This window comes from Orcinus orca, chromosome 10, assembly GCF_937001465.1.
Source record: "Orcinus orca chromosome 10, mOrcOrc1.1, whole genome shotgun sequence".
NCBI lineage: Eukaryota > Metazoa > Chordata > Mammalia > Artiodactyla > Delphinidae > Orcinus > Orcinus orca.
Genome location: NC_064568.1, coordinates 78,720,381 through 78,864,559, shown reverse-complemented (window position 1 = coordinate 78,864,559; position 144,179 = coordinate 78,720,381). Strand labels below are relative to the sequence as shown.

The 144,179-nt window shown below is 37.9% G+C and overlaps 3 protein-coding genes and 1 non-coding gene across 4 annotated transcripts; all 4 read left to right on the top strand.

The window, feature by feature from the left end:
* Positions 1-35,423: 35,423 nt before the first annotated feature.
* Positions 35,424-55,726, top strand: CRISP1 (cysteine rich secretory protein 1). The gene is made up of 8 exons (XM_004267497.4): positions 35,424-35,630; positions 41,846-41,913; positions 44,633-44,761; positions 48,773-48,863; positions 49,962-50,110; positions 51,649-51,740; positions 53,868-53,956; positions 55,082-55,726. Exons 2-8 carry the CDS (start codon positions 41,848-41,850, stop codon positions 55,180-55,182), a joined length of 717 nt encoding a protein of 238 aa, XP_004267545.2. The 5' UTR covers positions 35,424-35,630; positions 41,846-41,847; the 3' UTR covers positions 55,183-55,726.
* A 10,639-nt stretch (positions 55,727-66,365) lies between these two features.
* On the top strand, positions 66,366-93,328 carry LOC101270859 (cysteine-rich secretory protein 2). The gene is made up of 9 exons (XM_049716349.1): positions 66,366-66,403; positions 66,754-66,790; positions 68,853-68,923; positions 73,226-73,342; positions 74,128-74,215; positions 78,065-78,210; positions 78,941-79,038; positions 83,259-83,347; positions 93,159-93,328. Exons 3-9 carry the CDS (start codon positions 68,855-68,857, stop codon positions 93,284-93,286), a joined length of 735 nt encoding a protein of 244 aa, XP_049572306.1. The 5' UTR covers positions 66,366-66,403; positions 66,754-66,790; positions 68,853-68,854; the 3' UTR covers positions 93,287-93,328.
* A 13,032-nt stretch (positions 93,329-106,360) lies between these two features.
* RHAG (Rh associated glycoprotein) lies at positions 106,361-129,076 on the top strand. The gene is made up of 10 exons (XM_012532194.3): positions 106,361-106,523; positions 116,936-117,119; positions 117,495-117,645; positions 119,376-119,523; positions 119,713-119,879; positions 121,938-122,075; positions 122,622-122,743; positions 126,661-126,734; positions 126,945-127,018; positions 127,736-129,076. The coding sequence occupies exons 1-10, from the start codon at positions 106,361-106,363 to the stop codon at positions 127,814-127,816; spliced, it is 1,302 nt and encodes a 433-aa protein (XP_012387648.1). The 3' UTR covers positions 127,817-129,076.
* Positions 129,077-129,837: 761 nt separating this feature from the next.
* LOC125960334 (U6 spliceosomal RNA) lies at positions 129,838-129,945 on the top strand. Its single transcript, XR_007469929.1, has one exon. It is a non-coding gene; the product is annotated as a U6 spliceosomal RNA (small nuclear RNA).
* Positions 129,946-144,179: the final 14,234 nt, after the last annotated feature.

The window sequence follows — 144,179 nt, the reverse complement described above, 5'->3', positions numbered from 1 at the left end:
TAAATTTTTTTTAGCTCGTGCAAACCTTAATACTTACCATTTTTAATAAGTATTTTGTCTTTTAAGAAAAGCACACTGGCCTGAGTTTAAAACTAAGTAAACTTATTTTAAAATAAAAACTGAAAAAAGTTTATTTAAGCCATGAAAATATTCAGGAAATTTAAAGCTGTTCACTATTTCCATTTTCACAATTCCAAATATTTATCATGGTGTATATATGATTACTTCAACAAAAGTGATATTATCTTGTTTTTAATAAATATAAACCTGAAGTTTTTATGTTTAGAAATGCTTGAACTGGTTTGTTTTTAATCTCCAAAATTTGGTTACCAAAATAGAAAAGGTATTTTGATACAGTGTGTACATGTATAATTTTTTAATGTATAGTTTCCTTATTTTCCTATTTAAATGTTCTTTTGTAATTGTGCTGTTTTGCTTTTTCATAGTAATTAAGCCTTAACTGTTCCCACTTCCTTTCTAAATACCTGTTTAGAACAGTCACTTCAATTTTAGAAAGATGGACTATTTTAAATACTGTTTTCCCTGGCCACGGAAAAACCTACATTAGGATAGCACTGTGTAGCAAAAACACAATGCTTATTCAGGCCAAATGGGAAATGAGTATCTGCAGCGTGTTCCTGTTATCTGCTGATTGTTGTTACTAAGTAAATGATTTAATAATAATGTTTCAATAAATAAATAAAGTGACTTCATAACGAAGTCATGAATACTAATCTTAACCCAAACCCAAAAGATGATCCCAACTCACAACCTCAGCCTACTTCTCTCACAGTTCCTACCAGAGCTGTAGTTCAGGTTTGGGCTTTCTTTTTTTGCTATTTCTAAAATCACCTTGCGTGAGTTTTGGTAATTAACAATCAACACTTACCCGTTTTCTAAAATTACTACTGAACTGTAGTTTTCATGTCCTAGAACTTTAGAACAATTTTTCTCCCCTTACTGACAATTTTGGTTTCTGATTTCAGAATCCAGACAGACTCTGGATTTATCATACTCCTTTGTTTTCACGTTTGAACCATGGATATTCACATGTTCTAAATGCCAAGGTGAATTTTCTGGAGCCCCTTTTCTCTTTGTTTCGTTTGGCCAGCAGTACAGAATTTGTGGCATTTGTTATCCCTGATTTGCTATATTGTAATTGTTGTTTGCTTCTTCTTGCCTTAATATCAATAGTTTCCTACAAAAGTGTCACTGCACAACTTCACCAGGCCTATCTTTAGAAAAGAAAATTTCTAAAGTCACTCTCATTCTTATGCATGCTGTCCAGTTTCACAGTGGTCTAGTCTTCCTAATATTAACATCAACACCTCACATCTGGTGACATTCATAGATCCAAAACTGTGCTTGCTGAGTTATATTTTTAAAAATATTCTTTGTTATTTTTAGTCCATAGAATTCCTCATTCTTCAGACCACATGATGATTGTTATTTCTTTTATGAGGGCTTTTCTACTTCCCCATCTTTGGATTTGTTTATTCCACAATATACAATAAAACACTGTTAAGCCAGTTTTCACAGCTTTCTAGATGAAATAATGTGTGGATTATAGTCTCTATCGTTATAGCAATGGAAAAATACTTCTGATTATGTCCTGCATCCTAAAATGGAAAATTTCTCATTGTAGCATCAAAAATAGTACACCCACATGAGAAATCTTTAAAAAAAATACTTGATGATTAAAAATTCATTACATTTATGGGACCCTCAGAAAATCTTGAGTAACTAAAACTCCAGTGTACAAAACCTTAGTAAATTTCTATAGCATATATATTTATTTTGAAGCATAGCTATACACTGCCACCTATGTGCTACCCTACCAACATGTCCGTACATCATTTTGGACTAGAAAAATAATTACTTTCAGAGTTATTTCCTTATGTGTTTTTCTCTGGCACAAAACTGCACACTTCTTTGGGATACAAATCATGTCTAAATCATTTTACTATTCCTCCATATTTGGCTATTAAGTGGTCACTGAATAAATTAATAAACTCCCTGCAATATTTATCATAAAGCTATAATCTTAACCAAAAAAAGCATTGTATAGGCATATATCTTTGCTTTATAAAATGTCTCTAGTTGGGAAACTCCTAATAAGTATGTTAAGCTATACACTTATACCAAATTTTGAAAAATTGGCTCTGCAATGGTCTGGTACAGATATTTGTGAGATATATCACCCTTTCTATATTTGGGTTGGGGAGGAGAATTGTAGAAGGAAGGGTGACATTTCTAGAATATATTTTTCCTTCAACCAACAAATTTCATCCATTTTGATAGAAAAGACATCATTTTTAACCTATCATTTCAGAATCTCTTCTAAAGCAATTCTATGACTCAACCTTAGGTTCCAATACTACCAACATGGGTCAGATAGAAAGAAGTTGTAGTTACCAGCTTTCTCGTACCTCAGTATCACTCGTGGACTGTGGCTAAGTCTACAGAGAGTCATTAGAATTTCCTCTCTAGACAAAAATTGTGAAAAATCATGATGACACAATCAAAACATAATTATTTTATATTATCATGTGCATTCTCATTGAGATTCCAAGAATTGCAATACCTCCTCTTTAAGATTTCCAACGTTTTCATGTACTCACTTTTCATTATAAGTGAAGTACGGATTCAATAGAAATAATTAGAACTTTACCAGATTATGGGTATATTTGTGGACATATCACTAGCTCATAGTCACAACCAAGACTGCACGGAAATATGTAAACCATAATTCAAAAAGAGTCATGTACCAATATGTTCATTGCAGCTCTATTTACAATAGCCAGGACATGGAAGCAACCGAAGTGTCCATCAACAGATGAATGGATAAAGAAGATGTGAAAAAAAAAAAAAAAAAAAAGAAGATGTGGCACATGTATACAATGGAATATTACTCAGCCATAAAAAGAAATGAAATTGAGTTATTTGTAGTGAGGTGAATGGACCTAGAGTCTGTCATACAGAGTGAAGTAAGTCAGAAAGAGAAAAACAAATGCCATATGCTAACACATATATGTGGAATTTAAGGGAAAAAAAAAAGTCATGAAGAACCTAGGGGTAAGATGGGAATAAAGACACAGACCTAATAGAGAATGGGCTTGAGGATATGGGGAGGGGGAAGGGTAAGCTGTGACAAAGTGAGAGAGTGGCATGGTCATATATACACTACCAAAGGTAAAATAGCTAGCTAGTGGGAAGCAGCCGCATATCACAGGGAGATCAGCTCGGTGCTTTGTGACCACCTAGAGGGGTGGGATAGGGAGGGTGGGAGGGAGGGAGACGCAAGAGGGAAGAGAGATATGGGAACATATGTACAACTGATTCACTTTGTTATAAAGCAGAAAATAACACACCACTGTAAAGCAATTATACTCCAATAAAGATGTTAAAAAAAAAAAGGAATCTCAGAAAGATATGAGATTTACCCATGGAACCAGAACTCTCCTATTCTTCTTCCAAGTCAGGCTGTCATTTTCCCTCTTTACATCTCTGCTTCTTGTGCTGTCTCAGAAAGCTGAGCACCAGGTATAGCCACCTCCTACAAGAGTTTTCCTTGAGCCCTCAGGGGACTGAATCTGCCATCTGTCCTGTGGGGAAGTAATTGGAATCTCTCCCTCTCTCCCTCACTCTTGTGCTTTCTTCCCTATATCCTTTCTTGTGCACTGGTCTGAAGCAGTGCTGATTCAGGCCCCAGGTAACATAGCTGAACATCAGTCTGTAATCAACGTATTTCCACAGCTACGTATTTCTTGCTCTCTCATAAGGTCTTAAAAAGAACTCATCATACTGATTGGCAGTTTAAAATCACCAAGCCATTTCTCCCTAGTGACATGGCTGTATTCATACTTAAACCTAAATACAATGATCGTAGGTATAATGTCTACATCATTGAATATTTGGGTTAACTAGAATAATATATGCTGTACCATTTATATAAATTTCAAAAGCAGGCAAAGCTGATCTATGTTGTTAGAAATCAGAATGTGGTTACTCCTGGGGTGTTGAGGAATAATGCTTGGCAGAGATATGAGTAGCGTTGATAACGTTGTTTCTGGATGTGGGTAAGTGGCTATATAGGTGTGTTCAGTTTGTGAAAACTGAACTGTATAAATCTATTATATATGTACTTTTTGTGTATACATGTTAATAAAATGTTTTAGAAAGATACAAAAATATACAGAATAAAATAGGAAAGTTCTCTTTTATCAGACATATCTTAAACCCACTCTTCTCTCCAGAGCAAACTGATAAAATAATTTTTTCATATACTTCCAGACCTTCTTTTTCTATGCATACACATAAAAATATGCATGTACCTATATTAAATATCCATATAACCCTGTCATATGCAAATGAGAACTTGCAGTGGGCTCATCAAAGACAACGTGCAGGCTTCCCTGGTGGCGCAGTGGTTGAGAATCTGCCTGCTAATGCAGGGGACACGGGTTCGAGCCCTGGTCTGGGAAGATCCCACATGCCGCGGAGCAACTAGGCCCGTGAGCCACAACTACTGAGCCTGCGCGTCTGGAGCTTGTGCTCTGCAACAAGAGAGGCCGCGATAGTGAGAGGCCCGCGCACCGCGATGAAGAGTGGCCCCCACTTGCCACAACTAGAGAAAGCCCTCGCACTGAAACCAAGACCCAACACAGCAAAAATAAATAAATAAATTACTAAAACTCCTACCCCCAACATCTAAAAAAAAAAAAAGCGCTGGGTATTTATTAAAAAAAAGACAACGTGCATGTATCTTTCAACTTTGCAGTCAGCAATTTCATGTTGGTACCTTGAAATTGGCCATGTAGGAATATTTATAATACAGAAATTAGGCAGTGCCACAAACCAACGGGTTGTGGTTTTTTTTTTTCTGAAAGCAGAGTTATGACTTCTAAATTTTTGCTCTTTGAAAGGATGGTGCACTAAACTTAATAACATACAGATTGAATATATTGCTTCAATGTTTCCTGTTATCCAAAGTTGCCAGTGAAAATTCTGAGGTTCAAACAATTCTTAATATTTGTAGAAAAAAATTATTTTGCTCACTCTCTTGCCCTCTCTGACATTAAATTTTTCTTATATCCTTGGGGATTGGGGAATTTTACTATGTCTCTCTTGGTGAGATCCAACTTCTTGTAGAATAAGCTCAGGGGTAAGCACCCTGATGAGGGGTTGTTTAAATTAGGTTTCCTACTGCCCAGGAACCACAAGAGGTGACAGTTTACATAGTTAATTTCTATACCCACCTCTTCTCCCAAAGACAAATACACCCTAAGTATCTTGAACATCCCTAGGAGAAGTGGACTTATTTGCCTTAGAGGACTGGGATTATATAATAGCCAAGATTGGGAAGAGTGAGCACTGCCATAAAAGCAGTCAGAGAGCATTGATTTTACATTCATAGAAACATGGGTTAAAATTGTGGCACTACCATTTATTAGTGTATTTAACTTTGGTCAAATATAATTTCTTTGAGCTTCATTGTCTCAATTAAGAAATGAGGAAGTGTGTTTATATGTTTTGGTTTTGTTATTGAGGATCAAATAATGTGCTATATATAAAGAAACTATCTTAGTGCTCAGACCAGAATAGGCACGAAAAATATGTTAGTTTCTTTTAATTTATTCACTTTAATACTCAAAACATTGTCCTACATGCCACTGAGGGCTAAAGATCAAACTCTGACCTTTCTTTTTTTCTCCATACTCTCAATTCACTCACAACTGTTTGGAACAAGGGATACTCTATAGCAGAGGAGTACTTTACTCTGCTATTAACTTGCTCCTATTAACTAACTGCTCTGTTATCTGAAAAAGGTCAGACCTGTCTTCGTTATCCCAGGTTCCTTATCTCTAAAATGAGAGGGTCAATTGGATAAACTCTAGTATTTACCAACCTAGAATTCTATGACATTATAGATTTGCCCATCTGCCCATGTAAGGGCAAGAGTTGAGAGTAAAGGTACAGATGTGCAGGGGTTTAAACTGAAGTGGGAAGCCCATCCTTTTCCAAAACAAGGTAGGATAACCACCAAACAGAGTGGGTGGTAACAATGAGGTAGAGAGTAGTGGTTTGCTGGAGGTTCTAATGAACCCAGAATAAGAAGGGTTTAATGAGAGATGCTAAGGGTAGAGGTGACAGTGAGTTTGAACGATACTATAATAGCTAGTAGTGAATGAATGAACACTTACTATAGGCTGAGAGATATGCCCATATCTCACTGAGTCCTCACTGTGAAGCTGGTTCTATTATTTTTTATCTTTCACAAATATGGACACTGAAACTTAAAGAGATTAGTAATTTTACCAAGATTATACAGCTAATAAATGACAAATCTTGGACTAAAATCTGTGTGTCATGTGAAGTTAAAAATCAAGATGTTTGAAGTATAAAAATATGTAGAAAGGAAATGAAAAAAGAAAAGAGAAGCAAGGTAAACAGTTTAAGCTAGCAAACAGTAGCCATACATCTCTGTATACCCATAATACCCAGTAAAGCATGCTATAGATAAGGCACTCAGAAAATAGTTCATTAGCTGTTTTTAACACACACACATGAGCTCAGAAAGAAGAGCATATAATATTTAAATTTATTCACAACTAATAGCTCTAATACTAACCATAGAATTCATTTTAGAGATCCAAGTGTTCCAGTATGTTTAGTTCAGTGGTTGTACAAAATGCATCGTTCATGTTCTTTGGGCTTTGGCATATAAATAGACGAATCAGGCACAAACAGTTCTTTGTAGGGAGTAATAGTCCAGGTTTCATGCTCATTCATTTTGCAAACAGTATTTAAGATTAAAAGATATCATTCTCTGTTTTTAGTCCATCCTCCTTTTGATGCTTGAATTCTTTCTAAGATGTTCCCACCAAGGAGTTACCAAACTTGCTCTTGAATAATCTCAATAACAGTACATTTGCAACTTCCAGGAGTAACTGGTTCCACTTTTAAATAGCTGATCTAAGAGACCTAAAAACCGTCTTCCCCGTGATCAGCCTCAATCACTTTCCCTGAAATATTCACATCTCGGTTCTGTACTCTGAGATTTTATTTAACACGTTTAATCACCCTCCCATGTCCAACTTTTAAATATGTAAAGACTCCTCCACAGTCTCTCTTTGTATTTTACGTTTCTTTTGCTAAACCTTCCATTTTCCTTGTCATACAATATGGTTTCACACCCTCATACCATTCAGGCACCCTGCCTAGAAAACTGCTCCAGGATTTCCATTGTATTCCATTTTCTTTTCTAGAATCAAATGCAAGACTCCAGGTAGTGTTTGACTACTGATGAAACACCTCCCCTGTCTGGATTTATTTTTTATCTACTCATACAGTCTAATGTCTCTATCTAGGGATAACTAACCTTCATTAAGTTAACAAAGCTAATATTTTCCTTCTCACTTTTCTTCCAGACACCATTTGACATACAGAGCAGAGTTAAGGAAAACTGAGAGTACCTTTCTCAAAATTACACCCATCTTAGAAACAAATTTTGCTCATCTGTCTACTGTGAATGATTTCCCTGAAATTACATATATGTATTATGTATAATATATATAGATAGATGTTTTTACATAAATACTGTGTATATTACTGTATTAGAGTCAGGCATATTTTGGAACTTTGCATTTTCTCTGATGTCCTGTTGTCCTGTACATTCAGTAAAGCATATTAACTCAGATCCTTGCTGCCTACCACTAACTGGCAGTTGCAGCATTTTAAGAAGTTCAAAGTGTTTCCACTGACCTGAATCCTTTACTGTTAATGACTGCTTTGGCCCAGGTTACACTGTGGGAGTTTCTTTCCTCTACTAGTTTAAGCTTCCTTCCTTTATCATTTCCCACCCTCCCTCTTCCTTCTGGCTTATTGATAGCTATCAATATTGCTCAAGACAGAAAGAAGCGAAGCTGCCACGGAGCAAAGGGGCTTTGTATACATAACTGACTTACTTCAGGGAAGGCTGGAGGGCAACTCACCTCCCTTGGGTTGGACTTGGTAAAGAACTAGAATGAATGTGTTGCGGGGAGTCATCCCCAACCTACATCAGAGGCTTGACTGTGCTAATATATCACATTGTACTACAGTAGACATGAGATTATAAATTGTGGTAATTTTAAAAGTCTTTACATTTAAAAAAATTCTATTTCAGAATAATTTAGGGATGCAACCTCTTTCGAAGTTATCATTATCTTTTTCCTCATGCATTATTCTCCATACCTATTAGTATTATATTTGTTAGCTCTGTGAAGACGCAAACTTATCATAGCTTCAAGATCACACTGACACTTAATCAGATGGAAGTATAATCTCAGAAAAAATAAAACAGGACCTGGTGTAAGAAGTCACAGAAAGGACAAAAGGGAGAACTAGAAAAGGTCAAGTGCAGATTATATGGTCTCCCACGTTTGTAAGACAAAAGGTAGCAGAAGCTTTAGGGTTTCTCTAGAGTAATTTTCAGTGATCTCTCAACTTTTCTACAGAGAAGGAAAATGAAGCAGAAAAGAAAGAAAAAATAAACTTGGTTAAATTCAGAATTGGACTTTAAGAAATTCTTCTTTCTCTAAACTGCATGGGTAGCCATTGGCAAGGGGCATGTCATTTAGCTATTCTGGTTCTCAGTCTTCCCATCCATGAAACAAAGAGTTAAACTGAGTGACCTTGGATAGTTCTTACAATTCTAAAGTGTATATAGTTCTAAGAAAGCCATTCCAGAACATAAGTCTGGAATAACTCTGACATACGGCATTTTAATCTCTGGAGATACTGACATATGTGTTTCCATGGACCCTTGGGTTGAGTCAGCTCTAGATACAGGTCCATGTGCTCAGTATGAATTTGCCTCTAGCAAATTGCTGTAAGGGATTTTTTTCCCAGAGAAGAAAAAGTAAAATTATGAAAGGTAAATTGAATTTGCCTTGCCTTTGACTTCTCTCTCATCTCAGCTACACCCATGAGAAGTGGACCAGTGAAGGAAGGTGCAGGGAGACCTGGGTTTCAGCAGTGCTTTGGAGCATTCTGGATATGTGTGTACTCTCAAATATTGGCACACATTGCAGGGGCAGTATGTCATTCTTGTAACCTCCTATGTCTTGGGAAAGGGAGAGTATTGCAGATTATTTTGCTGGACACCAAACTACTAATAGTACCCAATTGTACCCTTGGGAAGTCATTATAATAGGCATTTCTTAGAGCTCAAATAAATCTTGTCTAAGCATATTAAGAGCATGAGTAGTAGCCCAGTATATCATAGCAATTATTAAGCAACATCAAAGCTATGCAGTGGTATTGCCTTCCATACTATTACCAGTGTATAGCTAATTTTTAGTTCTTTACATTGGTAAATATAGGGCACAAAAACAACTTCAGGATATCTCAGTGAATTACCCACCTTACCTCTATCTAGGTTAATGTAAAATATAGCTAAATTCTATGAAAACTTCAAGCAAATGTTTTATACAAATTTTAGAGAAGTGTAAGAGGGCCAAATATTATAAAGAGGTTCAGATGCTAGGTAGTTAAGAAAACACAATTACCCAGTAAATCTAGAAATGTAAAGATGATGTAACATTAGAAAACCTATTACTGTAATTTATACCAACAAGATAAAGGCGAATAACCATTCTATTCATTGTCTTCCTAAATATACATCTGATCACTGCGACTGCTCCTTTCTTCAATCTTTTCTACATAGTAGGTAGACTGATCTTCTGAAAATTCCCAATATTGTTTAGTTTCCTCTCTCTGAACTGGCATGGCATTGCATGATCCCAAGTCCTTACTTTTGCCTTTTTCACTATGTCCCATGGTCCCTTGACCTCTTCCAAGGACGTTTGTGATCTTTAGAATGCCACTCGCCAAACACCCAGTTATTTCTCCTTATTCTGTTCTTAAATTATGGACTCATAACCATTTTCCTCAAGTTCCAGATCTATTTTCCCTGGGATGTTGTGAAGAAAAATACATCATGACTTGAGATCAGACTAGATAAAAGAGTTGAAAGAAAAGAATGGATCAAAGTTAGCTCCATGTTTCCCAGCACAAGAGACTGAATAAGTGATGAGAAAGTACAACACTGTAGAAAATCTGAAGGAGAACCTTCTTTGGAGTGAAGAAGATTTTTAGATAAATTATTCAAATTCATAGATTCTCACATTAAAATTGTGAGATAGTCAAGTCCTTGAGCAGTTTTGTAATAGGATATGGTTATCAGGCATGAAGTAACAGATGGAAATAAAACTTGGAAGTCATCTATAAAGAGGTAATGAAGATATGAAAGAAGGCATTAGAAATGAAAACTAAAAATCTAAAATCTTAATGTATTAAATGATATTTTCAAGTTATATGGTTTCTGGAACAATTGAGACTAGAAATCAGAGCTGAAACAAAGTTAAGGATTCTTCTCACTCTGTTTGGATTTTATTTTTCTGAACAAGAAAATCAGGTCATACAGTGCATTAAAATATTTTTCCTGATCTATTAAATTACTGATAGAAATTTTATACATATGGAAATCAAATTACTTGTTATAATTTCTTTGATACATTAAATGCAAAGCAGAAATTACTTTGAAGATAAAATGCATAGAAATTAGAAAAAACTTTTTACTATGAAGTTTGTGAATATTATTTTTACTATTGCTTTTAAAATAAAATCTCATAAAACCTAAGAAGTTTTACTAAAAAGAACCTATAAGTTAGGAGAACAGCAATTGTTTTTTATAATTCTTCATATTTAAAAAAACTGATAAATCTCTACCCTATAATTTTCTCCTGCATATTAGTCAAGTGAGTTTTAGAGAAAGAGATGTTTAAAAAATTATTTTCATTATTTCAAAAAGATTAAAACAAGTGTTTTTTCTATAATGCATATAATAAAAGTCATTTATAAGTCCTCTCCTTTTTGATTATATATATATAAAAATGTATTGGATTCAAGCAAATTACCGAAGAAGAAATAATTCCATACTGTTTTCAGTGAGAGAACATTGTCTTTTATGTCCAAAACAGCTACTGATTAAACAGCCTACAAAACTGAATAAGCAACCTTCTAGAGTCCAATCCGAAAGATTAGAGCCCAGAGGCATCGGCTGATACTGCAGACAAGATTCCAGCTGTGGAGCATTTAAAATGAGAAACTCCTCTTGCCTCTCAGCCACTATAGGCCAGGCAGAGATGTAACCAGAGCTCCGTCTGGTGTCACAGGGAAGGCTGGCAGCGGCAGCATTGCCCTTCCCAATCCAGCAGGCTAGGAACCTGTGACTCATGCATAAGTCATAACTAGTCTTCAGATCACAATTCATGCTATCTGCACATGGATGTGTATACACACAAGCTTACACACACATACACACACTCTCTCTCACGATAGTCAGAAGGACTGGAAGGAAAAAATTATTTATCTACATATGTTAAAATAATATGAAAACATATTTGTAATAATAGAAAAAAGTCCTATATGATTCTTACTACATCTTGCTTCAAAATAGGTCATATTTAATAGAAAAGGGCAATGGCCAACACATTTTTGGCTCAATAGTTTTGATTTTCACCATACTGTCTATATACCATGATTACATACAACTTCTAGGCATCATGTCAAACTATAACAATTATGTCTGCATTTGTAATAGACCTAGATTGCCTCTTTCAACAAAGGGGAGCTACATCAAAAAAAAGTCTATCCCAATTTATTTCCAGTGCAATTACCTTTGGTGATAAGTTTCAACCACTTTCCTATCAGCATTTTCAACTCCTGTGCCCAACCCATCCTGAAAAACTCTAACCTTAGGTTCAATCCCCACTCTTCCATACCCTGTTGCTGCATGCCGCTGGAGAAAATGGATGGTCCCTGATTACCCTCCAGCTGTCTTCAAATCTACGTTCAGCATCTTTCTTCACTACCCAAAAGAAAAAAATAAAATGTCTACCAAGCATGAGCTATTCTAACTGTACTTCTTTATGTCCATCTCTGCCTTCTTAGTACTGCCTTCCTTAGTGTTTCAGACAGTAAGGGGCTTCCCTTACTGTCTGAGGCTAATCAATTGCCTCTAGGAAAAGTCCATCCCCTAGTTTTCTTCTGACATCTCAACAATCATTTTCCTCTACTTTGATTTCTTCCTTTCATCCTGTGAACCCATTTTAATTACTCTTATTGTCTAAAAACTCTCCCTTGATCCTGTTTTCAACTAGCTCTTCTTTGTCTTTCTCATTATAAGAGTATCGGGCTTCCCTGGTGGTTCAGTGGTTGAGAGTCTGCCTGCCGATGCAGGGGACACAGGTTTGTGCCTCGGTCCGGGAGAATCCCACATGCCGCGGAGCGGCTAGGCCCGTGAGCCATGGCCGCTGAGTCTGCGCGTCCGGAGCCTGTGCTCCGCAACGGGAGAGGCCACAACAGTGAGAGGCCCGCGTACCGCAATAAAAAAAAAAAAAAAAGAAGAGTATCTTTAAATTTTATCCAGATGAGGAATTCACTTCCTTAACTTTCACTTACTTCCTTTCTTGGCATGACTGTCACCTGGTTCTCTTCCTGGCACTAACACTGTTGACTCCTTTACTGAGTTTTCTTCCTCTACATATTACTAAAAAATTATCATTTATAAACTTTTGTTCTAGATCTTCAAGAGGCAATGTAAGCATTCATTACTGAGCAGGACATTGCTACACAGACACTGCTCCATCTCGTGGTACCAGCTTTTGAGCAGCCATACTAACTGTGTCTCAGGACTGTGCTTCACAGAAAAGAAAGAGGGATAAATTTATTTATAAATACTCATTTCTTATTGGTCAAAGTTCTTGCCTACATTGTGTCCATTCTCCCACGTTTCTGAATAACACATTCATGGGCAGTAAGAAGAGCTCTGTGGCATCCTACCTCTTTTGTCAGAGAATTCTCTGGGATAGGAAGCAAAGGGTGCCACACACCCAAAAAAAATGTTTAGGTGTGGGGTTGTGGCACTTTCTTCTTAGAACATAACACAGCTGTAATTACATGATGCTGTAATAATTCATTTCACTCCTCCATTAGCTAAGTGTGTGTAACTTAGCACCTAGAACACAGTAAGTGTCCAAGTACATATTTATTAAGTGAATGAATGAGACGGATCAAGTAGCATTTTGTACTTGGGATAAATGAGGAAAAGCGACAGGAAAAGTGTTCTCAGAAACCTAGCTTTCAGTATAGTCAATATTTCTTATTGATTGTGAATTCTCATACTAAATATCAAAGGCTTACGCTTAGAGTGGAAATAAGATAAGGGAAACCCATAACAGTAAATCTAATGATATATGTGTCAAATTGCTTTATTTGGGGATTTCTTAAAGAAGTTTGCTCCCTGTGTTGTTAAAATTTACGTTACAGCTTGTTTAGGCAAAGGGCCTTCACATCAGCATGGTTTCTTCTACTTGAGGCTTAAAAAACAGGTATGACTTTTTTCCTCTATAGCCCCCAGTGACACACACTGTGACTGACAGCTATTCTTAAAAGATGAGCACATATTTCTTTCTTAAGAATCTCTTTCCAAGGAACTGCCACATAATTTTAATACAATTTAATCAGAAAGGGACTATCTGGGTTGACTTCATTATACATTCACACATTCAATCACACCAGCATCACTTTTCAAATACCATCTCTTACAAGTGGATGCTGTTAACTTTCTCAACAGTAGAGGCACAGGCATGTGATTTCCACCCAGCAGTGGAGAATTAATAAATCACCCAACATATTACAGTTTCACGCCAAGTTAGCACCTTCATCAGGAATGAAATTAGCAGAGCAAATCCTGGCTAATTGTGAAAGATGCTAATTACCCGCTCACCCTGTAAAATAAGGCATGAGTGATGTGTGAGGAGCCCTGCACAGAGTCAAGAGCACTTGGAAATGCAACACTTAAATACAGCCTAAAACTGCTTATGCAGAGAGAAATGGAGACCAGACAGAGAGTACAATCTACAGCCGGTAAAATGAAAAAGAATTTGCAGGGATTTTTAAAGATCTCATTTCAGAACTGTAGCAAGACTAGTAGAGACTTGGATGACTCCAGGGACTCATTATGGAGCCTTTACTTCTAGGTCTGTAACATAAATCCCCACCTGACCCTACTGGGAGCATGTCCTCCCTGGTTAATAGCTGTTCACAGCCAGGACATGGAATAACTGTGAAAGACGCGACCTCAGTTCAGCTACTCCTGGGTGGGGCGTCCCCGTTACAGACCGGCAATAATTCTGTCCCCTGCTGCTGGTCTCTGCAGAGAGGCCAGGAGCTGAACAGGTCACTGGATGTGGATCCTCAGCAGGCATTTCAGAGGCTGCCAGCTCCTGCTTGGCTGAGACCAACGGGTGGAGGTGAGATGGGAGGATTTAGCCCTGTCACTGTCAATCTGGGACCCTTCCCGGGATGGGAGACTTATTTCCCCAAAGTTGTCAATTTTCACTTTTTACCAGCACGAGGCTCACATTAAGAAGGGAAGCATGTTCCTGATAGTACTGTCTAGGTGTGTGATTTTTAAAAAAACCACAAAAAACAAAAAACTGTGCTACAACATGTACTAACTTTTTCTACACTTTCTAGCTGCTCTGAAGATCTGAACAAGCACTTAAGACCTCAGTACATCTAAACTCAAATGAACAAAACCAATGTTTCTATTTTTCAGCTTGTTAGGTCCCACACACTGAATTTGCTTATGAAGGGCAATTATCACTTTAAATTTAATTAAAATGTCCCTGACTAATGATGTGTGCAAGCCACTAAAACAATTTCACCATTTACAATTGCAAAGGTTACCCAGAAAATGATGTTGTATTGTGGTTAATTTGTGTAGTGATGCAAAGGTGATAAATTATTAACTCCCCAAAGAGGCAGTATGGAAATTCTTCAAAAGATGAGCTTTGTGACACAATTTAAAACATCAAAATGACAAAAAATAAAGGGAAAAGAAAGAAAGAGAGAGAGAGAGAGAGAGAGAGAGAGAAAGAAAGAAAGAAAGAAAGAAAGAAAGAAAAAGAAAGAAAGAAAGAGAAAGAAAGGGAAAGAATGAAAGATAGGAAAGAAGGAAAGGAAAAAAGAAAGGTAAAAGAAAAAGAAGTTAAATTCCCCCAAATTTCCAAATCATCTCTTTTAACAAAAAAAAGTGAATAACAAAAATGTGTTTATACTATTATTATTGGAGTTCAATATAATCTACTTAACTTTAAAAAATAAAGTAGAAATCTTCTTTCATTTTTAGATTTTTCTTTTTACTAATCATAAACAACAAATTCATGACAAGAAAAAGGCAACTGCTTGCTTCATTCCATGACTACCACCCCTAGAATGAATTACATGTTGTGATATACTCTACCTCCAGAACACAGTAAGTTTTCAGTACATCATTATTAATATGTGATTAAGCTCGTTAGAATGGCAGAGGGTTAAAAATAATTCCATCCAGAAAATCCTTTCATTTTTAGTTCAACAGTTTTAATAGTCCTTACAATTAAAAAAGGAAAACAGGGCTTCCCTGGTGGCGCAGTGGTTGAGAGTCCGCCTGCCGATGCAGGGGACACGGGTTCGTGCCCCGGTCCGGGAAGATCCCACAGGCCACGGAGCGGCTGGGCCCGTGAGCCATGGCCGCTGAGCCTGCACGTCCGGAGCCTGTGCTCCGCAACGGGAGAGGCCACAACAGTGAGAGGCCCGCGTAAAAAAAAAAAAAAGGAAAACAAACTGTACTGTGGGCATGCCATATTGCCAGTTATTCCTCTCAGTATGCCAAATACTCCCCTTAGTAACCCATAATTCGTACTTTCACAGAAGGTAGAGCTGCTATTTTATACATACACACACACACATATATATATATATATACACACACACACACACACACATATACATATATATTTTATATATCATTATATGTTATTTAAATCTTCCTGGGACATGTTAAGAGGTCATACAGTAATTGCAAAAGCATAGAAATTGCTTTGATGTTAAAAATAAAATTTCAGAACCTTATTAATATCATGATTGGTGTTCCCTGTAAAAGATTTTGTTGTTATCACGCAGGTGAAAAACTACTATCTGATTTACAATCTTAAAAAAGGAAGACAGGTAGCAAAATATATCCTCATAATGCTCTACAAGCTGTATCATATTAAAATTAAGAATATCAATTACATTCAGTAATACATTTTGTAATTGATTGATTACTGAAAAATTATTTATAACTTTCTTGTTGCTGAATGCCTGCCTTGACAGGATATTGTCAATTCTCAAATAACAGATTGGGTCAGATTTGCTGTTGCCTTAATTATTCTTTACTTCTGTGTTGGAATTTTTTTTTTCGTTCATTGGCTATAAACACTAAAGTCGTGTGTAAATTCTGGTTATCTGACCTTGTATTTGCTGCGGAAATGACTTAGTGGTAGAATTGGAATTATAATTTGGGGGATTAGGTAGAAGGGGGAATCTCTTCTCAAATTCTCATTAATCTTATTTGCTCTTAGAAAGAAATATACCTAGAGAAGACAGAGCATTGTGTCTACAGTTCTTAGCTGTAGGCTTCAGCCTGCCTCTGATGCCCTAACAATGCTTTGTATTTGGCTCCTAGAAGATACTGACAGACTGTTTCAACTAAACCTACTTGTGATTTCTTGTTCTGACACAAGGACCAGAGCAACAGCAGGGGTGTCCTTATCATCATCAGTATCACTGTCAGGGAAAGAAGAGTGCCAGCACTGAGCAGTCTGTTCAGGCCTCTCTTGGCACCAGCAATCGTGGTGATGACAGCTTCTTGGCTCTGTGAACGTTGCTAACATACCACACAATCTAGACCCCGAGGGCCTCAATGGGCTGCACCTATGTTTTTCTTCTTATTTAGTATTAAGTAGAGTCATGTATGCCTAAAACGATTTAACAAATGTTCTGTAACCATTTAAACTATTGCGATAAATACATTTTTTATTGTAAAAATAGTACTTCAATAGCCATCTGACAGATGATGTTTTTTTCCCTAGAAATATGTCTAAATGGAATAGTAGTGGCCCAGTGAGCATGGAGGACCCTGGAAGTAATAAATGATGATCAGAGCTCTGTAGAAGGCTAAGATTTGTGGCTATTTCAAGTAGATGACTGTAAGATCTTAGGTGTTAGGGAATTTGAGGACATGAACAGTTTACTTACTTTAAATAAATTCTTAAGATATATGCTGCTCGTTTTCCCTCCTAGCTCTGATTGTCACAAGGCAACTCATAAAAATGTAGGCTCTTCAAGGCATTGTTAGGTGCTGTTAATGTGGTTTAGGGGAAGGATACTTCACTGACACAGGAAACCTTGACATTAAATCTTAAGGCTTTATTTTTTTTCTACCAGGCAGAGTCAAAGCTTTATTGAGGGTCATCCAACTGGGGGTTGTTTAGTGGATAATAACCCTGTGAAATCCCAGATTCTTTCAGGACAAAATCACTTCCATCCATTCAATCTTGAAGGAGCAAAAGACTTCTTCTGCAAGTGAGGGTTAATACATTTGAATGTTCTTGTTTCTGAGATTATGAATGCATTCTTTCTCCATATCCAACAGTTCTTGATCCATATCCAACTGTTTTTGTTTCATAGCCTTCTGTTTATTTTTAGAATGCTAGTCATATTTTTTGAGACGCTTATTCAGTTTATGGTAATTCCTTTTTTTAGATTACTCGTTTATTTATGTTAGTTCAGGAGTGATCTCTCATTGGGATCGTTCCATTAAATTAATTTTTCTCATGGCAGCCATATCGTGGCTGGTTGGATAGTTTCTGTCCATGCTTACTCCTCTGTGTTTGATTTCTCTGCACTGACTTTTCCAGGACCTCAGGGTTCCCAGATGAGAACCAACTCTTCTATTTCTGATTCTCTATTATTGTCTTAAGGAAATATAACCAATCCGTTTTGAGAATCAGGGTGTCATTTGACCCAGCTCTTCGTCGGAGGATTGTCACTGACCTTCTTTGACATTCCGGTGATATTGCTCATTATATATGCTATATTGCTCAGATCCTAACCAGAGTCCAAGCTACTTCCAGCCTCCATTTGCAGACCCAGCGCTCTGTTCCCTCACAGAGGGTAGAGCATTGTTAGAGCTAGATCTCATGGGAGTTGAACACAAAGATGCCACGAGTCATTTCCAGTAGTGGAGCCTGTGGGTTTGCCTCTTTGAGGTCTTATTTTCTGTGTTTTCATTCCATTCTGCTCCCCAGATAAAGTTAATCCACTTTTGACCATGAATATATCTTTTGAAATAGGTACTAATAATGTTTCAACTGTCATGTTGTGTTTTTGTGTATGAGGATTCGGTGCCTACTGTCTCTAACGTATTTGCCAGAAGACCTCCCAAAAACATATTTTAAAATATATGTTTCATATTGTCCAAACTAACCTTGGACAGTTTCATAATAGGTTATGTTTTCTACAGAATCCAAAGATCGGAAGGAATACAGAACATGTTAGTTCTCAAATAAAAGCAGGCTATTTATCTGGGCATGAAGCATCTAAACACAAGAATGGAGAAACCTGGAATATAAATTTTAAGATTGGTATACAGGATATTTTACAGTTTTAATATATTTAACCTATGGATACAAAATTTAAAGGTGTCAAAACATACCTATCGGGATCTATCAATCGACTAATCAATTAATCAATAGATATAATAAGCATAGTTTAGAGATTCTGAGACCTGAATATGTGATTGTTGGGTATATAATTCTCCAATAAAAGACATGTTCAGAATGCTATCAAGAATGTGCAATTGAAAAAAAAAGAATGTGCAACTGACTTTATCTTGTAAAATACCTTACTCTATAAAATATCCTACTCCATAAATATCTTACTCTATAAAAATATTTTAAAGTGTCATCAATTCATATTTGACACAAAATGTTGATGTTTTTAAAATCTAATATCACATTAAATCACTTTATTGATTCAGTACAAAAAAAGCTTAAATTGGCAATATGAATATTTAAAATAAGTAGCATGAATCAACTTTCTTGCTAGGTTATTAAACTTAAAATTGCAGAAGCCAAATGAGGAAATATACATGTTATTCAGAAATAGGTGGGATAATGTTTTCCTCCATTGGAAAAAATCCATTTATTTCAAGTATTTACATATTGATCTTATCAGTGCTAATAATACTAATACAATTCAAACTTTCAGTTGTGCCAAACTTTCAAAATTTTTCCATGCTAGTTTTCCAATGAGAATGTGGCAATATATATAAAAGTATATATGAACCATTCATTTTTTTAGCCAACAAGTATTTAGGGACATCTACTCTGTATAGAGCATAACTAAGTTTTAAGTAGAACTCAGATAAGTCACACATTTCGCTATGGTAACCATCTGTTATTTTTGTCTACACAGCATCGTTTTCTTTGGGGAATTTCCTATCCCATAGAGCACCTGAACATGGTATATCAACTTTCAATATGTAGGGTCTCTATCAATATTTATTAAATTAAATAATTAAGATGCTTCCTTATGATTCAAATGTAATAACAAATGAAAAGAACAAAGAATTTAAGAACGTAGGAGAAAGAATACAACTTTAAGCAAATGAGAGCCATGAAAATGACTACATTATATCTAATATTTTTTAAAAATAATTTTCTTACTCATACAGAAACACAAGAAACAAATTGTTTCTGTATATATAAGCCCATGGTAAGAATTTTTCCAACATTCAATGAATACTTCTTGGATTTTAAGAGACTATCATTCTGAGATATTCCATTCTGGGGGACTCTCCAGCGTTACATTTTATTACTCTCAGCCACCAGGTCCTCAGTTCTCGCTTCTTCTGTCTCCTTAAATATCTATGTTCTACCCTTCATTACACCTTTGGAATATGTAGATAAAGATATGCACTTTGTTTTTTTTGTTTCCATCAGATAGCATTGCCATCCCTCCACATGTGTAAAGCACTGTCCTTCCAAGATTGAATGTGACAGAAAATGTCACAGGGATTTTATGTGTCAATATTTCTCCTAGTTGCTCCCAATTTTATCCTTTCCATTGCCTGTTTATTTTAAAATGAAACACATTTTTATAAAGGGCATTTGTGTTGAAACTTCCAACCATGATCTTTCTTAGAGGACTGTTCTTTTCTTTAAAATACCAGGATTTTGCATTCAGTTTAACCTCCTTGCTTTCATTATCCCAAACTTTCACATATCAGGAAGCTGGTTCCCATTGTAAGTTGAAGGGGAAAGTTGGGATGGTAAGAAGTAAAAGAGACCATTGAGTTGACAATAGCTTTCTCTGGGCTACTGAAGGCTACACTACTTTGAGGAGATGTTTCAAAGGAGAAAAAGGAGCACTTGAAAGTCATACTGAATTTATTTTCAATACATTACAAGTTTACAACTTTTTATAGTTATTCACCTTTTTAAAACAGCACTTGCAAAAAAAAACAAAGAGCACTTGCAATAAATACCTTGTATTTCTAAAGTCTTACTATTTCGTTATCTTGCCATTTCTTTCCCTTTTAGTTGCCATCCTGAAGGAAGAGTTAAAATTGCATGCAGATGTGTCACTTGTAATAACCAAATTTCAAACACTCTACTGGGAAATAATGTTACTTGAGAAATACACTGATAGCAAAACTCTCAAATCAAAGAATAACAAGAGGTTTCTGTAAAATTAGATTCACCAAATGGTGTGAAACGTTGATGCTCACATAGTCAACCAATGTCACTAGTTAAAGACTAAATATTTAAGTATATATTTAAGTATTAAGGTACTTTATAAACTTGCTTTAGAATAAAAGAATAAATCTTATTAGGTGGAAGAGATTCAACATGCTTGAAATGAATAGAATTAACTATGCATCTCCAATATTATATATTTTGATTTATATGTCAATCCCTAATTTATTAATTGAAAGCATAGCTCTTTGACTTCTATCAAAATGCTGGTGTCTACACTGAAAAGTCTAATATTGAGAAAAAGTGTTCATAAGATAAAATCAATGTCATGCACAGGAAAGACTATAAACAGAGAAGTGCAGAAGAATCACAGCTCAAGAATTTCGTAGCTATGTGACCTTAGGTAAGAACTTAACCTCTTTGTCTTCTGTAAAGTGAACTCACTGCAAGCTTGTTCCAAGAGTTAAAGTATCTGGCAGTAAACTACAAAATAATAGATTTAGATTATATCATATTCATTATTATTATCATCAAAATTACTTTAACGGTATATGCTGTTTCTCTATACCTTCGATCAAAGTTCAGGCACTGAGATATTTTGAACATATACTTTGCTCACAAAATATTTTGCAAAGCTGTTACGTATTCAAGATGGAAGCGTAAAGACTTTCCATCATAGGTATACTCATAAAGACAGGTACTTAACACTAAATGTAAAATAATGAGTCTCCATCTTACCATCTATTACAGGTTCAGACATGGTAAACATATTTTTTGAGTTACCTATAATAAAGAGTAAAAAGCATGCTAGAAAGTTGGTAACTAAGAAGATCCTTCAGAACAGATTTAAGCTTGGTTGATTATAACAAGAACAATAGTCAAGTAATTTTTTTTCTTATAGCTTTCTTAAGAATAAATCAACATTGTCAGTTTGGAACTGTCTACTCATCAAATACGAGCTTTTTAGTTTCAATCCTCTTACTTTATTAAAAAGGAAATATCTATAAAGAGCAAATTAATGAATGTTTATAAATGATGAGTTGAATTCATTTTGCATACATAGAAAAATATCATATTTTAGGAAGATTGTTTTGGAATTATTTCCCCTAAAATGAGTGAGCTTCTTATAACCATGCCAGTATGTCTATAAACAGAAAAATAAGTAGAAACAAGTTCTAGGTTAACTGGTCATGATAATAGAACAAATCCTTTAAGTATAAAGGGACTAGATAAAATGACAAGTTTCGTATCTTTCTGTCTAGAATAAACTTCTCTTCGTCAAGTCAGCTGGCTCCTCTTTGTCTATAAATCCTCAGAAGAGGCAGTTTACACATAACACAGGTGTTAAATATAATCTACCCCTTTGGTTATTTACCTTTAAGATTAGATATATTCATTGGTTTAAGAGGAGAACAGAAGCCTTGACTGCTTATGTGTTAGGGAGGAAAAGAAATTTTAGGGACATATTCTAGCCTAAGTCAAAGTTAACACGTCTTGGCTTTCATTACTCAAAGGAATGCCAAGTCTAGTTGGGAACAGGACCTGCCACTGTGTCATCACCGCCCAACTGTTAGATGCTGACAATAACCCATTTTGGAGGTAATATCCTGACAAACACCACTCTCCCATGATTTAGTTTTGGCATATTTGCAAGTATTCATGAACACTGCCAGAAAAATAAGTTATTCCTACGGGAATTCTTGGAATAAATTTAAAAGTAATCATTTCCTTAGTTATGATTTTTATGTACTGATAAAAAGTAGTGAAGCAGGAAAATTTGTGGGCAAAATGAGCTCTTAATCATGTTGATTACATATTTGTAAAACATTAAACATGATTTCATGATGTGCTCTTGAAATCATAAGAAAAGAGAAGCTCAGAATTACAACCTAAGAGGCAAGGGAAAAAATTCTCATGAATGACTACGTGTTATGTAAAATGTTTATAATTAAAATAAAAAGTGACTGCTTTGCTATTCTTCACTCAGACCCTGTATTTTTAAAAATGGGATTCCAGTGGCATTTTTCTAACTATGAGTCACGATACACCTAAAACCTAGTTCTTAAAGAGAAAAGGAGGCAGGAATTTCCAGCCTCTAATTTAGCCAGCTCAACTGTTCAGATGTTAAAACCGGGAATATAAAATCTCACTATATTGTGTGAAGAGCCAAGTAATATATAGCTAGCTATAAAAATAAGAACACATAAATATCAGAAGTACTTCTTTAAAAAAAATCTGTGATTTGAGGACGACTTAGAAAGTAAGAATTCTTATAAAAACTAAAAGATATTGTAAAGAATGGAATTATACAACTTAAAGTATCTGGATATTCGCTTGAAATTTCCCCCTCAACTTAAATACCCCTATAATTGCATTTATATTTGAGGTAAAATTTAGATTTATATCATAACAATCCTTTCTTGAAATCAAAACATGATTCATTGACTGTCTTTGAATGACAGTGGTGCTCACCAAATAGGCCCTCTGCTTCCCTATACTTCTTCCTCACCCCCAGGAAGTTAGTGGGACCACGTTAATATCTCCAGCCATTAAACTTTGAGCAAACGTGGTATGAGTTCCTTCTTGGCCTATACAGGTATATGCATGGCTGAGTCGCTTTGCTGTGCACATGAAACTATCACAACATTGTTAATCAGCTATACTCCAATATAAAATAAAAAGTGGAAAAAAAAAACTAGTAAACAATACTCTGTTTCTTCCAAAGCCACAGTGATTCAAGAGTTTACATGTTGCAGAGCCTAAATTATTGCCTTGTCACTTTATGTGTGTGTGTTTCATTTAGTCCTCTCAGTTGTCCTGTGGAGTAGTGTTATATCTATTTGATAAATTAGGAAACTGAGAATAAAATTGGTCATCACTGACATGATGGACATCGTAAAAATATATGTGTTGAGATCAGACGGAAAAGCGTTCAAGTCCTATGTTTGCCAACTTGCTTCTTATGTGATCTTGGCCAGGTTATATTTTAAAGCTTCAGATCCTTCACCTGAAAAATGGGAATTATTGCAGTAGCTCTCTGTGAGATTATAGTGAGAATTTAGGGACACATGTTAAGCTCTTAACATGTTGTGGAAACTCAATAATGGAGCCCTATTTTTCTTATATTGTCACAAACCCACAGGCTGTCTGACATCTTTTAATCTTTGACTTTTTTCTAACGGTTAGGATAGGACATAGGGAAAAATCAGCTTTAAGATTAAGGGCATTTTCATATTACAGAGAATCGGGTACAGTCAAGTGTGCCACCATGGCACAAAGATATATATTCCTTACATGGAAAAGATTCTTTCTTTGGTTCTTCTTTTTTTTTTTTTTTAATGTGGGCAATATACTTTCCTACACTTGTCCAAAAATTAAATATTGCAGAATTATAAATTCTGGGTTCCATAGTAAATTCTTTAGAAAACGTTTGTTTTTTGAACCTTTTGTCAATTTTAGGAGAAACACATTTTGAGGTAGGAAGATGGAATTGTAAGAGGAGACCCATTGTTAAGAGTTCTCTGTTAAGATTCCAGGGAATCTTTGAAGAATATTTGTACCTAAGAACACAAGGATGATAAAGGTGATCTTTCTAAATGATTATCTAAAGCTGTCTATTGCCTGATTACATCTTTCCATTTTTTCCCCTCAAGAATAAGGTTTACATTTTGTAGCATTTGTGTAGACTGATCTGCTTTCTGTTGATGTTTCAGACTCACCACCATCTTTTTCTTGCAAGCATTAAATCAAGCTATATTCAGTTTCTCAAGCGATCCATATTCATTTATCCCCCCAGTCATTATACATGCAAACCTATGATGACATTTCCATTGCAGACCTGGGGCTTATTGTTCTCTAGGGTGAGAATATAAACCCATTAAGAACAGAGTCATTTTTAGGGATGAGTAAAGAAGTTGTTTGGAAGATAAACCTTCCTGAAGAGACAAGCACACCTGAGAAATGGAAAAATATCAGGAGAAACAGCATTTGAGCATCTGGATCTAGCCATACACAAAGTCAAAACTATACCATCTGACTTCCCAGGTACAGACGACAAACATAATTTCTTTCATTTGCAATTATACTTATTCACAGATTTTCATTTTTATAATTTCCCCCCAAATTTCCTTAAGGGTGTGGACGCTAAAATTAGCGTGCCTAGGAATCTCTGGAGAAGCTTGTTAGTGACAGATTTATGGCTTCACTTTTAGAATTTCTGATTTAACCATTTGGAGAAAGAACCCAGGAATTTGTATTTTTTAGCCAATATCTCATGTGTTTCTTATATATCTGAGGTTTTCATACATTAAGAAAAATTGGCTTTAAGGATTAAGAAATTACATGTTTTGACAGTACTTGAAAAACATAGCAACATACATCGGCAACTTTGCCTGGTACAAATATTGGGTGTTCTTCTTATCCCTGCAAATATGCATACAATGAATAATATTTGTTTTACTCAATCAGATAACTGAAAATATGAAATCAATGACGGTATTTTTATAGAGTCATCCCTCTGATCGATAACCATTGGCTGCCTTTACCTAACCCTCAACACCAGGGCACACTAACAGATAATCACTGAATTTACTGACTTCATATTGCCCTAGGTTCAGGACAGCTCTTCCAGAAACTTCTGACGTGAACTGATACTTCTCACTGCTGATGGCGACCGTGGCCCACGCTATCGCGCCATCTGCTCAGCTGTCACTCGCAGCAGCTGCTGCTCTTCCTTTGGCAGCCTCGGTCTGGCTATCTGTGCCTCGCACCTGCACTACTCCTCTGCGCTGCTAAAATCACAATACGTTTCACCCTCCACTCCTAAACAGAGGAATTCCTTAGTCATTTCTCCTTTTAGATTCAGAGAAGCCCTTTGTGAAACATCTATAGGGCTCACTTTAAAAATCCCTTTCTTCTCAAACTTAGCAATTTCATACTATTAATGATTTCTTAAATTGGAGGCGGGGGCGGGGGGAGGGGAGGGGGAGGGGCGGAGGGGAGGGGGAGGGGCGGGGGGGAGGGCTTAGTCTTGTTTGCCACAGCAGAAATACAGAGCTTCACAAATGCAATTGTAATGATACTTGTTTAGATGATGCTTGCTCTTAAAACATAATAATAATAAAATAATTTTTAAGAACTCAAAAAATTTACTAAATACAGAAGAGACTAAGCCCTTAGAGATTTTTGCAATTTATTCATATATATTTATATATATAAAAATATATATAAACAAATGTGATGTCTATAAGCTTACCATATATTTGATTAACAAACAGAGAGAAAAGTAGTATGCTACTCTCAGTGAGAAATATAAAATTTTAGAAACATGAATTTATAAGCCAGTTTGGGAAATATAAATACATAGAAATGACTGAAATATAAGATATAGAATGATCGATTAAAGTGTTTCTTTAGAAGAGCTCTAAAGTTTCTTTAGAAGAGCTCATCTCCCCAACACTTCTTCAGTGCCCTCCTTTATCTCTAAAGGCAGATGACTCCTCCCCTGCAGAAAATGGAAGGTTTATAAATTAGGGAAATTAAACAAGAAGAGCTTTGGATTCAGGGATGCAAAATGAAGCACAAGGCAAGGATGCAATAGAAGGAAAAATTAAGGGAGAGGCTAGTACATGATAATCTCTATATGCTGCGTCAGGCTAGTACATGATAATCTCTATATGCTGCGTCAGAATTCTAAGTTCTAATCTTCCTCCCTGCTCCTAGAATACCAGAAGTCAATTCTATAACTATCCATACTCTTCAAATTAAGAGATTATATTTTCCCTTTGGTGTGGTGTAGTGGGGGGGGGACCCTCCACATTTTTGTATTTGAGGTGTTTAAAGAATTTTTTTAAGAGAGAAAATCATGGTTCTTGTACAAGTATAACATAATCGTGTCAAACAAAAAACAAATCCGAATTAGTAAAGACAGACCTTGTTCAGAAGAATTATTGCGAGGGAGGGAAAGAGACTATTGCCTGGAAGAGAGACCAGAACTAAGTATGAACTTTATTATGCTGAAGCAGAGAGCAGTCGGATTTCTAAGGGCTGGGTGAGCTAGAAGAAAAGTACTGGAGAAGATTGGGAGGAGGTCAAATGCCATCTGTGCTTGTGAATTGGTTTTATCCAAAGGAAAAATAAACTTCTCCTATCTTTAGGACAGGAGGTAGTTTCATAGCTCAGAATAAGGCACCCCACTACAATCAGGGTCCCATCTCCCACAGAAACAGAGAGAGAGTAGTGCTATCTCTTTTGAAATAATTAAAAATAATTCTGATAAGACTAGGAGTCTTTGTCTAGGCACATTATGAAGGTAAATAATAATCTTTCCTACTGTAGAGGAAGACATGAATCAACAAAACAAAGAAGCAAGACCATGGGAACTCAGTAAACTTTGAAAAACATTTATATATATATATGTCATGGCTTCTTTCCAGACTCAGCTATGATAGAAAAGTTTTGCCTTTCTCTGTGTGTTAATTGCTACTTATGCTTTCATATTCTAGAATAAACTGGTACTTGAAGATAAAATTATACTATTTCTCCTTGGGAAAAAAATAATATACACACATGTATTTCTCTGTCACTGTTGCTCCTCGTATAGACTTCACTAGCAATAGCAATTGTAACTCTTAATCCAAATAACCTAATTTCCTTGTACAGAGAAAAATATGGAAGGTAGAAAAGTAAGAATTGACTGTCATACACAGACATTTTAAGAAATTAACTGAATACATGTAACTGGCAATGTTGAATTGTATCTGAGTTCTATGTTCCTGGAAAGTAGTAACAAATCCAGAAATTCCCAAGCCTTGTGTGTTCCAAGAAAAGGCTAGCCATAAAGGACCTTCCGACTCTCACGTATTCAGAAATAAGACACTTCTCCCTCCTTCCTCATGACTCTCATATACTTGTGTATGATTCTTTTGTTTAGTTGCCTCTATAAAACCCCAGACTCCTACTTTTCTTTGAGACGTTCTTCATCTCTTTTTCCCTATCACAGTAGGCTGAACACAGTTACCTCCTTAATTGTCCTGTGCATTTGTCTTTCACATAGCACAACTTTCTACAGCCATGTACACCCCTTTTATAATAATTTATTAATAATTTCTGGAGGTTGGAAAACATTTCATACACAATGAAGGTCAAGGCTTTTCTTAATTACAGACACACCGACTCCCAGACATAAAACAAACACATGAGAGCTTATAGTTTCAGCTCTACAATCTCAGCCACAGGTCACAAGTAAAAATGCACAAAAACTCACACATTCCTTCCTAGCAGGCACAAATTTATTTACTTATTTGAGGTGGCAAACAGACAAATCAATGAAAATAACAAACTGGATTCTCCACCATCTCTTACCTAGTAGAGAACAGGTTAATACCATCGATCAACCAAGAACACCAAACGGTCAGACATTAACACCAAATTATCAATTACTGCTGCCACCCACCAATGCGGAATCATTTAGTGGTTGCACAGGAACCAGAGACAAAAAGGAAAATACAGAATCAGAAGAGAGGAGGGAAAAAAGCAAGAGTAAAAGAGAGTCACAAGTTTTAAAATTTCATTATCATTTGGAATTCACTCTGGGAGCAAAGAAAAGCCATGCCTGGGGTTAAGCATCCCAGTAAGCACTCTTCTCCATCAGTACAGTTTACCAAACTCTGGCAGGTAAATCCACGAGTATCTTGGGGTTATCTCTAAAATGAAAGCCACATTGTTGTTTGATTCCTCTATGGTCAAGTGTACCAGTTGCTAATTCTGCCCTCACAGATTGAGCTTCCTTGTCAGCGTCTGTAGTGTTTCATTCTCAAATATAAGCTGACAGCCATAGATCAGCAAATATTTTGAGCATAAGAATAAAAGATATCAAAGCCAACAAACAAGGAAAGTCATTATAAAGTAAAAAGAGCCCATTCAGTTTACAGGTTTTTAAAACGGGAGAAAAAATGATTTTGCATATGACACAAATATGCTCATTGTGTTATCTTATCCACCCCTACCAGAAGCAGCTATCAAATGATTTACTCAACAAACGAAAACGCAGAGATTGCAAATGAAGTTTAAGTGGTTAAGAAGGCAAAGGAGAACAAAGAGGTAGGCAGGATCACTTTTTGAGGGAAGTGATTTGTTCATTAATACTATGAAATATATCATAAAAGCTATAAAGAACCACTGGGGAATTCTGTGTAGGATATGATAGTGTACACAGTACTTTCACAAATATTAATATTTTTTGAAATATAGCACATTATAAATTCACTTCAGGATTTTCTAATGTCCATCCTAACAGAGAAACCAAAAGCTTAAAATAAGTCACAAACAATTTGCTTCTAGGTAACTCTCTTCTAGAAGTTAGAGCCCGTATTTTCATTCCTATTCTAGATTTAAGATATAGAAGTACTGATACTATGCTATATAGCCCATATAGGATAGTCTCTCCATTTCCCAGGGTTACTGGAAACTGTATTCAAGACTATTGCAGGGACTTCCCTGGTGGCACAGTGGTTAAGAATCCTCCTGCCAATGCAGGGGACACGGGTTTGAGCCCTGGTCCGGGAAGATCCCACATGCCATGGAGCAACTAAGCCTGTGCGCCACAACTACTGAGCCTGTGCACCACAACTACTGAAGCCCACGTCCCTAGAGCCTGTGCTCTGCAACAAGAGAAGCCATCGCAACGAGAAGCCCGTGCACCGCAACAAAGAGTAGCCCCCGCTCGCAGCAACTAGAGAAAGCACGTGCACAGCAACAAAGACCCAACGCAGCCAAAAATTAACTAATTTGAAAAAAAAGACAGAGGATTTTAAATGCTGGAGTGAGCTAATGGAAAATTACTAGAGGGCATTAAGGGGTAGTTCGGTCCATTTGATTAGGCCTCTGTGTTTACTAATTGTTGCTTATTGAAATTAGGCTCCTAGCCTCCCACAGACACTGGGAGCAGTGGCTCTGCTTTTCTTGGTTACATTTCAAAGGATGGTTGCAAGGTCCTTGAGAAAGACATTCCTGGGTTGTAGAAGTTTCACATTTCAAAGAAGAGAAAAAGATTTTACAATTGAAAGTTTTCTAAAGTAAATGCTCTAATAAAAGGGAGTTCAAGGGCCCATAGTCAGGAAGAGGCCTCACATTTTGTCCAGCTGTTAAGGCTGTCTTGGTCAGTAGCATAGAAGGTATTCTAGGCAATACATGTATTTAAATTTAATTTATCAAAAATCTGGAATATGTATGTGTAACATAATCAAATTAAATTAAAATCCTGTGCCTATTTGTCTTATAATAGTGAAAGAAGTGATATCAATTTTTCCCTTACTTTTCATTTTGTTGTTCCTTTCTTTAACAAATAATTACTGAACGAGTCTTCTTTGTTAAGTTCTTTGTTTGAGAAACACAAAGCACACACACACACATACGAGAGAGGCAAACTTTTCAACAGCAGTGGGAATTAAGTCCTTGAAATTAAGGCTTTTACTCAGAATCATCAGATTCCAGGAGAAGTTGTTACTAACAATGTTTAGTCGAAAAATTGAGCCAGGATGATGGATCCATGGGCTGGAATTCAGGTAGGATAGAAACTAGAAATGGAATAATTTCTCCTACAGCATTGTATTCCTTTCACCAAAAAATCATAGGGAAGTTAAAGAAGATGGGTCAGGTGCTAATTCTTATGCACAGGAGCTTCTTTCCAGGCTGACAGAGTCATTACCTGCCCCCCCAACCCCGCCCCCATTAATACTCATTTCTTACACTGATTCTAGAAGCTCTACTACATTTTAAATGGGAGTCCCTACATCATGACTTTAGCACTAGAAGAACCAAAAAAAAAAAAAAAAAAATCCAAGCTCTAGCAGCTATTAGTTTTGTCTTTTTAAAAATTTAGTTATTGAAAATTAACGAAGCAGCCTATTGAATATTCTTAAATATTTGGTCAGGAACAGTAGAGTCTTCTCAGATGATCAATATTTTATTTAATAAAAATGTATCAAACACATATGCTGATTAGAATAACAATTTTGGGGTTGTTTTTTAATTGAAGTATAGGTGATTTACAGTATTGTGTTAGTTTTAGGTGTGCAGCAAAGTGATTCAGTTATATGTATATTTTTTTCAGATTCTTTTCCATTATAAGTTATTACAAGATATTGAATATTTGTTTGTGCAAGTTCGTGTGCCCGACACACTGTGAGGCCCAACAAACCGAAACATCAGAGTTTGGAGAAAGGTTTATTTCAGGGCCATGCAAAGAGACGGGTGGCTCATGCCCCCCAAAACCCAGAACTCCCCAAAAATTTTCAGCAAAGCATTTTTAAAAGCCCAGTGAGGGAGGGGTGTCGCAGGGTATGTGATCAGCTCATGCACAATTCTCTGACTGACTGGCCAATGGTGAGGTAACAGGGTGGTGGCACAGGGGTTACCATTATCAGTCCTTAGGCTCCAGGAGGCCTGGAGCTATGTGCTCACGGTTATCAAGTTGTTAATGTCTTCCAGTTGGTGGGCGTGGTTCACTTTTGTAAAACAGCTCAGGAAATGTGCATCAGAAACTGTTATCTAGGTACTTCAGAGAGGAGCTAAAGCAGAGGATATCTATAGTTATATTTTAGAAAGATCCATGTGATTACGGCACTTGGCGTTGCTACGGAACTCTTTTGTGTATGGGTGCATTTTATTTATCTGTCCTCCCTTTTCTTTTTAAGTTTTAGGCATGATGTTTCAGCACTCTTATTTCTGAGAAAGGAGGAACATACTATTTTTATACTTCCTGCTTCCTACAGATGTCTTCCTGAAAATTGGAGAGAAATTACAAGCCTGTCTTTAAGTTGAAAACAGGAAAAACTGGACATAGAGTTAAAAAGGGGACGGGGCTAGGGAGTTTATGACTGTAACTGCCAAGATGACTCCAATAATTCTTGCCTCCTGTTATTTATGCCCTTGTGTGATATCCTTCTTAACGGAATTAGGGCTACTCTGTGTGACCAATGAAATTCTACAGTGTGTGACTTCCCAATCTACATGGTAAAACTATCACAGCTTCTCTTTGTGCCCTTGGATCACTTACTGGGGAACAATAAACCGCCCTACTGTGAGGACATTTAAGCATCCCTGTGGAAAGGCCAATCAGGAGAGCTACGAAAGGTCCCACCAACAAACAGAACCAGTTTTCAAGAGGTATGAATGAGTGAACTTGGAAACAGTTAAGCCGTCAGGAGGGATAGATGCCTGAGCCTACAGACGATTGCATCTGATTGCAATCAATGAGAAACTCTAAGACAAAACTGCTCGGTCAAGTCGGTCCCAAATTCCTGATCCCCAGAAACTGAGAGGTCAGAGGTCATATTTATTGTTTGAAGCCACTAAGCTTTGAAATGAGCTGTATTACAAGAAGTAAAGAATTAAAAAAGGAAAACTGAGTAAGAGAATGTGTACTGACTTTCATTCCAGATTATGGAAGGTGGTGAAGGGGAGCAGAATACGTCACCCCAAATGTGCCACTTTGGCACGTTGATTGTTTTGAGCTGAAGACAGATAGGACCCAGCAGACTCAGGAAGAGCTTTTTGCCTCTCCTTTAACTGTCTAAACTAATTTAGACTAGGAAAAGAGCTATTACCAGAGATAACTTTTTATATCAGAAAGACTTATCTGTATGGCAGGGCAAACATCTGTTTACCAAACTCTTCTCATCCTCCTGAGAATTAATTGTCTCACTCCCCTTTGAAGCCTCAGACCCCTACCCACTTCTCCGTAGCTCAGGATGGTGTATAAGCCTCAATTGTCTGACTGCCTATGAATCTATTTTTATGGGGACGCCCATACGTACAAATTTTTTTTCTCCTTTTAATCTATCTTACATCAATTTAATTATTAGGCCAGCCAAAGAACCTAAAAAAGAAAAAGGGAAAAGTTTTCCACCCCTACAGAAGCTATAAATCATAGGACAAGAGTGGGAAATAAGTTTAAAGGGCTGTAATATCCAGGAGGTTTCTTAGAATTTATATTCCAAAAATTCCTTTGACTTTATTCTGTGTGTGACAGATGTTTGAATTTCATAGGGTCTAGAGAATTTCAGGTGTAGGGCCCAAGTTTCTGGGCAAGTCTAGAGTTGTTGAGGCATTGCGACACAGAGGACTTTGAAGCAAACGTACAGTTTTACTGACTGATGTGAAGAAGCAATCAGGGCTTCCCTGGTGGCGCAGTGGTTGAGAGTCCGCCCGCCGATGCAGGGGACACGGGTTCGTGCCCAGGTCCGGGAAGATCCCACATGCCGTGGAGCAGCTGCACCCGTGAGCCATGGCCGCTGAGCCTGCGCGTCCGGAGCCTATGCTCCGCAACGGGAGAGGCCACAACAGTGAGAGGCCCGTGTACCGCAAAAAAAAAAAAAAAAATATATATATATATATATATATATATATATGTATATGTACATCTCAGCAGGAAGTTCTTACAGGAGATGTTATTAGGTTAACTCTTACCCTAAGGATATTATAGCCATAATGTATGTAACTTTTCTTGTACAAATATCTTTTTCAAATAGCGTTTAACGCACAGACACTGGTTTCTTCTTTCTCTGTATTTATGTTTGTGTTTTCTGAAATTTTTGGTAGCCAACCTTCAAGTAAATGATTGTTTTTTTAAGTTTTTTTAATTCATATATTTTAACAAACATGATGTGCTTATAAACATATTAGTCTTCCTCTATCTCCAAAAGATTTTGGGGGATAATTCCAATTCTATTCTATTCTATCATGTTATCATATCATATGTTAGACCAGTGTGTCCTGATTTTCTGTTTTAGAAAAAAAAGTCATGGCAGATCATTTCTTACTATGCTAAGAAGCTTAAACAGAAAAAGAACAATGTATGAAAATAAGAGAGATGTGAATGAAGCAGCCAACTGGCATCCACGCTTCAGACTCGTATGCAAATCAAGTTATTCTGTGCTTTCCAACACTTCCCAAATTCTTTTAAAACCATATTTGAAGCTGGATAGCAACTCTCTATGAAAACATCAGTGATAAAAATGCAGACAGCATTGTGTTGGGTAGAGCAATGCCAGGAGTTGACAGGACCAACAGATAAAACCAAAGCAATTAAGTTTCCATAAACACTTGACTTGGTGTTGAATCAACACTCTTCTTTCTAAACAGCAGTGTAGCAAGGCATAAATGACAAATCATACATTTCCAATCTATAAACCATGCTGGTTTGATGAAGTAACAGAATTCTTTTCCAGCTTTTCTTTTTATCATGTGGAAGAAAAAAAAAGTTACTCAGTAATTTGTGAGTTTTACTTGAGACGTGAATTTCTCTGTCCACAAAATATTAAAAGATTTATAGATGAGATTTGGCATGCTTCCAGCTTACTACCATTCCTCTCCAGCAACAACGACAAATTCTTATGGCTAGAGGTAAGCAATTTTTGAATGACATTTAGTCATCCTTTCTCACAAACTGTTTTCCAGGCATTTATTACCACCTCTTTGGAAAGCTAGAAAATGCTGTCTCAAGAGCCTTCAATCTTTCTGTTATTTTTTATTTCCTATCCCCCATCTCAACACATAACACAAAATAACTCATGACTACATACTCTTTGCCTTATTTCATTCCCTTGTAGATAGGTATTCAATTGACCTTTCTCAGGAAAGATCCAAGGAACACTTTTTTTTTTTTTTTTTTTTGCGGTATGCGGGCCTCTCACTGTTGCGGCCTCTCCCGTTGCAGAGCACAGGCTCCGGACGCGCAGGCTCAGCGGCCATGGCTCACGGGCCCACCCGCTCCTCGGCATGTGGGATCCTCCCGGACCGGTGCACGAACCCGTGTCCCCTGCATCGGCAGGCGGACTCTCAACCACTGCACCACCAGGGAAGCCCCCAAGGAACACATTTTTATTAAATAATAGTGTCTTCTTTCTTCCAAAGAACAAAGGCATAAGCCACAATGGAAAAAAAAAAAGAAAAGGATACCAGAACCTATGTAGAGACTTCAATATAAACGCCATGCACTCATGCAAACAAGCATTTCCCAAGTTTTCAGAATAATAAATCAAAAACATCTGATTTTACCTGTGATTTTCTACACTCATATATGATTTCCGTCTGTGCAGCAATGTCCTTCTTTGCTTTAAAAGTCTTATTTATTTGCCCTCATCTAGCTCAAATGGCATCTAGAGTATTTTAGTATCTAATACAATATGATTTAAAATTTCCAGACGTTTCAAGGCAGTCGGTTGCTTCCACAAGACTTTGGACAAATTTTTATTAGAATGCTCTCATATCACAGGTAGTTTTCCTGTTAAACAAGAAGCTCCTTAGGAAAATGGACTATTTATCTTTTCATTCCCAGAATCTCAGTGTCTGGCATTTATAGTGCAGTTGCCATAAATACATTGTATGTACTATATACCAGGTGCTAGACTGCAAACTTCACGAGATTGAGCAGTTTATATATTTGATTATTTCAGGTTTCTTTAGTGTCTAGGGGAGAGCATGTTACATATTAATATCTCAATAAATACTTATTGAATGCATCCATTCTTGCATGCAAAGAAAGCTGATAAGCTGCTTTTCTTTTCTGGGCCATGGGGTCACTCTCCCTTTCATTGTCTTGCTACCTGACTGTGGCTCCAGTGAATCATGCAACTAATCTTTGCCGCTTGTTCCAAATGTGGAAGTTTAACACTGGTGAGGTTCTTAGATGACGTAGTCTAGATTACAAACTAGAAACGCATCCACAACCATGACTTGTAAGCTGCACAGGCTCTAGATTTGTTGTGATTATTATGTGTTTATGCCCCTTGTCTGCTGTAAATTCCTGAATCTCTTGTAAGCATTTTCATTGAGATGACTTCCTCATAGAGCAAATCTTCCGTGTGGAGTATTGTGTAAAGGCAAGAGCACACTATACAGCCAAATATCTGGGTCTCATCAGAACATTGAATATTACAAACTGTGTGAAATGGGGTAAGTTATCTATGATTTTAAGTGTTTTAAGTTATTTGAAAAGTGAGATTAATGATAAATGACTACTTAATAGCATTGTCATAATGTTAAATAAGAGATAATGTGCAGTCTTATCTTAGCACCATCCATTATAATGTAAAAGTAAACGTTAGTTAGAGAACAGACTTGTGGCTGCCAAGGGGGAGAGGGGTAGGGGAGGGATAGAGTGGGAGTTTGGGGTTAGCAGATGCAAATTAGTATATATAGAATGGATAAATGACAAGGTCCTACTGTATAGCACAGGGAACTATATTCAATATCCTATGATAAACCATAATGGAAAAGAATATAAAAAAGAATGTATGTATATGTATAACTGAATCACTGCTGTATAGCAGAAATTAACACAACACTGTAAATCAGCTGTACTTCAATAAAAAAGTAAATAAAACACCATAACCACTTTGGGGGAAAAAAAGTAAATGTTAGCTATTTCCATGCTTTTAATAAAGGGATTAATAAACTTAGACATACTATGCAAGTGTAATATTACTTATTCAGATCACTCTCGAGAACTTCTTGTAGCAAGGCTAAGAAGAAACTGATTTTCATGTAGGGCCAATTACCATGTGGTTATATACATCTTAAAGTGCCAATGTAGGCATCTTTTATTTCATGAACTATGTGACACTGCTTCCAAAGCAACCAGCCAGTCATAAGACAGGGGTCCTCTGTCTCTTTTATAACTGAAGACAGGCTAGTTTCAAATTTTACCTTGGCAGTCAACAGGCATTTCATGGATTGTCATAAACCGCGTAAGTATATATGTGATTCTGTTTACATATGCCATTATATTACACTGGTCCATTTATCTACAGTGGTGCCACTAGTACTCTTTCTTAATTACTACAGAATCATAGTAAATCTTGATATCTGATAGTATAAGTCCTCCAGCTTTGTTCGACTTCAGTATTTTATCAATGTTCAAATCAAGCTTAGAACAACTTCATGACTCATGACTTAAATAGGATGGACAGACACACACACAAACACAAGCACTAACCATAAAGAAAGAAAGATAGGTGGAACGTATTTAAATAAAGAAGTTTTTAAAACAAAAGATACAATTAAAAGAGTTCAGAAAGTAAGACAGGCGAAGAAGAAAGATTTGTAATACATACATTTGACAAATACTTTATATCAAGAACATACAGAGAATTAATACAAACCAATAAGAAAAAGGCAGTCAACCTAATTACAACAGCAAGCAAACAAATTGACAGAGACTTCACAAAAGATGGTATCAAAGTGGCTGACAAACATATAAAAATGTGTTCAATATCATTAGTAATTAGACGAATACAAATTAAAAAACCTGATGAAATTCCATTACATAAACATAATGGATAAAATTTAAAAAAGATAAAAAAGAATACCAGGTATGGGTGAGGACATGAAGCTGGTAGAAGTAAAAAGGTATATATTTCTACAACTCCATTGGAAAAATATTTGACAGTACCTACTGAAGGAAAACATATGTATACCATATAACCTAATAATTCCACTTCTGGGTATATGTCCCAAAAAAGTAAATAATAATATGTATCAAAAGGCATATGGAAAAAGTGTCCATAGAAATTTTATTTGTAATAGCTCTAAACTGAAAACAAACCAAATGTTCATTAATAATAGATTGGGTAAATAAATTATATTATCTGCATACTACCCAGCTATTAGCAAAAGTAAACTTCTTTAAAAGCAACATGGATGAATCTCACAGGCATAATATTAAGTGAAAAAGTTTAGATACTAAACTATATATATTCTGCTTATGTAAAGTTTCAAAGCTGATTAAACTAAGCCGTAATTATGGAAATCAGAATGATTTTTACTCTTAGGAATTACTGACTGAAAGGGGAACCAGAGACCTTCTTGGGTGGTGGAACTATTTTATATATATATATTGCTTTGGTGGTTACAAAGGTACATACATATTTACAAATTTATCCATCTGTACACTTAAAATTTACATACTTTACTAAATATAAGTTATACCTTAGTAATTATTTTTAAATTTACAAATTCACTGAGGCAAAGATAAAAAGGATTGATGATCTAATCCTTGTAGAGTTCATTCTTTTGAATTCTTTAATTAAGGGAAGGAAGGAACTGTTCTTCCTGTAAGTGCTTTCTGAGAAGGACATGGTCTAACAATTTAATCCATATATGAGAATGCATTCCCCAGGGCATGCCAGAGGGCAGGACTCAGTTCTCCTTAGTCTTTTCCCTCATTTTTGATCTTTCTTCCTACCAAATATTAAGTTACAAATATCCAAGTTCTGTTTATACGTTAATAAGGCATACAATCTGAAACAGAAATGTAGGGAAAATTAATTTTAATAGTGTATCAAGTTTCTGGTATTACTATTGGAAAATAGTTTGATTTGGGGCTTAAAATTGCCTATTGTTTATTAGATAACTATGTTAAGTAGGGATTGATGCTCAAGTTAAGGAGCATCAGTGAGCTGATATCTCAGCTGCTCTGTAATACTTCTGTTCAGAAGAACTGCCTTTACCTGAGTACTGTGCAAGCAAATGGAATTCCTTAGTTAAAAATGGCCTGCTTAGTATCCAGGTTTTGAGTCCTCCAGGCAGTGGAGAATCATTCAGATCATTCTGGAGGTTTGGCCCTGGTCCTGTTCCTGAAGCTACCCTTGTTCTAATTCTCCAGTAAACAAGCCTCAGTGTGTCCCCAGAGTCTCTAACCCTGGGGCCACTTATTTTTCCACCCCCATAACCTGTACTCAACCTCGGAGTCACGCTCTCCAGTTTTCATCTCTATTTCTGCACCTTGGTCACTTCTGCTGGAGTCACTGTTTGCCAAAAGCTCTGCCTATTGCCTGCTGCTTTCTAGTCCTTTAACCTGACCCTTTGACTCTACCTCTGAAGACGATCCCAGAGCCCAGTCTGTACTTTTATAATAATTATGGGCCAACAAGGATGCCTTTGTAACTACTTGGATCCAATCTCATTCTAAAATGCTTAATATACTACTGATGCCCAGGTATTAACCTCTACCTCTCTGTTTTGGCTCAGTTGCTCCAAGTGGATATTTGAACCTTAAGTAAAGGTATCCTCTTATTTTCCTCGTAGCCTCTGATTTCTGAAGAGTTTTAGGTCGAATGCACACATTCTACCTATTCATAGACCCCAAGCCAAAACTTAGGCTCAAAAATCTGAGGTCCCCTGCGGCTTAGTTGCCCTTAACTTCAACCAATCAAAGTTCTTTGGAGGAGCCAAAGTTGCTAAGGTAACTGGAATCCCAGGTGACACTGATTGTCCCATGAACACTCTCACGAGGTCACGATAAGTTTGGCCCATAAATTCTGGCATTAAATCATCAATACACAGTATTGTATCTAATTCCTTATGTATCTTATATCACAAAATGATGACTTTTCACCCATTTATGATAGAAGAAAGATATTATATCTCTATGTAAAATATCCAGGTTGTTTTTATCTATTTCCAGTAATATGGGGGATACTGTATGCTTTCAAAGGCCATCTATCAGAATTATAATCCATTTATAAAGTAACACATGCTTTCAAATTTGGATTAGGAAGCCCATTGAGCAGACTGCAACATTCTAAAAAGAACAATAGTAGCCAATTCTAAAGAGTTGGTTGTGTCTTGTAGTCCTATGAATTTGAATGCCATCTTGTTGGATTTCATTCTAAGCAAAAATAAGTTGACTTTCAGAGAACTTGTGGATATATCAGTATCATAGATAATAGGAAAACCTAGGATAAAACATTAGTATTTTAACTCCAGGATCACTATGACTTTTATTATACCACATGTATTGATTAGCAGATTGTGTGTGTGTCTGAAATTATTATTCAATTATTATTTAAATTATTAAATTATTATTTCAACTGTATAAAATTTAATTTAATAAATATTTATTAAACACTTATTATGTATCAGGTATACTTAAAAGTAAAATTAGTTTTGTATCATGTCAAAAGAAAAAAGTGCAAAGATTTCAATCAATTTCCAATTCTGAAGCACAAATCCTATGGTAATTTATGAGAAGTATCCTAAAAATGGCTGGGTGTTTGTGTTAAAATATTTATGATAACATTACTTATTGAGAAAAATATTAAAGCTTAAAATCAAACTTAGCCAAAATCTTAAGTTAGTTACAACTTATTCACCTTATCAAAATGATGCTCTTAATGAACATATAATAACAATAGAAATGCTATTGAATACGATTTGGGGGTATATTATGTGTTTATGTATAAATCTAAGTGCAGAATTTACACATAAGAAAAAAAGACTGGAAAGATAAAATCTAAATTGTCAATGCCAGTTGTTTGGTGTGAAACAGGTAATATTTTTGGAATTTCTTAAACATTTTATAACAGCTTTTTTGAGGTACATGCTAGTGTATATCCAGAAAACATCATAACAATTAAGATAACGAGCATACACACCACCCCCCAAAATTTTCCCTTAGAAAATGCAACAGAAGTTATAGACAGCTTCATTAAGGGGACTAACTTGAATAATAACAGTTCACTGAATAAAGACAGAGATACAGAGATATAGAGATATAGTGTAAGGGGTCTAAATATTAATATGTGTGTATATATCAACCTACTATAGCTCAGAAGCTTTTTTTTTTGCGGTACACAGGCCTCTCACTGCTGTGGCCTCTCCCGTTGCGGAGCACAGGCTCTGGACGCGCAGGCTCAGCGGCCATGGCTCACGGGCCCAGCCGCTCCGCGGCATGTGGGATCCTCCCGGACCGGGGCACGAACCCATGTCCCCTGCATCAGCAGGCGGACTCTCAACCACTGCGCCACCAGGGAAGCCCAGTTCAGAAGCTTTTTTATTCTATTTTTTCTTCAATAACTCAGGTAAAAAATTATTGGCTTTATTGGATTTTTGAGGACTAAGTAAGAGAATAGGTTGCATATTTCATCATCTGTGTTACTATATTACTGTCTATCTTAGGGTTTGAGGGTTTGTAACATTTTGGAGGAAGGAAGAGAGGAAGTGAAAGAAAAAGATGATAAAAAAGTGCAATAAGGGACAGATTGTATGTGTATGTTCTCTGAAAAAATTGATTTACAGAATTCTTTTCATACAAATATGTTTGGCAGTGTGTGGGAGGAGCTTGAGAGCAATGGCAAATTGCATTGCGTGTATTATTCTGCACAAATCACTTAACCTGCTTTTTGAAAGTTTTCTTTAAAATGCGAACCAAACTGTTAGCCTCTTCTGCTTCCCACTCAGCAGGACTGATTCAGAAATAAATTTGTCAGATCGTAAAAAGAACGTACCAAACAAATTTAATAACCTATGCTTATTAATATCCTAGCATCAGCAACTTATATCAAATAGAAATAGAAGAGAGGGTATATTAGCTCTGATTTGCTCCACTCACAATGACAATCATTTTTAGCAGAGTGATCAGACTTTACAGAATGTCTCTAAATCATGTACATACATCACTTGTACCAACGTCACACCTCCTCGCTATAGGCAATAGAGAATTCAAATCGAACCTTGTTGTTTTATGTTAGTTTCCTGTTGCTACTGTAACAAATTCCTATAAACTCAGAATCTTCAAACAACACAAATTTACTATTTTATAGTCTGGAGGTCAGAAGTCCAAATGGGGCTCACTGAGCTAAAATCAAGATTCAGCAGGAAGACCCCAGGGGACAGTCCTTTTCCTTGTCTTTGCCTGCTTCCAGAGGTTGCCCATATTCTCTAGCTCATGGTCCCTTCCTCCATCTCCAGAGTTAGTCGTGGCTAGTTGAGTCTTCCTCATAATCCATCATTGACACTGGCCCTCTCTTCCACATCCAAGTACCCTTGTGATGACATTGAGTTCATGTGTATAATCCAGGACAATATCCCTACTTTAAAGTCAGCTGGCTAGCAATTTGAATTTTACCTGCTACCTTAATTCTCTTTTGTCACACAACACATTCAAAGGTTACAGGGATTAAGACATTAAGTCTATTATTCTTCCAATCACAGTTCTCTCTTCTTCTCTTGGTCCTAATGACTAACATATTCAACCTTGCTCTGATCCTGCAGGTCTCTTTTTGCAGAAGCTGCAGGTATATGTAAAAGTGTTTCCAAAGAAGGCTTTATTACAAAACATTATCCCACAAGTTTGCAATAGTCTAAATTTATGTAACTTTTCTTTCCAGGGATGACAATGAAACACTTCTTATTATTGGCTGCTGCTGCCGTCTTCCTGCACGTTTTGATTACAAGAGTATGTGAGGATTGTATGTTTTATGATTACTTTTGAGAAGAGGATAAGAGCTACCCCTCTGCTGGAACTCAGTTTGTTACAGGCACTGTTGTGAGGACGCTATGCCCATTACTCATCTAGTTCTCACTATAGCCCTATTAGGCAAGTACTATTCATAATCCCAAATTACAGAGAAAGAAACCAAAACATAAGGAGGTTAAGTCATATGTCCAAGGTCAGATAACTGGGAAGTGACAGAGCCTGAAGGTAAATTCAAGCAGTTCGGCTCCATGGGCCTGTGCCTATGTCATTATAGCCTCTCTGGATAATTCAAAAAAGCTAAAAATGTAGGGCGGGAATTACTTTCTTTACAACCGATCCATGCATTTTCCAAGACAAAATGGGAAAAAGGTATTATTTTTTAGTTTTTACCCAGAAAAGCTAAGTATTTCATCAATATCCCAGTTGAGCTCTCTGACTTATGACTATAACATCCAAATCAAATATAAAATGAAAGGTGCAGCAGCAAGGAGAGAAGTGTGAGGAACTGTTAGCAATGGGGTTAATATATGAGGCCTGAAACTCACTGCTTATTAAAAACAAGCATTTCAACATTCACACAGCAGAAACCAAACATTCAATGGTATCTAATAAGATATAAATTCTTAATATTTTATGATCATCAACTAACATGTACCTCTAAATAACCTCAATGCTATAAATATTACATTTTTTAATGTACCCAAAATATTTTTATGATGAGCTGAAGCTAATAGTTTTGGTAAAGAACATGAGTGCCTTTTTTATTTTCATATGCTTAATAGGAGAAGTCAAAAGTCGAAGGCGCTTACTTCAATCAATGAAAGAAAATCCATATATATTAGATTACTGGGGTGCTGTTTTGGATCTTTTCACTCACACTTTTTTCCCAAAGAGAAACCAGGTGGAGCTCTTGCCCAATACACAATCCTCCAGTAAGCTGGAGGTGCGGCATTTTGGAGTCCTCATCAGGTATAGGCTGTGACCATCACGGTGGGGAACTAAAAAGCCTTGGAGGAGAGGTTTGAGAGGAAGAGTTCAAGTTCTGAGATATCAGATGGTTGAGTCATCCATGTGGATACTGAAGTCCCTCCATATGACTGCAGAATTTGGGGTGGACAAGATGAATTGTTTTAGGAGACCCCGTTTCTATAAATGAGAGAAATTGACAGGAAAACCATTGTAGGAGAGTAAATGTTCAGGAATGATGTAGGTAGAGCTAATTGCCATGAGTTTCACTGGAGCAGGGTTGTTTTGTTTTGTTGCGGTATGCGGGCCTCTCACTGTTGTGGCCTCTCCCGTTGAGGAGCACAGGCTCCGGACGCGCAGGCCCAGCGGCCATGGCTCACGGGCCCAGCCGCTCCGTAGCATGTGGGATCCTCCCGGATCGGGACACGAACCCGCGTCCCCTGCATCGGCAGGCGGACTCTCACCCACTGCCACCAGGGAAGCCCGGAGCAGGGTTTTTTTAGAGGAGCAAGGAGAATTATAATCTGAAACTTGTAAGGGGATCATGGGTTCCCAACCTTCCCTCAAATCTAGCCCAGGCTACCTGCTGTATGACAGGAAAATAACACCTCATGAGTGTGCTTTTGAGGAAATCATGTCCACAGGGGACAGTCTCTAGAGGAGTCTACTGATTTTATAGTTTTCTCCCGATATCCTTAAACTGTTGATATAAAATAAATGACAATAACTACTTCTATATTTGAGCAAGGTATGGCTGAATCCCATCTATTCAGAAACTGTATTGATAGTCTTGTGGTAGTTGAGGAATAGATAGATACCACTCAAATTATACTACATAAGCATTGTCACTTAAAAAAAATAGTATGAAACTATTTTTGTTTCATATGATATATGATATGATATATCGCATATGATATATCACACACACACACACACACAAGAAGATGTTCTTTATAAAAATTAATGCTAACCTAAAATATTAAGGCCATGCATTGTTCTTAGTGAGTTACGGGATAAAAGGTAAACAAATGAAAAGAACGGTCACAAATTCTCGACTGTAGTTGATTTGAATTCTATTTTGTTTTTTTTAACAAATAATAAACAAAACTGTTATTGTCAACTCCATATTACAAATTTTTTTTGAATTCTATTTTGTATGTATACATACTGATACAAATACCAGTGTTTTCTCATATGAATAAGACAGAGATGCAGAACCTGGGTTGAAGATATTAGAGGTTTTGTACTCAATAATGAATCTTTTAGATTCTCCTAGACACATACCTTTAAATAATATTCAAGTGCAAGTGTTTATTTGGGAAGCAGAGAGAAGACTTCTAGTTGGGGTGAAGAATGTGCCAAGGAAGGGAAGTCGGTCAGTAAAAGGTGTAATATTATCAAAACATCTTCCACTGTGGTGCACATTGCCCAATAAAATGCTTCAACATGGTCCAAAATACCAATCCTAAATCTGAAGAAAACCAGTCACAACCAGAACAGTCACTGTTCTCTAGACTTGTATAATGTCAGGCTGACGTTTAGAAGTCCTCAAAACCAGCACTGGAGAAATGGAGACTAATATACTGAGATGTTGTAGATTACAAAATGCTGTAGATCACTATTCATTCAACATCAATTATAAATTCATGTCACAAAGTCTACAAGTAATATACTATGCATTGCAAATTACACTTAAAAGAAGTAAGACTAATTAATAATTTTCTGGTAACAGGCAAAACCACCTAAAGTTCCATATGATACACTCCTTATGGAACCAGCAACTGTCCAAGAAGAAATAGTGACTGTACATAACACCATCAGGAGAGGAGTATTTCCACCAGCCAGCAACATGCTAAAAATGGTAAGATTAATTAAACGGCAACCACAGCAATGCCAATAATAGTAATGGTGTTTACTGAGATTTTATTAAGTTCTATTTGCTTTCCATATACTAAAAGTTTGGTCTTCACAAACAAACCAATCATGCAGCAGCAGAAGAAACAGAGGCACAGAGAAGGTAAGTAGTTTTCCCAAACTCATAGAGTTAGTAAATGACAGAGCCACAATTCCAACGCAGAAAGTCTAATTTCACTCTTAATGGACCCTAAGACAGTGCTTGTCAAACTTAAGCGTGCTTAAGAATCAGCTGAAGGGGCTTCCCAGGTGGCGTAGTGGTTGAGAGTCCGCCTGCCGATGCAGCGGACACGGGTTCATGCCCCGGTCCGGGAAGATCCCACATGCCGTGGAGCGGCTGGGCCCGTGACCCATGGCCGCTGAGCCTGCACGTCTGGAGCCTGTGCTCCGCAACGGGAGAGGCCACAACAGTGAGAGGCCCACGTACCACCAAAAAAAAAAAAGAATCAGCTGAAGAACTTGGTAAGGCACAGGTCCCTGGGCCCCACTCTCTGAGGTCTGATTAAGGAGGTCTGGGGTGGGGACCACTCCAAGCTCCTAGATGATGCTGACGCTGCCGGTCAGTATCGTCCGTGTAGCAGACTTTGTTTAATAAATTACAGAGGCATTTCACAGCTGTCTTCATTGAGCAGCAGCCCAGAGGCTAAGACACTCTCTGAGAATCAAGATGTCCAGGTTCTAAGCCAGGTGGTGCTGCCAGACGAACAAATATTAGCAAATCTATTTCCCAGTTTCCTGGCATCCCATAAGAGAAAAGAGAAATTGTTTTTGCACTACAAACCTGCTGCATGAGCAGACTAGGTGCTGTCAGACAAACAGATTTAGGGACTACTCAGGTGTATTAGGTGATTAGCCTCACCTATGTTATATCCCGGAAGTATCACTCAGGTTTTTGGTATCGTAAACCTGGCTCTTTAGCCCTGGACTGGCTTAGAGTAACAAGGGTCAGAAATAATGCAGGCTATGGGAAGTGATTCTAAGAGACAGCTTCCTCATGCAAATGACAAAGAGGAAGGAAGCTAATGATGAGAAAAAATGATTTTGAAATTTATCTCTCGGTCATCTTAGAATCCAGAACAATAAAAGCCAGTAGTAGCACAGGCACTCTTGCGTTGTGAGTACTGTAGCTAATATGCATATTGTGCTTACTACTAATTGGCAGGCAGTCTTCTAGAAGCGTATTGCATTATTTCATTTAATCCTCTCAGTCATCTTGTGATATAGATGATACTATCATCTCTATTTCACAGATAGTGAATCTGAACCTCAGAGAAATTTGGTAGCGCATCCAAAGTCCTAAGTACTGGATCAGTACAGATTCAAATACAAATGGCCACAGCTCCAGGCACCTGCTCTTAACTCTTTACCTTCCTTAGGACAAACAGGGTTCAAAATCCTTGGTTTCCAGATGAGCAAATAAGTGTAGCTGGGATGTAGTAAAGAAGTTACGGAGTGAACAGAAAATATAGTCTCTGATTTCAGAGACTTCATTATTGTGGATTCAAGGTGAATACAGAGGAAACATTAGAACATATTGTTTGAATATATAGAATGAATATATTCAAGTGCTGAGGTGCAAAGGTATGAGAGATCAACAAGATGATAACCAGTAAAACTGAGTAACATTTTAAGTGGAATATGGGAGTTGAGTTTTTCCATAAATAATGCATAGGGCACAGATAGAAAGGAACTGATAGAATTACAGTAGAGCTGAAGAGCCAATCACAACTGCCAGGCAGAGATTTTCCAAAAATGAAACAAGTTTCTGCACATGGGATTAGAACTTTATGTGAACAGAACCATTGATTAAAGCCAGAATTCATAACTTTGCTGCAATAACCATGAATACTTACTTTTGATTTTAATCACGGATGTATCACAAAAAAAATTAGTATCTTAGCAACACTAATCAGAGGAAATATCCTAAAGAGCTTCCTCAAAGAGGTCTGAACTACAGACTGTTTGCAATTAATGGTGCAGGTAATTTACACAATAAGATAACAGACTGAGATGGAGATTAGCATGCATGATGCTTATTAGGGAATATCTCCAGATTTACACCGACCATGGATACAGAGAGAGAAGCAACATAGGGCATACAAAGAAGTTTGCTGGTGATGTAGGCATAACAGGGGCCTCAGCTAATCCTACGGGAAGCTGTACAACTAGGACAACTCAGTACAACCTTGTGCTGCGTTGGAGGGAGGTTACATGGCACTTATAGTTACTACAGCTACTTGCTGTTAGATGTGGGCTGCCACAGGGAAGTGAGTATTCTCGCCAATGAGGATAATTTTTAGAGAAGACAGTAGGGCAGGACTCTCAGCTTAAGAGGAAATAAGTGCTTCAGTTCAGAAAGTGATCTGGGTATGGGTAGTGCATCACGCATGCACAACTAGCAATCAGCAGTAAATTAACCAGATAAGTTCCAGACCTACTTATTTGGTAACGTGGTCATAATAGGCAAGATTTTATGCTCGTGAGTCCAATGATGGTATTCCCGCTGCCAGGAGGTGCTATGCCCTAATGGGATGTGTTATGTCATATCTACTTTTTCAATTAGATGTATGCATCACTGAAATACATCTTTTCTTGCATGAAACAGTCAAACCCTAAAAAACCACATTTTTACTTTGACCCTAGGCTAATGAGTTATTTAATTAACCTCACAGTTTAACCAATTCATCAACCTGAGGGGTAATTCTGTAAAACTCACACAGATGGCAGCCTATGCATATAAGAGAGAAACTTCTTCGATGTCAGAAAAAATATTGAAAACCTAAGTTAGGGCATCATCCAAAAATTATTCTCAAGCATAGCTGAATGATTTATGTGAAAGCCTGTAGTAAATAAGAAAGGCCACAACTTTTGTTGGTAATAATGTGTTGCATGCAGGTATCGGGACAGTCTTTTAAGGGGATGTGCATAATGTGAGAATGAAAGAATGCCTGGGAGAACATCCGTCACATAGTCCCATAACTAGTGTGGACATAGTCCCGTGTCCTTTGATTTGTGACTCATTCAAATCACAAAAATGTGTTATCCTTTTCTACACAAAAGACCTCATATTTGTAGATACAAACTTTGTCTCTTTTTAGTAGATTTTCTGCCTTTCATCAACTTTGGAGAAAAACCCAACAAAATGCTTCAGCTTAGCACAGTTGACACACATCACAAGTTAGGAGCACACACGCCAGAGCCAGAAGAACCTGGATTCCAATTCTCTTTTTGCCATTATTGGTTGTATTATCCTGAAAAATTATGCAACATCTCCGCACCTCAGTTTCCTGATTTGCAGATGGGGATAACAACAGTGCATCCCTTGTAGAATTGCTATGAGTAAAGATGAGAGAATATACATATAGAATTGGTAAGAGGTCCTGGCATGAAGTATTAGCTATGATTCGCTATTATTATTATTCATAATTTAGATGGAGATGTGTAATACTATACATGTTTCTAATCACAGAAATATTTATTGAGCATGTAGCATAAGATTTATCATGTCACAGTTGTATTGCATAAATTATCACATTAAAACTTTTGAACAAGCTATTGGGTATGAATTGTGGGGCATATTTTACAGATGAAAAAAAAACTGAGATTCAAAGAGATTAAATAATGTGTCAGAGGTAAAACTACTAATAAATGATGGGATGGATTTCTAACCCTGGTCTGTTTTACTGGAAGCATTTACTTAAATTCTTTAATATTTCTGAAAGAGAAGCTACAACTGAATGTTACTGCCAAATTTTGATTTTGTAAATTCAAGGGCTAAAACAATGCATTGAAAGATTTGTCTTCCTCTTCCAACCAAAATATCTAAGAGAGGTGCAGTGATTTAAATTGTTAGCTAATACAATTGACGATATTGCTAGCCTTGGATTTTTAGAAACAATAAACTAGAATCTTATCAAGGAAATGTTAATAAGGCCATGTGCTTGTATTTCACCTGTAGAATTGGAGTGAAGAAGCTGCAAGAAATGCCAGAATGTTGTCAAAAGATTGCGAATTGGTAGAGAGCAATGCAGTTAAGAGGCGAATTACAAGCAGGTATATGACACACCTTTCTGCTCAAAAGTTCTCAGGAATTGTTAAGTAACCTGGTATGGGTAAGTTAAGTCATCTAGTCTGTACTTACATTTGCCCCATAAATGGTAGGAATTGTGGCCCACTGCACTGTTTCATTATTATTAATTTTTGAATTTGGAAATTCAAATTTTCAAATTCCTGATTCACCAAAAGAAAAGAATCAAAGCTCTCACTATCACAGAAGAATTCAGTAATATGATGATGACTAGCTGGAAAGCTGTATAGCTAGAAGGTTTCCACTCTATTTATTTCAGCTTCTCACAATATTACCATGGGGCTACCCTTAGCTTTGGAACACTAATACAGTTGAGAAGTGAGTTATATCCAACTCTACTAAGCTGCCCATGAGAACAATTTTAGGTGCTCAAAAATGAGTCCATCTCATGCCATGTATATTAGGTGGATCCCTGCTGGTTTCCAGAAAAGCCATCAGTACCTCCTATACAAGTAGACATTAATAACATTTATAGGATACTTGTTTATTATAAATATTTTTAAATATTAATGAAACTTCCATATTTACAGATCACTGGGCATCTTTACCCAATGTTGTTGAGCTGTGAATTAGCAATGTGAGTCTTCCCTGCTCCAGACAAGGGCAGTTTACTCCCAAATATCATATTTGATCAAGGCCCACGTCACAAGAGGATGGATGGTTAAATGAGCACATATTTATTTCAAGGTCTATGCATGATGAATACCTCTGTGTGGCTGCTTTCAAGCCATGGGCCTGGTTACAATGCATAGGTTATTCTGATTGGTTGCACCCTTCTCCATCAGCTTGGACATGGCAGAGACTGAAATGTTGGTTGATCTGATTCCCAAGCTTGCAGATCATCCCCTACTGTCAAATTCTCAGCAAACTTGAGCACCACAAGTTTATTCATCAGTGAGAAAGAAAACTGTTAGCAGAGATACAGCTGAGTTTGCTTCCTCTTATCAAACATTGCTTGGATGCCCAGTGAAACATTTGTAGAATAAAAGTACGAAAAGTATCCTTATAAAGTATTTCCAAATTTTGTAGAGTATGACCTAGCCCTTTTTCCTCCTTTCAGATACTTTTTGTGGAGAAAATATGCATCTGACATCTTATCCTATCTCATGGTCAAACGTAATCAGAATCTGGTACAGTGAGTCTAAATATTTCAAGTATGGGGAATGGACCTCGACAGATGATGACATGATGATTGAGCATTACACTCAGGTAAACTGGGTGCTGGCAAATATACCCATTGGTTAAGTGACTATAAGCATGCGTGGAAAATAGGCGAATGAGAACCATGGAAAATCATTCTATCCATTTTTTGCAAACTTACACCCTTTAAAGATTTTTGTTTACTTTTAGTGGGAAATAATATTTGGAAACCAGTATCTGGGATCTGGGTATGTGCAAGGACAGAGAAAAAACTAGGGAAGGGGTTGGAAAAGGAGGCTGAAACTTGATAAATGCAAGAGTGGAAGGAGATGAACACAGAAGGGAAGTGGGACTCTGTCACTGGAGCCTTATTAGCTATCATCAATTTTACATTGTATTTTAAATGCAGTAGAAGTCATTAAACAGGTGAATGATTTAACCTGATTCATGTTTTTAAAATACCATTGGGCTTCAGTGTAGATAATAAATTAATTCTACAAAAATGACTTTGAATATCTAAATCAGGTGAGTTATTTTCCAGTACAAAATAAATTAACAAAACTCATCCAGAATGGATAGATTTAAACATTGAACGTGCAAGAAATACAAAAATGGAAAAACAGCTGTTGTCCCCAAAGCAGAAGACTCAGATGTGACTACAAAATCTGTAATAAAATTTACTTAAAATAAAGCCTACTTAAGATTAATGTTAAAAGCTGACAAAGATAGTACATTTAAAACTCATAGACTTAAATCACTCATGTATAGCAATGCAGACATTTCTAGGTAAAAGATTAGCAAATAGCATTCTTCTTTTAAGACTGATATCCTTGGACTAAAGCAGTATGTGCCAGGAACCCAAGAATATTATAGCATTAGACGATTTATTTATATAATTTACGTTATCAGACAGAGGATAAAAACCAAAATAATTACCCAGAGAGCTAAAAATATGACAAATGTGTGATGTCAATTCCTACTTTCCATTTCTTTTAGATAAAAGTAGACTAGCCCCACTATTTCCATCAAAAGAGCATGAGCTCTATTACTTTGGAATAGTAATTTAATATTTCCTCTTCCAAACACTTAAAAGGTTTATTATTTAATCCCCACCAAATACCTATGATGTAAAAGATAATATTATTATATTCCATTTGAGGAATAGGAAAATGAAATTTCAAGACATAAAGCAAACTGGTAAATACCATCCCACCAAGAAGTGGTAGAGACAGACTTTGAACCTGACTCAATTTTTTCTCGAAGGTCAACTCGTTACTCTCCACCATGCCAGTTTTTTGATGATTAAGTAAAGTCCCTTCCATGCTTTGATTTTTATATGATCACCAAGCAGCCTTCATCAGGTTATTCCATATAGATTTGATAAGAAGAAGAGAATGAGTCAGGGTCAGCAATGGCAACTGGGTGTGCATATGTATGTGTGTTATCTAGACACATGGGAATCCTCCTGTTTCTAGGACTTCCTAATAAGCCATGCTCAAAGCATCCTAAAAACATGTGTGTTTATTTTCAATCAAGGATAACAATATTCGGAGAGTAATCATTTAGCAAACTACCAAATTGTTAATAAAATAACCTTATCTTTACAGGTTGTTTGGGCCACTTCTTACCTTATTGGCTGCGGCATATCATCATGTCGTAAAGGAATTCAGTATCTCTACATTTGTCACTATTGTCACGAGTATGTATTTTACAGCTTAGCTTCACATAGCTTTTAGAAATATATTTCCCTTACTAGTTTCCCTAATTTAGTTTCTCAAACATTCTAAAATAAAACTCAGATAAATATTTCTTATCAGTTAAGAACTTTAGGGATACAATGTCTTTTAGCCAACACCTAAAACACTACACCCACACACACATATTTTTATTTGTATTTTTCTAAATAAATCCTTATCTCAATATAATGTTCAAATTAGGCACTATTACCAGTCATCTGGCTATGTGTTATTCCTTCTTCAAGTACTATTAGTTAAGAGAAACAAATTTCATCTAGCTTAAGCAAAAAAAAAAGGATATTTATTTTAACAATGCAAGAGTATTTTTAGAATGCAAGGGCAAAAATGCAGTGGAGTATCAAGAATGAACAAATGAAAAAGCCAAGTGTTTTTGTATTTAGCATTTTAGTATTGACATATGTATTTCCTTTAGAAATTAAATTTACATGTTACCAAAGGTGTGAGCAACAATTCCAAGAAGAGATCCTCTGATTGCTCTGGTTAGGGACAGCTGTACTCCTTTCTCTTGTCACCTCTGGTTATGAAGCAAGGTCAACTTCAGAAAAGGTAACTGCAAGAACCCACAGGGACCCACTTGTGTGGCTTGAGTGGTGATTATCAGAAAGCAGGGATTGTTCTGAGCTGGATATAAACCTCCATTAGTTTACTACAAATGCCAGTTTAAATGTTCTTCTGCTAAGGAAAGTTGTTGGTCTGCATATGTCTCCTTCAGCTACCTGTGCTTACTTGTTCAATACACAAGTCTTTCCTTCATAAGATGAGCTCCAAGTATGGTAGTTATTGAACTCTCAGTTCCCATGTGTGTAGCACAATAAAAGATATGCAACATGAATCAATGAAATTGATTTCTCTCATAGTAAGTTACCATATTTACACTTTAAATGAGGTCTCCACTGTCCCTGTAGATTCAATAGATGTAACATATTCATACAATAGCTCTATGTGGGCTCTCTTCTGGTTTTATCATGTCTTGATTTCAGTACTTAATATTTGTTGTGATTTTATCTGTGTGATTAGTACTAAAGACAGTAAGGTCTCCTTGCATATACAATGCATCAATTGTACTAAATCCTTATGGGAGCTCATGGTCTGCAGTAAACTTCTGACAACACAGAAAAGTAGAATACATGGGGCTGAAATAACGAGAATTTTCTCAGCCAAAGATGAGGCCAAGAGTCTGACAAAACCCCTTGCTGAATTAAGTAATGTTTCTTTTATAAATTCAAATTTTAACAATTCATTCAAGGAGAAATATATCAGATAGAATGTTGTTTCAACTAGAATATTTACTTTATTTTTTATGCAATATTAAGTGCAAATCAGGAGTTTGGGGTTTTTTGAGCACGCACAAGCCACTCGTTCTCCTTGCTTGGCCCTGCAATAAACCTTCCTCTACTCCAAAAGAAAAAAAGATTTAAGTGAAAATCAGCCATAATCCCCATTGTTTTCTTAGATATCTAAGGGAAGACCGTCTTCTCTGAAATTTTAAATTGGCTCAAAACAGGAAATTCTCATTTATTCTCTCTCCCCAAACTCCAACACTTTGGCTTTATCCATGTTGTTGTACTTTCATCTTTTATAATAGTGCACGTGTTTCTACAAATGACACTGACATGTATCAAAATTCTCATGATATAGGGCAAGATGAAGTTAGAACATCTCCAATTTGACTCACTTAAAATTTTTCTTACATTATTAAGAACCATGCCCTTTTACATAAATGTTTATCAAGTCCTTATGGGTATAAATAAGGATAAGAGTCCTATCATAAATGTTTCTAAAGCCCCCTGCTTGTTAGAACTTGACTGTCCAAAGAGATGCAAATTGTCTCAAAATATTCTTAGCACCTCAGAGTTGCCTGCGGTATATTCAAAAAGATAAATTATTCTCATTCTAAGGCTAGAAATCTTACATGTCATAGAGATTACATACAAGTGGTTACAAGTGGTTTTCAAAAATTGTTTCATTGTTTTAAATTATTTTAATTGATTTTCAATAGTGAGTAAATTTTATATGCATTTTTCAAACATCAATTTTATTAGGCCCTTTTTTCTTTATTCTTTTTTAAGGGGCAATGATCCTGACAAAAAGAATGTACCTCATAATGAGGGAACTCCATGCGGAGACTGTCCAAATAACTGTGAAGATAAACTTTGTAGTAAGTTTTACATCTCAGTGTGCTTACTCTTGACTGTTGATCTGGGAGCGATGTGTCCTTAAAATCAAGCATGTAACAATATTGTACTTTTCTATTACTTTTTCTTCAATCATCCCAAAGGAAAAATCAACGTTCTCTGATCTCCCTTCCCCCACCCCCAGAGTGACCCAGAAGACCACTGGTTAAATCTTTCGGATTGGAAATTAGAATGTCCAAGTCTAAACTCAAGGTTCCACCCTAAAGCTTAAAGTTCCCACCCTAATATGGGCACCTCGGATAACATGTTAATATAAGTATAAATTTTTCTCTGCTCTATAAAAAGTTTCTTGGCTCTCTTATTGCAGCCCTGAAGTTAGACATCTTGCTTTCAGGTTACCGGCGTTCTCAGATTACTTGCTGGTCATAACCTCCCTAACCTGCCTGACCACTTATCATGGCCGGCAATTTCTTATTGAGTGATCCTTATTCTTTGAAGTTTCCACTGACACACTGGAAGATATTAGCTGATGATCACACTGTCCGTTTACCGCACTTCCTTTTATTTCCTAAGTAAATCTTACCTAAAATGTAATATTAACCAAATGAGTTCCAATTACATGTTCATTTCCTTAGATAGCAAAAGTTTCTTTTTATAGAGCTTCCTGCAGGCATAATTCCTTACTCCACAGGGATATGTTTATATCATAATTTTCAATAAGTTTGTGGAGAAATATAACAAACCTCCCCCCAAAAAGAAATATCCTTTACCTTCAGATTTGTAAGACCAAAAAACTTATTTTCCTTCACCTGACCAGGTCATTCTGTTTGCTTTTAAATCCTATCACTTTCAGTAATTCATTTCTGAAAATAAATGTACTTGAAGATCATATATCTACTAATTAGCTTTGCTACAGGGAATGGGGTAGGTTTTTTTTATCCAAGAGACAAAAGCAATGTCTACAATGGAATTGAAAAATGCAATAGAAGTGAAATGAGAGTAGAAAAGAAAAAAAGTATTACTTAAGAATATTGACTATATAACACAGAATATACATCTCTTAAGCCCTCTACTCACCTATAAATGCATGAGAAAATGAGAGATGAGCTTTTGAGTCAATATTGGGTAACCCTGCTTCTTCCTTTCAGCGAACCCTTGCATCTACTACGATGGATACAGTAATTGTAAGACACCAGACACAAGGTCCTGCCTGCAGCCACCTGTCAGTTCAACGACTCTGCAAAGCTAGTTGCCTGTGTCCCACTGAGATAAAATAGCCTTTGTTATTTGCAGCTGTAATGTGCTGTTGAATCATACCTTTGACCTTACTTTGCTTCAGCAGTTTCCCCTGCATTTCATGTGGTTTTAATTACACCAGAGATCTTAATTTTCACTAATCAAATATGGGCATCAGTATGTTTACGACAGTGCCCCTCACTCCTGTTCTGATACATCGTGAAGTAACACTGTTTTAAACTTTCTTAAACCTGGGGTGAATATGATTGATGAAATATGACTGAACTATGAAATATGATTTAAATATGTGGCAGTTCAACACGTGCCTCATATTTAAATCATGTGATGTCTCGTTCTCAGGTTGACATGATTCAGTGGATTGGATAACTGATTCAGCAACCTGTGCTAAAGGAGGGTCTTTCCCTGTTTGTCTCCTTCCCCTGCTTTCCCAGGTCTCCAACCGCCCTGATGTTTGTCTTTTCTGTACAATTTACATGCACGAATAATTCTTCACTTCTTAACTTTACTTCTACCTTAAATCAACCATTAAAACAATCCACGAAGCAAACAAAGAGTCCAGTCTCATTACTTGAAAGGTAAACATTGGTTAACTGGAAATGATTTAAACGTCTCATTGTTTCATTGCCATGTCTATACACATCTGTAAAGCAGGGCAAGAAAACCGCGTGAGTGCTTAATTTAACAAAAGATGTATTCATCATTGATTACATGCAAGGGGTAATCCATATATGGAGGATATTGTCTCCCTAATTTCAAACCGAATTGGAACATTAAAGAAGCCTAGTGAGGAGGGCTGTAGTAAACAGGGCCCATGGCTCTCATTGGATGAGTCCTTGTCAAGAAAGAAGAGTCCTTCGTCTTCCTGTTGGGCTCTGCTATCCTCAGAGGGTATGAGAGCTTCCCCTTTTGGTCTCCTGACTCTACTTCATTGAGGTTGCTGTTTATTAATCTTTCACGAGGGCAACTTTTTGAATACTTCCCAACCTCACCCCAATGACCACAGCTTATCAGGAGTGTTTGTGGACACAGCAGCATTCTTACTCCTAGACTTGAAATCTCATGGTATGTTCCAGGGTCACCATCAGGGGGAGTGTCAAGACTGGACTCAGGAACCCAAATACATTGTTCTATTAAAAACGGATGTGTGTGGAGACAGCCCACACTCTGTCTATGGAATGTGTATCTCTCTAAATAAACCTGCTTTCAGTTTTTTAAAAAAACATATATGTGTGTGTGTGTGTGTGTGTGTGTGTGTGTGTACATATACTAATGGATGTCCAGAAAACCTGTAAAACAAAGGTAGTAGAGGGCATCATTGAGGGCAAAAACCTGATTAGATTGTTGGGTTTGTAGTGGAGAGAAAATGGGCACAAAAATGGATCCAGGTTACAGGGAAACTTGAAGGAAAGACAAACTGAATGACTTCGATTTGATGCCATAAGAAAAGGTAATACATCCTGATTCTCAATTTAAAAAGCTCTACAATATAGGCAGAACACTCTATGACATAAATCACAACAAGATCCTTTTTGACCCACCTCCCAGAGAAATGGAAATAAAAACAAAAATAAACAAATGGGACCTAATGACACTTCAAAGCTTTTGCACAGCAAAGGAAACCATAAACAAGACCAAAAGACAACCCTCAGAATGGGAGAAAATATTTGCAAACGAAGCAACGGACAAAGGATTAATCTCCAAAATTTATAAGCAGCTCCATAACAAAAAAACAACCCAATCCAAAAATGGGCAAAAGACCTAAATAGACATTTCTCCAAAGAAGATATACAGACTGCCAACAAACACATGAAAGAATGCTCAACATCATTAATCATTAGAGAAATGCAAATCAAAACTACAATGAGATAGCATCTCACACCAGTCAGAACGGCCATCATCAAAAAATCTAGAAACAATAAATGCTGGAGAGGGTGTGGAGAAAAGGAACACTCTTGCACTGCTGGTGGGAATGTGAATTGGTACAGCCACTATGGAGAACAGTATGGAGGTTCCTTAAAAAACTACAAATAGAACTACCATATGACCCAGCAATCCCACTATTGGGCATATACCCTGAGAAAACCATAATTCAAAAAGAGTCATGTACCAAAATGTTCATTGCAGCTCTATTTACAATAGCCCGGAGATGGAAACAAACTAAGTGTCCATCCTCGGATGAATGATAAAGAAGATGTGGCACATATATACAATGAAATATTACTCAGCCATAAAAAGAAATGAAATTGAGCTATTTGTAATGAGGTGGATAGACCTAGAGTCGGTCATACAGAGTGAAGTAAGTCAGAAAGAGAAAGACAAATACCATATGCTAACACATATATATGGAATTTAAGGAAAAAAATGTCATGAAGAACCTAGGGGTAAGACAGGAATAAAGACACAGACCTACTAGAGAATGGACTTGAGGATATGGGGAGGGGGAAGGGTAAGCTGTGACAAAGCGAGAGAGAGGCATGGACATATATACACTACCAAACGTAAGGCAGATAGCTAGTGGGAAGCAGCCGCATAGCACAGGGAGATCAGCTCGGTGCTTTGTGACCGCCTGGAGGGGTGGGATAGGGAGGGTGGGAGGGAGGGAGACGCAAGAGGGAAGAGATATGGGAACATATGTATATGTATAAGTGATTCACTTTGCTATATAAAGCAGAAACTAACACACCATTGTAAAGCAATTATACTCCAATAAAGATGTAAAAAAAAAATAAAAGTTGCAATAAATGATCTAGAAGGAAAAAAATAAAAAAAAATAAAAGTTCTGCAATAAAAACTTATTTCTCTTCAGATGTAAATGGAAGCATGTGTAATAAAATTATCCAAGATATGCAGATGGACAACTGCCTATATTAGGGGTCATTGTTCTAAGCATTTGGTAACCTGGTCATAACAGCTAGATTTCTTTACTAGTGAGGGCATTAGTATTCCCTTTGCCAGAAGATCTTATGCCCTGATTGGGTATTTTCTGTCAGTTCTACCCCTTCAGGTACATATAGTTTGATAGGAATATGTCTTTTGGTGTGAAATTATTAAAAGCTGTAGAACCATGGTTTTCTCTCTAGTCACTTCATTCATCTCAGGGTTTAGAAAATTCATTCACATGAAGGGTAATTCTAGAAAATGACCACAAGATGGCAGCATATACATATTATCGTTAAACTTGTCTTGAAGCCAAGGAAAATTAACTGTTAGATTGATATCCTAAAATTATTCTAAAGAGTAGCTAAACGATTTGCATAAAAAGATTATAGTCAAAACAAAACAAAACAACCTCCACACTTTGTTGGCAACAGGTCACAGTCCTTTAAGTGGATGTACACAATGAAAGGATAATAGCATTAGGGAGGTTATTCGTCCCACACCTACTGATTACTTGTAGAATAGCTGTTGCTGACAACAACCTGATAACATATCTGCGCCTCAGTTTCCTCATTTGCAAATGGGGATAATAATAGTCCCTCCCTTGTAGAGTTGCTGTGAGGGTAAAGTAAGGGGAAAATATATACAGAATTCCTAACAGATCCCGGCATGTTGTGTTAGCTATTTTTATAATTCACAATTTTCCATTGAGATGCCTGACACTATAGTTGCTTCTAATCAAAGCTGTCACTTATTAATTGTGCTCATAGTATAAAATTTAGTATATCACAATTGTATTACATGGAGTATCTCATGGTAATAAAGGTAATACATGGCCTTCATTAAGTTGAGGTAGTTTCTTTCTATTCTAGTTGTTGAGTATATCACAAAAGGGTGTCGAATTTGTTCAAACACTTTTGAAACAACAGTTGAGAAGATCATGTTTTTCCCCCCTTCCTTCTCTTAATGTGGTCTATTAGGTTGATTTATATTTGTAGGTTAATCCATCCTTGATTCCAGGAATAAATCCCACTTGGTCATGGCATACAATCTTTTTAATATACTCCTGAATTCCGTTTGCTAGAGGATGTTTTCAGTAATAATCCTAAATTTTATTGTAGTTCCCTTTTCTTCTAAAGTCTGTTTATGGCTCTGATGTTAGCATAACACTGGCTTTTCAAAATAAACTAGAAAGTTATCCCTTCTCTTCAATTTCTTGAATGAGTTTGAGAAGGATTCATGTTAATTCTTCTGTAAATATTTAGTAGAATTCACCAGAGAAATGTCTGGCTCTGGGCTATTCTTTGTTGGGAGATTTTGCTTACTAATTCATTCTCTTTATTATGTATAGGCCTACAGAGCTTTTTTATTTCTTCATGAATTAATCTTGACAGGTTGTGTGTTTCTATGAATTTGCCCATTTCTTTTAGGTAATTCAATTTTTGGCATACTATTGTTCATAGCACTCTCATAATCCTTTTTCTTTCTGTGATTATACTTATTTGTCATCTTTTTTCTTAGTCAAATCTAGCTGAATGTTTGTCAATTTTGTTGATGTTTTTGAAGAACCAGCTTGTTGATTTTCTCTACTGTTTTTCTATTCTCAAATTTATTTATCTCTGCTCTAATCTTTATTGTTTCCTTTTTTCTACTACCTTTGGATTTAGTTTATTCTTTTCCTAGTTCCATCAAGTGTAAAGTTAGCGAGTTGACTTGAGGTGTTTCTTTTTTTAACATAAACATTTACAATTATAAATTTTCATCTCTGTTTTTCTTTCTCTGCAAACCATAAATTTTTGGATATTGTGTTTCGTTTCCTATAATTTGAAGACATATTCTGATTTCCCTTGTGATTTCTTCTTGTCCCACTGGTTGTTCAAGAGTTTTGTGTTTAATTTCCACATATTTGTGATTTCTTCACATGTCTTCAACCAATGCCTGCTGAACTTGAAGCCAGCAGCCAGGGATCAGGAATTCTGGGTATTTTTCTGAAACTTGTCCTGTTACTCTTCTTGAATTTCCTGACCACAGAACTGCTGTGGAAGGCAGGAGGAGAAGCAAGAACACGCGTGTTTGTGAGCAAACCTTCAAAATGCCAACTTTATCTGAGTGCTCTGAGTGCGTTGTTGACACCACACTGGTATTGGGCAGCAAACTCAAGTATCTATGGACTTTTCCAATCAGCTCTTTAAATTGTTAATTCAGGAGATCGTGTTGGGAAAGGAGGGCCTCCTTTTTCAGCCACGCCCTGGGCATTTTGAATCCTGATATTATCTCCATCCGGCTCGTACAGTTCTGTTCATGTATGTGAGCAGACATTTATTTTCCTCATCAAGTGATGGTAATGACGGTAATGAGAAAATGTGTAGGGTTTTCACGGCGCATCCCTGAAGGGAGATGGGGGAGTTGCGCGAATAATTCAGTTGGCTCAGGACTGCGCTGAGGGCATAAAGCCCGGTGACATCGCCCGCACGTGGACGGCGGGGTATTTTACACACGTGGCCGGAGCGGTGAACAGCAGCCGGTCCCTGGCCGCTGCCCTGCAGCACAAAGATCTGGGCTCTAAGCCAGGGTAAGAATTAGAGCAGGCTGGTTTAGACTAATTCTATTCTCCTTTAACTCAGAAATCTAAGAGCTCACATGACAGCTACCCAAGGGATTTTGTTTTTGGTTTTTTTTATTAGTAAACTAGTAGTAAAACCCTAGCTTTCTGCTTCACAGTTCAAAGTAAATAATTTTATCTTACACCATAAAACTATGATTTCTCCTGTACTATTCCTTCAGGTACATTTTAATCTAATACAACCATTTTGCAAACATATGAAATGACAGGGCAGTCTTCTCCAAGTCGGATTTCAAGCTCAAATATATATGTATAGCTATACAATGCATAAATACACACACAACCGTACACACATGCACCTCTTTATTACCTCAGAATGAAAATGCAAATGCATTTATTAGCCTAAGAGTGGCACCAAATGGAAATGTATGCACATACATTTAGATACCAGAACCCTTGAAAATAAAGCAGTTGTAGCTATTAATGTTCCTCTTTGACAGTTTTTTAAATTCCTCAAAAATATGAAACAGCATGAATACTGTCAATATATCACAACGGCCACATTAGGTTTTGTGATATGCATCATAATATAAAGAGCACTATTAGAGCACAACTTGGGAACCATTAAATCATTCTAAATCATTGTTATATTCCATTAGTGTCAATGGTGAAACCACGTAATAAGCTTTACTACAAACTTCACCTTGGTAGGCCACTGTCTCTAATAACCACTTCTCTATGATGTGGTATCATACCCAGAAATCCAGGGAGAGAATAAAGTCTCCCTTATTTCTTTTTTATTGGATGGGTAAAGTTAAATTTAGCTGTAAGTAAAAAAAAAATCCTGAAGCTTTGTTCACTAACTGCAAGTTGCTGCAACTTGTACAAAAAAAAATTAGGCAGACCTTGGAAGAACAGTTTGAAATACATTTAAAACCTGGCAATGCTGAGGCCAGGGTAGGCCGGGCAGTGCCTGCAATTACGATGTCATTTTTGAAATGCAGTTTAGCACATTTGTCCGCCTCTTTACACTTTTGTTCAGGAGCAGAGTACTGATTATAGGAACACTGTAAGTTTCAAACCTGCCCTTTCCCTTATTCTCCCCTGGTTTGCGCTGTACCCTTTTAAAAAGTCATTTGGGCACTTTGTTGAGGTGAGGCTGGGAAGGACTTCAGCTCAAACTGAGATCAATTTTCAAATGTTTCAGGGAGAATTGTTGTACAGTGTTCTGTGCCCCTCTTCTTTACAAATAGAACCATTTATTCCCCTCCCCCTACGAATTTAGTCACAATCCCTTCGCTCTATTTCTTAGATACACTTACAAATATAATGCTCACTGCAAAGATTTCTACTACATGATAGACACCTTTGTTATTGGCTAAGGACGTTTTAGGATAGGATAACATAAGTGAAAGTCAGATGCAACTGCATAAATGAATAATAATATAACGAATGACTGAAATAATTCATCATTTAATACACTACCAGATCAAAGACAAAATTCTTTATATTCTCTCTGTTAACTTTGATAAATTGTAAAGTGTTTAAACAATTATTGATTGTAAATAAGTACTTTTTTTAAACATCTTTATTGGAGTATAATTTCTTTACAAAAACAACAATCTACCCTTTTCAGGTGAGCTTTGAATAAAGCCAGTTTAGGGCACTGAAACAGATTATTACTCTAATGGCTCCATTTTGCTTTTGATCCATTCTTTAGGAACAGACTTAAAAAATAATAATAATACTACATGTATCCCTATGATAAGATGATGTTTTAAACTTAGGAAGAGAAAGCAATACGGCAAAGAGGAACAAATAACAAATACATTAAGGGAAGTAGAAATAAGTCACTAGGAGCTGAATACTTCAGAAGGATAAACAAAAATCATAGTGAGGAATCTGGTAGATGTATGTTTATAAGAATTATCTAATAAAAGGGAAAAAAATAAATAAATTTGGAAATTATAAAGTAGATAAAGTATAAGAAATATAGAAATCCAGTCTCATACCCGGTAGACTTATTTAAAGTGTCCTCATGCCATGAAACACTTTTAGATTTCTCTGTTAATACTGTTAGATTTCTTTGTTAATTTGCTTACCCACATCACATGTACCAGACTGACATAAAAACATGTCTCTCCATCCCTCCAATTTCTCTTCCCTTCCGTTTTCTTTTCTTCTTTCTCTCTGTCTCTCTCTACCTCCCTGCCTCCCTCTCCTTTTCTTATCTTTTTCCCTCTGTCTCCCTCCCTTTCCCTCTTCTGTCCCATCTCCCTCCTGTTAGCTCTCTTGCCCTCTCTTCTTCTTTCTTTCCTTCCTTTTTAAAAAATTAACAGTCTTTTTCAATGCTGGTTTATGCATAATATGTTTGGAAATAGCAATGCAGGAAAGTGTTAACATAGCACTTCATGGAAGGGAAATTAAAAATAAAAACCTGAGGTATTATGGCTTTTTTTTAATGAGGATTCAAACAGAAAAAAACATAAGCTTGATTTGCTGTCTCTGTTGCCTAAAGAAAGTCTTTTAGCTAAAGCCTCACCTCTGACCTTGTTCTTTACTTTCAGGGTATATTGTATTCCTCTTTTTCGTTACATGTTTGGTTTGCAATGTCACTGATGTTAATAGGAAAGAGAGAGAATTGCTGTTTGAAAAGTCCATGCTCTGCTTTTTGAAGGCTACCTTTATTTTCTATTTTTGTGATATTTTCTTTTTTTTGCTTTTGAAAAAAATCATGGTAAAGGTCAACTCTTAAATACATTGGAAAACTTACCTGAGTCAAAATTACAACATTTAAAAAATAATAGATGTTATCTTCTGATGTCAAATTGGCATATCAGATTTTATCACTTAAGAATTTAATCTCAAAGTGTCATGAATAAACTGGTATCAGAATTAAAAGGAAAACATTGTTGATGTTTGTTCTAAAGTGCTGGTTTTAGGCTTCAAATGGGGAACACACTAGATTTGATTTGTATCACAGAGTTATCAGACAGAGTAGTTGTGTCTTCCAGATCAAAGGAAAAAAAAACAACCCCCAAGTCAAGCCATGTATTACTGCTTCTTAATTTCATTTACCTTCTGATTCCAGAGAAGATTTTGCTGAAGGCTTAGTAAGAGTAAGAATCTACAGGGAATGCTTCACTTGTGGCTTTGCCTAATTCTACATTCCTTCTAGATGGAAAATGGTGACAGTTGGAAAGGTGTGGGGAAAACTTTTTTTTTTTTTTTTTTCGGTACACGGGCCTCTCACTGTTGTGGCCTCTCCCGTTGCGGAGCACAGGCTCCGGACGCGCAGGCTCAGCGGCCATGGCTCACGGGCCCAGCCGCTCCGCGGCATGTGGGATCTTCCCGGACCGGGGCACGAACCCGCGTCCCCTGCATCGGCAGGCGGATTCTCAACCACTGCGCCACCAGGGAAGCCCCGTGGGGAAAACTTTGCAGTAGGATTACACTATGGCTAATCTGCAGGATCAAATAACCTACTTATTATACATCCATTCCAATTTTAAGAAACAGTGCTTAAGGAATCTGGATTAATATGTGATCATAAAGCCTGCATGGAAAACCAATGCCATTAAATACTCTTTCATAGAAAAAAAGAAAAAAAAAAGAATTAGAGCAGGCTGGGAAACTGGAAATGCCCAGCCCGGGGATGGGGGTGGGGAGGTAGGTGGGTGAAAAGTGGGGAGAGAAAGATCTGTGGGGTGAGGGGTCTTCTGATCCTTCATGCCTCTTCAGGCACTCAGGTTGGTACGTGGCCTGATTTGGTTCAGACAGACAACAGAGTGGTCAGTTTTGTTGCTCAGCACCTAGCCACCAAAGACTCAACATCCTGTCTAAGATATCCTATTGAAACTCATTACCTATTGTAAAAGACAAATCATTCTAGTTATGTGAAACACTGAGTCATAGCAGAAACCTGAAGTCATTTCTAACTCTGGTTTTTCATGAGATCAAACTAAGAGTTGTAGTTTCTTATGTTTTGAACAAACAGTTATTAGAAACTGTATATTACAAATAATTAGAATTGTGACTGAGGACTCTTCTGGACTTTATGTAATCTGCTGGCTTCCAGGAAAAGACATGAAGAGATATAGGTGGGCCCCCCTAAATCCACTCAATACGTGCCTGGCTATTTACAGAAATTACCTTCTAAGGAGTGTATGGGTTGGAGGCCTAGATACGGAGTTGAGAGTCTTGAAAGTGTGCTGTGATATTCCAGGGAAGTTGGTCAACCAACAGTTAGCTGAGCTTCTTTAAAAAGCCCATACCTTGGGACTTCCCTGGTGGCACAGTGGTTAAGAATCCACCTGCCAATGCAGGGGACACGGGTTCGATCCCTGGTCTGGGAAGATCCCAAACGCTGAGGAGTAGCCAAGCCCATGCGCCACAACTACTGAGCCTGCGCTCTACAGCCTGTGAGCCACAACTACTGAGCCTGTGTGCCACAAGTACTGAAGCCCACGCACATAGAGCCTGTGCTCCACAACAAGAGAAGCCGCCACAATGAGAAACCTGCGCACCACAATGAAGAGTAGCCCCTGCTCGCCACAACTGGAGAAAGCCCGTGCGCTGCAACAAAGACCGAACGTAGCCAAAAATAAATAAATAAAATTAAAAAAAAAAAAAGAAGAAGCTCACGTCATTGTTAGTGTTTAAAGGAAATACCAGGACATCAAAACACAAAATGATGTCAGAAGGAGATTATTGTCTTAATGGTGACATCAAATAAATGCAGTAAAGCATTAGAAAAACAATACGAAACAGCTGAGTCAAGTTTTAAGTTTGTGACAGGGATTACTGATACTACCTATCTCTTCTTCATGTCTTTACTTTAAATATTCTTTTTCCCTATTCTAGGATTACAAAACCATACACCATGCTCTTCTTGTAGACACCCTAGAAGAACCATATCATCCTGGTCTTAAAACACCTACAAGAAAGGGCACAGTACTTTTCCATTAGTAACTATCCAGGTAAAATAATGGCAGCCAGCTTTTCAACTATGCATGAATTAGGGTTTAAAGGAATAAAATATCAATTTTTCTTTAAATATTTGTCACCCAAAGTGTCACTGCCTTCACTGATACAACAAAAAATTAGGTTGGGTGAGTGAGGGAGTAGGGAGAGGAAAGTGTCAGGGAGGAGTATGTGGCATCTTTTGTCTATTAAATTATGGAATTACGGGTCATCTAATGCAAACCTGTGGCATGATTAAGCTATACAAAATTGTCAGGCTCATGTGTATGTCTTTCAAAGAGCTGATAGGATACAGCTCTTTGGGTATCAAAGGATACAACAGCCTAGATATCAAGTTAGCCAAAAGGTCTCCAGCGGCACTGGGCCTTGAGCATTGGAATATATGATTAGATTAGAGTGATTTTTTTCCTATGACACCTGGAAGTAAAAACAGGTCTTATAAACACTTCTAAAACTAGCAGTTCAAACAACATGCATTTACAGAGAGAGTGTATGAGCTCAGCAGACTGCTACTCATTGCGAAGGGTAATAATAAAATATTAATAATTTCCATTTATTGAGTATTATATGTCAGGCATCATAGTAGGTGTTTTATGTACATTATGCTGTTTTCAAAGCAAAATTATGATATGATAATCCACAGTTTACAGAAGAGAAATCTGTAGATCAGAGAAGATTTTTCAAGAACTGATGGTTTCCAAAGACTGTGCTCTTATCCAATAAGCTACAGAAAGTTGGCACCGGGAAGTAAAGGTCACAGAAAGCTGAGCCACAGAAGTTCAGCTCTAAGGTAGGATCTTGGTTACCTTCACAGTGATTAACCAGTCTTCAGTGGTTATTATAGAAATACTAGGCCAAAAAGGCAGCATCCAGATTTTAGTTTGCATCAGAAGAGAAGAGCGCTGGCCAGGGAGTGAGGGTATGCTTTACTTACTTGTGTTAAAAGCTACATGGGAACCAAATAATGTCAAAAACAATGTCCGATAACTGGCAATGAAATTGGAAGCTATTGGTGTGAAAAATTCTGGTTTGGAATTGTATTGACTTAGGTTTACTTGCACAACCAGAACTTTCTAAAACAGAAATAGATGTAATATATATTGTGCTCTAACCTTCTCTGTACATTTCTTCTTCCTACAGACAAAGCAGATACTTCATCCTGCTCTGAAAACAAACAGTAAGTGATAACTCATTTATTTAAATGTGAACATTTTATTTGTCAATCATTTTTATTTTGCCAACGGTAAAATTACATATTTAACAAATGTACCCATGATTTTCAAACTTTATGGATAGTTATTGAGACAATGATCTTGAATTAATTCTACTCTCACTATGTCAAGTTGAAACAAATGAATTTTTTACATCTCATTCTAAAATGGATAATAGAAATAGTTCCCGTGTTTATGATTTTGAAACAAGTATACTAGAACTATGTTGAATAGAAAACAATGTAAAATATGACAATTTGTATATATTGTATATTCTTCCATGTTAGTGATTTTTACTATGAACATATTGTATACTGTTGTATATTAACACAGGAATTGTTAAAATAAGGATAGAGTGTCTCCATTGAGCTACAGAATGTTTGATTTTCCCAGTTGAAACTATGTTTTCCTGCAATGTGCATTGACTTGGACATCATAATTGGTTGAAGGTTAATTTCTGCCATTACTTAAGAACTTACCAGGACTGCCCTGGTGGCGCAGTGGTTAAAAATCTGCCTGCCAATGCAAGGGACACGGGTTTGAGCCCTGGTCTGGGAAGATCCCACATGCCGTGGAGCAACTAAGCCTGTGGGCCACAGCTACTGAGCCTGAGCTCTAAAGCCCGCGAGCCACAACTACTGAGTCTGTGTGCTACAACTATGGAAACGCCTAGAGCCCGTGCTCCACAACAAGAGAAGCCACCGCAATGAGAAGTCCGCGCACCGCAACGAAGAGTAGACCCCGCTCGAGGCCACTAGAGAAAGCCCGCACGCAGCAACGAAGACCCAACGCAGCCAAAATAAATATATATAAATAAATAAATAAAGGAACTTACCATTGGCATAGGTTAATTAACTCTTACAGGCCTCAATTCCTTCATCGGTAAAACACCACCATACCTACGAAGGTAAGAGAGTGAAATTAGACATTGTATTTTGCCCTACACTGTCAATAAATGTTCATTCCTCTCCCTTTGATAATCACACTATTGAGAAGAAAGGCAATACATGGAAGAGGTACCAATTGTCCACTATTTACAAATCAATAAGGCCTGAGATATACTGCAGATAAATAGTTTAGAATTTTCTTTTCCTCCAAGAATTTGGGGGTAGCAATTGCATAGGAAGACAGTTAATCTAGGCAGTATTCCTTTAATTTACAAAGTGAGTAATTTTTATATGATGAATGGTGGGGAAGAGAATATGAATGCTTCCTAAACTTCATGTTCTTTTTGATTCATCTAAAGGACCAAGGATTTTTTGACACATTGAGAAAGCACAGTGTGGGCAACCCAATGCTGAGTGTCTTTTACAAAGTTAATGAAGATATTAAGTAACCTTTGTACCCAATCATGGATTCAGCAAATTCGAACAGTCTAGATTTTCAATATATTAGTTCTATTTGTATTTTTTCTATACTTGGAAATTTGAAAATATAGACAAGTGTAAGGAATAAAATAAACATAACTTCTAATGCCTCCATTGGAGAAATAACTACTACTAACGTATTTGTACATTTCTGTGTTATCACAACCCTGAAATCTTGATTAGAGTTGTGTATAAATAAAAGGACAAGAAGTCTACTTTTCATAGACAAGAGGGAAAAAACTAAGAAATGGTATACACTGAAAATAACCTTTGCCCTAAAATTGAAATGAATAATCAATGCAAGATCATAATTAACTGTGGCGAAATCTGTTTTCTTCCATATTTTCTTTCTGATGGGCTTAGGAGCAATAGAAGTGGGCAGAAAGAAGTGGTATGTCCCTCACCTTTATAGGTATAATTCAAGTGCAGCAGTCAAGTTCTTCAGCTTGTTTTTTTTGTCCCTATCAGAGACAAGGTTGGTTCTATTATGATTCTACTGGCACCATATGACAGTCCTCTCTTGTTACATTACTTATAAATTTGGGAATCACGGCTCCTTTGAGATAACCAAGATCATTACATTAGTTCTTCCCTCCTAGTTAGAGGTCCATGTACTACATGTTTCAATGTAGACCTTTGTTCTCTTTGACTTACTTCCTAGCAATGGCTTCACTCCCAGTTGTGCTGTTTCTGGCTACTGTGCTGCTACCATCTTTCCCCACCAAAGCAAAGGTAAGGTTAAAGTGGAAAAATCTTTCCAGAGCTATCCAGGCAGCTCTGTGGGATGGCAAGGCACTTTGAGAGCGGAAGTAATGAGAGTGTCTAGTACATCACAGAGCACTCCTTGGTAGCTCAGAGCACTTAACGTAATTATCTAGATGAAAGTTCAAGGATGAGCAGTCCAGTACAGCAGCTATCTGTCACACATGGCTATTAAAGACTTGAAATGTGGCTTTTCCAAAACAAGATGTGCTGTAGGTAGTATAAATTACACACCAGATTTCAAAGATTTAGTACAAAAAAAGAAAAATATTGCATTATTTTTACATGGAGTACATGATATTTTGGAAAATTAATGCATTAGGTCCCTAGGGCTGTTGTAGGAAATTAACACAAGTTTGGTGGCTTAGCCCAATAGAAATTTATTCTCTCACAGTTCTGGAGACCAGAAGTCTGAAATCAAGGTATCAGCAGGGCCATGCTCCCTCTGGAGGATCTAGGAGGGAGTCTGTTCCATGGTCCTCTCCCAGCTTCTGGTGGCTTCCACCAATCCTTGGCTTGTGGCTACATCACTGGAATCTCTGCCTCCATCTTCACATCACCTTCTCCTCTTGCGTCTCTTATAAAGACACGTGCCATTGGATTTATTTTTCATTCAGTATTGGCCCCTGTCCTTAGGGATGTATAAGTACGCAGGAGAAATGGACGCAATGTGATCATGGTGATAAAATGTGGTCAGACCTATGTTCACAGTATTTGCAGAGCTCTGAAGGGGACTCAGTATTGGGGGAGCAGAGAATGACTTATTCCAAGGTGTCAGGGGAAAGTCAACCAAGGACCCTGTCTATTCAGACTTACACTTCAAAGTCTTACTCATGCTGGGACTTCCCTGGTGGCACAGTGGTTAAGAATCTGCCTGCCAATGCAGGGGACACGGGTTCATCCGGGAAGATCCCACATGCCGCAGAGAAACTAAGCCCGCGTGCCACAACTACTGAAGCCCGCACGCCTAGAGCCCGAGCTCCGCAACAAGAGAATCCACAACAATGAGAAGCCTGCACAGTGCAATGGAGACCCAACACAGCCAAAAATTTTAAAAAAATAAATTGATTTAAAAAAAAAATCTTGCTCATGTAACATCAGCCTTTTGTGTTAATTTAGGCTATCAAATTGCTAGACCTTGTGGGAGCAATTCACACACCCTACTCCACCTCCAGGTTTAGGACCCATCCCCCCCAACACACACACACACACACACACACACACACACACACACACAAAGATACACCAAAAATATCAGCAACTGATTTAATACCTTATCAATTATATTTCTGTTTCTAAAAGGAACAAAGTCAGCAATAGTCCATTCACTGGATGGCTTTGCTCCCTCCAAATGGCCTTGGAGATTTTTTTAATGGGGTCTTTTGAGCGACCCTATAAAATCTACCTATAACAGGTAGAATCACCCACAGCCAACATCGTCCTCAATGGTGAAAAACTGAAACCATTTCCACTAAGATCAGGAACAAGACAGGTTGCCCACTCTCATCACAATTATTCAACATAGTTTTGGAAGTTTTAGCCATAGCAGTCAGAGAAGAAAAAGAAACAAAAGGAATCCAAATCGGAAAAGAGGTAAAACTGTTACTGTTTGCTGATGATGTGATACCATGCATAGAGAATCCTAAAGATGCTACCAGAAAACTACTAGAGCTAATCAATGAATTTGGTAAAGTAGCAGGATACAAAATTAATGTATAGAAATCTCCTGCATTCCTATACACTAATGATGAAAAATCTGAAAGAGAAATTAAGGAAACACTCCCATTTGCCATTGCAACAAAAAGAATAAAATATCTAGGAATAAACCTACCTAAGGAGACAAAAGACCTGTATGCAGAAAACTACAAGACACTGATGAAAGAAATGAGAGATGGTACAAACAGATGGAGAGATATACCATGTTCTTGGATTGGAAGAATCAACATTGTGAAAGTGACTCTACTACCCAAAGCAATCTACAGATTCAATGCAATCCCTATCAAACTACCAATGGCATTTTTCACAGAACTAGAACTAAAACTGCACATTTTGTATGGAAACACAAAAGACCCCAAATAGCCAAAGCAATCTTGAGAAAGAAAAACAGAGCTGGATGAATCAAGCTCCCTGACTTCAGACTATACTACAAAGCTACAGGAATCAAGACAGTATGGTACTGGCACAAAAACAGAAATATAGATCAATGGAACAGGACAGAAAGCCCAGAGATAAACCCACGCATATATGGTCACCTTATCTTTGATAAAAGAGGCAAGAATATACAATGCAGAAAAGACAGCCTCTTCAATAAGTGGTGTTGGGAAAACTGGACGGCTACATGTAAAAGAAAGAAATTAGAGCACTCCCTAACACCATACACAAAAATAAACTCAAAATGGATTAAAGACCTAAGTGTAACACCAGACACTATAAAACTCTTAGAGGAAAACATAATAAGAACACTCTTTGACATAAATCACAGCAAGATCCTTTTTGACCCACCTCCTAGAGAAATGGAAATGAAAACAAAAATAAACAAATGGGACCTAATGAAACTTCAAAGCTTTTGCACAGCAAAGGAAACCATAAAAAGATGAAAAGACAACCCTCAGAATGGGAGAAAATATTTGCAAATGAAGCAACTAACAAAGGATTAGTTTCCAAAATTTACAAGCAGCTCATGCAGCTCAATATCAAAAAAACAAAGAGCCCAATCCAAAAATAGGCAGAAGACCTAAACAGACATTTCTCCAAAGAAGATATACAGATTGCCAACAAACAAATGAAAGGATGCTCAACATCACTAATCATTAGAGAAATGCAAATCAAAATTGCAATGAGATATCACCCCACACCAGTCAGAATGGCCATCATCAAAAAATCTACAAACAATAAATGCTGGAGAGGGTGTGAAGAAAAGGGAACCCTCTTGCACTGTTGGTGGGAATGTAAATTGATACAGCCACTATGGAGAAGAGTATGGAGGTTCCTTAAAAAACTACAAATACCATATGACCCAGCAATCCCATTACTGGGCATATACCCTAAGAAAACTATAATTCAAAAAGAGACATGTACCACAATGTTCATTGCAGCTCTATTTACAATAGCCAGGACATGGAAGGAACCTAAGTGTCCATAGACAGATGAATGGATAAAGAAGATGTGGCACATATATACAATGGAATATTACTTAGCCATAAAAGAAACAAAATTGAGTTATTTGTAATGAGGTGGATGGACCTAGAGTCTGTCATACAGAGTGAAGTCAGAAAGAGAAAAACAAATACCATATGCTAACACATACATATATATGGAATCTAAAAAATATATATATAATTATATATATATGGAATCTAAAAAAAAATGGTTCTGAAGAACCTAGGGGCAGGACAGGAATAAAGACACAGACATAGAGAATGGACTTGAGGACACATGGAGGGAGAATGGTAAGCTGGGAGTGGCATGGACATATATACACTACCAAATGTAAAACAGTTAGCTAGTAAGAAGCAGCCCCACAGCACAGGGAGATCAGCTCTGTGCTTTGTGACCACCTAGAGGGGTGGAATAGGGAGGGTGGGAGGGAGATGCAAGAGGGAGGGGATATGGGGATATATGTATACATTTAGCTGATTCACTTTGTTGTACAGCAGCAACTAACACAACAATGTAAAGCAATTATACTCCAATAAAGATGTTAAAAAAATAAAACAGGTAGAATCATTTTACTAGAATACTGAATGCACTTCAACTGAACCTCAACATTCTTTCTCTAAATACATTCTAAATATATTCTTTCTCTAAAAACAGATACCATGTCAGGTCAAAGTTCCCCTTAAAGTCTAGGATGAGTCTTGAGGTCTGCTCTTACCCCACTGCTGCAGCCTGACTGAATGTGGATGAATCTGCCTTCATGTTCTTATTGTATACCTTTGTACACAATATTAGAAAATATAAAACATTATCACTTGTATGTCTAGAAAAATCACACTGAGAGTTCCCTTGAAACTAGAAATTGGCATTTGCGGCCTCAGAGGAGTTTTTAATTTGTCATGCCATGAATTCCATTCCCATTCTCAAAACTTCAAACTACTTTTTTCCTATTTGTCATTGCCTTGGATCAGTTCATTGACAGTGCTTAACAACTCATAGTGGCTTGAACTGAACACTTTGTAAAGTCATCTCAGAGTCCCTGAATTAACTTATTCACTCTTAAGTGCAATTTTCAAAAATGTTTAAAAAAAAAATCCTAATTTTATTTCCCTGTAGGATCCATCCTTTACTGCGCTGTTAACCACTCAAACGCAAGTCCAAAGAGAGATTGTAAATAAACACAATGAACTAAGGAAATCAGTCTCTCCACCTGCCAGCAACATGCTAAAGATGGTAAGAAGCAAGAATATAAATAAAGTGGTGTGAACCAGCAGTGGTAAGAGCAGGCAGCTAACTGGCATCTTTTAAGACTCTTGTGGCTTACAAAGTTCTGTCTCTATTTTTCTCCTTCATTTAGCTCTGTCATGGGCAGGGCAGAAATGAATTTTCCTTTATAATGGTTAAATAACTTGTCAAGATTACAGGGCTCTTAAGCTGGGAAGGCAGAATTTAGAAGCCAGATCTTCAGACATCAAATATGAAGGTGTTACATTTTTGGTTCACTATCTTCCCTAGTCGAAAATAAATAAATCTCCTATCCTTCAGGATCAATGCCATTTAGGGAAAATAACAGCCCATTTCCCAGGGAATAGTCCATAAAAGCTGGACATCTCCCATGTGGACACAGTGGGCTACAAATGGAATTGGCAATAAACTAGGTCAGCTTATTACTACTGAAATATAGTCAGACTATCTCACATGTTAGTATTTAGAGCAGCAACATTATTAAAAATCTTAGGTGCGGCTGCTATGCTATCATAGTCAGATAATGTATTAGGTATTTCTCTCGTTAGACATACCTGTGGACTTGTCTTTGTGTGGAAACTGGCACTGGGACAGATAAAGACACACGCACACACATACACACAAACAAAAAGGTACTTTAATACCAATGACAATTAGATAATACATCTACAGAAGTTTTAAAGTAATGCAAATCAGCCTACCAATCAGATTTTAAAGCATATACTTCATTGGAGTTGAATCTTTGTGTATTTTGTTTTTCTTGTGACATTTAGGAATGGAGCAGAGAAGCAACAGCAAATGCTCAGAAGTGGGCAAACAAGTGCACTTTAGAACACAGTAATCCAGATGACCGGAAGACCAGTATGTAAATGAGTCAATGTTTGTTGAATAAATGAGCAAATAAAATATTAGGCAAATAAAATAGGACAGACCATTCTGGAGCATTGTATTCAGAAGACTTTGTGAATAAATGTTGCTTATATGGCTGTACTTTTAAAATTAAAGTATCTGTATAGAGAGAGATACGATAAGTACTATTTCATGCTTGTTGATTATTTACATTATGCAAATTATTTCTTAAGCAGCATCTCATTTGTTCCTCTTGATCAGCTCATGGTGAACAGGTCATGCATAATCATTTTCCCGATTTTAAAGATTAAAAAGGATGTGGAAGGAATGAATTATGCAAGAACACAACTGGTAGGAGTATCATATACTGGAAAGTTAACCAGGCTTCCTGATTTCTCACCCTTTGCCCTTTTTGTGATATTGTGTAGCTGTATGGTGTTTTGAAATCAGATTATTTTGCATTCTCAAAATGTGTTAAAATATGTTGAACTGTTCCTGAATTTTACTCTAAAAATATGTAAGCTTTTTTTAATCAGGATGAATATTTTGGGTGTGTTGATTCATTTTTTAAAGTTTTGATAACAAATTGTCAAGTATTTTGTATAGACTGTGTACCTATAATGCATAGAATAATATATTAGACTCAAAAAAACTTGAAGACGTATCTTACCAAGGATCATAAAAGCCATGAGAGAAAAAAAACTTGTATTCACAAACCTTACATAAAATGTTTTACATTATCAAGCATGATATACACATAGGTAAGCCCAATTTAAAGGTAGTGAATAACTTACCTGTTATTTCAGTAGAATTGTTCTTGTTTATATTGTTGATGCAAACATTATGATGAAATTACAACAGGAGGCGACTGTGATCATTTTCAGTGGAAAATGGTCTTCAAGATCCAAGTCTACTGTTAGTTTCTAAGTTTCTGTCTTTCCTTATTAAAGGAGATATCCAAAAACATTTTATACTTTCTTTAAGCAGCACGTAAACATTATATTTCAAGTCACCAAAACGTAAATATTAAGAGAGGGCTGAAAAGGGTAACGTTTCTGGACCTCAAGCCACTTCTTTCTTCTTTAAATTAATTTTACTGTGGTAAGAACACCTTTTTTTTTTTTTTTTAGTTTTTAAAAAATTTTATGCTGCTAAGAACACTTAACATGAAATCTACCCTCTCAAGAAATGTTTAAGTGTATGATACAATATTGTTGATTGTAGGTGCCATGCTGTCCATCAGATATCTAGAAATTATCTTGCTTACCAGAAAGTTTATGCCCATTGATTAGTAACTCCCCATTCCTCCTTCCCCCCAGCCCAGCAGCCACCATTCCACTCTTCGATTCTATGAATTTGACTATTTGAGATACTTCATACTGATAGAATCAGGCACTCGTTTTCTGTGACTAGCTAATTTCACTTAGCAAAATATCCTCAAGGTTCATTCATGTTGCTGCATGTTGCAGAATTTCCTTCTTTTCTAAGGATGGATGATATTCCATCGCGTGTATATACCACATTTTGTTTATCCGTTCATCTGCTGATGGACATTTAGGTCATTTCCACATCTTGGCTATCATGAATAGTGCTGCAGTGAACATGAGAATGTAAATATCTCTTCAAGATCTTGACTTCAATTCTTTCGGATAAATTCTCAGAAGTGGAATTGCTGGATCATTTGGTAGCTCTACTTTCAATTTTTTGAGGAACCTCCCTACTGTTGCCTACAACAGCTACCTATGTTTTATTCTCACCAACAGCGTACAAGAATTCCAATTTCTCTTGCTGTCTTTTGTTTTTTGAGAACAGACATCCTGACAGGTGTAAGGTTATATCTCATTGTGGTTTTGATCTGCCTTTTTCTGATGATTAGTGACACTGAGCACCTTTTCATATACCTGTTGGTCATTTGTACATCTTTTTTGGAGAAATGCTGTTCAAGTCCATTTTGCTCAAGAAAGATTCTTAAGTCGTTTCCTCAGGCAGCCCCCAGAAAAGATGGATCTCTGACAGTCCATCCAATTCTTTCCCTCCCCAGGGAGAGGCTAAGAGCTGGAGTATTTTGTTTGTTCACTCTGTGCTGAACCAGGAAGGGAGGCTATGGCAACTGCCAGCCTAAATATCTGTCTCTGTTCTCACTAGCCGCAGGCAGTGAGTTTATGCTAGGTCTTGATAGCATTCCAAAACAGGCAAGTCAGGAGCCAGTCCTTCAGGCAGCCTCTGGAAAATGTGTGGCATCAGATGACCAAACCAGCTTCTTCCCTCCCCAGGGAGAAGCAGGCAGCTGAGGTTTTTGTCGGCTTGCTCTGTGCTGAGCTGGGGAGAAGGGCTATGGCATCTACCAATCCAAACTGCCATCTCAGTTCTCCCCCAGGGAACAAGATTGCGCTCCAGGACTGGCAAGAAAGATGCCAGTTCTTTGGGTAGCCCCAGAGAAACTGGACCACTGGACACATTGATCAACTCCCAGGGAAGAAAGGAAAAAAATGAAAGGATTTTTCATTTGCTTGCTCTGTGCTGAGCCAGAGGGAGGAGTTATGGTGTCTAGCAGCCCAAACACCATCTCCACTCACCACCTCCAAGACTAGCAAGACAGAAGCCAGCCCTCTGGGGCGTCCCCTTGGAAACGTTGGGTTGCTGGACACATGAGCCAACTCTTTCCCTCCCCTGGGAGAAGCTGGGAGTTAGAGGGTCTCTTCCTGATTGTATAGCACGGTGCTGAGGGTAGGGATTCTCGCCAGAGGGTTTTCCAATCTCCCTAGAGGCTTCAGTGAGTCTGGTTTCATATCCCTCAGGGTCAGGAAGCCTTTAGTTTTGTTTTTGGATTTCTGACAAGGGCAATTTGTTCATGAATTGTTGCTGAATCAGTGTGTGTACTGGGGAAAGGAGAGTCCAGGGCTTCCTACCTCACCATTCTGCTGATGTCACCCTCTGCAAGGCCCTTCCTGCCTAACTCTCTGAGGAGACATTATGACTCCTCAGAGAGTTATAATATAACTGGAAGTTATAATATACAGTTATAATATAACTGTAAGTTATATATAACTCTCCTCAGAGAGTTATAACTGTAAGTTATATAACATTATATAACTATAATGTCACATTGTGACATTATGACTCATGGACTAAGGGAAGAGCTACAAGTTTTGAACACCTTCCTGATGTCAGTTGACTCTTGATTGGGACTCTTAAAGACTGCCCGTAAACCTTTTTTTTTTCAAAGTTTATGCAAATTCATAATCATAAATATTTATTCTGGCTCCTATGTGTGAAAAATCTCTGCTGAGGGTGGGTAAGAGGAGAGAAAAAATAAAATTTGGTTGTTGCCTTTTGTAAGCTAACAATACAAAGCTGAGAGCACACACATTATACCTGTGAAGAATTTAGCATGAAAAAGAATGCATCTTTGACAATCCACAGGGAGAAGGATTTTGTTTGGTTTGGTTTGGTTTTGATTTTTATTGAAATATAGTTAATTTACAATGTTGTGATAGCTTCAGGTGTACAGCAAGGTGATTCAAATATACATATATATATATATTTTACATTCACTTCCATTATAGGTTATTACAAGATATTGAGTATAGTTCCCTGTGCTATACAGTAGGTCCTTGTTAGAATAAATTCTTCTCAAGCTATTCAGAGTTTGCATATTGTGGCCAGCCCAGTGGGCTAGGTAGATCTGTCTTCTATTCAGCTTTACAGTTGATAAGGAATGGAAGCATCTTTTTCATGTATTAACAGTTAGCAAATACAGGCACTGAGTTTGAAGGGCAACATCCTTGTGTTCATGTAGTTGACTTCTCTTGCCACGGCATGCTTTTTTGTTTTCTTCATGAATGATCTGTTCACACTTAGGTACAAAACGTGGTGAGAATCCCTACATGTCAAGTGACCCTACTGCCTGGTCAGATGCAATCCAAAGCTGGTTTGAAGAACACCACAATTTTGTCTATGGTGCAGGACCAAAGAGCTCCAGTGCAATTGTTGGACATTATACCCAGGTAACCAGAACAAATGAAAAACTTCTGCCACAGATGCTCTAACAGAGAAAGCTTCTCCAAATGATGACCAACACCAATGTTCAATCTGGGGGAAGGGCTTGAGTATAATAGAGTCCTGGCATTTGGCTGGTATTTCATCTAAAACTGTCATTTTTTTTTTTTTTTCATGGGCTGCAAAATTCTTGGCAGGGAAGTACACTCTGTACTTTTCCAACATTATAAATGGATACACGAAATTTAATATTTTTAAAGTTTGTGACTTTGTTTCAGTAGTTTAAATATTTCCATAAGGTATACGGCTACAAACTATAAGAGTCACTTTTTTTTCTTTCTTTTTAAATATTTGGCTGCGTTGGGTCTTTGCTGGTGCGCGCAGGCTTTCTCTAGTTGTCGTGAGCGGGGGCTACTCTTCACTGCAGTGTGCGGGCTTCTCATTGCAGTGGATTCTCTTGTTGTGGAGCACGGGCTCTAGGCACGCGGGCTTCAGTAGTTGTAGCATGCGGGCTCAGTAGTCGTGGCACGTGGGCTTAGTTGCCCCGAGGCATGTGGGATCTTCCGGGACCAGGGATAGAACCCGTGTCCCCTGCACTGGCAGATGGGTTCTTAACCACTGCACCACCAAGGAAGTGCCAAGAATCACTTTTTTTTTTTACATTTGCTATTATTTGTTTTCCCAGTATTTTCCCCTCTTCCTTAATGTACTCTTACATATTTCCTTATGCATTTGTAGCTTGTTTGGTACTCATCTTTCCGTGTTGGATGTGGAATTGCCTACTGTCCCAATCAGGAGAGTCTAAAATACTACTATGTTTGCCAGTACTGTCCTGCGTAAGTATATACTTTAAAGTTTAATACCAATAATTCCATCGGCAATTTAATATTTTAAAATAATCTTACATTTACCCAATCAAAATAAAAAAGCATATTTTAATAAAGAGAAGGGATAAACCTTTGGAAATACTGCTTAAGGTAAGATACATTCAACTTATCAGAGAAGAGACCAAGTTCTCATTTCCAAGAGTAAAATCTGAAACTCTCTTTCCTCAATTATGAAGTCATGTCTTTTCTCTCAATTGCCTTTCCCCAGGGCTCAAGGTTATTCTCTGGGCACGTGTAGTATGCATTTCTCTAGACTTGATGTCATCAGTTCTCACTAATTTCACACCCTAGGTGGGTGGAAGCTTGATGGTTAAGCAAGAGGCAGTAGTGGAGTGGAAAATAAGGGATAGTAAATTGTGATTTCAGCCCTTTCTGCTGAAACGTTCCTATTCTTACTTATCTTGAAAACCATATACGTTATTATCATTAGAAATGATTCATTCTTCTGGGTCTCCAAGGTTTTTCAAGAGATCTTTAATATATGTTAGAGTCCAGAAAAAGGAAACATCTTAAGCTTTTGTTTCTCAGAAGTTTTCACCAAAAACTCCATAATGAACAATTCCTTACAGTCTTTATTTGTAACAGGAAACATGCTCTTTCATTAAGCAAAACGTTTTAAGTTCTCCACAACAAATCCTATGGATAAACTAAAGACCTAACCTCAACATATCTGCTAGTCTTAATTTCTTTTAAAATTTGAAGTTCTTTACCACTACAGGCAGGGAGGCCCCAAACCAAGCCTCATATAGGATTTATTTGATACTATAGATGACCCAGGGATATGGGTCTCCAGTTTGAGAAATATGACCTCCAAAGTCATTTTCCTGAAAACAGCTATTAGAGTTTAGTAGAAAGAATAGATAGGTCATTTGGGGAAGGACAACACGGGCCTAGGAAGACCCTGAGCTCACCTCCTCCCATGCACACACTGAATCTACACCTACATATAAAGAAATTGCCCCCGAAGTTGATTTAACAGCTTCTGCAGATAGAAGGACCACATAGAAATTAGTAGGAAAGATGGAGACACTGTATCCATGGGAACCCCACCCCCATTTTAGTGATCTGCAGTAGGAGGGATATAGCTGAGGGGCTTGAGAACAGACTCACCTGCCCTGGGACACAGCAAAAAATACCCCAGCAATTTAAAAAGCATTCAGACTATACAGAAGGAAAATCCATCTGCTAACCTGAGAGCTTCTTCCAAATGAACAGGGAACTGCTGGAGCCCTCCCCAGAGTCGAAGGCACCAGTGAGCACCATTGTTTGGTCCCCCTGGGAGTCCCCCCAGTGCACACCTTCCCCAGCTGCAGCCCTAGCCATCCCACCAAGGCAGCCGTAAGCACAGTGCTCCCCAGGGACTTCCTCTAGCCTGGCCCATTCCAGCTCAAGCTGGTCTGCTAAAGCCACCAGTCACAAGCAGTCACAGGGGATGCTCTTACACAAGGCCACTCCTTCAAGACCAAGAGCGGTAGCTGTTTAGCCTAAATCATAGAAAAAAACCCAAAATTTAGCAACTATACTCCAATAAAAAATTTTTTTAAAATAATAATAAAAACAAAATTCAAACAAAATGAGGAGACAGGAATATGTTCCAAATGAAAGAACAGAATATAACCACAGGAAAAAACTCTAATGAAATGGAGATAAGTAATTTACCTGATAGAGTTCAAAGAAATGGTTATAGGATGCTCACTGAACTAGGGAGAATAATGGAAGAACACAATAAGAATTTCAGCAAAGACTTAAAAACTAAATGAACCAATCAGAAATGAAGAATATAGGAACTGAAATAAAAAACACACTCAAGAGAATCAATAGCAGATTATATGATACAGAAGAACAGATAAGCAATCTGGAAGATAGAATAGTGAAAAATCACCCAATGAGAACAGCAAAAAGAAGAAAGAATTTTTTTTAAATGAGGAGAGTTTAAGGTACCTCTGGGACAACAGCAAGCTACCAACAGCTAGGGGTCCCAGGAAGATAAGAGAGAGAAAGGAACAGAAAACATTAAAAAAAAATAATGCCTGAAACCTTCCCTAACCTGAAAAAGGAAACAGACATCCAGGTACAGGAAGCTAAGAGAGTCCCGAACAAGATGAACCTAGAGTTATACCAAGACATAATTAAAATGGCAAAAGTTAAAGAGGAAATTTTTAAGGCAACACGAGAAAAACAACTAATCACACAAAAGAGAAACCCCATAAGACTCTCAGCTGGTTTCCAGGAGAAACTTTATAGGCTGGAAGGGAGTGGTAGGATATATTTAAAGTTCTGAAAAAACAAAACCAAAATAAGCTTACAACCTGGAATATTCTGTTCAGCAAGGTTATCATTCAGAATTGAAGGACAGATAAAGAGTTTCCCAGACAAGCAAAACTAAAAAAGTTCATCATCACTAAACTGGCCTTACAAGAAATGTTAAAGGGTCTTCTTTAAGCAGAAAAGCAAAGGCCACAACTAGGAACAGAAAACACATATGAAAGAATAAATCTCACTGGTAAAAGCAAATATATAGTAATGGCAGTGGATCAGCCACTTAAAAACCTAGTATGAAGTTTAAAAGACAAAAGTGCTACTATCAATTGTAACTGCAACAAGTAGTGAAGAACTACACAAAGTAAAAAAATGTAAAATATGACATAAAAATCATAAAACAGATGGGGGTAGTAAAAATTTAGTGCTTTTAGAAAGCCTTCGAACTTAAGTGACTATCAGCTTAAAACAGCTATAGCTACAGACTGATATATATGAACCTCATGTTAAGTACAAAATAAAAACCTACAATGGATACACAAAAAATAATGAAAAAGAAGTCCAAAGCTAACACTAAAGGAATCCATCAAACCACAAGAGATGTACAGATGGTAACTGGAATTACTGTGGTGATTTCATAATGTATAAAAATATCAAACCACTATGTTGTACACGTGAAACTAATAGAATATTGTGTGTCAAGTATAACTTAATAAAAAAAATTGACAGACCCTTGGAGAATGCATCCAAACTCACTGCCTGGCTGTGAGAGGGGAGGCATCGGGAACCAGGCATCTGGAGTGAGAGCTGAAGTGAATAATGAGGAAAGCGGGAGTGACAGAACCTCCAGAACACTTTTGTGTCTACGTCACAATCTTTCCAAGCCTTTCCAAGGCTACCACATGGACAGCCATGTTCTGTGCAGGAAGACAGATTCAAATACATCACTTCGGGTCCTTGGCTCCCTTGACACTACTGAGATTTGCATTCCCATGTATTTTCCGATGAATTAGATAAATTTAACAGCCAATAGGATAATCATCATCGATGAGTTACAAGTTAGTCACTGTAATTGACTACACCCAGGCTATTGGCGTTTATCAAAACTTTTTACTCTCACGTTCCTTTTTCGGTAAACATAAAAATCTCTCACGCACTACCTCTGGAAACTCATAAACCTTCCCCAGCTCTCCCTGACCCACAAATACACACACCACAAACTACTTAAATCGCACAATGCCATCTCGAAATTAAAATATATATATATTGGAGCTTTACTGCCCCTAGTTCATATTAGAGGAATTAGGGTATTTATCCTCTTTCAAATATAAAATTATATTGCAACATTGAGTATTCTTTTTCATACTGCAACCTCCTGCCCCCAGGATCTTTCCCCGTCTCTCAAAGTGATATATTTATCCTTAGCCAGCTCTCTGCGGGGCACGGCCTTACCAATCTGACCAAGTCTACCGGGAGATGAAAAGTGTATTGCTGCAAAGAAGTTATCTGGATGCTTTAGACTAGTTATGCCAGTGTAGCTGCCCAGCCTGAAGAAGTAGAGTCAAGGAGATGGGTCGATGTGTGTGAAGTATTTTCTTAATTTGGATGTTATGTAAATTACATGTTGAGAATTGTAATTTTTCAGTTTTGTTTTGTTGTTGTTTTTTTTTTTTTGGCCTGGTGGTGCGGCTTGTGGGATCTTAGTTCCCCGACCTAAGGGGCCGAACCTGGGACCACAGCAGTGAAAGCCCAGAATCCTAGCCATTGGACCGCCAGGGAATTCCCCTCAGTTTTGTTAACAGAACTAAAAACGTTACATATACACTTATATATATTTAGTGATTGATGTTGCCCTTGGCAACTAAACAGTAAAGTGAAAAATATTTGACAGTGTGTATTTTACATTACAGTGGTAATAATGTGAGTAAAAAGAGTACCCCTTACCAACAAGGAACACCTTGTGCCAGTTGCCCTGATAACTGTGACAGTGGACTATGCAGTAAGTTTGAAGTGATTAACTTGCTATTATAATCAAGAATTGATGTTTAATTTTCTTTTTATGGATAAAAAAATCTCCCAAAGTAACCAATTTAAATAACATCTTTATGCCAAGACAAAAAGATTACCCAACAGAGTGTGTTTAAGTAAACATTTTACACATTTCAATAACCTACATATTCTCTGTAATGAAAAGAATACAGGCATACCTCAGAGACGTTGTTACAGATCACTGAAAGAAAGAAAATATGGCTATTAAGCGAGTCACACAAATTTTTGGTTTCCCAGCGCACATAAAAGCTATGTTTACACTATACTGTAGTCTATGAAGTGTGCAATAGTATTATGTCTAAAAAAAAACAATGTACATTAAATTAAAAATTATGCTTTTGGAAAAATTGCACCAATAGGCTTGCTCAATGTAGGGTTGCCACAAACCTTCAATTGTAAAAAACACAATATCTGCAAAGTACCATAAAGTGAAATGCAATACAATGAGGTATGCCTATATTACCATATGTAAGATAATGAAACATCTAGCATCCATTTGTTTCTGTGACCTCGCAGAGCTCATTAATAACTATACATTCGGGGCTTACCTGGTGGCGCAGTGGTTGGGAGTCTGCCTGCCGATGCAGGGGACACGGGTTCGTGCCCCGGTCCGGGAAGATCCCACATGCCGAGGAGCAGCTAGGCCCGTGAGCCATGGCCACTGAGCCTGCGCGTCCGGAGCCTGCGTTCCACAGCGGGAGAGGCCACGACAGTGAGAGGCCCACATACTGAAAAAAAAATAAATAAATAACTATACATTCATGCTTCTGATAATTTCATCAACGTCAATGTCATTACACCAAAGGTAGTATTTTGAAAGCATAAAAATGTATAAATCTAAGGATGTGAGACCACATTGTGTCTCAGTCTATACAGGCAAACTGAATGTTTCTTTTGTGCAAATGAGTTCCTCATGCTGATTACTGCATGGAAGCATGGTGATTAACATAATAAATGATCACTTGCCCTATAATTTACTCATGGTTTTGTGCACACTTTTAATGACAAAGTCCAACCTGTATATGATATGGGTTCACAGAATCCATAAAGATATTGTTGCAAAAGGAGGGAATAAAATGTCATATGTGTCATTTCTAAAGTTGTCATGATCTGAAGTAAAAATAGCTATTGGTTTTTTATAGTTGGGATATTTTTATTAAAATTATTATGGGGCTTCCCTGGTGGCGCCGTGGTTGAGAATCCGCCTGCCGATGCGGGGGTCACGGGTTTGTGCCCCCGTCTGGGAGGATCTCACATGCCGCGGAGCGGCTGGGCCCGTGAGCCATGGCCGCTGAGCCTTCATGTCCGGAGCCTATGCTCCGCAACGGGAGAGGCCACAACACTGAGAGGCTTGCATACCACAAAAAAAAAAAAAAAAATTATTATGAACAATAGAGTTGACTCATTCCCTGAGACTTTTACCTTTCAAATGCATTCACCTTTAGTCAGCATTCTTTCTTACTGAATTATAGAGCTATAATTCAGAATATTGATGATGTCAAAACTATAAATTAACTAAAGGAAAAAAATCAGCTAAAAAAACATGGAATAGGCTTCCGGGAAGATGGCGGAAAAGTAACACGTGGAGATCACCTTCCTCCCCACGGATACACCAGAAATACATCTACATGTGGAACAACTCCCACAGAACACCTGCTGAACGCTGGCAGAAGACCTCAGGCTTCCCAGAATGCAAGAAACCCCCCACGTACCTGGGTAGGGCAAAAGAAAAGAGAATAAACAGAGACAGAAGGATAGGGACGGGACCTGCACCAGTGGGAGGGAGCTGTGAAGGAGAAAAAGTTTCCACACACTAGGAAGCCCCTTCGCGGGCGGAGGCTGCGGGTGGTGCAGGGGGAAAGCTTCGGAGCCGCGGAGGAGAGCACAGCAACAGGGGTGCGGAGAGGAAAGCGGGGAGATTCCCGCACAGAGGATCAGGGACGACCGGCACTCACCAGTCCGAGAGGCTTCTCTGCTCCCCCACCGGGGCGGGCGAGGCTTGGAGTTGAGGCTCAGGCTTCAGTCGGAGCACCGGGAGAGGACTGGGGTTGGCGGCGTGAACACAGCCTGCAGGGGGTTAATGCACCACGGCTAGCCGGGAGGGAGTCCGGGGAAAACTCTGGACCTGCCGAAGAGGCAAGAGACTTTTTCTTTCCTCTTTGTTTCCTGGTGCGCGAGGAGAGGCGATTAAGAGCGCTGCTTAAAGGAGCTCCAGAGACGGGCGCGAGCCGCGCCTAAAAGAGCGCAACCCAGAGACGGGCATGAGACGCTAAGGCTGCCGCTGCCGCCACCAAGAAGCCTGTGTGTGAGCACAGGTTACTATCCACACTCCCCTTCCGGGGAGCCTGTGCAGCCCGCCACTGTCAGGGCCCCGGGATCCAGGGACAACTTCCCCGGGAGAACGCCCGGAGCGCCTCAGGCTCGTGCAACGTCACGGCGGCGTCTGCAGCCGCAGGCCCGCCCCGCACGCACTACCCCTCCCTCCCCCCCTGCCTGAGCCGGCGACCTACACGCAGAGGCGGGGCCAAATCCAAAGCTGAGGCTCTGGGAGCTGTGAGAACAAAGAAGAGAAAGGGTAATCTCTCTCAGCTGCCGCAGAAGCACCAGATTAAAGCTCCACAATCAACTTGAGGTACCTGCATCTGTGGAATACATGAATAGAAAACGAATCATCCCAAATTGAGTAGGTGGACTTTGAGAGCAAGATTTATGATTTTTTCCCCTTTTCCTCTTTTTGTGAGTGTGTATGTGTATGCTTCTGTGTGAGATTATGTCTGTATAGCTTTGCTTCCACCATTTGTCCTAGGGTTCTATCCGTCCGTTGTTTTTTTTCTTAATAATTATTTTTTTATTTTAATAACTTTATTATACTTTATCTTACTTTATTTTATTTTACTTTATCTTCTTTCTTTTTTACCATCCTTCCCTCCTTCCTTCCTTCCTTCCTTCCTCCCTCCCTCCCTCCTTTCTTTCTTTCTACTTCTACTAATTCTTTCTTTCTCCTTTTCTCCCTTTTATTCTGAGCCGTGTGGATGCAAGGCTCTTGGTGCTGCAGTCAGGAGTCAGTGCTGTGCCTCTGAGGTGGGAGAGCCAACTTCAGGACACTGGTCCACAAGAGACCTCCCAGCTCCACATAATATCAAATGGTGAAAATTCCCAGAGATCTCCATCTCAGCACCAGCACCCAGCTTCACTCAATGACCAGCAAGCTACAGTGCTGGACATCCTATGCCAAACAACTAGCAAGACAGGAACACAACCCCACCCATTACCAGAGAGGCTGCCTAAAATCATAATAAGTCCACAGACACCCCAAAACACACCACCAGACGTGCACCTGCCCACCAGAAAGACAAGATCCAGCCTCATCCACCAGAACACAGGCACTAGTCCCCTCCACCAGGAAGCCTACACCATCGACTGAACAAACTTTAGCCACTGGGGACAGACACCAAAAACAACGGGAACTACGAACCTGCAGCCTGCAAAAAGGAGACCCCAAACACAGTAAGATAAGCAAAATGAGAAGACAGAAAAACACACAGCAGATGAAGGAGCAAGATAAAAACCTACCAGGCCTAACAAATGAAGAGGAAATAGGCAGTCTACCTGAAAAAGAATTCAGAACAATGATAGTAAAGATGATCCAAAATCTTGGAAATGGAATGGACAAAATGCAACAAACATTTAACAAGGAACTAGAAGAACTAAAGATGAAACAAACAATGATGAACAACACAATAAATGAAATTAAAAATACTCTAGATAGGATCAATAGCAGAATAACTGAGGCAGAAGAACGGATAAGTGACCTGGAAGATAAAATAGTGGAAATAACTACTGCAGAGCAGAATAAAGAAAAAAGAATGAAAAGAACTGAGGACAGTCTCAAAGACCTCTGGGACAATATTAAACACACCAACATTTGAATTATAGGGGTTCCAGAAGAAGAAGAGAAAAAGGAACTGAGAAAATATTTGAAGAGATTATAGTTGAAAACTTCCCTAATATGAGAAAGGAAATAGTTAATCAAGTCCAGGAAGCACAGAGAGTCCCATACAGGATAAATCCAAGGAGAAATATGCCAAGACACATATTAATCAAACTGTCAAAAATTAAATACAAAGAAAACATATTAAAAGCAGCAAGGGAAAAACAACAAATAACACACAAGGGAATCCCCATAAGGTTAACAGCTGATCTTTCAACAGAAACTCTGCAAGCCAGAAGGGACTGGCAGGACATATTTAAAGTGATGAAGGAGAAAAACCTGCAACCAAGATTGCTCTACCCAGCAAGGATTTCATTCAGATTTGATGGAGAAATTAAAACGTTTACAGACAAGCAAAAGCTGAGAGAGTTCAGCACCACCAAACCAGCTTTACAACAACTGCTAAAGGAACTTCTCTAGGCAAGAAACACAAGAGAAGGAAAAGATCTCCAATAACGAACCCAAAACAATTAAGAAAATGGGAATAGGAACATACATATCGATAATTACCTTAAATGTAAATGGACTAAATGCTCCCACCAAAAGACACAGATTGGCTGAATGAATACAAAAACAAGACCCATATATTTGTTGTCTATGAGAGACCCACTTCAGACCTAGAGACACATACAGACTGAAAGTAAGGGGATGGAAAAAGATATATCATGCAAATGGAAACCAAAAGAAAGCTGGAGTAGCAATGCTCATATCAGACAAAATAGACTTTAAAATAAAGACTATTAGAAAGACAAAGAAGGACATTACATAATGATCACGGGATCAAGCCAAGAAGAAGATATAACAATTGTAAATATTTATGCACCCAACATAGGACCACCTCAATACATAAGGCAAATACTAATAGCCATAAAAGGGGAAATCGACAGTAATATATTCATAGTAGGGGACTTTAACACCCCACTTATACCACTGGACAGATCATCCAAAATGAAAATAAATAAGGAAACACAAGCTTTAAATGATACATTAAACAAGATGGACTTAATTGATATTTATAGGACATTCCATCCAAAAACAACAGAATACACATTTTTCTCAAGTGCTCATGGAACATTCTCTAGGATAGATCATATCTTGAGTCACAAGTCAAGCCTTGGTAAATTTAAGAAAATTGAAATTGTTTCAAGTATCCTTTCTGACCACGCTATGAGACTAGATATAAATTACAGGAAAAGATCTGTAAAAAATACAAACACATGGAGGCTAGACAATACACTACTTAATAACGAAGTGATCACAGAAGAAATCAAAGAGGAAATTTAAAAATACCTAGAAACAAATGACAATGGAGACATGACGACCCAAAATCTATGGGATGCAGCAAAAGCAGTTCTAAGAGGGAAGTTTATAGCAATACAATCCTACCTTAAGAAACAGGAAACATCTCAAATAAACAACCTAACCTTGCACATAAAGCAATTAGAGAAAGAAGAACAAAAAAAACCCAAAGTCAGCAGAAGGAAAGAAAACAGAAAACTCAGATCAGAAGTAAATGAAAAAGAAATGAAGGAAACAATAGCAAAGATCAATAAAACTAAAAGCTGGTTCTTTGAGAAGATAAACAAAATAGATTAGCCAGACTCATCAAGAAAAAAAGGGAGAAGACTCAAATCAATAGAATTAGAAATGAAAAAGGAGAAGTAACAACTGAAACTGCAGAAATACAAAAGATCATGAGAGATTACTACAAACAACTCTATGCCAATAAAATGGACAACCTGGAAGAAATGGACAAATTCTTGGAACAACCCAACCTTCTGATACTGAACCAGGAAGAAATAGAAAATGTGAACAGACCAATCACAAGCACTGAAATTGAAACTGTGATTAAAAATCTTCCAACAAACAAACGCCCAGGACCAGATGGCTTCACAGGTGAATTCTATCAAACATTTAGAGAAGAGCTAACACCTATCCTTCTCAAACTCTTCCAAAGTATAGCAGAGGGAGGAACACTCCCAAACTCATTCTACGAGGCCACCATCACCCTGATACCAACACCAGACAAGGATGTCACAAAGAAAGAAAACTACAGGCCAATATCACTGATGAACATAGATGCAAAAATCCTCAACAAATTACTAGCAAATAGAATCCAACAGCACATTAAAAGGATCATACACCATGATCAAGTGGGATTTATTCCAGGAATGCAAGGATTCTTCAATATACGCAAAACAATTAATGTGATAAACCATATTAACAAATTGAAGGAGAAAAACCATATGATCATCTCAATAGATGCAGAGAAAGCTTTCGACAATATTCAACACCGATTTATGATAAAAACCCTCCAGAAAGTAGGCATAGAGGGAACTTTCCTCAACATAATAAAGGCCATATAGGACAAACCCACAGCCAACATCATCCTCAATGGTGAAAAACTGAAAGCATTTCCACTAAGATCAGGAACAAGACAAGGTTGCCCACTCTCACCACTCTTATTCAATATAGTTTTGGAAGTTTTAGCCACAGCAATCAGAGAAGAAAAGGAAATAAAAGGAATCCAAATCGGAAAAGAAGAAGTAAAGCTGTCACTGTTTGTAGATGACATGATACTATACATATAGAATCCTAAAGATGCTACCAGAAAACTACTAGAGCTAATCAATGAATTTGGTAAAGTAGCAGGATACAACATTAATGCACAGAAATCCCTGGCATTCCTATACGCTAATGATGAAAAATCTGAAAGTGAAATCAAGAAAACACTCCCATTTACCATTGCAACAAAAAGAATAACATATCTAGGAGTAAATCTACCTAAAGAGACAAAAGACCTGTATGCAGAAAATTATAAGACACTGATAAAAGAAATTAAAGATGATACAAATAGATGGAGAGATATACCATGTTCTTGGATTGGAAGAATCAACACTGTGAAAATGACTCTACTACCCAAAGCAATCTACAGATTCAATGCAATCCTTATCAAACTACCACTGGTATTTTTCACAGAACTAGAACAAAAATTTCACAATTTGTATGGAAACACAAAAGACCCCGAATAGCCAAAGCAATCTTGAGAACGAAAAATGGAGCTGGAGGAATCTGGCTCCCTGACTTCAGACTATACTACAAAGCTACAGTAATCAAGACAGTATGGTACTGGCACAGAAACAGAAAGATACATCAATGGAACAGGATAGAAAGCCCAGAGATAAACCCACGTACATATGGTCACCTTATCTTTGATAAAGGAGGCAGGAATGTACAGTGGAGAAAGAGCGCCTCTTCAATAAGTGGTGCTGGGAAAACTGGACAGCTACATGTAAAAGTATGAGATTAGATCACTCCCTAACACCATACACAAAAATAAACAAAATGGATTAAAGACCTAAATGTAAGGCCAGAAACTATCAAACTCTTAGAGGAAAACATAGGCAGAACACTCTATGACATAAATCACAGCAAGATCCTTTCTGACCCACCTCCCAGAGAAATGGAAATAAAAACAAAAATAAACAAATGGGACCTAATGAAACTTCAAAGCTTTTGCACAGCAAAGGAAACCATAAACAAGACGAAAAGACAACCCTCAGAATGGGAGAAAATATTTGCAAATGAAGCAAATGACAAAGGATTAATCTCCAAAATTTATAAGCAGCTTATGCAGCTCAATAACAAAAAAACAAACAACCCAATCCAAAAATGGGCAGAAGACCTAAACAGACATTTCTCCACAGAAGATATATAGACTGCCAACAAACACATGAAAGAATGCTCAACTTCATTAATCATTAGAGAAATGCAAATCAAAAGTACAATGAGATATCATCTCATACCAGTCAGAATAGCCATCATCAAAAAATCTAGAAACAGTAAATGCTGGAGAGGATGTGGAGAAAAGGGAACCCTCTTGCACTGTTTGTGGGAATGTAAATTGATACAGTGACTGTGGAGAACAGTATGGAGGTTTCTTAAGAAACTAAAAATAGAACTACCATACAACCCAGCAATCCCACTACTGGGCATATACCCTGAAAAAAACATAATTCAAAAAGAGTCATGTACCAAAATGTTCATTGCAGCTCTATTTACAATAGCCAGGAGATGGAAACAACCTAAGTGTCCATTATCGGATGTATGGATAAAGAAGATGTGGCTCATATATACAATGGAATATTACTCAGCCATAAAAAGAAACGAAATTGAGCTATTTGTAATGAGGTGGATAGACCTAGAGTCTGTCATACAGAGTGAAGTAAGTCAGAAAGAGAAAGACAAATACCATATGCTAACACATATATATGGAATTTAAGAAAAAAAAATGTCATGAAGAACCTAGGGGTAAGACAGGAATAAAGACACAGACCTACTAGAGAATGGACTTGAGGATGTGGGGAGGGTGAAGGGTAAGCTGTTACAAAGCGAGAGAGTGGCATGGACATATATACACTACCAAACGTAAGGTAGATAGCTAGTGCGAAGCAGCCGCATAGCACAGGGAGATCAGCTCAGCGCTTTGTGACCGCCTGGAGGGGTGGGATAGGGAGGGTGGGAGGGAGGGAGATGCAAGAGGGAAGAGATATGGGAAAATATGTATATGTATAACTGATTCACTTTGTTATAAAGCAGAAACTAAAACACCATTGTAAAGCAATTATACTTCAATAAAGATGTAAAAAAAAAAGTCAAAATACAAGAGTTCAAAAAGGCAAAAAAAAAAAAAAACATGGAATAGTTCTACCTCTGCTGAGTGCTATATTAGCTAAGGAGCTTGGAATTTATCCTATTAGTAATAAGCACTCAATTGAAAGGTTTTCAGCAAAAGAGTGACAAGGTCAGAATCATGTTTGATAAAGAGCTTTCTAGCACTGGTAAGTAGAAACTATTGGATGGAAGTCAGCAAGAAAACTATTGAAAAACATGGATTAAAAAGAAATTGAATGTCTTGACCTCATTACTGGGAAAATGAATGAAGAACAGTGGACAGGGCTGAGAGACAAGAAGTAGAATAGCCAGTGTTTGTTACCAGTGCTGGTTGGTGCTGGTCAGAAGTAGAAAAGAAGGAGTTCAGATTGATTCAGTTCCTGGCCTGAATGACTGAGTAGTCAGGGAACCATTCCCCTGGGATTGTGGGAGGGGAATAGTCACCTTGGATCCATTTTGGGTAAGAGGATGAGTTTAGTTTGAGATTTGTTGGGTTTGGGGGTCCCTGGAGAACATCCAAAAAAGAAACATTAGAAAGCAAGAAGGCATATTATCATTGTTTTACAGCTCTATCTTCCCACTGGAATCACTTTCTCCTGAAAGAGAAAGCATTGGTGTCTGAGGCAGTGTGTCCAATAGGATGAAATGATAAGGATGTTCTCTATCATCATGTATCTTACAAGTAGCCACTAGTCACATGTGATCATTGAACACTGTGGCTGGTAAGATTAAGGAACTAAATTTTTAATTTCGCCTAACTTAAAATAATTTAAGTTTAAATAGCTCTATGTGTGTAGTTGCTCCTCCCATATTAGATTCTGTAGGTATTTTCATTTTATTCTCTTTGCTAAGGGAGAAAAATAGGTCAATTCATTTTAGAAACATGTCACCAAGTTCAAAATAAAAAGTGATGGATTAATCAGTGAGCTCAACTAAGGCACCTTGTATGTCCCTCAAGAAGTGAAAGGCCCCTTGTGGTGTAAGTGACACTGACTTGTTTGTCCAATCTTACCCACTCATACACTTTGAATATGTGGATTGTTTTGTCGTTACTGAGAAAAATGATAATGAGGTAACTCATCTGTTTTTGTTACAGCCAATTCTTGTGAGTATGAAGATCTCCTTAGTAACTGTGATTCCTTGAAGAAAACAGCTGGCTGTGAACATGAATTGCTCAAGGAAAAGTGCAAGACTACTTGCCTATGTGAAGGCAAAATTTACTGAAATGCCCAACTTGCACTGTGTAGGACTAAGTGGAGAAAATCTGCATCATTTAGTTGACACATACCAGAGGGAAATTGTAGCCATGTTAGTTACAAATTTGATTCCAAACAGTAAGGAACCTTTTTCTCCAGGATATTTACAGAGATCTCTTTCATACAACGATTTACAAAAGTAAGCTAGTCTATGACAACAACTTTGGACTGATACAAATTTGTCACCTTACATTTAATTAACTGAATCAAGTTGAGAATTTTGAAAGTAGTACAACCACAGGACTTAGTCACTAGAACTTTGGATTAAAATAAAGAATTACATGTTTCCTGAAACAACATGCCAAAAGAAAAAAAAAAAAAGACTGTAACATTGTCATTCCTACTCCAAGATTTTTTACATGTTTAAAGAATGAATTCAAAGATTGACATCTACCTTTGTCTTATGACATCCTCTTTAAATAAAAGCAAACAGCTTTTAAAATAAAGAATTTATCTAAGCAAACACATGTATGTGATTCTTGAGTCATATTTTATAATATTAATATATAACCCCAGCTAGACTAGCCCAGATATATAATTAGACAGAGCAAAATTTCTGAAAACATTTGCCTATAAAATTAAATTTTGGGAGTTCCCTGGCAATCCATTGGTTAGGACCCTGCACTGACACTGCAGGGGGTCAGGGTCGATCCCTGATCAGGGAATTAAGATCCCACAAGCTGTGTGGCACGGCCAAAAAATAAAAAATTTAAAAATTAAATTTTAACAATAACAAAAAGGAATCAGTTGTATTCTCATTTTGCTTTTTGCTTTTTGACATTTTGCTCTCTTCTGCACTGGTTTGATATCCTACCTTTTGTGTAAAAAGAATAGTAAATACAAAAATACACATGTAATTTCACATTTATGCAAAATGTACATGAAACATGGGAAAAGTATACCAGAAACTAATGAGATTGGTTATATAGAGTGGGTGGGTGAGAATGGGTTGGGCAGGATGGAGGGTGTCAAAAGGCTAGGAGAAAATGGGTGGGGCGTGACACTTCTCTATTTCTTTTTATATAGTTTTAGCTTATGAATTTTGTTTCACATACTCTTCAAAATAAAATATAATCAACAAGGGTGGGCAGAAAAATCCAAAATGAAATAGAAACAAGAATAAAATAAACTGTATTGCACATAGATCAAATAATCACCATAAAGGGTGGGAAAAAAGAATCAATTCAACTAATGTTTGAAAGTCATATTTGAACTGTATGTCATCTATATTTATATAAACAAATGTTCAACTCTAGTGAATAAGATTTTGTTTTGTTTGTTTTTAACATAGACACATGGGTTAGTAATTCTGAAACTACTATGTATCCTATGAACACACAAATAAATAATTATAAATAATGGAAGCCAGGTTTCTCACTGTTGGAGAAAGGCTTTACACACATGGAAAGAAGGAATACAGGATTAAACCCTGTGTTGTTGCATTGGAATTGGAGGTATTAGTGTGAATTTGTAATTTTTCACATATACATAGAGGTGTTAGAAAAATAGTGAACAGAACAGAAGGAATTCCTGCCCTCATGCATGGATAATTTTTGAAACTGGAGGATAAGAACATAAGGGTTCCCAGAGCCACTAGGGACACAAACCATTCTTTGGGATGATAAAAATTGTTCGTAAAATGTAACAACAAAATGTAGTGTTAACCACTTTTAAATGAAACACATAGTGGCTTTGAGTTAAAGAAAGTTCCAGGGACTTCCCTGGTGGTGCAGTGGTTAAGAATCTGCCTGCCTATGCAGGGGACATGGGTAAGCCTGGGCGCTACAACTACCGAGCCTGCGCTCTAGAGCCTACGAACCAGAAGTACTGAGCCCACGTGCCACAACTACGGAAGCCCGCGCACCTAGAGCCCGTGCTCCGCAACAAGAGAAGCCACCGCAATGAGAAGCCCGCGCACCGCAACGAAGAGCAGCCCCCGCTCGCCACAACTAGAGAAAGCCCGTGTGCAGCAATGGAGACCCAATGCAGCCAAAATATAAAATACATAAATAAATAAATTTAAATCGATGTGATGCTAATTAGAAATTAAAAAAAAAAAAGTTCCAGGAAAAAACGGTTTCACGTTGGCCACATGAAGTATTAATCCTTATCCCGGCAACGTTGGCAGTAGTAGTAGACGGTAGTAGCTGATGAGCGGTCACTTCAGTGGCGTCCAGAAGACAACCTCATCTTTGAGCTCTGGAGCTATTGGAAACATGTTCACTGAGAGTCCCCAAGCATCAGAATCCTTAGAGTCCCAGATCTGTGAAAGAAGGTGGAGTAGAAGAGTAGAAAAAGAGCAGATGCTATGGGGGAGGTAACAGGATCTGTTAGCACACATGAGAAAATCCCTGGGGGCACCCAGTAGCAGTTGGGTGAAAAGTGTAGGGTTTATGGCTCTTTCAATAGCAGGCAGAACGGAACACCCTCTTCCCTGTCACATACATGCACACACATACATGAAAACAATTGATGGAAACTGTCTTAAAACCAAACCCCCTAGTACTGGGAAATACGATTATAAAATGTACTCTGGATCTATATATAGAATATTTAAATGTCATCAGGTACTGATTTCGCTATTTCAAATTGAGATACTGTTTCTCTTTTGTAAGTGAAATAACACATGTAAGATATTTAGGAGTAAGAGAGACTAATGGTGCTCAGTAAATTCTAATTTATTTCTCTGTTTCACCTTAGTGCTACCAAAGTTAATTAGAAAGCATTCTACATTCCAGGTGATATGCTGATTTTTTTACATTCATTTTTTGCACTTTATCCTCACAATAGTCTTTTGTCTGCATTTTGCAGGTGAGTGAACAGGGACAGGAGGGTTAAGTATTTTGTCCTGATATGGACTGCTACCCAACATCAGAGCACAGACTCAACCCTCACGCTTTTGGGGAATACACAATGCTGTTTCCTGAAATTAATTGAAAATTAATTAAAAATTAATTGACAGTTTGGATTAAAAATGCATTCAGACAGAGGATTTAATGGGAAATGAAATAAAGTTTTATACAAAGTTCTTAGGTTCTTTGTTCTATATTTATGGAGATGTGTTTATTTTTGACAATGTGACATTTAAGACTTGTATTAACAGTTCAATGGTAGTCAGGCATGGAATACCTCCTCAGAATTTTATAAAATTACATCATGACTCAAGCCTATTGACTTCCATTTCTATTATCTTAAAAACCTGTTCTATAGTTATAAAAAAGGTGACAGGAAATAAATTAAAACTTGAAGAGAACTAATTAGGCTGGGTGCGGGCATGAAGGAGACTTCTGGAATTAGTAGAGCTGGTTTCATAGCTATACACCTATGTAAAAATTAAATTGGCTATATACCCTTAAGATTTTGTGCATTTATTGTATATTAGTTATGCTTCAATTTTTTAAAAAAAGATGCAGGGAGGGAGGAAGGAAGGAAAAAAAAGGAAAAGGCAAAAAAATAAAAGAAAATAGGTTACTATGGTATGACAAGGAGCACAGGTTTGGGAAGAAAATCTGGTTTTTGTTTGGTGCATATCATGAGTGGAGGTATGGAGTGGCAGTTGAATATATGAGTCTGGGATTCAGTCTAGAAAGGAAATAAAAATTTGGAAATCATCTCTGTATAGTTGATACCTACAGTCATGATATTAGATTAGATTCCTAGGAAGTGATTGAAGGGATGTGCTAAATCCCAGGATATGCTGAAGCTTGGAAAATAAGATATAAACGTTCACCAAAAGCGTCAAAACAGGAGAAGCAGCAGAAAGGACTGAAGAGTATAATGTAAATGAATGTCAGAGAGACAGATTACTGTGTAACTCCTATCATTTTTTTCAATCAAAGAAATGAATCTTTAAATTCTCTATGCCTGTGCAATTACCTGAAGGAGGAAAGGAATAATTCCATCTCTAAGGAGACACAAAAGGATCATACAGATGCTTGGGGAATATTGAAAATCTTTTGAAAATGATCGTGAAATTACTGTCAGTTGATAGCTATCAGTTAACCCTGAAAAATGATGAGGAAGGAGGAGCCGTATAAGGTCACTGACATGACAAGTGGAAGGAACCAGAAAATCTTGAAAGCTTGATATTAACCTGTGGGAAATTCCTATGATTTAAAATATTTTTCTTATCTTCTTATATTTAAAATATTTGACTTATCAACCCAATCAGGTTATACAAGCTCCTTGGAGTTATGGACGACTTTTCTCTTATGTCCCCTAAACACTCAGCACCCTGTAGAACAATATTTGATGTTCAGGGGATGTTTGTCGTGTTAAGTTGTTTCTAAACTCCTTTTCTATTTTTTTTTTTTTTTGCGGTACGCGGGCCTCTCCCTGTTGTGGCCTCTCCCGTTGCGGAGCACAGGCTCCGGACGCGCAGGCTCAGCGGCCATGGCTCACGGGCCCAGCCTCTCCGCGGCACATGGGATCTTCCCGGACTGGGGCACGAACCCGTGTCCCCTGCATCGGCAGGTGGACTCTCAACCACTGCTCCACCAGGGAAGCCCTCCTTTTCTATTTCTTATGTTATTATTTTTATTTTTAAATTCCGGATGGATTTTTTGGTATATTCATCCTGCAAATATGAAGAGCCAGAGCTGAAAAGGACCTTCAGAGGTTCTATGGCCTACACTCTTTTTCGAGATGAGAACACTGAAACCCTGAAAGAGGTTACAGAAGTAATTAGTACAAGTTACAGGTCTAACATTGATTCTAAACCCAGGTTCCCTGAGTCCAATTTTAGTAAGTGTCTCACTAAAACTACACTTATTCTTAAATATCATCATTGCTTACCTCTCTACCATAATCATATTTGCCTTCATTACCTATTTCAGTATCAATCCCTCAAAAGATTATCTGCTTTGATTCCTTGACATTTCCTCAAGTACATCTTTATTCATTGTTAAATTTGGTCTATGTTTAACTAGAACTCTGTTCAGTAACCCACACCCAGTACTCTGCTCAACATTAGCTACCAAGTAACAATTTAATAAATGGATACATGAACAAATAAGTAAATGAATGAAAAAATAACTCATTAATTGCTACAGGAATGTATTTTGTGAGACTGACACAGATTTTTTCAGAAGCCAAAGGGTTCTTTACCAAGAAGGATGTGTTGCCAAAGAATTCCTTAATGTAGTTCTTGCTAAAATTGTACATGAAAGAACACTTCCTGCTCTCTAATTTAACAAAAAAAGAGAGAAGGGAATAGTGTCAGCTCCACCTTTTTGGTAAACATGGACCATCACTACTGTTTCTGTGGGGAAGAGGAAGTAAGAGCCAGCTTCCCTTTGAAATATAGTAAATACAAGGAAGAAACATACATAAAGGAATATTGAAAGTTTAGTTGATTCCCAAGTCCTCTCTCTCTCTCCTTAACATGATGTTTATTGTTTTAAAATGTTAAGTTGATATATTGGTTGTTTGGTGCCTATAAAATTGAAAGAGAAAGTAACAGTGTCTAAAAATGTAGCATAAAGGAACATACCACAATATATTTATTTGATCGAACAAGAACATTGAAGTTAAAAGGCAACTCTGAGCACTGATATACATCATTATATTTATAATTGAATATCCAACTGAATATCCAACACCATTATGCATATCTCTGGTGAAAAAAAAAGATAGTCTTTCATTCAAAAATATATTAAATATATACTGAGGATCTACTATGTCCCATATGTACTGATTAGTTGCATTGGGAAAGCCTGACTTCACGGAAGGTATGGATCTCGTCAACATCTTAAAACAATGTGGGCAGGTTTTATAATGTTTTCTAAATATAAAGAACTCCAGGACAGGAGGTCATCATTATCAGGGATGCACATTTGATTTAGCTTTTTTATTGGCAACGTGGAGTTGTGAGTTAGGATGCTGACTTGCCAAGTTTTAGGTTGAACTAGAGCTGGAGAGGATAACAAACTCAAAGGCAACATGAAAGTCATCAGTGGGGTCAAGTCAAACTAATGTACAAAAAGAAAGGAAGGAAAGAAGGAAGAAAGGAAAGAACAAGGAACATTAATTGCATAACTCGATAATAAAAAAAATAATATGAGAAAAGACAAGGGATACCTAAAACAATTATGTGACCATCAGAGGGATAATTTCTGCAACTTGCCGAGTCTTACTGCAAAACAACATAAGAAAATCCAATAGAAAGGTAGGCAGAAGTCCTTATCAGATGATAAACAAATAAATACAATCACCAATAACATATGTAAGGAAGCCTGGCTTTATATACAGATATAAAGAATGAAAACTTAACATTTTTCATGTATCACATTGATGAGAATTTAAAGTTTAATAGTACCCAGGGTAAGGGAAGAAAGCAATCACTTTCTTATGGGAGTACACATTAATGCAAATTTGAGGACAATTTGATGATTTTTTAAATGCACATATTCTTTGATCAGCAACTTCACTTCTGGGAAACTCTTCAATAGCTATATTTACTTTATGTGTGTGAAAATGTCCGAACAAAATGATATGATTGCAGTATTGCGGGAATCATAAAAATTTTTTTAAAAGGCTGAAAATAGCCTACGTGCTTAAATCTACATCAGGAAGGAACTGAGTAAAGACCTTATGGTATGTCTACAGGAGGAGTCAACAAATTTTTTTTTAATTTTATTGAAGTCTAGCTGATTTACAATGTTGTGTCAATTTCCGCTGTACAGCAAAGTGACTCAGTTATACATATATATATATACTTTTTTCATACTCTTTTCCGTTTTGGTTTATCACAGGATATTGAATATGGTTCCCTGCTCTATAAGGTAGAATCTTGTTGTTTGTCCATTCTCTATATAATAGTTTGTATATGTTAATCCCAAGCTCCCAATCCTTCCCTCCCCTCCCCCCCCGCCCTTCTCCCCCTTGGCAACCACAAGTCTGTTCTCTATTTGATGAACTCTTTTTGTAAAGGTCAAGATAGTAAAATTTTTAGAATTTGTGAGCCACATAAGATCTCTGTCACATATTCTTCATTTTTTTTCTTTAATATAGTATTGGCACAGACTTCTGATCTAGAGAGTGGGATACCATGGCCAGTAAAAATCATTCATGTGCAAAGAAGGACAAGTCATGTGAAATATTGTTTGGCAAAACCAAAAAGAACAAAACGTGTTTTCTTTATCTAAAGACCTTCTTTCTTATAATACTGGAAAAAATGGTATCCATCAGGCATATGTACATATATTTACCTTTTTCCCTCCTGTTCAAATGGGAAAACTGTCCTTGCTCCATCCAAGGCCAACCATGGAACCGATGCTCTGGAGCCCAATTCCTTTTGCTCACACGAAAAGCTATTTTTTTTTTCCTTCACAGGAAAATTTCACATTGTCTTTGTTAATTCCTTCATTTAGACTTTCCCATTTTTCTCCTCAACCCACTCCATTCCAGCTTTCATCTCCTCTAGGCCTCTAAAATCATTCTCATTAGGGTAAGTAATACCTGAAAGACTTAGTAAAAGAGCGCCAACAACAATTAGCCCAAGAAAAAGAACAACAGTGTCAGAGTCAGACAGACTTGCATTTTAATTGAGTCCTGGAACTTTTCTAGGTGCTGTTAGATTTTGGGAGTGATTTAGTTTCTTGGTTTTCCCATTTGTACAATGACAGTAAGAAACAAACCTACCTTGATGGACTGTCTCAAGGATAATAACCTGTGTAAACAGTCTGGCAGCTATCAGGTGCCAGTGGATGTTTAAAAGGTCACTAAATGCTTACTGGAAAGACACATTAGTGCCCGAAGCCCAGTACGCTGATGCACCTTGATAAAACGCAATGGGGAAAGAAGCAAGTTCCGGGAGGAAAAAAAAATTCTGCCATACTTTCTGGGAGGCCCTTCAGTTCTAACCTTATCTTTGGAAAGCAGCTTGCTCAAGACCGTGCCTGGTTTACATGACTTCCCTTTCATTTTAGCTGTACCCTCCCTTGGGCCCAACGGCCAGGACCCTAATCAGGCGGGATCTCCCTGGAACCCAGATACAAGTTTCTGTCCCCACCTTTCTCCTCTACTATCATCTCCTTCTCTTTTGTTCTTTATTTTAATTTTGTACAGTGGGATTGCAGCTACTGCATTTTATTATGAGTGAATTTAGGGAAACATGTTTGGGACCTAATCCTTTCTTGGCAAGACTGTGGAGAATGAATATTTTTCAACATTAAAACTCTTCTCCACCTTAACCAAGTAACCAAGGTTAACATCACCAGTGATAAAACATATCCATATCTCATACTCCGTGATATGGTAGGAGGAGAAGGGCAGTTCACCTCTGGAGTAGTTAACCCTAAAATCCATAACCCCAGTCTAATCATGAGAAAACATCAGGCAAACCCAATTTGAGGAACATTCTGCAAAATATCTGAGCAGTACTCTTCGAAAACATCAGAGTCTAAGATGACTAAATGCAATATGGGACTGCGGATTGAACCCTGGAACAGAAAAAGCACACTAGCAAAAAAGTCTGGAGCTAATAGTATTGTACCAATGTTAATTTTCTGGTTTTGATCATTGTACTATGACGATGTTAGATGTCAACATTAGAAAAAAACTGAATGGAGGGTAATAAGGAACTCTCTGTTACCTTTGCAATAGAGATAAATCTAAAGTTATTATTCTAAACCTAAAATTATTCAAAATAAAAACTTTAAAAATCTCTTCTGCTTCCTAATGTTGATAGGATATAAACACTTTAGTGACTTTATTATTTAAATAGTATGCCTTCATTTTTCCAATTTATTGTCCTTATACCAAGGTTTCAAATTTTTCCCCCAAACTGCCCCATACATTTGCCGCTGTTAGCTTTTTAGTTTGTTTGTTTTTTGTTGTTTTGTTTTGTTTTTTCGGTACGCGGGCCTCTCACTGTTGTGGCCTCTCCCGTTGCAGAGCACAGGCTCCGGACGCGCAGGCTCAGCGGCCATGGCTCACGGGCCCAGCCGCTCCGCGGCATGTGGGATCTTCCCGGACCGGGGCACGAACCCGTGTCCCCTGCATCGGCAGGTGAACTCTCAACCACTGCGCCACCAGGGAAGTCCTAGACTGAAAATTTTTGAGGTAGCAAGGAGTGACCTCCTTAAAAAGGGGATGTTTTTATAGAATGTCAACTATGGCTCAACACTTAACCCATAGTAATGATCAGATTTGAAGATTCTTTGTACCTGATCATTGGTTGATGAGATTCATCCATTTAACAGGCAGGGGTAAATACATGTTAGTGATCCCCACTCTTTCCATAGTAAAAACTACATTTAAATAAATATAGAATTATATTTTAAATATATAATATAAATGTATAACAGTCCTCAACAGAATAGAAATGTAGTTTTCATATCTTTTGATTTGAAAAGTACATAGGGCATATTTTTTTTCTCAGTGCAAAGTTTGAAGTTCATAGCAATATTTAGTATTCTGCAATAAAGCCATTATGTATCAGGGACAAAGTTTGGGGACATCTGTCAAATAACTATATGCAAACATAAAATATTCTCTATTATCTAGATGTCCTCACTGGGGAAAAGAGTGCCTCAAGTAAGAAAGTTGACATCTATCTTAATTTGATAGCACCTTCCAAATTAAAGTAAAATAAAATATAATAAACACAAGACAGAGCTAAAATTAGAAATGTCTTCCTTTAATATTTCAGAAGATTCTTTGACATTTTTCAGTACCTTGAGATCAGCAGGAACCTAAATTATCTTACATAGAAAATGAAATGGTATAGCTGAAAGACGTTAAATTTAGGAAATTGGACAGACATGTTTGGCCAAGCTCTGCCTTCTACCTGCTGTGCAACCTTGAGCAAGTTGCTTAAACTCTCTGAGCCTCAAGTTTATTATCTGTCTATAGAGTTCTACTTGGCAAAGTTAGCTTTACTGTCTTTGTTAAGCATCATTTCACAGGTCCTCTAGCTCTTCTTATGCAACGCCGATCATATGAGGGGTGTTGAATTAACTTTTCTAAGGTGCACAGGATCTCCTAGGAAAATTTTGACTAATATTCCTCTAATTGTCCCTGGGATGTAGAGTTAAGATTTATTGCTATAAACTAAGGTGTCCATGAGAATTACCAAGGACAAGAAATGATGAGGAGATTCCTGAGGTAAAATTACATTGAAACAAAGGGGAAGTAAGGCCATATTTAAAACAGACTTTTTTTGTTTTTGGCTGCTTTGGGTCTTTGTTGCAGCGCGGGCTTTCTCTAGTTGTGGTGAGCAGGAGTTACTCTTCATTGTGGTGTGCAGGCTTCTCATTGCGGTGGCTTCTCTTGTTGTGGAGCACGGGCTCTAGGCGCGGGCTTCAGTAGTTGCGGCACGTGGGCTCAGTAGTTGTGGCTCGCGGGCTCTAGAGCGCAGGCTCAGTAGTTGTGATGCACAAGCTTAGTTGCTCTGCGGCATGTGGGATCTTCCCAGACCAGGGCTCAAACCCATGCCCTCCTGCATTGGCAGGCGGATTCTTAACCACTGTGCCACCAGGGAAGTCCCCAAAACAGACATTTTTAACCAGGGTTCCATGGATAGAGTTCAGGTGGTCCATATACTTGAGTAGGAAAAAAAGTGCATTTAATTGAAATTCAGTATTTCCATTAGTAGTTTTATGACTTTGTCACCAATAGAAATCCCAAATAATTTTCTCTCATATTATTCTTGTTCCAAATATCTTAAAATAATGAGTAAAAATTGTTTATACTCATACTCCTACTTTGAAGTTATACTAGTTATTAGAAATGCCACTAGATCTTGTTATTTTCTATATTATGAAGACGCATCTACATCAGACTTTTGGATTTTATTATATTTTGATCAATGAATTTCAATGCAACTGGTTAACTTGATAATTCTATGCATGTTATTTTGTACATTTAAGAAATATTTCGAGAAGGAATTCAGAGGCTTCAACAAACTGCCAAAGTGTGCATAGCACAGAAATGTTAAGAACCCTTGGCTTAAGACAAGGGCCTACACCTCAGACAGCTGCTTTGGGTGTGCTGGAGCTCACTCTGGTCCTGTAACCCAGCTCGGTGGTAATATTCTGGGAAATAATTCCACAGCCATGTAGGATGATGAGGAAAGACAGGGCCCCCCAGCTAGAGCCCTGAGAGGTGGAAAGAGCCTTTTTGGGGACAGAAAAAACCTTTTCTTCACTAGATACATATGGGATCGTAGTTCCCCGACCAAGGATCAAACATGGAATTCAGGCCCCCTGCAGTGGAAGCTCAGAGTCCTAACCACTGGACCGCCAGGGAATTCCCTGTTACTTGGTTTTCTACAACCTTGTGTAGAGTTTATCAGCATTAGTACTTTGCCTTTATGATCTGTTGGAATTATCACGAGCACCCTTTGGGCCACTGCAAAACTGAAACCACAGTGGAGGACGTACATGTGTGTCCCCGAAGTTAACCATCTGAATCCACTCCTGTGGTGCCGTCTTTCACTCAGCACGATAATCTCTAGGTCCTTCCGTGTCACTGCAAATGGCATTATTTTGTTATTTTTTATGGCTGAGTAATATTCCATTGTATATATGCAGCATTCTTTTTTTTTTTTTTTTTAATTTTCCTTTTTTAATTCTTTTTGCGGTACACGGGCCTCTCACTGTTGTGGCCTCTCCTGCTGCAGGGCACAGGCTCCGGACGCACAGGCTCAGCGGCCATGGCTCACGGGCCCAGCCGCTCCACGGCATGTGGGACCTTCCCGGACCGGGGCCCGAACCCGTGTCCCCTGCATCGGCAGGCAGACCCTCAACCACTGCGCCACCAGGGAAGCCCTGCAGCATTCTTAATACTGAATGCAAGACCCTTTATAATCCAGCCCAGCTACCATTACAGCTTTATCACCAGATACCCCACACCTGGTCCCTCCCCATTTCTCCCAGCTTTACTTAACGAATTGCTATTCCTCAAATATGCCGTGTGCTTCCAAGCCTTATGCTAGTCCCTCTTTCTGTTTTACTGGTAAAGCCTATTTATTTTTTTAATGCCTCCATCCATAGCATTTCATGTGCTAGTAGTGTTCTTGGGCCAAGACAAAATGAATTGCTGCCTTATTTATGTTCCCCAATACTTTTACGAACACTTACATTACTTATCTGTTTTTATACGATCACTTGCTTACATTCCTGTCTTCCCAACTAGATTAACTTCCTCAAGGAAGTTAATAGACCCCTTCTATACTTTGCTTACTTTTGTGTCTCCTAGAGGGCCCAGCTCAGTGCCTGTCATACAATTAGCAGCAAGTTTCTGCTGAATTAAAGTTACATTAGAGACTAGACACTAGAAATAATGCCACTTGCAGCAACATGGATGGACGTAGAGATTGTCATACTGAGCGAAGTAAGTCAGACAGAGAAATACAGGTATCATATGATATCACTTATATGTGGAATCTAAAAAATGGTACAAATGAACCTATTTACAAAACTGAAATAGAGTCACAGATGTAGAAAACAAACTTACGGTTACCAAGGGGAAAAGTTGGGGGAGGGATAAATTGGGAGATTGGGATTGACATATACACACTACTATATATAAAATAGATAACTAATAAGAACATACTGTATAGCACAGGGAACTCTACTCAGTACTCTGTGATGACCTACACAGGACTAGAATCTTAAAAAGAGTGGATATATGTGTATGTATAACTGATTCACTTTGTTGTACAGCACAACATTGCAAATCAACTATATTCCAATAAAAAGTTTTTAAATTAATTAAAAAATTTTTTAATTTAAAAATGTAATAAAAAGGGGAAAAAAGAGTCTAGACACTGTGTGCAATAGATCATTTCCATCAGCTGGCTTCTTTCAATCTATATTGTATTTTCTTCAAACCAGCATTTACAACAGTTTGATTACAGAGCATAATTCACTCCAGTGGATGGGGCGTTTTCACCAGTCTTGCCCATTTTTTTTCTTGCAATGTCACTGGAGTGCCTTGAGCATGCAGCCTAATTCTACACACAGAGCAGCCCTTCTGTCCTTATCAACCTCCCACAGACCGCGAAGCCCTCAGTGTGCCTCTGTCCTTTGCCACAAACATGAGGTTCACGTTCCCTCTCATGGCCATTGGCCTGGAAGTTGCCATGATTGTTTTATTTGGATTATTTGTTCAGTATGAAACGGATCAGAACGTTTCCCAGCAGCCCAACAGCACCAAGTCACCTACCGTGGATGTGGACAGATACCTTGACCTGTATCCTCGTGAGTAAGCAATCTGCTTCTTATTGTACATTTTTGGGTTCTCAGAATGTGGACCCATTTTAGGTTCTCAGAATGTGAGGTCTGTGAATACCGTAACCCCTAGCACTCTACATGGGAGCTCTTTACAGAATTATGTGATAGTTCTGAGTGCTAAGGTTATTATAAGTTTATGCTGGGGCATCTGGTCTCTGTAGTTAATGTGTTTGGATAGAATCTGTGTTTATTAAAATATGAGAACAAGAAGCTGAAAATGTAAATAATTGATCAGTGTTTTGTGTTGCCTACATGCTGCTAAATGACCTTATTTTTCCCTTCATCACTAGTTCTGCAAGGTATAAAAATATCGCCCCCCCCAAAAAAAAAGCCTCAAAGTTAACTTTGGAGGAGAAAGAGTAGAAACAAAATGGAATATTGAGAAGGAATTCATGTAAGGGCCTTAAGGTATAAGAAGGGGTATTAAGGATGATATAGGATGTAAATGATGTACTCAAGGCTTTATAATATTCTGAAAGGAAGACCGTTTGTTCCTCTGAGATGAGAAGAAACGTGTGAACTACCTGACATATTTTAAAAGCAGGACCCTTCCCTGGGAATGGCAACTGGAGGAAAGAACGGATATAGTTTCAAGTTTGGACAGGCAGGCTATAAAATACTTAGTATAAAAATAATAACTACCATTTACTGACTGCTTACTATGAGCCAGGCATATTCATCACCTTGTTAACCAGGGAGGGAGGTTGTGATATAATCTTGTTATATAGACTGTTTATTCAGTGAGGCACAAATAATTTTAGTATTTATTATTTATTAAGTGTTAAATTTTATTAATTTATTCAATTATTTTTGTAGCGATATTTATTATAGTTCTATAGCATATGTCTAAGCTTTTTTAAGAAAATATGACATTTGTTCTCTCATTCCTACACATTTTTGAGGGAGTTTACATAATGCGGAGTAGTCTCATGTAGAAACTGTGACCTAGAGTTGCCAACCGACTCAGCCAAAATGCACATTCGCAAGTTAAGGGCAGAGTTAGGACCATAAGTCAGAGACTCAGGGTACAAATCTAGTTCTCTTTACACTACATAGATATCCAAAGGGGTTCTTGATTAAAGAATTTTATAATTTGCAAGTTCAAGAACACCAAAACAGAAAAGAATTCTGTTCAACTCTGTATGCTTTTGTACATTTCGTTTCTTCATCCAGTAAACATTTTTACTATGCACCAAGCATGTGCTACAGCAAACTTACTCAAAGATAAAACAAGTAAGATGTCTTTATTGTAAGACTCCACTGTTCGGTGCAAATGTAAACGAAGAGCTGCAGTATGGCATAGAAATAAAATGTCAAAAATATAATCTAAGATTAGTGTTATTCAAATAAAGTTATCTTAAGAGATCAAAAGCTCTGTAATTTGCATAATTCAAGCTGAATTCTCTCAGTTCCAGTGTCAACACTCATAGGTAAAACTTCAATTCAGAATTTGAGATAAAAGCCAAGTTGGAGAGAAGAGTTACTAAACATGGTCATTTTTTTCAATTGCCTAGCAATCATATAACCTTTATACTCTGCTTGCAAGGAACATAGAAATCCATTCATTTTATGATGCATTAAGAAAATATCTATTTAGCTCCCAATTCTCATCAAGCAATCTTCGAGGTCCTAGGCTCTAGGCAGTAAATAAAGCAAAGCAAACAAAGCAAGCAAAGTCCACGCCCTTGCTATTACCGAAAGTGGGGTCTGGCTGCTCGCCGCTCAAAAGCCAATAAAGAAGCAAGTTTGGTGGAAAGGTAAGTTTGCTTTATTATAGATGCTGCAGCTGAGGGGGAGGGCAGACTCCTGTCCAAAGGCCGACTCCCCCCCGCCCCCCCGACAATCAGGGCGCAAGAGCTTTTACAGACCGAGGGAGGGGGCTACATGCAGAAAGAGCACAGTCAGCTCTGACAGTCCTCTTGATATTGGTCATCAGTGGTCTGATCAGTGTCATATTGATTGTTTTAAGTACTGTTAGTCTTTAGTTCCAGGGTTGGTTTGTTCCCATTTCGTTGAGGCCAATTCTCAGAATTGTGACAGCTTATGTCATGGCTACAGTCTGTTCATCATGTAGTTAACTTCTTCCACCTGGCCGGGGTTTCAGTGTCTATAAGGCAGCTCACAGCATGTGGCTCAGGATATTATCTATATCCCATGAGGAGGAACTAAAGGTCCTTGACTTTGGTTAATGACTAAACTATTATTATTTAGTCTTTTTTGACTGCTATTCTTTGCTTCTGCATTTTCTCACTTCTATTAAACTTATTCTTTGGCTACAGTTTTTCCACAGACAAAAGGCAGGTGGAGAACATGGATTGGGGGAGGACCGTAGGGTCCTGCTCTATTTCATTATAAAGTTTACATTCCAATGGGGAAACCCAGACCATATATATATATATACACACACACACACACAAACACATATATATATATATGAATAGATATATATTCAATATGTATATATATATTCATATTCACATATGTACTGTGCTGGGAGGGGAAAAGCATTTACACATATGTACATATGTGTATATATATACATATACATATGCATATCTGTGTATAATACAAGCAAATATATACATGTATATATTTGCTTGTATGTTATACATACACACAGCACACAGCCATACACTAACACACACACACTCACATGGTAATAAAATGCCACAGCAATAAACAAAGCAATATTTAAAAAATAGATGTACCTGGACCAGGGGGATATCCTTTCAGCCTTTCTCAACCAGGGTTATGTGAATGAATTAAGTCTTACTAGCCCAAGGCATCCACTGCATACAATTAATTAACTTCTCTTCTGTGCTTCTACAGTGGTACCAATCCTGTACCATCTTTGAGAGAACTAGAAAATAGTTACTTAAATCATTATCTTGTTCCATGGTTTAAATGAGAAATCTGATTGAGAAAGGCAGTTAATGTAGAGTCTGGATAGGTCTTTTTGATACGAAGTGACATTAAACAGAACTAAAAGAGGCAAGAGAATAAGCTATATGGAAACGGAACAAGGACATTTTATATGGAAGAAACAGCAAGCGCAAAGGCCCTGGGGTATTTAGTATATGCAGTGAGCAAGCAGGGAAAACAAACTCAGAAGTGTGAGAGTTCGGGTGCTACAGAGCCTTGTAGACCGTTGTAAGCAAACTGTTTTTATTCTGAGTCGATAAACAATTGGAGGACTTTGACAGGAGGAGTATGATATGATTTAAGTTTTAAAGACATTCTTCTGGATGTTACGTAGACAAGAGTTTGTAGGGGATCAAGGGAACAACTAGGAAGTCATATTACGAGAACCATCTAGTAATCCTGAAGAGATATGAAAGTAGGCTGGACCAAGGTCATAATGGAGGAAGTTCCGAGAAATGGTCAAATTCTGGCTATAACTTGAAAGTATCGCTAAAAGGATTTTCTGTTATATCAGCTGTATCAAACATGAAAACAAGAGAGGGATCAAAAAATGATATCTAGGGCAGGATTCTTTTTCACTTCTTTGAGGAAACATCAAATCACAGTTGCCAATAATAATAATGATTAACAATCAACAGCCAACACAGACACACACAAACCACAACATCTTCCTCACTATAAGGGCAGTGAAGCCAGGACATAGGCAGGGGGCGGGATAAGGGAAGAAGAATTTAAGCAATAGAGGCCCCTGGGGGCCCAGAAGAAGGGCATTACACAGAACACAAAGTGAAATTTTACATGGAAGGCAGTCTTCACTCATTCAAAATGCTCCCCATAACTCAAGTCTATACACAATTAAAAGTTCTCTCTTCTGTAAGGTGGCTCCCAAGATCTAAAATTCTGGTTAGTACTAATCTTCCAGTTCAGCTATGTTATCACTGGTTAAAATATTTTGTAGAACAGCCCTAGAAACCACACAATTATACTAATTATACCTATATATTTTTTCCTACATTTCAAACAATTGATGTACATCAAACTTATGCAACAGCATAAGTCACTGGAGAGAAGATTATTAACTATTCACTCACTAAGAAGCAAAGTTCAAGTCAGGTCAACAAACATTTGGGGGCACCTACCCAGCACCATGGACGGTGCCAAGTTCAGGGGTTCAAGCACAGAAGAGGCTCATTTCCTGCCTAAGAAGCTCACAGGGACTTTCACCAGTTCTCAGTTGCAGTGTGGTGAAAGCTATGAATTTTTCACAAATAAATAAAGTAGGACCTTAATTTACATTTAAAATAAATTCAATAGGATATAATTTTATTCATCTCTCTCCTCTCTTGCATTCCTTACTATGCAATGCAGAGAAAGGGGTGATATCACACAATCCTGGCATCTGCTCCCATCCCAGGGCACAACTACGGAAGTGGGCAATACACCTGAATATCACATTGCATGTCATGACGGACCCCAGAGAAACTCACCTGAGGAACTAGATACACTCCACGGTTTTTGGCCTTCATGGCACCCAGCAAAGTGTTGGCCAGTTTGTTGAGGCAAATAATTTGATAAAGGAATGACGTTTGGCTGTGACTGTCAACTAATCCTTGCTAACACATAGCAAGACTAGAGAAAAGTTTAAGGAGAAGGCTCCTTGAAGGCTGTTAACATGTTACTAGAGATTCTACAAACATAAGGTCTTTAATGCCTACAGGACATTAAAACCACATCAATGAACTTTATGTCCTCTGTTAAACATTAGAATCCATTAGTCTATCTTTTTTTTTTTTTTTTGCAGTACGCGGGCCTCTCACTGCTGTGGCCTCTCCTGTTGCGGAGCACAGGCTGCAGACGCGCAGGCTCAGCGGCCATGGTTCACGGGCCCAGCCGCTCCGCGGCATGTGGGATCCTCCCGGACCGGGGCACAAACCCGTGTCCCCTGCATCGGCAGGCGGACTCTCAACCACTGTGCCACCAGGGAAGCCCCCATTAGTCTATCTTGAACTTTGAGTGGATCCCATGTGTGATCTTGTTACACTGATCATTTGAAAAATACTGATTCACAGTTACGCAGATACTCCAAATGTTGACATAGTTCATTATATAATATCAAAAAAGGATACTTGTTAATATCACCAACAATCTCACCAGAAACCCCAAGAAGTTTCAGAAAGCTGGCAAGCTTGTAGTGGCAGACATAAATATTCTGAAATTCTAATTTTTAATTTACTTCTAATTTTTTAATTTACTTCTTATTTAACCAAGTATAGTTGATTCACAATGTTGTGTTAGTTTCTGGTGGAATTCTAAGGTTTTTTTTTTAAACTCAAAATGTATTACTGGCATACTGTGAGTTCTTTTCATTGAAATCATAACATCACTTCGTTCATTTTTCAGAAAAAGTTAATACCCATTTGAAAAACCATAGTTTATATCAATCTTTTTTCCAAAAAAAAAAAAAAAATGGAGTTCTGTGGAAAAGTTGCTCACTCAGTTCATAACTCAAACAATAACAAACGTGCTTTTTCTTTTCTGAGACAACCATCATGTTTCAGTAGTGCTTTACGTGTAAAGACATGTATGAGAGGGTTAATAGTTACAATTAATAATTTTTACTGATTCATCAAGGAATTTGTAAGTAAAACTGGCTTTTTTTACTGCAAGTGTGTGGTCAGGAAGAATACCAGACTACTAATTCAGTTTGGTACCACTGCTTTCATTCATGCTAAAGTACAAGTGGTTTTCTATACCATTGTTTTTCATCATCTGCGGAAATATCAACACAGTGAAAAAGTCAAATAACATCCTGAATTAGAATTATCATAAAAATAATTTTAACCTCAGATTCCCTGAAAGTGTTTCCAAGATGCCCAAGATGTCTGCAGATCACACTTGAAGAATTACTGAAGATATAGGTAAACTGGCAACGAATGTACACAGCACTAGAAATTATTTTATGAATTTCAATACCAGCAACAGATTAGTATGATGATTTATTTTTAAAATCTCAATTTAAGAATATGCTCCTATATTTATTCAGATATCATTCAGTTCATTTATTTATTTATTTATTTATTTATTTTGGCTGCGCCGCACGGCTTGCAGGATCTTAGTTCCCTGACCAGGGATTGAACCCAGGCCAGGGCAGTGAAAGCACCGAGTTCTAACCACTGGACCACCAGGGAATTCCTCATTCAGTTCATTTATTACAAAAGATTCAGCAAATCTAGATATACGTGACAGGCAAAAGGTTACAAAAAGTGCAGGGTAAATGATTCCTAGGAAATTGTTTGCTGCTATCCTAAGTGATACAATGCTTGAATTAACATGCTGTGTTTTATAATCTAACAATAAGATACCAGCCTCCTGTATGCTGCCTTTGAGTTGACTCATTTTGTTTACTTAAAAGGACTGGAAGCAATGAGCACAAATAGAACCCATATCTTGCCTTCTAACTACCATTTTCCACTCAGAGGCTCATTCCAGGTCAGGGCAAAGAAAGCTCAAGCAAGGTAAGCCAAGTGTATAAAGACTAATGGGGGCGTGCCAAGAGAACACAAGATCCTACTTGAAAGAGCACCAGCTAGCCAAACTGGGGATAAATAGAGCATTAAAAATAATAATGGTATGACGGTAATAGATTATAACACACTGAAACAAAGAAAAATTGATGATAAACGGGCACAGACAAGCACATAAACAAATGAAATAAAACCAGAGGGACGTGCACAACGTTACAGCTGTGCCCGGCGACACTGTGCAGAGCATCTGGTGCTTGAGGGTCATCTAGAAGTATGCCAGGTAAAGAAGTGTTGGGTATAGGGGAATTCCCTGGCGGTCCAGTTGTTAGGACTTGGCACTCTCACTGCCAGGACGCCGGGTTCAATCCCTGGTCAGGGAAGTAAGATCCCACAAGCCATGTGGCGTGGCCAAAAGAAGAAAAAGTGTTGGAGGTGGGATGGGGCAGACATTCTAGGCAGCACGCGTATACAGGAAATAGAGGAGAAAGAAGGTTCTGTTTCATTTTTCTGTTGGTTGGTGGTGGGAGAGGGAGAGTTGGAATCATCAGTTGCATTTCAAAGACATTGAGTTATCGGGGCTTAAAAGATACCCTAGTCCAAGATAAATGTGAAGTAAAATATAGAACAAAAATACCAGACGTTGCCAAGTTTACTTTAGAGGCTAACGTTGCCTGCTAATTGACAGAGACAGACAAATACTATAAGATATCACTTACACGTGGAATCTAAAAAATAATACAAATGAATCTATATACAAAACAGATACAGACTCACAGACATAGAAGACAAACTTATGGTTACCAGAGGGGAAAGGGAACAGGGATGGACAAATTAGGAGTATGGGATTAACAGATATAAACTACTATACATAAAGTAAATAAGCAACAAGGATTTACTATATAGCACAGGGAGTGTTACCCAGTATCTTGTAATAGCCTATAATGGAACATAATCTGAAAAAATTTTTTTAAAAAAGGCAAATCACTATGCCTTATACCTGAAACTAACACAGTATTGTAAATCAACTATACTTCAATTTTTTAAAATTGCCTGCTACTGAGAATATCTGATTTAGACAAGTCTTGGCAGTCTTTAAAACCCATCAGAAGACTTCACAAAAGTTCCAATCACTAAAGAAATCCCTTTTTCTTCTATGAAGAGGATACTTAATTCCTTTAATGGCAGAGTCTTGCACCATAAAACTAAACTCATGACCCTCTCCTTTGTCCCCACCCGCAAAAAAAAATTCCTAGTGCAGGATGAAAGACAATACATAATCCTGTTTATAAACCTTTTTATCCATACCTTTCATACAGAATCATTATTTGTCAAGAGCCTTCTCAACTTTGTAAGCTCTCTTAGATGAGGTTCTTAAAGCCCCCTTGTGGCGAAAAGCAGTAACAAGAATTAGATTTGGGGGAGAGGTGGGAAACAGTGGAGCACTGTTAATACAAGAAATTCCTCCCTCTATATAATGTCTGGTTTTCCAACAAAGGAAGAGGGGAATAGAATCTGAATAATTATTACTCCCAGTGTGAGACATTACAAAATTAGTTAAAACAATTTTTTAATTAGTTGGTCACTGCACACTTTAAAATCAGCTGATGACAGGAGGAACGAGAGTACTCTCGGAAAAAAGAAAAGAATGTTTAGAAAAACAACTTGGCGTAATGAAAAAAAAAGAAAACAACACAGTGAAGACAGTAAGACTGGGTTCTTATTTTTATTTTAGTTTTGTGATTATAAACAACTCACCTAACTTCTCTGGATCTTAGAGTCCTGACCTAAAAACAAAATAAAATAAATGAAACAACTTATAGAGCTAGGAGAGACTTTGGGCTTCATCTAATCCAAACTGTTCTTTAAAGAGGAGAAAACTGAGTTGCAGAAAGGTCTAGGAAAATCATAAACAGTAAGTCACGCATACTCTCTGAGCTCCACTCCAACTTAGTCTATGATCTAAATCAAATGTTTACATAAAAAATTTAAATGGTGGTAAAACAATCTGTAAAAATAGATGAATGCATGTGGTCACCTATATTTCCAAAATCAAATAGGTTGATGTTAGTTGACAGTTGCCCATCGGCAGGTCAGGTAAAATCCCAATTCTGAAGTTCTCTGGGAAGATATGAGATGAGGGTGGGCATCCAGAATGCGGGTATAAGTCAGATTATTGCCAATAGGCATTATCGCACTAGGAAAAAAAATAAGACTGCAGCATTCTCCTCTCTGAGACCTCCCTCAAAGCTGCTAAGGAGAGAGAATCTTCAGAAATCTTTTTCCGTTTTCACCCTCCTCAGACTGACTGTCTTGGGAGGTTGCACCAACAAATAAAATGACCAAAAGGCTCACTGCGTGGATGGAGTCGAAACAATGATGACACTGTGTGTACCTGAATCAGCAAGTTTGGTCTGGTTTTCTCATTCTCTTTATTACATTTGCAGCACTCATATACAAGTGAGACTAGCTTCTAGACCACCAAAGGAACCTCGTAATTCAGTCTATGATGCCAACTTCTGTCTGTCCTGGTATTTGTCATAGAGTAAGATGGTAGGGTAAGTCCCCACGGCTCCAACCAGCCCTTTTCAAATACTGGGAATCTTTGGAAAGACAGCATCATCATCCACTTCCGGGTTTGTGATCACTGCCACAGATTAGTTGATTGGATTTAATCTGAAAAGTTTGAAAAAAATGTAGTATGCAAGCTGTGTTGGGGAGAGAGTCAGGACAGTTCTACAGAGACGAGGGGAGCCCAAAGGGAAGGTGTCACAGACTCTAAGAGCGACATTAGCCTGAAAGAACGTTATTGGGGAGTATCTTATGATCAACACCTGCAGCAGAAGTGTTTGGGCAGAGAGAGAAGCCTCAGCTGACCCCACCAGAAACTCTGAGACTGGGATTGTCTAGCTTCAGGTGGCCCTCTCCCGAGGCAAGGGGATGCACATGTGAACCAGTCACTGGGCTCAGGCTTCCCGAGGGAAGGCCTGTGACCTGTATAAAAGAGTGTTTCCCAGAGGGAAGGGAGAGCTGTCACCTGGCAGCACTCCCTACAGCCCCAGGAAATGTGAAATATAGCTTTTGCAGTATTGCAGATGAGAACACTGAAGCTCCCAGAGAATAAGTGACTTGCCCGAGGTCTCACAGTCACGTGATACAATTGGGGGATATCAGCCTACATCTCCAGAACCAAGTCAAGTATCTGTTCCTCAAGAGGATACAGCCTTCCTTCCGTTGGCTTAGAAAGTGTTAACAAAGACATTATCCCATATGACTTGAATAATGATCTAGTAAGATTTCCAGGGCTGGTCCTATTATACACATTTGATAGATAAAGACAGCAGCTCATTCATTTAGTCAATGTTGCCTCTTTTCCTATATGCACGCTTTTATGACAGATTCAAGGGAGCAAAGGATGAGTATGCCCTAATCCCTTCAATCGGGAAACTCACAATCTAGTGCAGGCAATGGACACCTCACCAAATAACTATTACAGTGTGATACGTGCTAAATAAATGGTAATGCAATGTGACAAATGCTAAAGCTGAGGTTTGGGAAAGACAAGAGGAAATATTAATTTTCCCTGGAAATATTGGGAAAGTCTGCAAGAGCGGGTGATACTTGCACTATGTTTTGCAAAGTTTTCCTCAGGTGGAAAGTAATGGAAAACTCTTCAGGGAGAGGATGAAAGACACACTGGTATGATAGTGCATAGTCTTCCAAGAAAAGGCTCAGACACTGAATAATTTGCCCAAGGTCTCCTGGCTGGTAAGTAACCAAGCTGGCACTTGAACCCAGCCTTTGGCAGCCCAGTTAACATTCCCTTTGTAGTGTTTTCTGAAAAGGATGTAGCACTTAGTAAATGGAATATGCTATGATGTAACACTTTCTCAGTGGTCCCCTTATGCAGATTTTTTTTCCTCTGCTCTTTTGCAGTCTTCCAAGATGTGCATGTTATGGTATTTGCTGGGTTTGGCTTCCTCATGACCTTCTTGAGAAAATATGGCTTCAGCAGTATGGGCATCAACCTACTCATTGCTGCTCTGGGCCTCCAGTGGGGCACTATTGCACAGGGGATCCTGCAGAGCCATGGAGAGAAATTCCACATTGAAATCAAAAAGTGAGCACCCCTTATTTTCCAACCATTGTGTTTTCAGAGCAATTGTTTCTCTGCTTAGTCTCTTGACAGTCAGCCTCTGAACTAGCTTGCAAATTGTTATTATTATTCCTTTACCTTATTAAGGTAAAACCCTAAATGAGGTAAAGAACAGGGAGGTTAAAGGAAATGTGAGAGCAACTAAAGATTGTATGGTAATTGGAGGCGGGGGTGGGCAAGGACGTGGGAGAGGATAAAAGTAGGCCTAGGAGAAGCACCTGATGGGGACAGGTGGGGAGAGGGCCCTTGAACTCTAGACAGGGTGATGCTATAGTTCATTACAACTCATATATGTGGGGTGTGCATTATTCTTCAATGTCTTCTTTCTTCTTCCCTCAGCATGATAAATGCAGACTTCAGTACAGCCGCAGTTCTGATTTCTTTTGGAGCTGTCCTGGGAAAAACAAGTCCAATCCAAATGCTGACCATGACAATTTTAGAAACTGCTGTCTTTGCTGTCAATGAACATCTGGTTGTCGAGGTATTTGGGGTAAGTGTTCTAGTGATACTTACCTAGCTTTGAACATCACAACACATGTATTGGATGCCCACTATATTCAGGGACAAACCTTGGTGACAGTGATACCATAGCAAATAGTACTCATAGTCATCATTTGAGTGCCTACTGTAAACCAGGAGTTTTATAAACATTATTTAATTGCAGTATCACCACAACAGTGTAAAGTAGGTATTATGATGTTACTATTTATACACAATAAAACTGATGATCACAGATGCTAAATGACTTACTTGCCTGAATCTGGATTCAAATCCAGAATTTTCTAGCTCTACAACTCTTTTTATTAAAATACATTTTCTATCAATGATCAATTCCTATTTATATTTCAACTACTCATTGAATAGCTCTTTCAAAGCCTTTTATTAAAGCTTAGATGAAATTTCTTCTCCTCCGTGAAAATCTCATTGATTCTCCCAAGGAAAATAAATAGAATATTCCTGGGCACTCTCCAGTATTTTATTTATGCCTCTATTGAACATGTAATTCAAAAGCAAATACTTTTGGTAACTTTCTAGGTGTCATGTGTTGGTGATTCAGTGACAAACAAATAGTTAAGGTCTCTGTCTTCATAGGGTTTACAATCTAGTGGGGGAGACAGACACCCAACAAATGATCATACATTCAACCATCTACCTATAGAATCACGCACACATACACAAAAATATTACTGTAAATTGCAACACATGCTTTGAAAAAATAAATAGAGCGGCTCGGAAGGAGTATACCTAAAAGATCTAATTTAGACTGTGGAATCAAGGAAGAATTATGTAAGGAAGTGACAGCTAAGCTGGACCTGAAAGGTACATAGGAGTTTATCAAGCATGAAAATTTAAATAAATTAATAAATTTGTATCATTTTCCTACTTTAATAAGTACAGAGCAATGCCTTGGGTTTGGCACACTGAACTTTCCATCTAGAGACAAGAAATGTAGAAAACTGGATCAAATCCATTGTGTCCTAAAGAGGGACCTAAAATGCGCTTCTTCAAATGAATCTTGGACCTCAGCTCATTTTCTTTTTCTTTGGTTTTTTTTTTCTTTTTTTTTTGTGGCGGCACTGAGCAGCATGTGGGATCTTAGTTCCCAGACCAGGGATCGAACCCGTGCCCCCTGCAGTGGAAGCGCAGAGTCTTAACCACTGGACCGCCAGGGAAGTCCCTCAGCTGGTTTTCATATCATCATGGCAGGGTGAAGCTTCTTGAAACTTCAAGTCTTTGAGTTACAATGAAGTGAGCTTTTACTGTAACGTCAAGTGAATGCAAAAATCATGTTTGTTTTGTATCAAGTGCAATGCATAATATTTCACTGAGAATATCTCGAACCTTGAAAAGTAACCTAAAATGTATTGAGTGCCCACTAAGGACCTAACAGTTGAAAAACATGGTCCCAGCTCAATCTTACCACAAACTGTATTAGCTGGGTAACATTTCCCCATTTTACAGAACTGGAGATTCAAAGAAGTAGAGTAATTTGACTAAAGTCACATCAGAGAAGTACCTGACCTAGGATTGAAAGTCAGTTCTGTGTGGCTCCAATGCTTGCACTTTTTTGTTTTTCCCGATCCTGTTTTATTCCCTTTCTCTGACACATTTTTTTCTCTCTTCATCTCTTTTTCTTTAACCCATGAAGCAGTTCTTTCATTGACCTCCCTCCTGTAGTGAGTTTCACCTCTATTTACATGAATGTTTTGCCACCCTCAGGCCTCTGATATTGGAGCATCAATGACCATCCATGCCTTTGGGGCCTACTTTGGTTTGGCTGTAGCAGGCATCTTGTATCGATCAAGCCTGAAAGAAGGGCATCGCAATGAAGAGTCTGTGTACCACTCGGACTTGTTTGCAATGATTGGTGAGTTGGGATGAACTTGCCTGATTCTTGTCTATTTGGTCAGACGCAAGGGAATACCCCTATTTTCCCCTAACTCTTAGATAACAAAGCATAGAAGGAAAGACATCTTGTCCGTGCCCAAAGCAAACGGCTTCCCCTGGACTGCCTTCTATATTCAGAACGAATACCCCTTTTTGTGATTTACTACAGGGACTCTTTTTTTATGGGTATTTTGGCCCAGCTTTAATTCGGCCATTGCTGATGCTGGAAAGAACCAGTACCTGGCCATCGTAAACACATACTTCTCTCTTGCCGCCTGCGTGGTTACAGCCTATGCATGCTCCAGCCTTCTTGAGAGCCGAGGCAAGCTCCATATGGTAAGTGCCATGTTAACCCCCATGGAACTTTCGCTAAGCGACCCTGATGGCTGCTCTGATGACTAGTTCACTTCTGCATCACTGCCCGAACAAATCACAACACTGCAGACCTTGGAGAATAATCTGAAAACAACATTCCTTTATTCTTCAAATGTGTACTCTGGCAAATCTAGTAGGGAATATAATTATGCAAAAATGAAAGATCTGAAGCGTATTTCTTTAATGATAGAGCTAACTGTCCCCAAGTTCTTAGAAAATCTTTCTTAGAAACAGGAATTTCTACAGGAGTAAAAAAAGAGAGTGGGGGAATGCAAGTTGATTTTCTAACAGCAGATATTTCTCTCAAAGAAATAACAACTAAATGTAATGTGGGATCCTGAATAGGATTCTGGAAAAGAAAAGGGATATCAGTGGGGATACTGGTGAAATTCAAAAAGGTATTTAATAATATTACACCAATGCTAATTTCCTAGTTCTACAGTGATGTAAGACGTTAACATTGGGGAAAACTGGGTGTGGTATATATGGAAACCCTCTTCAATATTTTTGTAACTGCTACATGTCTAAAATTATTTCAAAATCAAACTTTTTTTATATCTCCCCCAAAATAGTCTTTTGAGTTTCTTGACTAAGAGCTTAAAGAAATATCAGTGAAGGAATAATCCTCAGATCAGCCACTCTTCCTTTCTGAGCTGAGGGAGAAAAAAGATATTGTACCAAAATATTACTTTCTTTTTTTAAATTTTTTTAAATTAATTTATTTATTTTGGCTGCGTTGGGTCTTCTTTGCTGCGTGCAGGCTTTCTCTAGTTGCCTCAAGCGGGGGCTACTCTTCATTGCAGTGCACGGACTTCTCATTGCAGTGGCTTCTCTTGTTGCAGAGCACGGGCTCGAGGCGTTTCACTAGTCGTAGCACACGGGCTCAATAGTTGGGCTCACAGGCTCTAGAGCACAGGCTCAGTAGTTGTGGCGCACGGGCTTAGTTGCTCCACAGCATGTGGGATCTTCCCAGATCAGGGCTTGAACCTGTGTCCCCTGCATTGGCAGGTGGATTCTTAACCACTGCACCACCAGGGAAGTCCCACTAAAATATTTCTAAGCATAGCTAAGGACATGTATTTCAGTTCTCTACAAATTGTTTCATGAGAAAAAACTGAAAACAATAAAAAGAAGCAATCGTACATGTACAGCTCAGTGGTTCTCTTTCAAAAGCACTGATAACCTGTCTTCCTCTGGCAGAACAGTCAGAATATGATTTTTCTGAGGAATTCTGGTAAATGGAAACTGGTTACTCTTTCCTCCACCCTCAAATGTTCTCAGAAGAGTGACACTTGCAAAAGCTGTTGTCTTTGATGTGTAATGTGTACTTTTCAATGTCTCTAAATCCCCTCTTTGATTATTGGAATATCATGGACTCTGCAAAAGCACACAGTGGCCACAGGCTTCTTTCAGTTCACGGTAACCACAAATGCATTCCAAAGCTGCATAAAGAGGCAGAACACCCTCCTACTACAACTTCTTTTGATTTCCTCACATCCCTCTCCACACTGGTCTTACTAATCTGATCTCTCATGCATGACCAAAGAACCCTACAACAAGGATACCAAGTGTCAACTGCTGGGAAGAAAGGCCTTCTGAAATTACAAAGAACCTTCTTCTTAAAAAGGAATCCTGGGACTTCCCTGGTGGCACAGTGGTTAAGACGCCACGATCCCAGTGCAGGGGGCCTGGGTTTGATCCCTGGTCAGAGAACTAGATCCCACATGCATGCCGCAACTAAGAGTTCACATGCCACAATTAAGGAGCCCTTGAGTCACAACTAAGGAGCCTGCCTGCCGCAACTAAGGCTGAGTGCAACAAAATAAATAAATAAAAATTTTAAAAATAAATAAAAAGTCCATTCCCCAATAATATTAAAAAAAAAAAAAGAACGAATCCATAACCCTCCCAACTGAAGAATGTGTGGTGTATGGAATCCACTGAACCCACGATTGCTACAGTCCTTCTGAACTCCTCCTCCTTCCTCTCACCTCACTCACATTTCTGTGCCCTACACAGGTTCACATTCAGAATGCAACCCTTGCTGGAGGAGTGGCTATAGGCACTACTGCAGACATGGCAAATACCCCATACTATGCTATGATCATTGGGAGCATTGCAGGAGTGGTCTGCGTGTTTGGGTTCAAGTTTCTGACTGTAAGTATTAACAAGACACTCTGAGTCAAACTTTGGATCTGCCCCATCTTCTTCTCACATCCCACCAGCAGAGAAAAGCTATGAAAAGTCCTTTCCTAAGCACCTCTCCTTGGGTCATTCAACATGTCAGTGTTCCAGTGGTTTCTACTCTTTCTTGCTTTCTTTTTTTTATATCAGTTACTTATAACAGTATGAACTGAACGTACTTGTATTGCTTTCCTCAGGGCAGTTCCATTAAAGGTTTTGTTGTTGTCGATGTTTGTTTTGTATAATTAAGGACTCTGAGCCCTATTCATGGGATTTAGGATACCATCAGTAGTTAAGAATGAGTAGGAGTTAAAGTCACTCACCTTCAAATCTATCTACATAAGACTGAAATGAGCAGTTTTGCCACTAGTGTATTCAGATTCTTTGATGTAAGCAGGTGTCAGATAAAGATGGGGAACTGGCCTGCAGGTAAAAATTTTCCTGCATGGTCATTGACTTCAGTCACACAGCTCTCTATACTTAACAAAATAATAAAGCTTCCTCTTTTTACAATTTTAGCCATTTTTCACTACTAAACTGAGGATCCACGATACGTGTGGGGTCCATAACCTACATGCCTTACCTGGTGTGATAGGAGGCCTCGCCAGCATTGTGTTCATAGCCTTGGAGACAGCTGACACGTGAGTGAAAGAATGGGTTTTCCTTTTCCCCAAGGTCAAGTGCTGTTTTCTTACTCTTAGAGAAACCCAGTGATGAGAGAGCTTTCTCTTTAGCAGTCCAGACCACAGTTCGTAAGTACTGTTCTTATTGAAGCCAAAGAGACACAACCAAGATAAAAGAATTGTATTGGAAGATGTTTCTTAACTAGCATTATTAATGTTTATTTTTGTTTAATTAACGTGTTTATTTAAATTTCTCTATCATAGGCAACTGTCTCATTGCAGATAGGACAATTTGATCATCACATTCAGATTACAGTAGGCTTACTCTTTTACTTGGTCCTACCAAAATCAAGCATATGGGGCATATGTGATGAACTGGCAACCTTTGCATCCAATCCACACAAAGAAGAATGAGTTAGCATAATGTGGAGAGCATTTGGATCTGGGGAATCAGAAAGACTGGCATATGGTTCCAACTTTGCTACCTAGTTAAGTGGCTTTTGACAAGTCACTCAGCATTTCTGGTTCTAAGTTTTCTCATCTGTAAAATGAGAGACTTGTACTATTTATTCTCTGAAATCCCTTCTAGGCTCTAACAGACTTAGATTCTTCCCCAAGTGGCCAGAGAAAGAACAGCCATCAGTCAAATTTAGGAGAATGGAAGTGATGCCATAAGCCATGAGTCGTAATTTTATGCAACAAGATTGGAACAATTTGAAATGAATGTCATCCATGCAAAACAGCTAGGAAAATTGTAGAGTTCAGATCACTCAGGGAGTAAGGAAGGAGGAATAAAAATGCGCAATTTTTGATTGAAAACATGAGGAAAAGGTGAATGTGTTTGATGATGTCTCAACAAGACCACTGGCTGGAGTTATATAATATGAAAAGAAAGTGTTTCTCTTCCATTTTAGCAGATTAAAATATTACCATGTTAAGACCAGTCATGATAAATATTTGAAAAACTTGCTTCATCATATTTTCTACTGAATAGAAAATTTGCTTCCTCTTCATGTGTATAGGTGACCCATTTCTTCTGTTGTTGTTTTTTGTGTTTTTTTTTTTTTACTACTTTTGTAAATTTGGAGGACAACCCCAGAAATATCACATCTTCTTTTAGTTCTTTCCAGGACCCAACAGAGTGTTGAGACCAAACACTGATGTATTTTAATGCAAATCAAGCGTGACAAAAGTTTGAATTAAAGAGTTCAACTCCTAAGTATTATAGTGTGTAAATGTTCTGCACACACACTTAAGAGGTGTCTCAGGATTAGAAATAGAGGAATTCTTGAGCATCATGCCTGGATCAATTCCATAGATGCAATAAAACTAGTCTGTCTGGCTCTCAAAGGCTGGGTCTTGCTGGGTGGCCAGATTTGGGGTAGGTTTCATGGTTAAGAGTCCAATCCTTGGGTATACAGGTTTAGCAACTTCTTAATTTACTCAGGAGGCATTGAGAGGGGCAAGCCTTGGAAGGCCCATTCACATGTGTGGGTAAAATTCACACATATTTCACACAGCAGATAAAATACATTTGTACAAGAGCCAAATCTATTTACTCACATGTGTCTATTCAGAATATTAAAATGCAAATCGGGTTTCTTGGTAAGCATAGAACAAGGAGAAGTTAATATACTTAAGGGACATTTTTTCAAGTTATGGCAGCTTTACTCTAACAGTGCTGTTAATTTTGTCTAACTCTGTGTTTTCCAAGCCTATTTTATCATGGAATAACTTTCATCAAAAACATCTTTTAATACCTTGTAAAAGGTCTTGGCAGATTCTGGTAAAATTAACAGGCAGCTTACAATAGAAGAAAATCAGATGAGTTAAATACATATTAAATATTCAACCTTGCTAGTAATCAAAGGAATGCAAATTAAAACAAGTTATCCATTTTTCAGTTATCAAATTGATAAAGATTTAATAAATTATAATATTGAATGGTGGCTAAAGTGGAAAAATGGGGATATAAATTGTATAAGGTCGTATTTGGAAAAGCCCTTAAGAAGAATATAAACCTTTACTGATAATCCCATTTCTAGATAGGTTTTATTTTAGGGAAATTATTGGACAAGTCCATAAGCATATTCCTAAGAGGATATATTCTCACAGCATATTTAAAAATATGAAACATCAGCAGCAACCTAAATACCCAACCTATAGAACTATAATTACAGTATATTTGTACAGTGTAATACTCTAGTAATTAAAATTATGATCCAGATCTACATTTACTGACATGAAAAAACATTAAGATTTAATGGGAAAATCAGTATCATGACATGCTTGCATTTTTATAAAAATACTTGCTTATATTTTACATGTTTATACTGATAAGATTGGAGGGAAATTAAACTTTTTCCCTTCTTTTCTTAATTAGTGGTTTTGAAATTTTTACAATGATCATATATTACCCATACAATTTTTTCTTTAGTAGAAAAAAAGTAATAAACCCTTCAAATAAAGAGAAAAAAAGGAATGAGTTAAGTACATTCTTTTCCCTGAAGGATGAGGAAGAAACAACACATTCTCCTACTTCAATGGTTTGCTTTCCTGCAATAACTCAACTATTTGTTAATTGCCTGTTGAAGAGTGAGGCACTGTGCTAAGGGGATTCCCACACTCCTAGTTCATTTGACACCCTTATGCATTTCTATAGCTTTTTATCACATTCTTCTATTCCCCAAATTATAAGGAATTTTTCACTCATTAAATTTTAAGGTAACTACTTCTAAGATATAGATGCACTTTAATATTTTCAGTGAGTTGTCCCTACAATACATGGTAAAATTAGCTTTTCTGATTTTTAATTTCATCACAATTGTTTTTGGGGGGATGAAGTAAGGAGAGATGGCTGCTCACATTTGTTTTGTATATTGCTCCATCCTCAGTGCCTAGAAGGGAAGCTGGCACAAAGCAAGTACCCAATAAGTAGTTGTTGAATCAATCAGAACCTCGTACCATATTTTTAGAAAATACTAAACCCTCTAAGGAAGATCTTTTTTTTTTTTTAACATCTTTATTGGAGTATAATTCTTTTACATTGTTGTGTTAGTTTCTGCTATATAACAAAGTGAATCAGCTATATGTATACATATATTCCCATATTCCCTCCCTCTTGCGTCTCCCTCCCATCCTCCCTATCCCACCCCTCTAGGTGGTCACAAAGCACAGAGCTGATCTCCCTGTGCTATGGGGCTGCTTCCCACTAGCTATCTATTTTACATTTGCTAGTGTATATATGTCCATGCCACTGTCTCACTTCATCCCAGCTCACCCTTCCCCCTCCCCGTGTCCTCAAGTCCATTCTCTACAGCCACTATGGAGAACAATATGGAGGTTCCTTAAAAAACTAAAAATAGAACTATCATATGACCCAGCAATCCCACTATTGGGCATATATCCTGAGAAAACCATAATTCAAAAAGAGTCATGTACTGCAATGCTCATTGCAGCACTACTTACAATTGCCAGGACATGGAAGCAACCTAAGTGTCCATTGACAGATGGATGGATAAAGAAGATGTGGCACATATGTACAATGGAATATTACTCAGCCATAAAAAGAAACGAAATTGAGTTATTCGTAGTGAGGTAGATGGACCTAGAGTCTGTCATACAGAGTGAAGTGAGTCAGAAAGAGAAAAACAAATACCGTGTGCTAACACATATGTATGGAATCTGAGGAAGATCTTTTCATCATTCCTGAAGAAAAAGGTAGTGCCTGTTTAAGTGCTTATAAGAATGTGTGAACTTTGATCAAGAGTTTCAAAGAAAATAAATATATGAGATAAAAGAAAAATTGTAACAAATGTTTGTTTGCTGGTATGTAATGATGCACTCTGGCCTGAAAGGGGCAGGCATGCATGCCCTCGGGAGATGAGCTTTGTTTGCTGGCTTGGAAAAACAATGGAATTGTTTTGGCCTCCTAGGTCTGCCATGGCCATGCAGGCAGCTGCGCTAGGTTCTTCCATCGGAACAGCACTTGTTGGAGGGCTAGTCACAGGTGAGCATAAAAAGTAAACATATGTTTATATCTCATGCTCTCAGCATAATAGATGATAATAAATATTGTTAAATTTAAAATTTTTCTAAACTTCTGACAGTAATCATGTAAGCTCAAGGGAATGACTTTACAACAGTATTTTAATTACTTTGCAAGTTGATTTTCCTCTTCAGCATCATAACATGACTTATTTTCTCCCCACTTTCACAGGTTTGATTCTAAAGATACCTATCTGGGGACAACCAGCTGACCAGGACTGCTATGATGATTCTGTTTATTGGGAGGTACTATATAGTGTTCTAAGGACGTACATGATGACTACACTAGGGAAAGTTTTGCTCACCTCATGTCTAGATGTCTGTGTGGCACCCCTATGATGAAATTGGTTGAACTCCCTATTTATAGAGAGAAATTGAGAAAATGTGCCCAGAAAGATAAAATCAGAAGCTATGATATTTTCCAAAGCAGAAACTAGATGAAGAAAAGATAGACTTTAGTTGGCAAGTGCCCTTTCACTCCTCCGAGGGCAATAAAAAGGCTCCTCATAAAACTATAAGAATCCTGGGCAGTGGTGTGAGATTTTACCCCACATATAAAAGTAGACGAAACAGGTGGAGCACACAAGGTTGAAGAATTTCAGTGAGTACACAAGAGGTTCTAGGACTAACAAAACATCAGCTTCTTTCCATCCTCCAGTTTCTACCTCTTTATTTCATTGACATTTTCTCCCAAATTATCTCCTGCAAAGCTTAAGACTGACAGATATTTGGATGTGTTCCATGGGATTTTCAAAGAGAACAGGTTTGGGAAAGCGAATGTAGTCAGGGTGGGTGGGATAAATATTTTTGTTTTATTATTTTTTCCCAACTCAAACAATTTTTATTTCCAGTTTTTTCTAAGCTTGAATAATAATTACAGAAAATCTTTGTTTTGATACTAACCTCTGACAAGCCCAGTGAAAGAAACTATCAAAAGTGCCCTAATCTTTTCTTTTTTTTAAGGTCCCTAGGAGGACAGAACTGGACGTGTTCAGTCGTTTCCATGAACATGGCAACCACAACCAGTTAGAACCTGAAGCCTAAAAACCATTCCTGTGCCTCCGCCTCTTTTCCCATTGCCTAGACTTGAAATAAAATGGCAGCATCCAGTGAGAATATGGACCAGAATGGATAGATCCTGAGCCTCAAATGTCCAGTGTGAAAATGTTTTAACATAATCTGGTGCTGTCTCTTGGCATCAATGATCGTTTAGTTGAAGAAGTGTGACATACAACAGATGGTCAAATGGATTCTATTCAGGACTCCCAGATTACTCTTGCCAGTGGGTAGGTACAGGGTGAACATTCCATGTATTTTCTTGTATCTTTTTTTTTTCCACATAGAGGAAAATTTACAAAGAAACCAACATTTTCTAATCATGTCTTAATGTACGTACTATGTCTTCAATCCCAAAGATTATAAAACCGAAGCCAATGAAACAATAATTTATGTAAGAAATCTATATAAGAAATAAGAAAGAAACGTATGTATGTAAAGCAGTAATATGATTGTTTTTTGACTGAGCTCTCTTGATTCTAAAAATGGTCTAGTTAGTAATGTTATGTCTTTGTTTTGTCGGCTAAAAAAAAATGCACAACCTAAAAGTTGAGAATCGTGTTCTATTTCGTAGACTTTCTGAGGACATAAGCCCGGGAGACAGCCTCTCAGAGAGTTCTGAGGGACTGCTCGGAAGAGGTAAGGGAGGAACCAGGATATACAGGAGTTTTGCAACAAAGACCAAGTAGTCAGAACATCAAAAGATTACTGTTAATTAAAGACAACCAGACATCTCAAGTTAATGAATTTGGCACTTTTCTATGTACGGGAAGATGCAAGAGTCTGGGCTGCGCACCTCAGCTATCTGGGGCCAGTAGCCTGTGGGCATCCTGCTGTTTGCATCCTGAGCTCCTTCAGGGCTCACCCTCAAGAAAGGGGTAGTGGCTAATGGCTGCAACATCCTTTGTTTACTGATATGGCAGGCGACATGTTTCATTCACAGTTTGAATATTCTTTTGCTTAACTTCCTTTGCATGTTTACTATTTGCAATAAGAGCTCAAATGCTATCTGACCAATGTCTGTTTTGTATAAGATTTCAGTGGATTAAATCTTATTATACAATAAATCATTTGGTGGTTAGAATTCATTTTAGTAACAAACACACACATTATACACACATACACACACATTCCTCATACTTAGTCCATACTCAGTTCAAATAAGTTGTTACTATGTATTCACTACCAAAAAAATCAAGTTAATGTCTCATGTTATAGGGTACGTTTTGAAGAACTCAGTTTTAGAAAAAGGTAACTGACATAGTCATATAAAACCATTTCTAGGGAAATAACATAAAATTTTTTTCTCTGTTAACGCTGAAGATTTTTCTTCTATCTCTGGAGTCCTGGTCTCTTGCCAGGATGCACTTAAGTATCAGTGAGGCCCTGACATAATTAACAGGACTTCAGTTTCTAGATGCTAGAACTGAAAAATTATAATAACAATTAATTAATATGTTATTGCTCTGGGAAAATAGTGTAATTTATTTGTATATCCTAAATATTTTACTAGATAAATAGGTGACTTCTTTCAAACCTGCATCAGTTTCTCTTTCAAATGGGCTTTTTGAAAAAGCTCACCTATAAAAGTCCACTGTCCCCACTCTTGATGATCGTCACAAAGAATCATTTTCGACACCAGGATGTCCCAAGTCCTCCTCATTCCTCTGATCATAAGGCGACATTAAGAGGGTCTCCAGAGAGTTCATTTGGATATGCAGGTCAATAGGTTTCAAAAAAACCACATTTATTCTAGGGCTTCCCCGGTGGCGCAGTGGTTGAGAGTCCGCCTGCCAATGCAGGGGACATGGGTTCGTGCCCCGGTCCGGGAAGATCCCACATGCCGTGGAGCGGCTGGGCCCGTGAGCCATGGCCGCTGAGCCTGCGCGTCTGGAGCCTGTGCTCCGCAACGGGAGAGGCCACAACAGTGAGAGGCCCACGTACCGCAAAAAAAAAAAAAAAAAAGAAAAAAAAAAGAAAAAAACATTTATTCTAAAGTGGCTACTTGAATGCTCGACTGGGCAGCATGTATACTAAAATTGGAATGATATAGTGAAGAGTAGCAATGGCCCCTGCACAAGGATGACACTCAAATTCATGAAGCATTTCCTATTTTATAAAGTGGGGGGGCACTTCCCTGGTGGTCCAGTGGCTACGGCTCTGTGCTCCCAAAGCAGGGGGTTGGGTTTGATCCCTGGTCAGGGAACTAGATCCCACATGCCTCAACTGAAGATCCTGCATGCTGCAATGAAGATCCCACGTGCTACAACTAAGACCTGGTAGAGCCGAAATACAAAAAAAAAAAAAAAAAAAAAAAAGATGCATGGAACTTCCCGGGCGGTCCTGTGGTTTAGACTCCGTGCTCCCAATGCTTCAGGCGGCACGGGTTCAATCCCTGGCTGGGGAACTAAGATCCCACAAGCCCTGTGGCGTGGCCAAAAAAAAAAAAAATTACATTAAAAAAAAAAGATACAAGGCTTCTCTGGTGGCACAGTGGTTGGGAGTCTACCTGCCGATGCAGGGGACACGGGTTCGTGCCCCGGTCCGGGAAGATCCCACATGCCGCGGAGCGGCTGGGCCCGTGAGCCATGGCCACTGAGCCTGCACGCCTGGAGCCTGTGCTCTGCAACAGGAGAGGCCACAACAGTGAGAGGCCCGCGTACCGCAAAAACAAACAAACAAACAAACAAAATAAAACAGAAAAGCTATTATGCCTGCAGTTCCAGTTTATAATAGCAAAAGGATACAGATTAAAATCAGGTGAAAGAAGCAGCACATAAGACAGGGTCTAAGAAAGTTCCAGACACAGTCTTCCAGTGGTCCGCTCCCAGTGGAGTCAAGCGGACTGGGCTTACTAGCAGCAATGATGTGTGGCAATGTGCATGAAGTACTGGCAACCAGAAAGATCACCCAGCCTTGGCTTCCAGGGTTTTTATTTGGGCTTTGTCACATACACTTGGCCAGTCACCCACATGGCTGACCTTAGTGTTTACCCTCCAGAGACTTAGCTATTACCACACAGCCAAAGACCACACCATAAACCATATTAGCAGAGACCATCCAGGTGGCCCAAGGTTCCCAGGTAAACAAATACACTTTATCAAGCAGGACATTCCAAGGTTCAGGGGTTACCTCCCAGAAGCTCAGAGCAAAGCCCAGACCTCAAACAATTACATGTTATCAGTTTACTTAATACTTATTTGAATGATGCATTTTTAGTAACTTGCTTGTATAGAACCTTTCAAAAACATCCAACTCAATGCTCACTTGTTTTGTAAGTGCAATGAATGAAAGTGGTCATTTCTAGATTGGCTATATTAGAAAGACTATAAAGACAAGTTGCTAAAACAACAACAAAAAGAAACAAAGAAATTGCTCTTGCATCAGACAAGAGCAACATATAAAATAAAATAAACAAGACAGCAATCAAGATTGGGAAGTAAACACAAAAATCTAGAAAGATTCTTCATTCAGATTGCTTGTCTAGTTTCTTTCTGTTATTTAAAGAATCTGAAGCTGAATATCTTAGACAATGCACTTTTTGTGTAATTTATGCCAGGAAGAAGATAGGGAAGTTCAATCAGCAGACCCAAGGGTGCGCCCTTGACCTTACCACAAAAAGTTGGTGAATGAATGCATGTGTGTGGATCTTTATTCTCTAATTCTTTTTTCAGTTTTTAGCAATTTTTTTCAATAATATGTCAAACGTTAGATAATAGGGATTTGACAATGTTGAATTTTACCTAAGCCCTGTGCTTCTGGAAACAGGGAAGTTTAAAGGAACCTCACAGTTTACTGAAGAAAAAAGAAAAAAAAAAGCCTTTCCCCATATGATTAGATAAGACTCACAAAACCCCTTGTTTACCTGTGACAAGGCCAGGCACAAATTCCTATGCTTTGCCTCATAACTTATTTCCTGAACTACTCATTTCACTGACCAATCAGAACAAAACACTTGTTAGATAAGTGTTAAGCTTCTCTCCTTTCTCCAGAGCCCTGAACTTTGGCCCACACCCAGCATAAGCCAGCAGACAACCCTGCTCAGAATAGGATGGCTTGGGGTGGGAGGTGTGAAAATTCTCTGACACTATCCCACCTGTCACCCCACTTCCATGCACCCTGTCCTTCCTGGCCTTGTTCACCCCTCTCTGTACTCCTAAGATGCTTGCAGACTTCATTATGATTGCAGCATTCACCCTACTACAATAGTCCCTTTCCCTGCCTTGCAATAATCCTTTTGAACTAAGTCTCTGCTTTCTCAGTTGGTTTTTTATTTGACAGATGTGACTAAATGTTGGGGCTATACAGATTATAGGTTACATTTATGTAAGGGAAACTAGGCTAAAATTCATACTGAGGCAAGAAAAATAAGGTAAAGTTCAGGAGTGAATATGAAAATGAAGTTAGGGACCCACTCATTTGTTTTAAAGATTCTCAGGGGATTTTTACCTGAATATGTATATAAATATATTTTTTTGTCATGTGAATATTCTTAAATCTGAAAATGCTACATGCATATATTTTATATATATAGTATGTCTATCTATGAACCTAAAATATTTTTTCTTTCTTTCCTTCTGTCTGTTCTTTCTTTCTTTCTAATTTTCTTCCTTATTTCTCTTCCTTTTCCTCTTTTATAGACTAGAAGGCCTCTCTCCCCTCTACTGCTTTTTTTGAGTCACTACCCAGTTGGCAGCCAAATGCTGCCCTTCCTTGCCCCCCTCATGCTTTCCATGCCCTTTTACTCTCAGGCTTGGGCACAGGGCACAAAGCCCCTCTCCCTGAGGTCCACCCCTAAAACGTAGCCCAGCTCTGAGGCACTGAATGCTTTTGGTGTGTTTACGCCTTATCCATTCCAAAATCACTTTAAGTAGTAAATAATACCATTTAGATTGATTGGACGATTTGATTAAAAATCTCAAACTCTACTCAGATGGCCTATTTCTGGAATTCTTTGTATTTCTGGTTCATGTCTTAAATCTGAGAGATTAGTTTTTAATTATTGACTAAAGAAATTGTGGTATATGTATACAATGGAATATTGTTGAGACTTAAAAAAGGAAGAAATCTTGTAATCTGCGACAGCATAGACAGAACTCGAAGGCATTATGCTAAGTGAAAATAGATAGAGAAAGACAAATAACATATTATCTCTCCTTGTGTGGAATCTAAAAATATATATACAAAAAAAAAACTATGTTCATAGATACAGAGAACAGACTGGTGGTTGCTAGAAGCAGGGAGTAGAGAGTAGGAGAAATAGGTGAACTATTTTTTGGGTGGGATTTTTTGGTTCTGGTTTTGTTTTTTTCTCGGTATTTTTAGTTTAGATAAACTGAAAAGAAAAAAAGATAGAAGAGTTCATCACCAGAAGGTCCATACTACAAAAACTGTTAAAGGAAGTCTTTCAGGCAGAAAGAAAATTATACCAGATGGAAACATAATACACAAAGGAATGAAGAGCACTTGAAATGGTGACTATTTGGATAAATACACAACTTTTAAAAAATTTCTTCCTATTTAAGTGCTTTAAAAGATAATTAAATGCTTAAACAACAAAATAACAATGTACTCTGGTATTTATAATATATGTAAAGTAAAATGTGTAAGAACAGTAGCACAAAAACCAGAGAAAAAGGAATGGACATATACTATTGTAAGTTTTTATACTATAAGGAGTGGTGTAATATCATTAGAAGATAGAGAATGATAAATTAAAGATGTGTATGAAAACCCTAAAGCAACTACTAAAATAACAAAACAGTTTTATAGCTATTAAGCCAACAAAGGCGTTAAAATCAATTTATGTTAAAAAAAAAGATAATCCAAAAGAACAGAGAAAAACAGGAAAAAAAGAGCAAAAAACACGTAACATAAATAGAAAACAAATAGCTTAACAATATCACATCAAATATAAATGGGCTAAGGGCTCAAATTAAAAGACTTATCCTTATCAGATTAAATAAACAATACAAAACCCAAATATATGCTGCCTTCAAGAAATACACTTTAAATATAAAGACAAAAATAGGCTTAAAAGTAAAAGGATGAGGAAAAGATATTCCATACTAACACTAGTCACAAGAAAGCTGGGAGAGCTGTATTAATATTGGACAAAGTAGATTTAAGAAAAAAGAATATAGGGCTTCCCTGGTGGCGCAGTGGTTGAGAGTCCGCCTGCCGATGCAGGGGACGTGGGTTCGTGCCCCGGTCCGGGAAGATCCCACATGCCGCGGAGCGGCGGGGCCCGTGAGCCATGGCCGCTGAGCCTGCACGTCCGGAGCCTGTGCTCCGCGGCGGGAGAGGCCACAACAATGAGAGGCCCGCGTACCGCAAAAAAAAAAAAAAAAAGAAAAAAGAATATAACAGTTATAAAAAAGGTAATTTCATAATAATAAAACAATTAATCAAGAGGACATAACAGGTCTAAATATTTATGCCCCTAATAACAAAACTTCAAAATACATGAAGCAAAAATGGATAGAACTGCAAAGAGATGTAGGTAAATCCACCATTATGGTCAGAAAAATCATTACTCCTCTCTCAATAGTTAACAGATATAGACAGAAAATCCCCAGCTTTCTTCACTCAGATCTTAGGAGATAAGGTTGAGTATATCCAGCAATTTTCTTTATACAGTCAGAATCAGAGCAATCAAGAAACATTTGATTGCTGGTCAGCTATCATCATTTCCAGGTGCTATATTAATTAGAGCCAGATGTGTGAATCAATACTGGGAAGTAGCAATATATTAAAGAAATTAATAGCCCAGGAATCAAGGAAACTTGAATTCTCTCACTTAATAAATACATGACCTTGGGCAGATTGGTTAACTTCTTAAAGCCTCATTTTTTTCATTTGTAATATTGGGATTATAACAGCATCACTAGGATCTATTACATATTACATTACCTATTATTATAATAACAATTTGAATCAGCTATAAGTCATTTTAATCCCTGACACACTCCCATTTGGTCTGATTGGAATCTCTTTTTTGTCTCTCCCTCCGTCCTTTGTTTTAGAAAAAGAGCTTAGTTGATGGGAACACTGCTAAGTGTGGATATCATGGAAAAGATGTCACTGAAACTAACAGTCACTTTTTATGCAAAGAAATACAGCCCTTTGTTCTGTGCCTGCAGCTGCCTCTTTTAGACTTGGCTCAAGGTTTTCGTTAGTGCCTGCCAGACAGGATTATCTGGGATTGTGTTCCAGCAAGCCAAAGTCATGCCAAGCAGAGGAGTCAAGTAGTTGTATATATTTAGTATCATGGCATGAAGCCACGTGGTGTGAAGAACACACTGCAGCAGGAGCAGACCTAAGCCCTAATCGTAGCTCTATTAGGAAGAAGTGCATGACCCTTACCAAATCTGAACTCTCTGGGTCTAAATTGCACTACCCATAAAATGACAGAATTTGATACGCATGGTCACTCAGTTTCCCCAAATTCTATGTTACTAGGAATGACTCTTTAGAAACAAAATGTTCAGAAGACTTCAATCATTCATTTACTCCTGCATTTATTGACCAGTTTCAATTCAGTAAGTGCCAGGAGCTGTTCTGTTCTAGACATTGGGGATTCCATAGTTGGGGGCAGGGGGTAGGAATGGTCAGGGGAAGAGTCCTTGCTTTCAAGAATTTTTAATTCCTTGGAGAAAAGGAATGATACAATAAAAGGTAAATATATAATGGCAACCAGTAAAAACTTGAGGAAATATTGTTATCAAGAAGGCAATAGGTAAAAGATTGTTCAATCCAGTCTATTAATATAGATCCTTTTTCATAGTCATTCTAACACAAAAGGGAAAGATATTTCTTTCTTGATCAAGTCAACTTGATGGTTAAAAGTCAGTAGCATAAAAAGGTAGAAAATTTAGTGACAGCAAAATGAAAGAGTCAACTCTGACAGAAGGGGATACAGACATAAACAAATGAAAATGCTTGTCAGGGGACAAAAGAGGGGAAAAAAATGAGAAACGCCAGGTATAATTCTAAGTATATTTCAGGAGCTGTGTATTTGTTCATTCTTAACTTGTCACAACAAGTCAACCATTTATGTATTATTACTATTTTCCTCAGTTTAAAATAAAGAAATGAAGGCTCAAAGAGGTTGAGTAACATGCTGAAGGTCTGTGCTAGGATCTGCACGCAGTTCTCATTAAGTTAAAAATCAGTGCTCTTGGGCTTCCCTGGTGGCGCGGTGGTTGAGAGTCCACCTGCCGATGCAGGGGACACCGGTTCGTGCCCGGGTCCGAGAAGATCCCACATGAGGCGGAGCGGCTGGGCCCTGTGAGCCATGGCCGCTGAGCCTGCGCGTCCGGAGCCTGTGCTCCGCAACGGGAGAGGCCACAACACTGAGAGGCCCGCGTACCGCAAAAAAACAAAAAAACAACTTATTCCCAGTCTTCCTAAATGAGAAACAGACTTTCCCATTTTTTAGAATTATGTATCATTATTAGCATCCGGGATGTGCTTTATCCTAAAATTCTGCACAACATTCTCATAAAATAAAATTCCACTCGATAGAGGGAAGAATGTAACACTTTGTGTTTTCAATTCACTTGAGGTTATTTGTGATGGTTGCCCAGGATAAAATTATTTCATCACTAATGATTCCTTTTCCTCTTTCAGAAGAAAGATACATCTACGGACTGTTTCAGTGATGACAATTTGGTGGCACTTGTTAGTAATCTGTTTGCAGCAGGTACAGAGACCACAGCCTCCACGCTGCGTTGGGGGATTCTGCTCATGATGCGATATCCTAAGACCCAGAGTAAGTCTTCTAAAATTCAGAGCATTGTCTGAAGGAGAGGAAGCAGAAACTCTTGGACTGGACAATGCAGAATTCTAGAGTTGCCCTGATACCTTAATTTTTACCCTTGAGGATAGTTTGTACCTTTAGTCTCCTCGTGATATAAGAAAGTAGATTTTGCCCTCTAAGCAATCTGAGATGGTCTGAAGGCATCACTACGTGCAGGTCCCCAGAGGAGCCCTAGGAATAGAGGCCTGGAGGTGGAAGCAGTGGGGGGAAAAGATGAGTCAGAACTCAGAGAGCACTTGGGCTTGACTTTCACATTTAAAGAAAATGGGGAGACTGTTTCAATACCCGCCTCCCACCGCAGACTGTAACCGTGCTCTGTTTTATCCAGAAAAGGTCCATGATGAGATCGCCAAAGTCGTGGGTGCCTCGAATGGCACACCGAACTCAAATGCCTTACGAAGACGCTGTCATTCACGAAGTACAGAGATTTGCTGATACCCTGCCCGCAAGCTTACCCTGTGCAACCACCACAAATATTATATTTAAAAATTACTATATTCCAAAGGTAAGGGTTTAAGAAGAGGGGTGAGGGGAAAGGGAAAGAACATCATGCTGCTCAAAATCACAGAGGCGCTGAGATGAACTGGTGCGAGCTAGGTAGAGCGTTTTGTTAGAAAGAGCCTTGGAGTTGTGGAGCATCTAACTGACCCCGTGCTACTGCTGTTAGGTCCTTTCGTTTCCCTGAGCCCCAGTCTTCTCTTTCATGGAATGGAAATAATCTAGCACAACTATGAGGAGAAAGTCCATGTATGATGCCCAGGCATATAAATGAATGAATGGATGAATGGATGAATATTATTTAACAAAACACTTAAAAGCAGTTGATTGCTTTCTGTCACTTGAAAACTATACCAATTCCTGTAGTAAAACAGCTAACCACAATGATAGTATGGCAAAACTTTCTTCAAGAGGAAACTGATTCACCAAGCTGAAGCAGTGAACATTGCCCTCGATTTCAAGGCAAGCTTTTGCTTTTATTATTATCTTAGTGTAGTTTTAGTTTTCAGAATACTCTTTCCCATATCAAAATTAAAACTACTTTTGTTGACAGCCCTACATTGTTTCAGAGTATGTGGCAAGCTATGGAAGTGGGGTAGCTTACCTCTGAGGATTTGTTTTGATGGGCTTATTAAATTTAGTTTGTCCACCGTCACTGTCCCTGGAGATAAAAGATCAAATCTTCACGGAGCCCCCAAACCCACCAGGAAGGCTCAGAGTCACCAAATGAGGACTGTTTAACTCCCATCGTATGAATTTAGCAACTGGAATTTATCAAAAGTTAAATAACATGCTGTTATCACATAGCAAATACATGACTAAGAATGTATTCCCAGTTCTAAATCCGAAGCTTGTGTTTTTTAGTAGGTACCGAATGAACATTTGGTTGAGTACATGACTATTCCACACTCAATCCTAAGCCCCACCTCCCCCTTCTCCACTTCCTATTCCTTCTAGAACACACTGCTTCACAAAAATTGCCAACCAAGGTCACCATACATCTTAAAGAGCCACTTTTTTAGGAAGAAGTTTCATCTCTGTCACTAATAACACTTTTATCTCTAGGGCACTGAGGTCATCCCTGACCTCTGTGCTTTGGGATCAAACACAGTAGGGAAAACCAGACACATTTAACCCTGAGCATTTCATTTCCTTAACTCTACGGGGAAGCTTATCAAGAAGGAAGCTTTCATGCCCTTTTCAGCAGGTAAGGCATCTTACTTGAGAAAGGTGATTTGAAAAATCTGGAGAGATTTGGCTTTGTCTTAGGCCAGTGCTAAGGTTTTATATCTTTCCATGTGGCACTAAACTTCAGAAATATGGAAGAGTCCTCCCCCGGCCTTCAATTGGCTGTAGAACATTAAGCATTGGAAGGACATTTTCTTAGGGAGTCCTTGAAGATTCCTTGTGGGTGAGGCTAGGGCAGAGCCTCAGGAATTTGAAGAGAAAGTCAAGCAGGGCAACGATGGGCAAACCCACTTCATTCCAACCAGAGAAGCTTTGTTTTAACTGTGTAAATACCAGTGTTTCTCTTAGGATTTCTTGAAGAAAGCAAAGCGGGGAAAAGAAAAGAGCTTTACATTAAATTTGAAATCCATGAACTAAATGAACTTACTCTATAATTGTCTGGATTTCTAAGAACCTGAAATGAGTTCTCCATTTCCAGAAAAGAATCTTAGCAAAACTTCACCATGAGCAGTTTGTCATCTTTGCACTTGTACAAACAATGGCTTAGCATCACTCCAGATTCCCATTCAGTGATGGGTAAACAGCAGTCACCCAAAAAATAGACTTTCTTTACCTACTGATAACTAAGGGATGCAGAGAGATACAAAGCACAATCCATTCTCCTAGTTTTTACACACACACACACGTAGGCACAGGATAATATACAAGAAAATGTTGCACGTATTCATGACTCCTGCTTTCAAATGAAAAACATAATATCACATCTGGAACAAGAGGTAAAGTAAATGAAAAGTAACATACATGTATTCGCAGTGTTTCGAGCTCAATTTCTCTCAACACTTCCTTGCATTATAGTTTTGGGGAAAAAAAAAGCCACAGAAACATAAACAATGATCTCTGGAGGATATGCCAGCTACATCTAACTCCAAACCTTCATTTTACAAGTGAAGAGATACATACTGATTTCCAGAGCCCTTTATCAGCTCTTGGACTTACTACTGTTCATCTTTAAAGAAATTATGTTCTCTATGACACCCTGTGAACAATAATTACTTTGACTTTTGCTCTTGAGCTCTGACTGACACTGTGTTCAGGGCTTCCGTGGTTTCTCACGCACCTGGACCTGGAGCTTCTTTGGACTACAAGGCAGCAGCAGATAGATTTTTGCAGGGTGGCCCCATCCTTAAAGGATTTTGCCCAGCTTACCTCAGGAATTCTAAACATCTCTAGATATATATATATATTTTCTACTTTAGGAAATCTAGGAGTAGTAATACTATTTTTTATCATACACAAACAGAAATATTACTAAAATATAATCCCAAGTGTCACAATAAGAAAAACTATTATAAAATCAATTTTATGCCTGAACTGTGAGAGCTAAATCTCTCCAAACCCTCATGTTTCTCTAGTTGTGTTTGAAGGCACTCTTTTCCCCAGTTCTATCCATATCACTTATTACTTACTGCATTAAGATAGAGATTTCACTTTCTCTTATATAGGGATTAACAGAAACAGCTTTGATTCGAAATCAGGAAATCTGAGTTTGAATTCCAACCCTTTCAGTCCCCCGTTTTTATGACTTTATGACTACATGTTGGCAGTGGCATACTTAGTGAATGTGACACCAGTAGCAGATAATTTTTAACACCAATATGAGAAAATAATATTCAATAATAATCATAAACTAAAACAATAACTTTGATCCTTCTGTGAGTCTGATATAATAATTATGTATGTAAACTACTGTCAAGTAACTAATAAACTTTAATAAAACTGAAATGTCTGCAAAAGAAACCAAACTACTAAATTATACAATTCATGGGATATTTTATTTTCTTGATTCATTCTTTAGTTTTAAAATGATGAATAATAAATTTCATGTTAATTCTCCAAATCTAATAAAACTGTTCATGTGTGAACTAAATTTGCACTTATTGAACAAAAAATATTACATTTCGCTGTTTCCCTATTTAAAATTTTATACATGTCACATATAATGTCAGAATTGAACTAACTCTAGTTCTTTTTCTAAATCACTACAACCACTGGGTTACAGTTTATATTGAATCTACTCTTTTTTTTTAAAAGAGTTTTTTTTTTAATTAATTTGGTTGCGCTGGGTCTTAGTTGCGGCAGATGGGCTCCTTAGTTGTGGCATGCAAACTCTTAGTTGCTGCATGCAAACTCTTAGTTGCAGCATGCATGTGGGATCTAGTTCCCTGACCAGGGATTGAACCCAGGCCCCCTGCATGGGAGCATGGAGTCTTAACCACTGTGCCACCAAGGAAGTCCCTGAATCTACTCTTAAAATGAAGGAATATATAGGGGTCGGAGACACAAAGTGCATTCCAAGTGAGTAAGAAAGATTCTGAACTCTTAGGAATTTACTCTCTAAATGAATGCATGTAACTGATTCTGTGTGTATGTGTGTGTGTGTGTGTATGTGTGTGTGTGTGAGAGAGAGAGAGAGAGAGAGAGAGAGAGAGAGAGAGATTGACTTGGGGGGCAACACTGAGAGTTCTTTAAATTATCTTCCACATAGAAAAAAAATAATAAAGGACAATGAAAATGTGCTCATTGGAGGCTTACCTCTGTATTATTAAAGTTCAAACAGTAATCACAGGAATTTTTTAGAATTCAGATCAACAATAGATTTTTTTCAGAGACAAGTATTTTATTACTAAGTCTGTGGTGATGATAAAAAGCAGACAGGCTTTTAGTCCAGCATTATCATTTTTTTTTTTAATCTCTGAAGATGTTGTACTGCTTATTTTTCACTCTTGGGGCAAACCCTGCCCATTGCCTAAATATAACCCTGCCACTGAATATAGGTCACAGAACCTCCTTTCTTCTACTCCCGTATTTTGATTTAATATTATTTCAATTGTAAGTTTGCACATTTTCCCATCCAATTATGTTGGGATGGAAAGACTGTAAACCCTGAACCTATAAGCTCGGAAATCTGGGTCAATATTGAGGCTGGCTTGGGAAGTCCATAGGCTTGCACAGGGTTTCTCTCTGAAACATGGACATCAGCGGTCAGAGAATGCTTGCACAAGGTGACTGTGTTCACAAGCCCTCCCCTTCAAGTTCTTTTGATTTGGTAAAAATTACTTGGTGCCCCGTATACCTCCCTGTCCCTCTCCCAAGTAAGTTGAATTCCGGTTATTCAATTGTACCGGCTTTTCCATGGACCTAGCAGGCTTTCAAATTAAGCTCAAAGTCACAAGAGTTTTTAGAAGTAAGACATGTGCCTAAGGATGATCCAACAGGCACACAAATCAGCTTTAACACTCATGGTTCCAAGCCTGGAGCAGGTTGTCCAACAAACCAGCCTTAAGATTAGGCTTGTGCAGTAACCAACCTCAGTGATCACTGGGTAATACCTAGGTGAACCCTGACTTTTCTCTCAGTAAGGTAGTACTAGTCCATTACATAGCATTTTGGGTGCCAACAGTCAGGGCTGAACTATGCCAAAGCATATGTCACCCCATGAAGAAACTACTTGCAGTGCTGCATTCCGGATGTTTTTAAGAAATAATTATAACATGATTTTCTCCAAAAAAGAATTCTGTGACTGGACCTTCCAGAATTCTGTGACTGGGTCTTCTAGTTTCTAACAGAAAAACAGTCTTAGTAAAAGCCACTGGTTTGGGTTTGATATGGTTTCTTGTGTTGTATGCCTTTTGCTCTTAAAAACAAACAAACAAACAAAACAAAAGCTGGCTAGGATAAAAATTAAAATCGACAATAACAACAATAGTAACAATAATAATAATTTTGAGTATTTATTGTATACCAGGCACTGTTCTAAGTAGTTTAAACTTACTCCTAGAAAAAAATCCTGAGGCTGATACTATTTACCAGGTGGTAGAACTTGAATCTACAACCTCTGGAGCAACTAGCCTGGGAAGGCAAACCACAGCCTCTGCTGCAATCAGCCCAGAAAGACCAGGACTTACTTGGTCAATGACTGCCAGCTTCCCTATTTTTCTCTTTACTTTTTTTTTTTGCACCCTTCCAACTCAGGACCTACCAGAGAGAGCCCTAAACCATTATATAAGAAGCCCCTCTTGATAGCCCACCTCTAGCTTTCCCATGCTAGTAGCTTCCAATCAGAGCATACATGAAACCCCTCCTTTCTTCACTGTTGTCAAACAAAAATTGTACTAGACCGAGTTAAAGGAGCAAGGAAGACTTTATTCAAGTCTATTGCAATAGGGGAGAGAGACTGAACTCAACTCCTTTGAAACAAAAGGTGTGACAGCTTTTAAGCACTGGGGTGAGCTAGTGGAGAGGTACTAGAGGGGGAGGTTGGTCAAAGCCATTAAGCCATCCGTGTTTGCTAACTAAGGCTTATGAAGTTGGGCTCTGACCCCCCCCTTGCAGAGACTGGGAGTTAGGGGCCCCCATCTTTCTAGATTACATTTCAAAGGGATGGCTTCCAGGGCTTCCCTGGTGGTGCGGTGGTTGGGAGTCCGCCTGCCGATGCAGGGGACACGGGTTCGTGCCCCGGTCCGGGAGGATCCCGCATGCCGCGGAGCGGCTGGGCCCGTGGGCCATGGCCGCTGGGCCTGCGCGTCCGGAGCCTGTGCTCCGCAATGGGAGAGGCCACAACAGTGAGAGGCCCGCGTACCGCAAAAAAAAAAAAAAAAAAAAAAAAAAAAAAGGGACGGCTTCCAGATCCTTGAGAAAGAAGGTCCTGTTCCTGGGTTGTAAAACTGGCAAGACGTTGGGAGATTTATATCTCAAAGGGGCAGAGAAAGAAATTTAAAATTGCAAGTTTTCTCAAGTAATGCTCTAAAGAGCTCGGCAGCTATAGTCAGGAAGAAACCTAAGGTTTAGTTGAGCTGAGAATAAAGTTAAGATCATCTTGGTCACTGTAAAACTTTCCCACTGCCCCGCCTGCCTTTGCTCCCTGGCCCAGTGCAAGGGATGCTGGCTGACTCCCTTTCTATAACCAAGCTCTGAATAAACAGCCTCTGTTTGTCCTACTTTTGTGAAGCCTGCAGCCTCCTAAAAGTAGTCATTCTATCTTACACTTAGAAATCTGAGTTTGAATTTAAATTTATTCCTTGCTTTAAAGCTAACCAAGTCTTATGTTAACTATTAGCTACATTGTACCTAATAAATGATTATAATTCCTTATTCTTTCCAAAGTAAATTGGACTGTTTCTTATCTTCATCTACAGAAGAAAAGTTACAAAGATTTGCCCTCCCTAATGAAAGGGCAAAATACTGACCAGGGTTATAAGAATGTCAGGGTGTTCAAGAGTCACAGCCTGCTTTCTTATCTGAATCAGTTGATTCAAATTCAGGCTCTACCTCTCTCCCCACCCCCTGGCAATTCATTACAAGTGGCTGGCGAGTCTTGACTCGGCCTGCAAGTGTTGTAATCGGGCTTTCTTTAATGACTTCCTGCCCTCTTCCCTTAAGGGGATTTTTAAGTATTGTTTCACATTCTTAGACAATAAAAGAACCACATTTCTGAAATAGTTTGAACTCCAATAACCAATCAATCTTTCATTAGGAAAACTTTAGAATAATAAGGCTCTTTAAAAAAACACTGCGAAGCTTTTTAGAGATCTCTTTGCCAATTCACAAATCAATATATGTTTCACTCTTTTGTAATCTCTAAATGTTTTCATAATTCTACAAAGTGTTATTACCATGGCATTGTTTTCCATATAGAAAAAGAAAAACCTTTACATTTCCGTAAGTGACAAAGTGGGATACAGAACTAAATATAGCATATATGTCAAGGCTTCTCAAACTTTAATGTGAATCACCCAGGGATCTGGTCAAAATGTGAATTCCGATTCAACAGATTTAGAGTGGGGC

What these genes read in the sequence shown, in the direction of transcription:
- RHAG (XM_012532194.3), top strand. Translation starts at nt 106,361, where the DNA reads ATGAGGTTCACGTTCCCTCTCATGGCCATTGGCCTGGAAGTTGCCATG. An exon ending in TTCCACATTGAAATCAAAAA is followed by an intron (nt 117,120 to 117,494) that starts GTGAGCACCCCT and finishes TTCTTCCCTCAG; the next exon opens with CATGATAAATGCAGACTTCA. An exon ending in GCCGAGGCAAGCTCCATATG is followed by an intron (nt 119,880 to 121,937) that starts GTAAGTGCCATG and finishes TGCCCTACACAG; the next exon opens with GTTCACATTCAGAATGCAAC.
- LOC101270859 (XM_049716349.1), top strand. Translation starts at nt 68,855, where the DNA reads ATGGCTTCACTCCCAGTTGTGCTGTTTCTGGCTACTGTGCTGCTACCA. An exon ending in CCAGCAACATGCTAAAGATG is followed by an intron (nt 73,343 to 74,127) that starts GTAAGAAGCAAG and finishes TGTGACATTTAG; the next exon opens with GAATGGAGCAGAGAAGCAAC. An exon ending in CTGTGACAGTGGACTATGCA is followed by an intron (nt 83,348 to 93,158) that starts GTAAGTTTGAAG and finishes TTTTTGTTACAG; the next exon opens with CCAATTCTTGTGAGTATGAA.
- CRISP1 (XM_004267497.4), top strand. Translation starts at nt 41,848, where the DNA reads ATGACAATGAAACACTTCTTATTATTGGCTGCTGCTGCCGTCTTCCTG. An exon ending in CCAGCAACATGCTAAAAATG is followed by an intron (nt 44,762 to 48,772) that starts GTAAGATTAATT and finishes TTTCACCTGTAG; the next exon opens with AATTGGAGTGAAGAAGCTGC. An exon ending in AGTTAAGAGGCGAATTACAA is followed by an intron (nt 48,864 to 49,961) that starts GCAGGTATATGA and finishes TCCTCCTTTCAG; the next exon opens with ATACTTTTTGTGGAGAAAAT.